General features: G+C 39.1%; 1 protein-coding gene across 1 annotated transcript; it reads left to right on the top strand.

The window, feature by feature from the left end:
- Positions 1-69,882: 69,882 nt before the first annotated feature.
- TAPT1 (transmembrane anterior posterior transformation 1) lies at positions 69,883-142,992 on the top strand. Its single transcript, XM_051967064.1, has 14 exons — positions 69,883-70,153; positions 82,956-83,086; positions 100,297-100,415; positions 117,116-117,278; positions 120,280-120,415; positions 122,173-122,270; positions 122,491-122,560; positions 126,226-126,306; positions 128,925-129,034; positions 130,706-130,765; positions 131,396-131,464; positions 134,876-134,952; positions 137,868-138,028; positions 140,827-142,992. The coding sequence occupies exons 1-14, from the start codon at positions 69,898-69,900 to the stop codon at positions 141,054-141,056; spliced, it is 1,761 nt and encodes a 586-aa protein (XP_051823024.1). The 5' UTR covers positions 69,883-69,897; the 3' UTR covers positions 141,057-142,992.
- Positions 142,993-144,179: the final 1,187 nt, after the last annotated feature.

Here is a 144,179-nt window from a genome sequence, read left to right as displayed (position 1 = left end):
AATCAACTGGAATGCTAACTAGCTGAACAGAAATGGACTAGTTAATATTCCAATTACTTAGTAGGAAACCCATGAAAGCAAAATGAGACAGAGTAAAAGTTTTAAATAGGAAGAGGTTCTTGGTAATGTAATCCTACTCAAGAATTAAGTTTCTTAGAAGAAATCATGGTATCTTTAGTGTCCATAGTTTTGTTCAGTATTGTCAAAGTCAGATAGAAATGACGGCCACTAATTTGTACATAATAATACCTGTGGATCACATATGGACTTGATCTTAATGTGTGATATTATCTATGCTTTATTATATTTTTACTAATTTTTTAAGTATTTCCAAATTATTCTACCTAAATTAATTCATGTATTCAGTGCCATACCAATCATATTGCCAAAAAAATGACTTTATAGAGCTAGGAAAAATAATAACAAAATTCATTTGAAAGAATAAAATGTCAAGAATATTAAGAGAATTAATGAAAAAAAGCAAAGGAAAGTGACCTAGCTGTAACATACCTAAAACTATATAATAAATGCAGTTATTAAAATCATTTGGTACTGGCTAAGAAACAGAGTGGTGGATCAGCAGAATAGATTAGGATAAGAACTCACTATCTGACAAATTGGTGGGAACATTGGAACAGACTATGCCAGATACTAGGCAAAACCCAACATTTCATACCATATATCAAAATTAGGTCAAAATGGGTTCATGATTTAGATATAATGAATGATACTATGATCAAATTAGAAAAGCAAGGGATAGTTTACCTGGCAGATCTGTGGAAAAGGGAGGCATTGATGGCCAAAGAAAAATAAGAACTAGAGAACATTATAAAATACAAAATGGATAGTTTTGATTACATTAAATTTAAAAATTTTGCACAAACAAAACCCAATGTGGCCAAGAACAGAAGGGAAGCAGAAAGCTTGGGGATCATTTTTACAACCAATATTTGTGACAAAGGTCTCATTTCTACAAAATATAACTGATTCAAATTTATAAGAATATAAGTTATTCCCCATTGATAAACTCTCAAAGGATATGAACAATTTTCAGATGAAGAAATTGTAGTCAATTCTAGTCATATGACAAAATGCTCTAATTCATTATTGATTAGAGAAATAAAAATTAAGATAACTCTGAGGTACCACTTTACACCTATTGCTTAGCTAAGATGACAGGAAAAGATGATGATGAATGTTGAAGGGGATGTGGGAAAACTGAAACACTAATGAATGCATTGTTGGTGGAGTTGTGAAATGATCTGACCATTCTGAAGAGCAATTTGGAACTATGCCCAAAGGGCTACCAAACTGCATTCTCTTTGATTCAGCAGGGACATTCCAGAGTCTGTATCCCAAAGCAATCATAAAAGAGGGGGAAAAAACTCATATGTGCAAAAATGTTTGTAGCAGCCCATTTTGTAGTGGCGAGGAACTGCTCATCAATGGGGGAATGGCTAAATAAGTTACAATATGTAAATGTAATGGGATGTTATTGTTTTGTAAGAAATGATAAGTGGGCTGATTTGAGAAAAATCTGGTAAAACTTATATGAACTGATGTTGAATGAAGTGAGCAGAACTAGGAAAACATTGTATACAGTAAGAGCAAAAGTATGTGATGATTAACTATAATCAACTTAGTTCTTCTCAGCAATATAGTAATCCATGACAATTCCAATAGACTTAGGATGGAAAATGCTACTCTAATCCAGAGAGAAACGTATGGGGACTGAATGTGGATTGAAATGTAGCATTTCATTTTTATTGTTGTTGTTTGTTTGTTTGTTTTCTCCTTCATGTTTCTTTTTCCCCTTTTTGGTCTGATTTTTCTTGCATAACATGACAAGTATGGAAATGCATTTTAAAGGATTGCACATGTTTAACATATTGCAAATTGCTTGCTGTCCTGGGAAGGGACAGGAGAGTGGGCGGAAAAATGGAACACAAAGTCTTATAAATATGAATGTTGAAAGCTACTTTTCCATGTATTTAGAAAAATAAAATATTATTGAGAAAAAAGTAAAAAAGCATTTCCCCATTGCATTCTAGTCTGGTTCCTGCCCTCAGGAGTATTATAGATGGCATGTGGTCCAAGTCATGTGGTTTTGTCAATTGTTCCTTGATGGGGGTAACCTGAAGCACAGAAGAGGACAGAGGAAGGAAGATCAGGTAACTCGAGAGACGGACTTGATTTTCTCAGCTGAGTTCATCTGCTGAGACATAAAGGGCCAAGGGGTTGAGCGGGATAGTTTGAAGAAAGGAAAAAAAAAAATTGGAACAATTGCTCCAATCATGGAGGAGGAGCAGGAAAGGCAGGTGGGAGGCAGTTCTGAAGGTTGATAAGATATGAACAGTGGCAAATCAAAGGGGCGAAAAACTCAGACAGAAGACAGTATATATTTCTGTCAGTGAAAGTGACTTTTTTCAAGGTTTCAGGGAAGGAGTCACTAGACACTCACAGAGCCTGAATTATCCTTGAGAAAGGATATATAATTATTTGAGCCACATAGACCCTCCTGGGCCTCAGGATGTTTATTCAAGCAGACAGACCATAAACCCTTCAGGTCAAAGAACAGTGTTGAGTGGCCCAACCTCCTTTGTTATCACCCTTATTTCAATTTCACTAGAAAAAAAGCATGTTCACAAATATACCATCAGCTAGTCCAAATGACCTGTAGCGGGCAATGATTAATCAGACATCAAGGGATCCCATATCCTCAGTGAGATTCATATGTCGATTGCATGATTAAGCCTGTGTCTCGCATGCACAGTAATCTCAAGATCTATGAGGAAAAAATAGTCCCCTCCCTCTGTGTTTTGTCCATAGATGTAAATAAACAAATTTTACTAGGATTGAATAACAAGAAATACATACATATATATGTAAACACATATAGCATATATATTATATATGTCAATACATATGTATGTATGTACATATATATACACATTATACACATACATTATAGGTATAAATAGCTGTTGATAAACAATATGATGCTAAAGAAAAACAAATATACTATTAGGCATTCCAATTTGAGATTTACTGATCGCTTCTAAATTGGGAAAATCCCAATAAATCTGCCCCTGGTCCAAACTGAGATTTAGACCTCCATAGATAATTTCTGAAGTAGAGGACTCCTAAACAGACCAATGCAACAGTTAGACTGGTCACCTACGGATTTAAAACTGTGAAGGGGGAAAAGTGAGGAAAGTGTGGGGGTGATAAAGTAAAAGAATAGGGAAGGATTAAGAATTTTAGATTGCATATAGAATAATTAGGAGAGAAGCAAAAAAAAAGTAAATAATGGGAGATTAGGAATAGGAAGAGAATTTGAGAGTTCAAGAGGGAAAAAAGATGTACAGTCAAAGAAGAGTAACTGTAATAGCTTAGTTATGTCTGCCCCTAAGGATAGTTGAGTTAGACTGTGGTTATTGGTCATTTTGGGGGGGATGGCTGATGAACTGGGAGCCATCATAGTCTAGGAGAAAGTAACTAAAGTATTAAAATCGTCAAGAATTAGAGGCAAGATGGTAGCAAAGAGAGATTGTGAACTGGTACTAAATTCCTGAAGGAAGAAGGGAATATAGACAGAGGCTGCTAGATTATGGCAACAAAGACATAAATCAAAGATCATTGGCGGATGTAGCAAACTTCAAAGGAGCCAAATACAGAGCCCCCAAAAAAGCAGGTGCCCATGAAGACAAGAAGATGGAATGTAGAGAGATGGGGTTTGGTAAGCCAAAGTAGGGGCTCCACCAGGGGAGGGGAACCCTCAATATTCTCCCCTACTCCATGCTTCCCAATTTAACCCTGTCTAGAGATCATCTAGTTCAGTAGTGCAGAATGAGGGAGGAGATCCCATGATTTCTGAGCTAAAAGGATTGGTCCAATTCCCTCATTTTACAAAGGATTCCCTGCTACCAAACTCCTAACAAGTCATTATCCAGCCTCTGCTTGACAAAGAGCTCTACTTTAAAGGTCAACTTATTAGATTTTCAGACAGATCTTATTAGTGGGAGTTTTTATCTACTTTGAGACAAAAGCTGATGAGGTAAAAATTGGATCCATTATTCTTTATTCTGCCCTCTGAAACCACACAAACTACGTCCCTGAGCGTCCTTCAGATATCTGTACATAGTGGCCCTCTCTCATCAAGTCTGTGCAGAGTTACCCCTAATTCTGTCCCCGACTTCTCCGAGCAAACTATTCCTAGTGTGACGGTCACATGACTTGATTTGGGCCACCCTGGCTCCCTTGCTGATGACCCTTCATTTCACTTCTCTGAGCCCATTTCCTCATCTGCCAAAGGAGGATTTTGAATGAGATGACTTCTAAGGTCTTTTCCAGGTCCAGATCGCTGACCCTCCAGTTACTTCCATGACTCCTGTCCCTTACAAAGCCAACTCCAGACACATAGGTCACCTATCATCCAGTCTGGACTCCCCAGGACATTTACCAGTACTGCCCCCCGCACCCTGGGGCTGGCCGAGGTGCCCACACGGTGGGCATCCTTCCGCCTCTGGCTAACTGTGATTCCTGGAACAGAAATAGCGTGAGGTGCCTTCTACTCTTGTACTCCTCTCTCCTATTCAGTATCATAAGGGATGACTAGAGGTTGGGATTAGAAGGGATAAAGTGCAAAATGTAGGTGAAGTAAACATCAAAGATTTTTTTTTTATTAAAAAACATTACTTTGGAAAAAAGCACATCTTTCCTCAGCTGAATTTCCAAAGACCTTCTCCATTTCCTGCTGAGCTTTTCCTTTGTACATCCAGTGCTTTTTAACCCAGTGTGCAAAAGTGTAAAGATTGATGGAGTTTGTGAACGAGGCTAAATATTTACCCTGTTCACCAGCTGGCCCCGTGCTTTCCGTTCCTAAGCTAAGTGGGGGCCAGTGAACGCATAGTCCCCTCATTGAGGATTCTTGAGCCACAGATAATTATACTTCCTCGTCGAGGATCGTTGACACAGTCACAATCACATCGAATAACAGGGTGGGGGGCTCAAAGCACCTCAGCCTCCTGACTTGGGCCTGCTGGACTCTCTGGATTCAGGTCTTAAGGTCCTTCCTCTTTTTGTTCTTTGACAGGAACTGGTTTTGTTGCATTAACGCAGGGTTTAGTTCTCATAGAACTGTGTAGTCGTAGAATATTAGATTCAAAAGGAACCTTCAGATACAGAACACGGGATGTAAGAGCCAGAAGGCCCCACTGAGAGCAGTGTCTCATAGTCACACTGATAGCTTGTGGCGCAGCCACAAGTAAGAGTCCAGTTTCTAAACTCCACATTCACCATGCTTCCCAAGTTAATATTTAGTCGTATTTATATTCATAGCAAATAATGTATTTCAATGTCTTGTTAAAAATATCATCCTTTAAAACACACAGAGGGGAAGGATATTCTTTTTCTCCTACAAAAAAAGAACTGATTTCTGGGGTAGAAAAGATGGAAATTTGGGGAGAAATGTTACCCACTCCATAGAGGAATTTGTGAGAAAGGAAATGAAGCATTATCTGAAATATAATCTAAGTTAGAGGAGGGGGAGTTCTAAGGGTTCAGAGAAAAAACAGGTAGAAATTCACTGCCCAGTCCAAAGTATGAAATTTTGAACACACACACACACACACACACACACGACATCCTGTGAGGAAGAGGAAAGGGAGTAGTCAAAAAAGAGAATAATATTGATCCAGAGGGAATTTAATGAACAATTCAGATTTTAAAGACATATTCTGAAGATGGAAGCAAGAACAATAGACACAAAAGTGTTACAGTCTTATAAAAATAATTTCAAGAGCATTAAAACTCAGAATAAACTTGGACCAGTAAAGAAAAGGAACAAAAAAGGGTAAGGGTTTTTTTTACATGGTAATGGGGAAAAGAGATATAGGAAAAAAAAGGGGTACAGTAATCAAAAGTGATAGGACAATGATTACAGAAGACAGAGAGAAGCTTGAGTTGCTGATTCTATTTTTCAAATCAAAGGAAATTATTTTTGGATTAGAAAGGACAGAACCAAACCAATTTAAAGTTGAAATAGTAACAGAGCATAAAGTTGCCCTTGATGAGTTCAAATTACCAGGCCTAGATAAATTATATCCCAAAGTACTGAAACAACTGGAAGCTATGATTACTGGACCACTCTCGATGATCTTTGAAAGATCATCAAGAGATGCAATACTGGAGACTGACAAATGTTGGGATTGTTCTAAAATAAATAAATAAAGTGGGAGAAAGATGGGACAACAAAAAATGAAGTCCGAAAAGTATACACCAGTGAGCTTGACTTCAGTTCCTGGCACAGCTTTTGAGCCTGCTATTAAAGGGTAACTATCTAGAAAAAAGTTGTGATCACAAAGAAATAGCTAATCTCATTAACTTTCAGATTGTGTTCTTAGACTGGTAAATCAGTGGAATGCTATAGATATAGACTGCCTTAATTTTTTAGCAAAACGTTTTTCTACTACTATTTTGTTTTTCCAAATAAATATATGTAAAGATAGATTTCAATTTTTGTAAGATCTTGTGTTCCAATTTTTTTCTCCCTCCTATCTCTCCCCTTCCCAAGATAGGAAGCAATCTGATATAGGTTAAATATGTGCAATACTTTTAAATATATTCCTACATTTATCATGTCATGTAAGAAAAATCAGACCAAAAGGGAAAAAATGAGAAAAATACAAACAAAAAGATGAAAATACTATGCTTCAATCCATATTCAATCTCCATAGTTCTCCCTCTGGATGCAAATGTCATTATCTATCCCAAGTCTGTTGGAATTAGCAAAACATTTGATAAAGGTTTAGTTCTCATGCTCTCTTTATGAAAATTATGAAGAGATGACAAATAGAAAGGGTAGATTTGGAAGTGGTCGGCTTGGTAGGCTCCAAAAGGGCTCATTACAATCAACTTGTATGACATCTCCAGTTGCAAACACTAGGGATCTGCATTTTGTACTCCATTCTTAACATTCACATCAATAATCTGAATAAGATATATATCTTTAAGAAAGTATAAAGGAATAATTATAGAATTTTCAGGTGACAACTATGCAAACATAGGAATCTAGAAGCAAAATTCAAAAAATCTCAACAGGCTAGAAAAGTGGGCTGAATCTACTAAAATGAAATTTAATAGAAAAATGTCATTTTAGAGGCAGATAGGTGGCTCAGTGGATAGAGTACTGGGTCTGAAATCAGAAAACCTTGAGTTCAAATCTAGCCTTAGACACTTAATAACTGTGTGACCCTGTTACTTACCTACTGTATAGTACCTGCCTCACAGGGTTGTTCTGAGAATTAAATATGATAATATTTGTAAAGCACCAAGTATAAGTGTTTGGTACTTGGTAGGTACCAACTAATATTATTATCCTTGAAACCTTTCCAGCTCTCTCCAGCCTAATGTACCTGCCAGAGCATCCATATTAACATAACTTTCCAAAACCCGGGTCAGCCATTTCCATGATATATTGAAGCATTTTCTAATTTACCTGAGAAGATTTACATTTCACAAATACATAAATATTTCTCTGTAGGCTTGCCTTCTTGTGATTTTTTTGTTTGTTTTTAAGCATGAAATAATTTATAGGTAAAAATGACAAATGGAAAATTCAGCTAAATATTGATGATCGCATCACATGAGATTTTCCAAGGCCAATCAGATTCTTTGAGCTTACTTTTCCACCTTCTGTTTTGTGAGTGGCTTAAAAATTAGGGTATATTAAGTTCATGATAAAGGGTAGACTTGATAACTTTTATTTAGAAGTAGGAGAATATATGGGTGACTAAGAGTTTAGTTAAAATATATTATAATATGTCTCTTTCCCATACTTTGCAAGGTATGCCATGTGATTAATGAGGGATCATTGTCTAGTATTACCAGAAGGCAAACATTTCTAATTACCAATAGAGCTAAAGTATAATTACTATGCAAATGATTTCCATAATGTCATGGAATAACTGGTCATTATAGAACAAACAATTCACAATGTTAATTGAGGTTAGTTGGTTTTCAGAAAGTAAATAATATTAAAAATAAAACAATTTGACCTAATATTAGCTTTGATTTTGCTTATAGAAGAACATCTACTTAATGAACTTTTATATCATAAAGATATACAATGATACATCGACCTCTATCATTCTTGTAGCATTTAAAAATTGTGAAATGGTTTTTAAAAAGGAAAAGAGCTACAAAATATGAAATTGTAGGCTTTAGGTGTGGGGTTATCCGTTGATATCCCATAATCCCTCAATCATGAGTTGATGAGGGATGTGGGAAAGAGGGCAGAAAAAAAGTGGCTTTTTCCATGAAAATGAAAGAGGGTCAAGAACATTTTCAGAGGGAATATGATCGAGTAGAAAGATTCTAGCTTTGGAGCCAGAGAACCAAGGGTCACATCTCACACGGATTATTTACTTACTGTGATGGTGAACAAGTCGCTATCCTTTTCTAGACCTCAGTTCCTCATCTATAAAACAAGGTTAGACTAGCTGACTTTCAAGGTCTCTTCCAACCATAAATCTATGATCTTACGATCTAACTGTAAGACCAAGAGCTACTCATATTTGAGCCATCCGAGACAATATACTTCAAGTTCAGGATATTCTGTGGATCCACATCTACTCATAACCATAACCAGAAAACCAGAATGCACAATCAACTCAAATCAAAGGCATTTGATTCATTAACAAAAATAACAAAGACCAGTTCTTCTACTCATAAAAATGGGCCACATTTTCCTACAAATACACACAGTATGACTTAGAAGTGTGACCATCACTAAGGACTCCTGAGAAAGGGCATATAGGGAGTATATAGAAAGAGACAGAAACAGAGAAACAGATAAAGACAGACAAAGAGAGAGAATATGTATGTGAGAGAGAGAGAGAGAGATAGACAAACAGACAGAGATACTTGGGGAGTATTATGGCCAGAGTATACAAAAAGGTATGTCAGGATAAACACATGGAGAATGCATGTGACAAAAGTACATACATGGAGAGGGAATTTAATCTGCTGCAGAGGGACATCCCTCTGTTCTAGTGCTGGAATCTCTCTGCTCCTGCTGGGTTTTCCACCAGTGCCCATGGCATGTTGTTCTCCGGGTAGATACTGGACATTCTTCCACTGGGGCACTGTTGTACTTGTACTACAACTTCAGTGGAGTCCTCAGAGGAGGTTCGATCAGTCTTTTTTTTCTGGTTAATTGAATTGAAAGAATAATTTCTTTTATTTTTTTTTTATAATTTTTTATTGACAGAGCCCATGGCTGGGTAATTTTTTTACAACATTATCCCTTGTACTCACTTCTGTTCTGACTTTCCCCCTTCCTCCTTTCACCCCCTCCCCCAGATGGCAAGCAGTCCTATACAAGTTAAATATGTCGCAGTGTATCCTAGATACAATATATGTGTGCTTCAACCACACCTATCCAGGGCATATACAGTTAGACACTATTAATTTTTCAATGAATTTTTCTGAACTTTTTTTCCATTTTCATTTTTTTAAGGGAAAATTCAGTAAGTGGTGGATGGAGGGAGGATATATTTACAAGTGAATGTGACATAAAAAATAAGAGGCATAAATTTTAAAAATTTCTTATAAAGAATGGTTTTTAAGGGCAACAGCACAAGCCAATCCTCTCTGGCAAAAAAAAAAAAAATGGCATTGCTGTGGAATTAGCCAGAGGTCAAGTCATTTGGAAAACAAACTTATGAAAATAACAATTGGAAAAGTATCTCCTGTCCTGTGAAATAAAAGATGTAAAAAGCTACATTAAAAAGGAAAAAAAGACATGTCCTTTTCCCTTAGAAGGTGAAGGAGGCTACAGAAACGACCCTGTGATTAGCACTATATTAATAGTTTACAAGTAATTCTATTCACAGGCAGTTTCATACATATTAAGGAATGAACCATGACAGATTGATAACGATGGGGGGAAGCCAATTTGGTAAAGGCAACAGAGAGTGGAATATTAACCAGAGAGGAAAGCAGCTGAGCAGTAAGGAGAGCCAGGAAGCTAGTCAGCAGCATGAAACTCATTGGGTACCTAAAAAATACTGAAATGTGGTTGGGAGAATATCACTGCAAAGATCATGGATACTGAGCTGAAAGGGAAATTAGACACCATCTAGTTCAAATTCCTCATTTTACAGAAGAGGAAACTGATGTAATGGAAGCCGATTCAAAGGAACTGATCATCCAACTCCTTTTTCTGGAAATATTTATTTTTCACTTATTCATTTTTCCCACATCACTTGCCAAGCCAATTTCTTTTGAATATTCGTGAATTCTAATGGCGAAACCCAGCAAAGTTTTGAGATTTGATGCAATAGATATAATGCCATCTGCAAACAAGACAATGGGTGTACACCAGGGCTCTGTCTTGGACCCTCTTCTTTCTGTATCATTTCACTTTCTGATCTCATCAGTTCCAATGACTGTTTCAATTATTATCTCCATGACGATGAATCTCAGATCCAGCCCCAACCTCTCTCCTAATATCTAGTCTTACATCTCTAGCTGCTTATTGGACATCTCAAATTGGATTCCTCTAAGCATCTTAAACGCAACATGCCAAAAATTGCACTTATTATCTTTATTTCAAACCATCCTACCCTCTAATCTTTCCTTACTGTCAAGAGCCCCACCACTCTCCCAGTCACCTAGATTAGAAACTTGTCATCCTCAACCTCCCATTCCCTCTTAACTCCTATATCCACTCTGTTGCCAAATCTTGTTAATCTACCTTCATAGCATCTCTCATACATGTCTCCTTTTCTCCTCTAATGATATTACCACTGTGGTACAGGTAAATTAACATCTCATCCTTGGACTGTCTAGTATGTTACACACACACACACACACACACACACACACACATCAATTAACTCCAGTAGCTCCTGATCATCTCCAGGAACAAATATAAAATACTCTGATGTTTAAAACTCTTTGTAACTTGACCTCCCTCACAATTTTTCATTGTTATTATGTTTTACTCACCTCTCAGTTACTCTATCATCCATTAATACTGGACTCCTTGCTGTTCCTCAAATAAGACACTCCATCTCCTGTACCTATGTATTTTTTAAATAAAAAGTTATTTCATTAAATATCAATAATATATGTAACAATCAGTTTTTTAAATCTTGAGTTCCAATTCTCTACCTCCCTCCTACTTTTCCCCACTTCTTGAGAACATAAGCAATTCGATATTGATTATACATATGAAGTCATACAAAACATTTTCCCAAATAAGTCATGTTGCCAAAGAAAACATAAACAAAATAAATCAGTAAAAATAAAGAAAGCAGAAAAAAGCTGTGCTTCCATCTACATTCTTGGTTCATCTATTTTCTCTTTAGAGGCAGATAGCAATTTTTTTCATGGGTCCTTTAGAATTATCTTGATCAGATAAGCTAAGTCTTTCCCAATTAATCATCCTTATAATATTGCTGTTACTGTGTACAATGTTCTCCTGGCTTTGTTCAATTCACTTTGCATGAGTTCATATAATAATATCCAGGTCTTTTCTGAAATCATTCTGCTCTAATTTCTTAGAGCGCAAGAGTATTTTACCATAATCATATACCACAACTAGTTCAGCCAATTGATGGGCTCAATTGTTCCCCAACTGATGGGCATCTCCTTAATTTCCAATACTTTGCACAAAAAAATCTGCAATAAATATTTTATATAAATAAGTTCTTTTGTCTTTTCTTTTATCTTTTTTGGGAGACAGAACTACTACTGGTATCTTGAGTATACACAGTTTTATAGACCTTTGGGTATAGTTCCAAATTGTTCTCCAGAATAGGTGAATAAGTTCACAACTTCACCAATGAGGCATTAGTGAACCAGTTTTTCCAACATTCCCTCCAGCATTTATCATTTTCCTTTTCCAGCATATTATTCAATCTGATAGTTGAGAAGTGATATTCATTTCTCTTATCAGTAGTTAGAACATTTTTATGTGACTATTGATAGCTTTGATATTTTCTGAAAACTGTTTTTCATATCCCTTAACCATTTACCAATTGGGGGATGACATTTATTTTTATAAATTTGGCTCAGTTCCCTATATATTTGAGAAATGAAGTCTTTAGTAGAGAAATTTAATGTAAAAGTGTTTTCTCTGATCTTCTTTTGGCTTCATTAGTTTTATTTGTGTAAATTTTTTTTTAATTTTATGTAATCAAAATTATCTATTTTGCCTCGTGTGGTATCCTCTATCTCCTACCTGATTATAAACTCTTCACTTATCCTTACAATTGAAATGTATGTTTTCCTCCTAATTTATATTATGTCCACATCATTTCTCCATTTTGACTCTATCTCGTTATATAGGTATAAAATATTGGTATGTGCCTGGTTTCTTCCAAACTACTTTCCAGTTTTCCCAGCAATTTTTGTTAAATGGTGAGGTCTTATCCCCAAAACTTGGATCTTTGGCTTTATCAAACACTACTTTAATATGGTCACTTACTACTGTGTATTATGTATCTAATCTAATCCATCGCCATTCTCATTGCCAGTACTAGATCGTTTTGATGATTATTGCTTTGTAATATAGTTTGAAAATCTAAAACTGCTGAGCCAACTTCCTTTAGATTTTTTTTTCCATTGATTCCCTTGATATTCTTTTCCTAAGTCTTAGTTTTTAAGGATATTATTTATTATTTTAAGAAAGATTCTGTTGATTCCTATGCTTTCTAGTGTTATATTTTGTAAGAGACTTTTTCTGCTTCTATTGAGACAATCACAAAATTTATGATGGTTTTATTGCTGATATGGTGAATTATGCTGATAGTTTTCCTAATACTGAACCGGTTCTGCATTCCTGATATAAATCCTACCTGATCATAGCGTGTATCTTTGTAATATACTGTTGAAACTTTCTTGAAAGTATTTTATTTAAAGCCCTCTCATTGATATTCATTAAGGAAATTGGTCTATATTTCTTTCTCTATTTTTGCTCCTTCTTGTTAAAAATCAAAACTATATTTGTGTCAGAAAGGAATTTGGTAGGATTCCTTCTTTGCCTATTTTTTCAAATAGTTTATATAGTATTGAGATTAGTCTTCAAATGTTTAGCAGAAGACACTTGTAATTCATCTGATACTGGGGGTTATTTTCTCTGGATGCTCATAGATAGCTTGTTGACTTTTATTTTTCCAAAATAGAATTATTAAGTATCTTTTCCCACTTTTATAAATCTAGGTAGTTCATTTTTTGCAAAATTCATCAATTTCACTTACACTGTCATTTTGCCCAATTTTATGCCAGTAAAACTAATTCCTAATAATACTTAATTTCATCTTTATTTGTGGGGCATTCATCTTTTCATTTTTGATATGGAGAATTTGGTTTTCCTTTTTCTTTCTCTTTAAATCAAATTAACCAGTGGTTTATCTATTTTACTGAATTTTTTTTCATAAAACAAGCTCTTAGTTTTATTAGTTCAATGGTTTTTGTACTTTCAATTTTATTCAACTCTTTGTTTTGGTGTTTAATTGAGGGTTTTTAATTTGTCGTTTTTCTGGTTCTTTTAGTTATACACTCAACTCATTGATCTTCTCTTTTTCTTTTATTGATGTACATATTAAGAGACATAAATTTCTACTTAAGTACTGCTTTGGCTGCATCCCACAAATTCTGGAATATCATCTCATTCTTTAATGGAACTATTGATTGTTCCTATGATTTGTTCTTTAGTTCATTCATTTTTTAGGTTCAGATGGTTTAATTTTCAAGTAACACTGAATTCATGTTTCCAAGGCTCTTTATCAAATGTAATTTTATTGTACTGTGTGTGGCTTGAAAAAAGACACATTTAATATTTCTACTATTTTACATTTGATCATGAAGTTTTTAATGTTCTAATACATAGTTAATTTTTGCAAAACTGTCATGTACAGTTAAAAGGGAAAAAAAGGCATACTCCTTTCTATTGTCATCCCATTTTTCCAGAGATGTATCCTACCTAACTTTTCTAAGACTCTATTCATCTCCTTGACTTCTTTCTTACTTATTTTATGATTAGATTTATCTAGTTCTGAATATAGTATACTCACTATATACACTAGTATAATTTTACCACTATATAATTATATACACCAGTATAGTTTTACTGCTATAATTTACAGTCATAATTTGAAACACAACTTTTCTTTTTAAAATCTAGATGCTATGATAAATGTAGAAATATGTTTAGAAGAATTGTACAAATTTAACCTATATTGGTTTACTGACTGCTTAAAGAAGGGGGAGTAAAGAAAAAAAACATGGAACACAAGGTTTTGCAAGGGTGAATAATGAAAACTAAAAAGCTATCAAAAAATGTAGATGCTAGGCAATTTAGTACACATAGGTTTAGTACTGATATTAGTTCATTATCTATAGTTTCTTTTACCAAGATGTAGCTTCCCTACTTATCTCTTCCAATTAGGTCTGTTTTTTTTTTTTTTTTTTGGTCTGACATCACCATTGTTACCCCTGCCTTTTTAACTTCATTTGAAGCATAATAGATTTTGATCCCTTATTTTAACTCTGTGTGTCTCTCTGCTTCAAATGTATGTCTTATAAGCAATATATTGTTGGGTTCTGGTTTCTAACCCATTCTACTAATTGCTCCACTTTTATGGATGAGTTTATCATTCCCATTGCCAATTATGATAACTACATTTGCCTCCATCTTTTTCTTCTGTTTATCTGTCTCTATTTTTATCCTTTCCCTTCTCTCAAATCTGTTTTACTTCTGGCTGTTGCCTTCTTTTATCTGCCCTCTCTTTTATCATTCTTCTAGCTTTCCCTTCCCCTTCTATTTCCTTTGATAAGATAGATTTCTAATACGACTTATACACACACACACATTCCCTTTTTGAAACAATATAGATGTCAGAATTAAGCATTGGTCACATCCCCTATCATTTCCCTCTCCATTGTAAGAGCTTTTCCTTACATGCCTCATTTATATTAGATAATTTTCTCAGTTCTTCCTCTCTTTTCCCCCTTGTCCCAGGGCATCTCTCTTTTCAAGCCTATCCCTTTTTTAGTATCATCCCATGTAATTGACTTACTCCTGCACTATCTATGTAGAATCCTTCTAAATTACCTAATAATAATAAAGTTCTTAAAAGATATGTGTATCATCTCAATTCTGATGGAGATGGCCTTCTTCAACAATGAGATGATTCAGAACAGTTCCAATGGTCTTGTGAGCAAAAGAGTCACCTGCATCCAGAGAGAAGACTGTGGGATCTAAGAGTGGTTAACAATAAAGTAGCTACCACAGGCAGCTCCAACTCTTGCTTTAGCTGACAGTATAGAGCTTTACTTTTAGCTGAAAAACATACAATCAATCTGATTTATATATTTACCATCTGATGATATCCATATGCAATCACCTACTGCTGAAGTGCTGAAAAAGAGTATTTGCTCAAACTAGCAAATTATCTTGAGAAAACTCTATTAGTCTCTACTGCTTCATTTTGTAGTCTAAGACCAAAAATGCCCATTTTTCCAATTACCTTTTGATTTCCTGTTTGAACATTCCAATTCCCAATAAAAATGTGACATCTTTTTTTGGTGTTATTTCTAGAAGATGCTGTAGGTCTTCACGGAATCTATAACTCTGGCTTCTTCAACATCAATCATTGGAACACAGACATATTACTGTGATGTTGAACAATTTGCCTTGGATTCAAACTAATGTCATTCTGTCATTTTTGAAGTTATATCCTAGTACTGTTTTTCTCACCCTTTTCTTGATTGTGAGGGCTACTAACTTGTCATGGAGTCGAAGTTTGCATAGATCAGTGAAACTATGATGCCATGGATAGTATTAAAATGATAAAATGATTAAAATGATATCACAAGATGAGCCCCTCGGTGTCAAAAGAGCAAGAGCACCAGTAACAATGAAGCATTTGAGCCAAAGCTAAAACAAAGCTGAACTGCAGATGCATTTGGTGACAAAAGGAAAATCTGATGCCATAAAGATCAATATTGCATAGAAAGCTGGGATGTAAAATCTATTAATCAAAGTAAGCTGGATGCAGCCAAATAGGATATGGAAAGATTAAACATTCACATCCTGGATGTCAGTGAACTTAAGTGGTTGGGAATGAATGACTAATTCAGATGCACAAAATAGTCTTCAAAATAATAATGAAAACTTTTGATGAAAATATCTCCCTGTTTTATGACTTGTTTGACAGTAGTCAGAGGAACATTAAATAGTTATTTCTGAGAGTGTAAACTTTCAAGAGTAATATACATTTGAATCATTATTTTAGGTGTAGCGGATGATGTAACTACAGTATAGATTCATGGAAGTTTTGGGAGAAGACTAAGTTTACTTTAGCTGCTAAGATTTAGCCTGAGATAGACCTAGAAAGATTGATTAGAGTCTTACCATGGAGGAACTTAATTGAGGAATATGGCCTTTATTTTAGTGCAATGTTATAAGACCAAATGTTTTTGAGCTGGGGAGTAAAGGGATTAAATAAAAGGAGACACTAAGAATTTTAATGTAGCAATAGTGTGTAAGCTGCAGTGAAGAGATGGGAGCTGGAGAGATAAGTTATGAGTATTGCAACAATTAGTTCAAAGGTAATAAAGTCCTCCATTAGTGTGGGAGAATTAGGTGTAGCGAGGAAGAAATGTATATGAGATTACTTACATCTAGAACTAACAGAATTTGGCAGTGGATTAGATGCAGGTGGAAAGAAAAAAAAAGAGTGAAATATGACTCCAAGATTCCTACTTGCTGTGGAAAGGAATTTATATATGTGACAAATGTATGTAACAGATAGGCAAGCACACAATCACCAAGATGGATTTTCACTATTCACAAACTTTATTCCTTCAAGGGTCCTTGATTGCATTGCTGTGGATACTCTTTTCACTGGCTTGATAGCAACCCCCCAGGACTTATTTGGCAGTCTTCATGAGTTGCCGTAAATGAAAATTTCATCCCTCTTCAGGAAGCCTGTCGGTGAGTCTGAATTTCGCTAGGCTGATGCTCAGACAATGGACACAGTCTATCACTAACCCGTGCTTGAATCGCTTCCATATTGGTAGGACTTGTCAAAGCTTGTACTCAGTTGACATAACTTTCAAATTTCGGGATCATCTTTGTATCACGCTGTCATAACAGAGTAAGACTTTTATTTGGATAGACAGACAGATAGGTATTCTATAATTGTTCATGGACTTTTGGGAGTTCTTTACATGCTAACACATTTTCTAGGACAAGTGAAATAAAAGCTGTCCCATACTCAATATCTATATTGTTTTCTGAATGTCTGTGTGGAACTTGGAAACCCTAGAAATTCATATGATTCCTTTTCATGGAAATCTAGTCATAAGCCATAGAGGTACAGATTGATTGTTTCATTGGTTAGGGTTATACAACCACCCTAAATTCATTTCTAACCCCAACTCCCAAAGAAAATGAACATAAACCATCCCTAAGCTGCATTTCCCTGAAGTAAATTTCAAAGATAGAAGAAAAATCCAAAAAGTGATAATGGCTCCTTTGAGAGTCAAGATCCCAGCGTTGTACATAGTCCATAGATTCTGTTTAAGTACTTTTGATGAGCAAATGTCTCCCTGTTCTACGTCTTTTGTGAAATTGTTAGAGGACCATTCAACATTTATCTCTGTGATTATAGACCCTAAAATGTCCAGGGTACTTCAGGACAGCATTGGGAAGACAGGAAGGAAAGATGGCATTGAACTACAGTGCTTGTGCTTTGTATGGAGTTTTATTTATTTAATTCGATGTACATATGCCTGCTGTTTGTTCCAATGGAATTTATAAGCTCCTTATGAGTGAGATCTGTTTGATTCTCTACTTTGTAATTACAGTGCCTAGCACATTGCCTGACACATAGTAGGCACTTAATGAATAATTGTTATTTGATTATTGCTACATATCATTTAATCATAAATTGTGTATTATTATATAACCTCATTGCTCCAATTGAACATATAGTGTTCAATGTATGATCTTTGCATCGAAAACCAGCAGCATTTTATTAATATTTATGAGAACATAAAGTCTTCTTGGTGTGTCTATATGAACACATGTACCCACATTCAGCAGATACTCATGTATATATACCCATCAGTATTCACACATACAAACGTGTGTGAACATCTCTCATGTTACAGTCCACCTGCAACTTCATTCCCTTTTTGTTTAGGTTTAAAGGTGTCTTGTAAAAATTCAATCACCTTGTAAGAAAAAAAAAATGGACCAAGGTAAATCAAAGGAGGTAGAATGAGAATGATGTAGACATAAACTACAAAAATGGAAATGCAAGTGACATTGTAAAGCAGTTAAATTCATATTAATGACAATGACCTAGATCCCAGAGAACAACTGATGATCTATTCCTTCTCAGTAGAGATCTAGTGGGGTGTGGAAGTAGAATGTTGCACATGTAATCAGGGTTATTTTGGGGTTGGTTTTTGCTTAAATGTTTTTCTTTGTTATAAGGTAGGAGGAATTAGTGAGAACAGAGCAGTTTTTGAAGGAAACAACTAATATGGAAAAAAATCAATAATTTTTAAAAGAAAAAATAGACCATCCTAAACATCATCTCTCATTTTATGTAGCACTTCACAGAAACTGAGATCATCTAGTCCAATCCATACATGAAAAAAGACTCCTCTCTACAAATCCTGAAAAGCGGCCATTGAGCCTCTGCTTTCAGACTCCTCTTGAGGAGGACTCTGTCCCTCCCGAGGCAGCCTGTTCAACTTTTCTATGGCTCTCATCACTGAGAGGTTTTTCTTTACGTAGAGCCCAAATCCGTCTCTCTGCAACTTTCATCCATCATTCCTAGCTCTGCCCTCTGGGGCCAAGAAGAACATGTCTAATCCCTCTTCCTTATGACAGCCCTTCAAATACTTGAAGAGAGTTATCATGTCTCCCCCTAAGTCTTAGCCACAGGTTTTCTTTTGACAAGTCTGATCTCAAGTCTCTTAAACTGTCACTGTTACCACTAAAAAGATTTTATCGAGCCAGCACATGCAAAGAATGCCAATTCCCCAAGGACTACTTCCAAGCATACGCGCAAAGCTTTCCTTCCTTCCTTCTTGTCCTCGTTGTACCGTTCTATAGACTAAGCTGTCCTAGGTTCACGAGACTGTCCATCTTCCCAACCCATAGTGGACTAAAATAGCTCACAGTGAGATTTCCCTTCACTGAAAGCACCCTCCTCCCACCACGTGTTTCACTCATTACAATCCAATACCACGCAGCCTAATGTCTGACTTACAGAGTCAAAGAAAGAAAAGGAAACAATCAACAAAATATTGACCAGCAGGCCAAAAAGTGGGGCCATCTGATGAATTATTTTAATTGGGGCAACTCATGAAAGGATTGGCAAGGATGGTGGGGAAAGTATCTACAGAGATGAAATTAGGGATCTTTGGAGTATTGAAGTTCTAAATATGAGTGACTGAAAAGAAGGATGTCACAGCTCTTATTGATGGGGATTAGCCAGTTACTGGGGACAAGAGAAAAGGCAGCCCTAAAAATTTGTGAAGGGAAGAAGATGCTTCCTTCTCAGAAAGTCCTTTGCTATTTGCCCCTGAGGAAATTGTAAACAAGTTCTTGGAGGCTATTTCCTCACTTCCTTAGTAAAGTGTAGGCACTGGGCTAGAGGATTTCTTAGAGCCCTCCAAGAACTTAGATTATGAATATGTATCTCTAGCATTTAATATATGTTAATAATTTTATAGTGAAAATTTTTTCATTCATTCTTATTTTGTTATTCAATGAAAATATAACAAAAAATTGTTTTTTCTTAGTCTAGAATTTCATCAAGAAATAATCCCTTTGAATAGGCAAATTGTTGATAAATAAGAGAAAGCAAAGTTATGTATAAAATAGATAATTTTGACTATGTAAAATTAAAAGTTTTTGTACAAATAAAATATATGTAGCCAAGATCAAAAGAAAAGCAGAAAATTTAGTTTATCAGATAAAGCTCTCATATCGAAAATATATAAATAACTTTGTCAAATTGATAAGACACAAATCATTCCCCAAATAATAAATGGTCAAAGAATATGAACAAGTACTTTTTCGAGGAAGAAATGAAAACAATTTGTAGTCATGAAAAAATGCTCCAAATCGTTAATGATCAGAGAAACATGAATTAAAACAACGTTGAGATGTCATTTTTTTATCCAATAGATTGACTAAAATGATTGAAGGGAGTAGTGACAAATGTTGAAGGGGAAATGGAAAAATTGGCTAATTTTCTAATTCATGGTTTGCTAGAATTGTGAACTGATCCAACCATTTTGGAGAAGAATCTAGAATTATGCACAAAAAATTATCAAAGTACCTATACCCTTTGACACAGAAATACCATTACTACCTCTATTTTTCAAAGACAATTAGGGGAAAAGGAAAATAACTTGTGTGATCGAAAATGTTTACAACAACTCTCTCCTTGACGGCAAAGAGCTGGAAATTGCAGGGATTTCCACCGATTGGGGAATACTGGAACAAATTGTGGTATGCTGGCAGGAAACAATAAAGAGGAAAATGAGCATGATCAAGAAAATACTATATACATAACAGGGATGTTGTTTTAAGAATGATTTTGAGTGAATAAGTTATTTTGACTACTACAAATACCCAAATTAACCATAAAAGACATGGAGAAAGATGCTCTCTGCATCTAGAGAAAGACTTGAGAAATAGAAATATGTATAGAATAGTTTTACATCTATATAAACACACACACCGCTATTTATGCCTAATGGTAGCAATGTTCAGGGGAGGGAAGTAGGAAAGAATAAGAGAAGGAAAAAAGGAAAAAATGTACGTAAGAATTTTGTTGTCTATTTGTAAGGAATAGCAAGTTGTGCATAGGAGATTTGTAGTTTCATGTGCCATCATCTTTTTTATTGTACTAGGTTACAGGAATTTTTATTCCATAAATTAAAAATAAAGGTGTTTTTAAGTGATAATTTCATATAATAAACATTGCTGTGGACCACAGGTCATCCCCCCTCTGTTTCTCTCCCCCGATCCTTTTCCTTCCCCTTCCTCTCTTCACCCCCACCCTCATTGAAGGGATCACTGTAAAAGGGCACTTCAGCCAAGAGCAACGGTTTCATCATTCCATGAACCTGTCAGCAAGAGTCCCGCTCCAGGACTGCGCTTCCTAGCTCGGCCTTTCCAGCAGATGCCTCAGCAGTTTGTTTTCTAATCCTTGCCATTTTTCTCTCGGATGTGAATTCCCAAAACTGTGCGTGCACACTCCGAGCCAAGCCTTAGGAGAAAGGTTGGTGGAGAAAAACCATGACCTCATTGCTTCTGCTCCAGTCTGGTGCAGTTTAATCCGGGCGCTGGGAAGATCATCATCCTTATTCCCTCCCAGAGATCTCAGCGCCGCAGCTCCTTTAACTGACCTCTCTCACTTTCCTGTGTCCTTGTGTATGGTTCCTTCATATAGAAAAGGGGGCAGAGTCTAGAGGAAGGTCTACCAGACGGGGCAACAGGAGACGGCGTCCTAGGCCTGACTCGGTCACCCGTTAGTTGTATGACTGGGAACCAATCACATCACAGTTCTTTTTCCTCCTTCCTTGTGTGTGTGTGTGCACAGCTGCTTACAGACACGCACCTTTGTTCTGAAGGGAATGGGGGGATGAGAAGAATTAGACTCCAGAAAATCTAAGGTCCTTTTCAGTTCTCTGATTATTTGTATTTATATTTTTAAACTAGTATCACTCTTTTACATGTCATCTTTTGCTCAAAATGGACTCCACTGTTAAGTTCTTCCCTAATTCCCGAAACAGCATTTTCAACAAGAGAAATGTACCTTAAGTTGTTTGAGTATGAACTGCTCGTTGAGTATCTTTAATGAATTTGTTTCATTTTTTATTATGGTTTTTAATTAAGTTTAATTAGCCTAACTTAATTAAAGACTTTTCCCCATTCCTGCACCTTGATACTATTTTTCATTTTCCTGTTTTGCGCACCAAATGGTCCTTTCTTTTGTTCATTTTTATTGATAATATTAATTTGCAATTTTATAGTCATAACTCACATAGATCTGATCTCACTAAAACCTCATAAGGTAAGTAAAGCAAGAATTACCCCCCTTTGGGGGGAGGGGGGGTGTTGTGATCTTCTTCCCAAATGCAACCAGGTGATAAAAGTTCAGATCTTTCATTATCTCCAATATAGCCCGGTTAGCTTAGAGGCCTATCTCTCTGCTCGGTTCCAAGAGCTCCCTCCGAATATCTCCAAATCCAAAGGTTCTGTCCTTTAGCCTCTGCCTCTGCTTTCTTCTGCCTCCAACCAGCGCAGAGATGGAATGAATCTCTTGTCTCCTTCACTTGGGGCTCGGCCAGCTTTCTGGTGAGTCTTTCAGACCAGCTTGGTCTCAGTGGGGGGCGTGCAGGAGCCCAGCCACCAACCACAGTGGGGTGAGATGAAGGTGAATCTGGTTGTCCGCTGAACTCTCCACTTGTAGCTTTATCCTCTGAAAACTCTTCTTCTGCCACCAGCAGCCAAGGGGAAAATATTCTGCCTTGCCCCGAGAGAGGGCTTCTGGCGTAACTCCACTGAAATCCGTCAAAGTGCTCTGTGTCTGCACCAGACTCGCTCCTCTCCAACCAGCTGAACTCTCTTCTGCCACCAGCCAGCCAAGAGGAAAATGAATTCTGGAATAGCTCTCTCATCGCTGGCCTTATGTCTGACTCTTCTGAGAGAATGGGATTATGGGTTTTCTCCCATAGTGCTCTCGGCCCAAAGAGCTTTAAGGGAGGTGTGCACACAAAGGTGTAAACACAAGCATTGTACTACTTAGTTCTACTGAGTACCTTGTTTCAGGTTCTGGCCAAAATCTCCTTGTAAGATTAGATCAACTCTAGTTAGCAGTTTGTAAAGATTCGGGGGGGGGGGGGGGGACTTAAATGCACGGATTGGTTTATAAAGTCGTAAAACTTTAGAGCGGGAAATCCAACACCCTCATTAAAAAAGTGGCTTCTCTGAACTCGAAGCTCTCCCACACTGAGCTCTGCCCTTCCCGGGCCTTCCATGCCTTCTAAGGGGGAGCGTAGCTTCCAGGGCATTTAGTTCTCTGCTCTGCCAGACGCCCTTAGAAAGAGTTTCCGGCTTTTCCTTCTTTGATTTGTTTACGACGAGAGCCCGGCGGGCCCTGCGGGCTCCATGGCCCTGCCCAGCTCACTAACCCGACAGCTTCAGCCCGTGCTTCCTAACGGAGCAGAACGGAGGGCGGTGTGGCGCAGTGGGCAGCGCCGGCAGGAAGCGCCGGTCCCGGCTCTGAGACTGCTACCTATTGCCGCGTGCCCTTGTCCTGGGCCCTGAGGCCACACTCTGACTCGCCTCCGCCTGGGATGAGCTGCGCCTGCTCCCTGACCGGACCACGCCCCCTCTCCTCCCTGTCCGGACCACGTCTTCCAAAGACACGCTAACAATTGTCCCTTTTTAAAAAACCACATTTACTCGTCTCCCAGCTCCGATATGTCTCGACGGTTTTAATTTGCATTTATTTCTTGTGATTTGCAGCATCTTTTCTGTGGCTGGGGATTCTGGTTTTTTCCCTCATGTTTTACCATAAGCAGTAACTAATCCCCCAATCGTCACAAGGGGATTTTTCCTGTGACAACACGCTTGCACATGCTTAAAAGCATTACAGATTTTACACTGTGATGTTAAATTAGGGCCGCTAGGTGGCGCAGTGGAGAGAGCACCAGTCCTGAAGTCAGGGGTATCTGAGTTCTAATCCGACCTCAGACACTTAACACTTCCTGGCTGTGTGACACTGGGCAAGTCACTTAACTCCGATAGGAAGGGGGGGTGGGGAGGGAGGAGTTAATTTTTAAAAATCCCACGCATAAAATCCAAAGAGAAAATCGTATACAAAACTGACATTTCAGATTTAAGTTAGATAAAATAATGCATATTAGGGGCCGGGCCTCCATCTCTCCCCTTATGACCGTTTCCTCTCTCCCAGAGTCCGTCGGGAGTGGATTTCTGGATTCTCCCGGGAGCGCTAGCGCCCCCGCGGCCGATTCCCCCAACTCCTCCCGCTCCGCACGTGGCTGCTCGCCCCGCCGGCCCTCGGCCCGGAGCCCCTCCGGAGCGGGAGCTGTCCGTCATTCTGTGCGCAAGCCGGGCACACAGCGGGCGCTCCGGCTTTGGTTTTGCCTCGAACTTGTGTCTCCTCGAGGCTTCCAACACTTCTCGGCCCCCTCGGCTAATCGGAAAGCGCCGGGCGGAGGCGCGGCCCCGGCGGGTCCCGGCAGCGCAGCCGCAGTGGCCGCCGCGGGCAGCAGAGGGCAGCGGCGAGCAGCGCTTGCCGGGCCCGGCCGCTTTTCCGAAGCCTTCTGGGCTCCAGCCTGGCTCTGCCGGGGCCTCAGAGCGGGGGCCCTCAGAGCGGGGCCCTCAGAGCGGGGGGGCCTCAGAGCGGGGGGCCTCAGAGCGGGGGCCCTCAGAGCGGGGGCCCTCAGAGCGGGGGGCCCTCAGAGCGGGGGCCCTCAGAGCGGGGGGCCTCAGAGCGGGGGCCTCAGAGTGGGGGCCTCAAAGCGGGTGCCTCAGAGCGGGGCCCTCAGAGCGGGGGCCTCAGAGCGGGGGGCCTCAGAGCGGGGGGCCTTCAGAGCGGGGGCCTCAGAGCGGGGGCCACAGAGCGGGGGCCTCAGAGCGGTAGCCCTCAGAGCGGTAGCCCTCAGAGCGGGGGGCCTCAGAGCGGGGGCCCTCAGAGCGGGGGCCCTCAGAGCGGGGGGCCTCAGAGCGGGGGCCCTCAGAGCGGGGGCCCTCAGAGCGGGGGGCCTCAGAGCGGGGGCCTCAGAGCGGGGGCCCTCAGAGCGGGGGCCTCAGAGCGGGGGCCCTCAGAGCGGGGGCCTCAGAGCGGGGGGCCTCAGAGCGGGGGCCTCAGAGCGGGGGCCTCAGAGCGGGGGCCCTCAGAGCGGGGGGCTCAGAGCGGGGGGCCTCAGAGCGGGGGCCTTCAGAGCGGGGGCCTTCAGAGCGGGGGCCCTCAGAGCGGGGGCCTCAGAGCGGGGGGCCTCAGAGCGGTAGCCCTCAGAGCGGGGGGCCTCAGAGGGGGGCCTCAGAGCGGGGGCCTCAGAGCGGGGGCCTTCAGAGCGGGGCCCGCAGAGCGGGGGCCTCAGAGCGGGGGCCTCAGAGCGGGGGGCCTCAGAGCGGGGGGCCTCAGAGCGGGGGGCCTCAGAGCGGGGGGCCTCAGAGCGGGGGCCCTCAGAGCGGGGGCCTCAGAGCGGGGGCCTCAGAGCGGGGGCCTTCAGAGCGGGGGCCTCAGAGAGGGTCCCTTCGTCCTCGCTTTGCAAATCGGGAACAGCCCGGGGCTCTGCCAAGATGAGCTCTGGGACTCGGTTTGCCCAGTTTCTAAGGGGTCAGGCGGACTAAATGAAGGCCTTCTCCCTAAGATCATGCCCGCTATAAAGAGCGGGGCCCCATCATAGCCAGTGAGTGTTTACAATGCAATTCATTTTTATTCCTAGGCTATAGCCCTAGTATGTGTAGGGATATCAATAAACACAAATACAATTAGTGGGGAATTTTTAATTCTCTGCAATTAAATTTTAACAACTCAGCAAAAGGAAGTCTGCAAGTCCTGAATCTCTCCCTGATGACGCTAGTCATTCTCTCCAAGTTACCAGCAATTTGAATGCTGAACTACCAGTGTCTGGGAGTGTCCCAATCGTCTTCAGCTCCAAGTTCAGCCTTTGGTCACTTCAGAACACAGAAATGCCCGCCTTTGGACATTACAAAGCAGCCCCATAGGTCAGAAGTGTGAAGGAATCACAGCCAGGGGAGACCAACAAGCCATTTTGAAAGGTGAGTTATCAAACAAGAAAAAAAAGGCAGAATGGTTTTAGGAAAAGAAAGGTAGCCAGAACCTTAGCTCAAATCCCTTTTCTGCTCCTGATTACCAAGGTAATCCCGAGGGAGTCAATTCATCATGACAGATTCCTTTCTGCAACTAGTACCAAAAAAGTCTATACCCGAAGTCCTCAGAGGTCCCTTCCAGGTCTAGCTCTGCATCCATGCCGAAGCCTGAACCCCGGAGCCTGCGTGAGGATAATCCCCAGGCTCCATGCCCTCTGAGCCCAGCCCTCCTGCCGGCCGGGAGCCCGGAAAACTCACCAGAAGTGGCACTTTTCCCTCACACACGAGGAAAGATGATTAGAGAATGTACAGAGATGCACACACATGCGTTCAATGCTCTGAAGCCTTTCCAAGCATTTTACATACACGCTTGTGTGGTGACCTTCCTTCTCCAAGACCAGAATGACATCATTATGTCCTAGTTAAATTACAGCAGGTCCAACTGGGGCTGCTCAGACCAATATGGGCTCAGAATGTCCTGCCACAAATCAGACACAAATAGTCCCTATGAATATTGTGGGGAGGGGCTTCTCTGATTTGGCATCTCTCCTATTTCTTTTGGGCTAATCCAATTCCGCTTTGCTCCTAGAGCACGGCACCTTCTCTGATGAGGGCACCATGTTGGACGGTCTGTGCCGGTGCCTTCCATGTCATACAGTTGATTCTAAAGTTCCTAAGAGAGACGTCGAGGGGGCTTGTATCGCTTTTTCTGACCGCCTTGTGAGCTCTCACCCTGTATGAGTTCTACATAAAATAATTTTTTGGGCAAGCCTACATGTGGCATTTGAACAATGTGGCCCGCCCAGCAGAGTCGTGCTCTGTGCAGGAGACTTGGAATTTCACATGCCCTGTCTCATTTGAATATCACAATGACTCAGTGAGGTATTGTTATCATAATCACGTATAAACAGTCACAGAAAACATGAATGACTTGACGATCCTACAGAGAGTAGCTGCTAGAAACGATAGCTCGATGGCTGTGATGCTAGGACCCAAGCTCTTCTTACATTTCCCACCAGCTGGGGTCTCTGCATCATCCCGCCTCTCCCCCACATCTCTTTACTTTTCAGTTTCCTTTTGTTCTGTCCCCTTCCTCCAGTAGAATGTAAACTCCCTGGAGGCAGGGGACCCTTTTGTATCCCTAGCGCTTCATTTGATCCCAGACTTATAATAAAGATCAAGTGCTATTGAGTTAAGACACTAAGATCAGAAGGAACCAAGAAAACCTTGTACACAGCAACAACAAGATTATGTGATGATCAGCTGTAATGGACATGGCTCTTTTTTTTAGCAATGAAGTGATTCAGGACAATTCCAATAGACTTGGGATGGAGAGAGCCATCTGCAACCAGAGAAAGAACTCTGGAGATTGAATGTGGACAGAAGCATTATATTTTCACTGGTTTTTTCCCTTTCTTGGGTTTTTTTTTTAACCTTTTGATCTGATTTTTCTTGTATAGCAGGCTAAATGTGGAAATATGTTTAAAGAATTGCACATGTTTAACCTATATCAAATTGCTTGCCGTCTTGGGTGGGGGGAGAAGGGAGAAAGAGAAAAATTTGGAACACAAGCTTTTGCAAAAGTGAATGCTGAAAACTATCTTTGCATGTATTTGGAGGGAAATAAAATACTATTAGAGGCTCTTAATGTTTATTATTTTGTATTGTCTTCCTGATGCAAGTCCAGAAAAGAATTAATTCTGGCCCCCAACACCAAGAATTGTCCTTTTTCAGTTGTTTCATTGTGTCTCACTCTCTGTGACTACATGTAGGGTTGACAGAGATACTGGAATGGTTGGCCATTTCTTTTTCCAACCCATTTTACAGATGAGGAAACTGAGGCAAATAGGGCAAGTGACTTGTCCAGGGTCACACAACTAATGAATGTCTGAGGTCAGATTTGAATTCAAGAAGATGAGTCTTTCTTATTCCAGGTCCAACATTCTGAGCATTGTGGCATCCCATCATGTCTCAGCGCTAAAGATTATTGAGCACTCGATGACAAGATAAACACTTAAAGACTTTTTAGTAGGTTTTATGGAAGTGGGTCTGCAATAAGTTTAATAGTATATTTTTTTACTGTCATAGGCAAAAAGCAATATACAGGGGCAACTGTGTGTCACAGTGGCTTCAGCACCAGACCTGAAGTCAGGAGGACCTGAATTCAAATCACCACAGACACTTACCAGCTGTATGATCCTGGGTAAATCAACCCACAAAAACAACTTACAGAAAAGAATTGAAAGGCTTTTGAGCGAGGATGCAAAGGGAAAGAAGTAGAGCCAGGAAAACAGTGACTACAACAATATATGGAGAAAGAACAATCACAAAACAATAGAAAATTATTATTAATTATAAAGAATAAGGTTGGCCCAAAAAAGTGGAGCTATGAAGACATTTCCAACATTAGCCCACACTTGCAAAGGTGGCAAGTCTACAAGTGCAGAACATTGCATATATATATATATATATATATATATATTAGAAGGGATGGTTCTCTGGAAAGAGGAGATGAAGAAATAGAAGAGGAAATCTAAGCAATATATAAACAAAAATATTCTTCCATCCCCCAAAAAAATTTTTTAAGTGATTCTGCATAGATATTCTTGGATAGATAGAAATGCAACAACTCCTCTGAAGTGGAGACTAAAATGACTGCATTTAGTTACAAAACATATTTGAAGTCTCATTCCTAGCCCCGTTAAGGTTTCCACAGATGAATCCCATCAGTTTGAGAATATAGACAGCTCCTTGTTCTCTGTGGCCATACACCATTGACACTTGCTGCATGTTTTTGATAAAAATGACCACATATTAAGATTGTAAACAATAGAACTTAAAAGAGACGGCATTCTTGCTTTATGGTACTCTACACACAGGAGTGGGTTACCACAGGCATGATGTGTATTTCCCTAGAGCTACTTGTAATTGAGGCATTTAACTGTCTTAGATAATTTAAGATAGACTTACTTCAATTTGGAACTATGCCCAAAGGGCTATCAAACTGTGCATCCTCTTTGATCCAGCAGTGTCTCTACAGTATCTCAAAGAGATCGTAAAAGAAGGAAAAAGACCCACTTGTGCAAAACTGTGGAGGCAAGGAACTGGAAAGTGAGTGGATGCCCATCAGTTGGAGAAAGGCTGGACAAGTTGTGGTATATGAATATTATGGAATATTATTGTTCTGTTCAAAATGATGAGCAGGCTGATTTCAGAAAAGTCTGAAAAGATTTACATAAACTGAAGCCGAGTAAAAGGAACAGAACCAAGAGAACATTGTACAGAGCAATAAGATTATGTTATGATCAACTGTGATGGACTTGGCTCTTTTCAACAATGAGGTGATTCAAGGCAATTCCAGTAGACTTGGGATGGAAAAGCCATCCATACCCAGAGAGAACTGTAGAGAATGAATGTGGATTGAAGCAATGGTTTCACCTTGTTGGTTTTGTATGTTTGCTTTTTTTCTTTCTCACTTTTTTTTACCTTTTAATCTGATTTTTATTGCACATGACAAATACGGGAATATGTTTAAAAGAATTACACTTTTTTAAGCTGCATCAGATTGCTTGCTGTATTGGGAAGGGAAGTTACAGTAAGGGAAGGAGAAAGAAAAATTTGGAACACAAAGTTTTACAAAGTGAATGTTGAAAACTACATGAATTTGGCAAAATAAAATACTATTTCAAAATAAATAAACTTGCTTCCACTTCTGAGCCTTAGTTTATGCAATTCCCCATATTACTTTTTTGTATCTGCTCTTACTTCCGTCTATATCTTTTTTAAATTTTATTTGTGTTATTTGTGCATCTACATCACTCTCATTAGATAACTCTGCTGTTTGTGTCATTAAAATTTCATAATTGAGAACACACTTTTTAGAGAAGAAGAGGAAGAAGAAAATAAGGAAGACAGAGAGACTCATGACAGAGCCCTGGTTACACTTTCATATGGGATGGAGGTCAAGACAAAGATGATAATTATGAGCAAAGGACACATGGAGGGAAGAGAACCAGAAAAGTTCAGCCATCAAAACCCAAGAAAGTAAAGAGTATCCAGAAGGATCCAGAAATCAGGAGCATCAAGTGTTGCAGCGAGGAATGAGAAAAGACCAGTGTCTCCGCAATTAAGATACCATTGACCATCTTAAATTGCAGAGTTTCAGCTGAATGATGAGGAAGGAAGCCAGCCTACAGGAGAGAAGGAGCAGAGGAAGTAGGGACACTGTGTGTATCTCGGTTTTTCCAGAACTTTTTCTGTGAAAGGGAAGAGAAATATAGAGTAATAGCTTGAGGATCAAATGCAGGTTCTCTCTCCCTTTTTTAATACTGGGGGATGTTTGTAGATAACAGAAAAAGAGCCAGTAGATAGAACATATATTAAAATCAGAGTGAAGGCGGGGAAAGGATGTCCTGGGCAACTTACTACAGAAAGTGGGGGGCTGGGCTGGAGGTCAGAAGTAGCTCTTGTTAAGAAAAGAGACTACCCTCATCAGAGACTGGAGCAAAGGAAAAAAGCAGAGTGTTTTCAAAGTATTTGGAGATACAGAATAGAGGAGAAGGAACTTACCATGAATTGTTTCCATTCTCTCAATAAAGTGTGAAGTGAGGACTACCCTGAGAGCAAAGAGATGAAGTAGTGTGGGAGTTTTAAGGAAAGAAGAAATCATAGCCACTTTGGGGAGTGATAACTAGACAAAAGCATTGTCTTTCTGCTTCGGGGGTTCAAGAGATAATAGAATAAGACAGAGTTGGAAGAGGCATTTGTAGAAAGTTATCATGGCCAGCCCCTTTCAATACCACCCGTGTTTTAGTTACCACCTCCCAACCCACCAAATAATCCTCTAATATCCAAAAAAGTCCAAGATGAGCAGGTATGGCTGCAACCAAATAATAACTTAGAGATTTTTAGCTCCAGTCTTGGGTGTAATAAAAAGCCTTTGAGCTGTAATTTTCGGGGCACTTTGGCCTGAAAGCTAGCATGTGTTGTCACTTGTAAGTGGAGAAGGGGCACTTTCGTTTCAGAGTGCCCATTAAAATTTTAGCTGAGGGCCAGCGCAGGAGGAAAACTGCGTCCCTATAGAGCTGGGCAGGGCACTATTTTAAGAAGGTACATTCATGTGGAACTGGAGAAGGAAATATTGAAAATATTGGAATAAAGACTGAGGAAAAAAACAGAAGTAGGTGGTAGGATCAAATGCAGATTTCCTCTCCCTTTTTTAAGACCGGGGATGTTTGTGGTATTGCGGTTACAGTCTTTGTGGTATTGTGGTAGGGTTACAGTAACTGCTACGGGCACCTGGGCAAATGAGACAATTGACCAGGCCTTTGGAAAACAATTTGCCAAGCTGGCATGGAGGCTTGAGTTGGAAATGTTAGGAGGCTCTAACCATCTGGATTATCTGCTAAACTCAATTCCTCATTACTATTTTCACTAAAAACAAAAGCTAACAATTTAACTCATTTTATCCCCACAACAACCTTGTGAGGAGTTGTAGGTCCTATTAATTATAATCATAATAATAGGTACTATTTTAATTTTAACAAGGTCCTATTATTAACTCCATTTAAAAGATGAGGAAGATGGGTCTCAGAGAGATTAAGCAGTATGGCCAGGATCTCTTCATGATCATTTCAATCTTGAAAAGGCAAAGGAGCAAAGGAAGACTTTAAATTAGAAATGGCCAAGAATGTCCCCACAATACCACTTACCACGTCGTGATCTAGTATCTGTTTGAAGACTTTTTGTGAAATGGAATCTACCACTTCCCAAGGCATTCCACTCCATTTTTTACCTGGGTAAACAGTGTCTTAGGGCAATGGAAACATTGATAATATAACTGCTAAGCCAACCCTGGGTAATGGTAAATAATAATAATAATTTATTTAGGAACAAATCATGCCATTGAAATTTCAGTTTCCTTTTTGGCCAAAGTTTTAGAACAGTAGATCAAAGGAACGCTATCAGAGCAGTCATGATTGCTGGTATGTCCTTGGAGGGCTTCCATTTAGAAAGGCTTAGATTTGTTTTGCTGAAGATGAATATCTAGTGCCCAGATTTTAACATGCTTTTTGGAAGGACCATTTCTACAGCTTGTCTACCAGTGTGCATAATTGGGACAGAGTTAAGCAGGAAGGGAAGCAGATTGGAATGCCTCTGGAAAATTGCAAAGCTCCCTTATTGACCCCACTCTTCCTATTAAATCAAAGACATCCTTTAATTGCTAATAGTTTACCAGAGTTGCTGTATGGTAGAGACAAAATATAACTGCTTTCAAAGAATTAAAAATGAGTAATGGGAAGGCAATGTAAGGACATATGGTAAACAAATCAATCTATATAACCAATAAGAACTCCAAAAAAGAGACTCTCCAAAAAAGATTCAAAAAAGCCATCAAGGAAATATACATGATAGGAAGAGAAGCCGGGGTAAGCATGTGTCAAGAATGTGTCATGGGTGACAGATACCCAGAATACTCTAGTTTACCTCGTAACACTCAGAAAGACTGAAACCTTCCAGCATGTTGGATAAACCACCTGAGAGAGGCAAAAGTTACACAGGACAGGCAAGTCTGGAGAGCATGTATCATTGGAGAGAAATTCTCCAAGAATGTGAAATCATAGATACATTGACTATGACTTTAAAGCAAAACATCCCCCAAATTAAAACTATCCAAAAATGATGGTAATCTCTCTGACACTATTTAATCAGAGGAATAATCAATCATAATTTTAGAGGTGCAGTGATAAACATGCTACTCACTTCCTAACAAAGAGGGGAATAAAATAAAACATACATTTTTGGACAAATTCAAGAATTTGTTCTGAGTGAGTGTGCATTTTGTTACAAGTATTTTGTTTTCCTCTTTTTTCAATCAGAAGGGGGAGAGAAAATAAATGTTTATTAATTTAAAATAAAATAGATATTTTTGAAGTCTTTAAGAAGAGGCTAGATAACCACCAAGAACATAGTAATAACTTTATTTCAATTGTAATTGGACTCAGTAGTCTCTGAAGTCTCTGTGAATTCTAAGATTTTGTAATAATCATTTTGACAATGTCATGAAGAATGTTTTAGAGGCAGGAGAGGCAAATAAGAGAAATGTGTTCAGAAGACTATCACAATGACTTGGGAAGAGGTAACGAGGGTCAGAATTAGGATTTTGTAGTCTAAGTGGAAAAATGGGAAACAAGACGGCATCCCTATGAGTGATGAGATGAAAAAGCCAAAGATAACAGTCAAGAACCTGAGTGCCTGAGAAAATGCTGGCACTATAAACAATTATGGGACATGGTTTCCAGACATGTCATCATTTGTTTCATCTTTTCCTAGATTTAACTAAAGTACAGTAGAGGTTATAGTATGAAAATAATTTGTGTAAGTCAATTTTTAAATCCTTTTAAAGCTTCTTTTGGATACAAAGTTATACAAGAAATCAAACTTATAGTCCTTTTCAGTGGGCATCACTTGTACTATAAAACTAGATATCTCCCTAGATGCTCAAACTGAATACATCTGAAAACAGAACCCATTCTCTTTTTTCTAGACACAAACTGCCTCTTTTGAACTTTTCTATTTCTATTGAATTCACTGTCCTCCTTGTAGCACCCCAGCTTTGTAACCTCAGTGTCATCCTTCTCTCCTTGCTCTCCCCTACCTCACATATCCAAGTAAGTTGCCTAATCTTGTTATTATCTATGCAACATTGCTCATGTTCATCTTCTTCTTTCTCATGCAATCCCTCTCCTTATTGGGATTCTCACGCCTTGCACCAGGATTGTTAAAAGAGCCTCCTAATTTTCATCCCTGGTTGAATTATCACCACAGTTCAACCCATCCTCCTAAAATTCCCATTTGATCCTGTCTCCTCCTTTCTACTCAGTAAACCTCACCAACTCCCTGTTCTCTCTAGGATGAAATACAACCTTTTCTGGCTTGGCATTTAAAGCTCTTCACACCCTAGTCCTTTCTTATCTTTCCTTTCACATTACTCACTAGCATATTTACACTATTCATATTACTAGTTACATTGTTACGTGATTAAAATTATCCCAAAGCTCTTGATATTCTTATAGAATAGACAATGACCATCTCTCACTTCCTTGCCTTTGTGCTGGTTTCCCCTAGTGCCTAGAATGTGCTCTTTTTCATCAATACCTCAGAATCCCCGGCTTCTTTCAAGACTCGGTTTAAAAACCTCTTTCTCTAGGAAGGCTTTCTTAATCTGTTATTCCCCTCTTCTCCCCCTCTTCCCCCATCCACTGTACACAGTAAGGGATTACTATATGTTTCCAACTTGCCAAATTGATAGTAACCATAGGCTTGTCTGCCTTTTGTTGCCTAACAAAGTTGTCACGCTAAAAATATAATAGCTCCCATGATATCAATCATAGGAATAACTGAGATTAATCTAAAGTCTCTACCTAGCATTTATAATCATGATGACTGTCAAAATCAGAAACTACAATTGTTCAACAAGAATCATGAATAAAAACTCACATTTTCTCTCCTTTAAAGGGTTATAAAAGGTTTTACCCCACCCCTAAGGAAGCAACTCATGTAGGGAAAGAGCTAGCTAATCTCACCAAACGACATCTTTGGATCAGGTAAGCAGCTAGGCCCCCAAAGGGAGAAACAGGGAACTCAAACCATCACCCCCTCAACTATCACTTCCCTTAAGGAAAAAAGCTAAGACCCTGAAGCCAAGAAGCTTGGAAACAGCAGTGCCCCAGAGACCAAAATCCCTGCTCTCAGCCAGACTTTGTAGCCATCCTTGAGGGGAGAAATGTACAAAGAAGAGGCCGACCTTCCGCAATAAAGCAAAAACTAGCTGATGGTCAACTGCCAGCCAAGCCCCAGACCCCCGGGGGGGGACCGTGCCCTGCTCTCCCAGACCCCCTGTCCTGATTCAGGTTCAGCCTCTAAAGCCACCGGGGAAGCTGCCTTTGTGGGGAAGGACCCAGCAGGTGCTTCTACAGGTGCTATACAGCACCTGCAACAATGGCTCCTGAAATCCTAAATTAGAAAAGTCTCACCGAAGGCTATGACCTTATCAAGTGGCTCACCACCAGAAACAGGAATGATTTTATCAGGGGAAATAAAATTAAAGAAGGCACCTGAGCACCATGGGACCTTTCTACCTGCCTTGCAGCTGAAACCTCTTCTCCATCTAGATTGGCTTCTTCTGTTAGGATGTGTGCTCCAGGAGAGAGCAGGGACTGTTTCTGACCCCCCTCCCTGCCCATTGCTTTTTGGGGGTATACCCATAGAACTTATTACAAGTAGTAAGTGCTTAATGCATGTTTTCATCGACTCATTCCTGCTTTCAGGAATTTCATTTTTGTCTCTGTGTTTGCAGTCTCCCACCACACCTGAAATGCTCATTGAACTGAAGTCTTCTCCTAGAGCAGGGTCTAGCTGCCATTCTCACTGTCCCCAGATCATTGGTAGATAATAAAAGCAATGCAAATATGTACAGAAACACAGAGAAATGAATCATGGGTGAAGCTAATGCACTCCATCGCTCTATTCTGCTTTCATTATGTCTGGTTTACCTCCTTCTGAAATTGGAAAAAGCAGAGCCGAAAAAATCACTTGATATTATAAAATGAATGATTTTGAAGACTTATAGAAACTGATGAAGAATAAAATTAGTAGAATTAAAATAATAATCTATACAATAATGACATCATAAGCAATGAAAAAAATAAGCAATTTGAAAGCAATAAGAACTCTGATCAATATAATGACTGTCCCCAAGGGCTGATGATGCAGCATTTTATTCATCTCCTGACAGAGAGGTGATGGAGTCAGGGTACAAAGTGATATATATGTCTTTTTAATACCACTAATGAGGGAATTTATTTTACTTGAGAATAAATGTTTGTTAATTGTTTCTTTTTTTCCAATGTGATGGCAAGTGATAAGAAAATAATAGATTTTTCTGAATTAAAAGTTTTAAAAAATTATTTTTGAAAAGTCATTCTCTTTTTTTTTTTTTTTAATTTTCAGTATCAAAATTTAATGATTTTTTTTCAGGCCAAATAGAATTTTAGTACACCTAGTGTTTTTTTAAACTCTCAAAAGAATTGAATTATGAAATATGAATCTCCTCTACAGATAAGATTAAGTTCATATTTTTCATTATAATTAGAAAAATGGGAAAGAAGTCATGGACTTGTATCTAAATTTTATGATTTGTTATTGGTATCTTCCAATTTTTTTGCATTAGAATAATAAATGTGAATTCAGCCCAAAAGCTGACAAATTTCTATAAGAAATTTTGGCACAAATTGAGGGACCGGCATCTTACTATCTCTCAGGGAGATTTGGGGTTTTGTTTGGTTTTTGCTTATTTGTTTGTGTTTCTTTAGTGTAGCATTCTCTTTCAGACTGACACCTGGCCCTACTTTATATCCTTGGTGGGCCTGAGGACCATATAGGTCTTGGAGACCTGTTCTAATTGCTGCTTACATAGTCTATCATAGTTCTCAGATAGTCAATGGGGCTCTCAAAAATGGCTCCAAACACAAGGTTTGGCAATTGTCAATGCTGTAAAATTACCCATGAATATAACTTGTAAATAAAAAGCTATAATAAAAAAATAAAATAAAGTTAAATAAAATAAAATGGCTCCAAGAAGACAGACAGTGGGTTTTAGTTTCAACAGCCTGCTTATAAGATCACTTAACACTGTCACTTTCTGCTTATAGTCTGGGGGCCTTATTCCTCACTTCACTCTTGTACAGCAATATTAACCACATTGGAGATATCATTCCCCTGGCCCTACCTACAACCAATACAGGACTGTGCCTGAGGGTTGGAAGTTTAGTTCCTTCTCCAGAAAAACAACACATACATCAAAAAAGCAATATAAAAGACCTTCAAAAATATCAAGCAGCAGGAGATCACAGAGAAGTAGATGTTATCTGTTGTGAGGAATTATTTGGTTTGGGGTTCGTGCTTTTAGAAAATTGTTTCAATGTTAAGGCTTCTTCATTGCTTCCTATCCCAAGACAGAGACTCCCAGATCTAAAAGTGGACAATGGATCAGAGGCCATCTTGCCCAAAATCTTCATTTTAGAAATAAGAAAACCGAGACCTGAGGAGGTTGGGTGACTTACCTAATGTCACCAAACCAGTAAGGGTTAGAAGCAATATTGAGCCTAGAGCTGCACCTCATTGCCTGTGGTTGCTCAGCTGACTGTTAGATTTCTAACCCACTGCTTCCCATTGAACTCTGGTTCCTGGGATCTCTGGGGTAGTTTAGGGACCCCATGGATGAAGTGCTGGGTCTGGAGTCAGGAAAACCTGATTCAAATACTTCCTAGCAATGTGACCATAAATGAGTCACTTCACCTGCCTCAATTTCCTCACCTGCAGATGGGGATAATAGCAGGACCCACTTCACAGGATCGTTGTGAGGATAAAAAGAGAGATATTTGGGGTCTTTTTAAGTTTTTTTATTTTCAAAATGTATACATAGATAATTTACAACATTCACCCTTACATAACCTTGTGTTCTAATTTTTTCTTCCCTTTTTCCCACCCTCTCCCCTAGAAGACAAGTGATCTAATATATATTAAACACGTGCGATCTTCTATACTTATTTCCACAAATATCATGCTGCAGAAGAAAAATCAGATCCACTGATGGATCCAATGATATTATGATGAAGAGAGCCATTTGCACCCAGAGAGAGGACTGTGGGAATTGAGTGTGGGTCACAATATAACATTTTCACTCTTTTTGTTGTTGTTTGCTTGCATTTTATTTTATTTCTCGTTTTTTCTGGTCTGATTTGATTTTTCTTGTGCAGCAAAAATAATTGTATAAATATGTATGTTTATATTAGATTTTATATTTCTACCATGTTTAATATATATTGGACTACTTGCCATCTAGGGGAAGGGGGGGGTGAAGAGGAAGAAACTGGAATGCAAGGTTTTGCAAGGTTCAATGTCACAGAATTATCCATGCATATATTTTGAAAAATAAAAAGCTTTAATTAAAAAAAAGATCTCTTTGGGATATAAGCCCAAGAGAGACACTATTGGATCAGAGGGTATCCACAGTATGGTAGCCCTTTGGGCATAGTTCCAAATGGCTCTCCAGAATGGTTGGATCTGTTCACAACTCCACCAACACTGTATTAGTGTCCCTGTTTTCCTACATCCTTCCAACATTTGTCATTATAAAGGAGATATATTTGTAAAGCACCTAGCATACATTAGGCACTTGATAAATGTTCAGCCTGATCTCAGTGTGCCTGGAGGTTCTTGACTGCTTCTCGCCCTAATTAATATAAAGAATATTTACTGATTGCCTGCGGCCAGTAGCAAGCCACTATGCCAGGTGGAGCTGCATAAAAATGCAAGTAACACAAGACAGTTCCTGCCTTCAGGGGGCATGCACAAATATCTACTGTACATTGCAAGTTGGTGACAAGGTCTGGAGGGATCGTTTCCATGGCACAAGGCCAGAGAGGGTTACAAAATAAGCCACAACACGGCGTAGACCACAGCCCCTCGGATGTGGAATCAGAGTTTTGAGTCTGCTAGCTTCCTACTTGGAGGAAGTCATTTAAAACTTTCTACGTTTCCTTTGTAAGATGCAATCATACTCACACTACCTGTTTCACAGGGTGGATCAAATGAAGCAAACAGTGTCGTGCTACTGAAAACAAAGATGAAAGGGCCCAGGATGCCCGTGGCAGGAATGCCTGGGGAAAGACGGGGAGAAGGTGGCCTGAGGGACACTACAAAAGGAGAGCATGGAGGGTTCCCCGGTCTGAGCAAAGGTGAAGGGTGAGAAAGAACAGCCTGCACCGGGGTGGGGACAGCTGGCTCCCGGCAATCGGGGGCTTCCTGCAGGCAAGGATGAGCTGAAAGTGAGGGACCACTCCTCCCACTACTTGAGTTCTGTACCTTGATCATCTGGTATGGTCCATGTTTAAATATCTAAAAGGCCCTTGGCAGCCCCGGCCTAAACAACTGCAATGGGGTATTCCTACTGGGAAGACGGAAGGACTGCCAGAAGGGCAACGCCCACAGATTTCAGTTGGAAGCCAAAATGGAACCACTGGAAGTTTTTGAGCAGGTGACTGATATGGCCCTAGAGCTGCTTCAAGATCATGTCTTTGACAGAAATGTGCACAATGGAATAGGAAGAAGGGAGAGGACATTAAAGCATTCCAAGTGTAAGACAGTAAGTGCCTACACCAGGGTGATGTGAATGGGAATGGAAAGAAGGGGAGACACATGAAAGACATTTCAAAGAAAGAATTTATAGGACTTAATGATAGGAAAAAATCACCAGTTTCAAGTATAGATTTGGAAAGTGAATAACAAAAATAAAAAGTCAGGAAAAAGAGCAGATTTGGAACAAATATTGAAGGAATTACAGGAAATGTCAGGAAAAGATCTCTAGATTCAAAAATCATTAACATGGACACGATAGGGGAAGGAACAGGACTGGATGGGACCTTCAAGGAGCAGACCCTTGGGAATACCCTGAAGAGGTCAAAAGGAGAGCTACTTCAAGTGGCCAGGGAGTGATCAGAAGGCAAAGCAAGAACAAAATATAGAATCCAGGACAGAAGGGACTTCTAAGAGAGAGCTGTCAGCAGCAGCAAATGCAGTAGACGGGCCAGGCAGGAGAAGAGGGAAGAGGCCACGGGGTTTGGTCCTTGCCGTGCCTTCTGGCGTCCTTTCAGAAGTTGATTTCAGCGGAGAGGAGAGGGGGAAAGACATTGCAGTGAGTTAGAGGGTGTGCCGGTACCACTGGGCCCAGCTGGCCCTGGAGGCGAAAGGGAGCCACAGCCCTCCCTCACTTCAGTCCAGTTCACTGGCATGTCGTGGGGTCACCTCTCTGACCACAGGCTCCTCTTCGGAAGGAAGGACAAACTGGAGCCTTCTGCAGTTCCCCAGACCTGACTCACTCCGACCCATGGCAGTCAGCCCTTGACTTTCCTATTCTAACCCCTCAGAGTGTTAACGTGGTGTCTGCTAAAGCAGTCTCCTCTCATCTCCGCCGCTTGGTCCCTCCTGCCCACGGATCTCTGGGTGCCCATGTAAGGATGGAGTTGCTATCCTAGCTGGCAATCTGGATTGTGGGGAGATCTCCCTCGCTGAGGAGCGCCAAGGGGAGTGATGTTGGGATGTATATTATCATCAGCCTTCTGATTAAGCAGGATCACTATAATTACACTCGTGCCATGTGCTCTCCTTAGTCTTAACTACCAAGGTGGCGCGCTGCTAATGCCATCTACTGTGTTCTGCTTTTTCTTTACCTCTTTCTCCATGGGTCTTTGGCAAACAGAATGAAGTCAGTGGAAATCTTGGCAGACTCCTGAGCCAGACATTTGTTCTCATTAATGTCACTGTCTTATCCAGCTAATTACACTCTTATATCAATTGATATCTTGCTCTTAATGTAATTGAATCTTTGCATATCCAAAAATCACTGATGCAAATTAAAATAAGGGCTCCAACTCAATAAATAAGGAGTTATAAGCAGAGCTCTTGTGAATGTTGCTGATCCTGATCAAAATATCATATTAATATTTTTATTTTCAGATACTAACAGCTGTAACAAGTAGAATCAGAAAAGTATTAATTGGCCATTTAGCTCAATCTCTGCTATTTATAATAATGACAAATAACACAAATACTAAGCAAGCTATACTCTTTGCAAAGGAATCATTCTTTTGCATATATTGTGACTTTCAAAGGAAGTCCTAATTCACTGAATACTGAAAAAAATAATTCACTAATTCACTAACCAGAATTCTGATTCTTAAGCTGTATATGCATTATATGTGATTCTGAATTCACTTCGCTTTTCCTATTCAGTGTCTGTCTAAAAAATATAAACCTTTCTAGATTGTATATTTTCAACTATTATAATAGAATCTAGATATTTTCCTCCATCCACTTGGTTTTCCTATGTGGATAGTTGGTTCTAATTTAAAGTGTTACAGATTTCTTTCAGTTGGGCTTAAGGCAACAACTCAATATTGTCACAACAAGGAGCCCCCTCATCATCTATAGGAAATCCTTCCCCATTCAGACTAAACATAATCCATGATAACAGTAAATATCTGGTTGGATATACATGTCTTTATTTTATATTTCAATTTACAAAAGTAATAAGGTCAAAGTAATCTCTGCTTCTACAATTTTCAATGATTCATGAATGATTTTACTAACAGACTGCAGGACACTGGGAAGTCACTGAACTTGTAAGGGCCCCAGGGATCTGAAGATGCAGAATTGTACTCCTATCTTTCCTCTCTTGGTGTCCTATAGAAGTCTTGTTGGTCCATAATTGTTGGCATGTTGTCTTCCCAATTGGATTCACTATCTTTTGCCTTTCTTTTTATCCCCCACTCTTAGCACAGTGCCTGGCAATAGCAGCCCCTTAATAACTCCTCTTCCTCCTCCTCTTCTCTTTCAAGTTCTCTTTGCACTGAGGGGAAAGGACTAAGCAAATGTATGTATGTTATTTCAATGGGAGCTGTTGTTATTTTTCTTATAGAATGAGAAAATTATAGACTTTCAGAGTCATAAGGGACCTCAGCAGCCATCTAGTCCATCCCATTCTCCCAAAGAAATCCTTACTGCAACCTAAATGTGCCATGTACCCTGTGCTTGAAAACTTCTAATGAGGAGTAATCTACTCCCACTGAAGGCAGTCCATTTCACTTATGTTCAGGCAGACAGTCAGAGTCAGCAAATGTTCATTAAGCACCTACTATTAGGTGTATATATATGTGTGTGTATGTGTATATATATATATATATATATATATATATATATATATATATATATATATATATATATATGTTTACACACACACACACACACAACATATTTACACACACAAAAGTACACCATATATGTGCCACATATATATGTATCCAAATACATACAGCATCATATATCTGCTAAGTGTCAGTCCTCTTATTAGGAATCCTTCTGCCCCCATATTTTGTGTGAGGAAGTTGAGATGCTTTTAAAAGGGCCCTGTGAGATTTGATCTTGAAAACAAATATCAAGTCATTTTCTGATTTAGCCTTAATTTATTTCAAGATTTCAGAACAGAACTTCATGAAAAGTTGGCCTCGTGCTAGGTTGTAGTTAAATACCCGAAAATATCATTTTTTAGGTAATCATAATTTTGACCGACAATTGTATAAGAGAAGAAGGTCCCATTGGACTGTTAAGGAGGATAAAAATAAGTAACTAGTTCCTCCTGTTTTTCCACACTGTAACTATGAGGGAGGGGACTCACTAGCCCAGGCTCAGATGATCCTTTTTGAAACTCTTGGCCAATCTAAGGAATGTCTTTCCCAAGGTCTGGGCTTCTCAAGTCTAAACTAAGACTGGTTGTTAAATACATCGAATTACATCAACATTCACAAAGCAAGACATATCACTTTACAGCTTGGCTTTGGCATCCTCCAGGTTCTCTTTCTCCCTGGCCTTTCTCCAACTTCTTGTTGTTCAGTTGTTTCAGTTGAGTACTACTCTTCATGACCCCATTTTGGAGTTTTCTTGGCAAAGCTACCAGAGTGGTTTTTCATTTCCTTCTCCAATTCATTTTTACAGATGAGGAACTGAGGCAAACAGGATTGAGTGATTTGCCCAGAGTCACACAACTTAGAAGTGTCTGAGGCTAGATATAAATTCAGAGAAATGACTCTTCCTGTTTCCAAACCCATGCTCTACCCACTGTGCCACCTAACTGGCTTTCTGCAACTATTTATTCTTTTAAAAATCCAGGTCAAAAGAAGGATGACAAAAAGAGAGAGAGCAAAGATCATGGGGCCATAAAGGAGGAAAAGTACCCAGAGGGGGAAAAGGTAAAAGAAGAAAGGGTTTTCTGCCATAGATGGTCTTTCTCCTTCTAGCCAGCCTTCCATGGGTCTCTTCTCCCTACTTACCCAGAAATTCCCAAAAGTAGTCCCGGGTAAGTTAGAAAACAAAAATTGGAAGCATTGTACCCTAAGCTAAGATGTGTGACCCGAGCGACTTCCCTTTCTCACCAGGATACCCACAAGCTATGAAACAGGATTCTGACACTAGGAGCTCTTAGGTAGAATAATCCTAATAGATGTAAGATATAGACTTTGGATTTATCAAGTCATCTAGATAAATTATTCATGTGGTTTTTAAAACAGCCTTATGGGGTAGATTATTCTTTTCATTTTACAAATTAGTAAATTGATTTTAAAAGATTAGAGTGATTTCTCCAAGGTCACGGAACTAATTAAGAGTATAGCTCAGACTCAAGACCAAGTAGTGTGATCCCAGAACTAGAGTTCTTGGCATTCCACCATGACTGCCTCCAAATAGGAGACAAGAAAGGGACAGACCTAAAATGGCGGCACCCAGGTCCACGATTTCAAGTTAACCTGCTTTAAAATTTTGCCTCACTCAGACTCTGCTCAAGCATGGAATGATCCACTCTTTTACATTAACTGGCAAAGACTTCTGTGAGCTTGAAAATGGGCCTGGGGCACACCCCCACAGGAGAGAGCCAAAATAAAAACATGTGTAGTAGAGGGAGTTAGACTCGGACCCAGAATGAGACAGGCAAAATCAAGGCTGAAAGTTCATGGAATGGGGACATGACAGAATTAGGAGAGACAAGGAACAGGAGGGAGAAAAGGAAACCCATACTAAAATAGGAAGATGGCCTCTCCAGGGCTAAGCCAAACACAAACTCTGCAAGAACCAGGAGGGGAAAAAAGAGCGCTCCTAAGATCCAGAAGGCAGCACTCAGATGGAATCAGGCATTATAACAGCAGGAAGAGGAGTCAGTAACACTAGGAGACAATGACTACTTAATACACCCTTAGATTATTTTTGTACTCAGAAATCAACAGAACTAAATTCCATAGAAGTCAAACAAATATACTTTGCTCAAGATTAGCCAACAAAAACCCTGTTCTGTATTTTGTCCTGAAGGCTAAAAAAAGAAAGAAAGAAAGAAGACTTTGACAGAAGAGAAATTAAATGGTAAAGAGGTTCCCAGATAATAGCTTTTCTTTAGTGGCCTGAAAATTTTAAACTTCAAGTGTATTAGCAAGATATCCGGACCTACAGTGAGAATACTGAAAGAAATAAGTAATCTCTAAAGTAATCAAAGACCTAGATCAGAGTCAGCTTCATAAAATAAAATTAATCTTTAGAACTGTATGAATTGATGGGGAAGACAAGACCTTAAAATAGAGCATACCTCATATGTCCAACAATTTCACAAGATTGTCAAGAGGCTCCATCAACTATTTTAAAATAATCTGGAATATTACTCACCACATTTCTTTTTCATGCTCCACCCACTCCATTATTTAGTGGATCCCAATATAAAAAGAAACCTATTTTACAGAAAAATTAGGAAAGATTATGAAGTTGAATGGCAGAAATTTTGATATCTATGTGAATATAATCAAGGACCTGCATAGTCAGAAAAGCTTGTCATATAGTCAGAGCCAAGAACAATAGGAAAGGCCACATGCTGAGGTGAGCTGAGACCTGTAAACTGACATTAAAAGATCTCAAGGATGGTCCCTAGAATGTTGAGTGGGTGCTTTCTGCAGTATTTATAAAGCAGAGGTAGACAAAAGTTATATAGCATAAGAAGGCATGAATGGGAGGAAGGAAATAGCCATAGCAGAGAGGTCACAAGCCTAGTAAAATAGAGAAAGTACATTAAAGTACAGTTTAACCCGAATTCTGTATTCTAGAGCCAGAGGGGAACTGCGTTCAATCCTTGGCAACTTTCTCCTTAGGATTTCACTAATTCTCACAGGTGTCACTATCTGATCTGTTTCCCAAGTTAGAAATCTTGATATCATCCTTGGCTCTTTCTTCACCCTTCTCTTGCACAACCAATCACCTGCCACGTCCTGTTTGTTAACCTCCACAAAAATCTTCCTCCTCTGCCTCCTCTGCACTGTTCCCACTGGTATCACAGGAGCAGAGTCACCTGGGGTGACCGGAGTTGCTCTCCCCTCTCTTCCCTCTATGTTCCATCCTAACCACCACTGCCAGATTCCCAAGGGCAAATGGCACTAATAATGCCCTGCCACCTTCATAGGAAAGTCCTTTGTGAATTATAAAACCCAATACCACTGGGAAATATTAGTGTGATGTAACAGAGCAATGGCCTTGGAATTAGAAAGCACTCTTCCAGGTTTGCCTCTGGGAGATACTGTCTGTCTGGGCCTGGGCAAATTACTTAGCTTCTCAAATAACTCGAATTTATATATAAATTGTAGAGAAGCAATCATAGAAGGATTTTCCTTATCTGGCCGCTAATGAAAACTGGTCTGGTCCTTGCAGAAGTGATAATTGCTGCTGTCATGATCATTATGATTGCAATTGGCATTTTTGTTGTGTTTTCTTTTGTTTTGCTCAAAACTCTTCAATAACTTCAAACTAAGAAAAAGTTGAATGTCCTTATTCTGGCATGTATTCTGGCATATAGTAGAAACTTAGTAAAAGTTTATTTATTGATAAATTGCTCTAATGACAAAATATTAGTCTTATAAGTACTTTGTTGTTTAGATGGAATTAAGAAAAGAAAAAAAATCATTGCCATAAGCTGATGTTTCTGGAATCAGAAAACCTGAGTTCAAGTGCATATGTCCCTATCCACTCCATTTTCCAACATGTTTCTCGTTACACTCCTCTACCTATTGCGCATGGTAGCCAAATGAACTACTTGCCATCTTTTCTACCTTTCATTTCTTGGGCCTGAATCTCAGCTTATTGGATTTCTGTCCTGCCTTTAATATTCAGCTCAAATGTCCTCTCCTCTGGGAAGCTTTCCCTAATCCGGACACTTTATCCTCATCTAGCATTGTATGCATTTGTCTTGTGCAGTAAGCCTTACTTTGTGTTATTATTACTTATGGATGTTTCATTTCTCCCTACTAGACTAAAACTTCAGGAGAACAGGTCTGTCTTGGAATTTTTCCAAAACACAGTTCTTCACATCGTTTACTTGAATTCAGCAGAATCTGTATCCCTCAGGAATGTGGGACTTAAGCTTCTAAGTCTTTCAATCTTCCCTTCTTTATCCTGTTTACTATACTCATCTTTCCATGGTGGAATAGGTATACTTACCACAGCAAATTTGCTATCGCCAGACATCAATACTTTGTTCCTCCCACACAAACCTCTCCTAATGATGCTCATGGATCAGGGGGAATAAAGACCTGGCAAATCCAGATCAAAAAAGTCCTGTCAAATATTACTTAGACATGAATCTATTTGCCCAAGATCACAGCAATTCATAATTAATGTTAGAATGCTTGTTCTTTAGATTTCTTTATATAATTTATAAAGTAGATAAATAGAAAATGCCCTTATACATGTGTTTCCCACAAGGATCATAGGATCACAGATTTGTGGAAGGGATCTTAGAAACCTTCAAGCATGATCCTCACCTTCTTTTCACAGTTAAGTAAGCTAAATCTCAAGGAAGTTAAGGGAATTGTCCAATGTCATATAAGTAGTAAATAACAAAGAATTTGAACCCAGGTTTTCTGATTTGAATCAGAGTTCCTTGCATTATACCAACTTTCAACAATGATTTTTAAAGTACCAGCCAAACAACAAAGTATTTATAAGTCTAATATTTTGTCATCAAAGCAATTCATCAATCAATAAATTTAATTAAGTGCCTACTATGTGCCAAGTACTGTTTTTAGTGCTAGAGATACAGAAAGAAGGAAAAGACAGTGCCCACCCTTGTAGAGCTTAAACTCTAATGGGAGAGACAGCACACAAATATGTTCAAAGGAAACTAGATCCAAGATAAATAGAAAATAATTAACAGGGAGAAGGCACTAGAGTTAACAGAAATTGGGGAAGGTTTCCTGTGATTTTAGTGGAGACTTCTAGGAAGCCAGGGAGGTCATTTGTTAGAGAAAAGAAGGGTAAACAATCTAGTGACAGCCAGAGAGAATGCCCAGAGTCAAGAGGGGATGTTTTCTTCTTCAAACAACCAGGATCAGAGTACCAATAAGAATAAGAGGGTAAAAAAGAAGAAAATCGGAAAGGGAGAGAACTGGAGGGTTATGAAGAGCTCTGAATGCCAAACAGCATTTTGCATTTGTTCCTGGAGGCAACAGGAAGCCACAAGCAAGCAACCAAATCTCAAAATCAAGCAAAATCTCAGAAAAATAAAGACAATTTGGGAAGAAGTGGGGAAGTCGGACAAACTATAAGGCCTCTAGTTAAAGTGTTAATCCCTTCAATAATAACCCCGATAGGAGACTCCCAATTCTCCCTTTGCTTGGTCTTATCCAATGAATGGAAACTGGCCAACTCCATTAGGCAACACATTACATTTTGGAATGGCTCTATTTGAGACATTTTTCCTTCTATAGAGTCCTGTTCTATCTAAAATCCACCCATTACTTCTCTTTCTTCCTCTGAAACTACAGCAAGCAAGTCTAATCCCTCTTCCACATGACCTCTCTTGAGATATTTATTTTTGTGTCAGCCATTATATCCCCCTTTGTGTTTTCTTTTCCAAAGGACACATCCTGAATTCTTTCAATTATTCCTCATGTGACGTAGTTTTTTCAGTTTGTCTTTGTCCCTCTTAAAATGTGTCAGTCATTTAATATTTATTGAGTGCCTTCTACATGCCCTGGACTGTGCTAAGTAATGGTGATTTTAAAAAGAGGGACAACAAAACAGTTCCTCCTCTCCAAGAGCTCACAATCAAATGGGGAAAACCACATGTAAAAAACCGTCTACAAACAAGAATACAAGACCAACTGGTTGGGTTGGGACAGTAAGATGGCCTGGGAAAGGCTTCTTGCAGAAGGTGAGACTAGATGAGATTTGAAAAAAGCTACAGAAGCTAGGAGGAGATGAGGAGAAAAGTTCCCAGCATCTGGGGGAGGGCAGTGAAAGTGCTCAGATTTGGAAATCTGCTGCAGAGAATAGCAACTAGGTCCGTATTACTGGATCCCAGAGTATGTGGAAGGGAATAAGGTGAAAGAAGTCCAGAAAGGTAGGTAGAAAGGAACCAGATTAAGAGCTTTACATTCAAACTGAGGATTATATAGTTGATTCTAGAGGTAACAGGTAGCCACTGAAGCTTATTGAATAGTAGGATGATGTGATCAAATCTAGCTTTGAGAAAGTCCAGTTCTGATAACTATGTGTTCCCTAAGACCAAATAGAATATTCCAGATATGGCCTGACCAGGATAGGACATAGTTGAATCATCGCTTCCCTTGTTCTATATACTTTATTACAATTAGAACAATTAAAGGTTGTAGATAAAATGCCAGTAAGGATGATTTCTCGGAAAGATTCAGCATTATGGTAAAACTCACTTTTGCTGTGCTTGCCAGTCCTCTTGCTGCCGCTATTACGAATCTATTTCTTTGTATCTTGGGTCACATCAATATACTCTGATTGGTATTCCAAATAATAATTAAAATTGCACACAGGTTGCCAAAGTAAGATTGTCTGCATTAAAATAATAAGGACCTGAATTTAATGGCCCTAAAGGAATTCTGATCCAAAATGGATATGTAATTCTTACCTCAACCTCATAACTTAAGGCTTGAGAAAGAAACATAAAATTTAATAAATAGCTATACTCTGTGTTACTTAGATCATTTAGAATCACAATGTATTTCCCAAATATTAACTATTTCAACACTGAGCCATTCAAGTCACCCCGGTATCTATATCTAACCAGGTCTTACACCATCTTATAATTATGAAGTTGATTTTTTGAACATAAATATATGACTTTATATTGATTCCTAGTTAATTTCATCTTATTACATTTGCTACAATATTCTGTTGAGATCTGTTTGGAGATTGTGTTAGCCATCTTTGGGTCATCTACAAAACTGATCATTAATAAAACTATCAAAGAGCACAGGTTCAAGCACAGATCCTTGAGGAACACCACGTGAAACCTTCTTCCAAGAAGACATAAAACCATGAATGACTGCTCTTTAGGTTTAGGCACTCAACTAGTAAAGAATCTCCCTATTCTATTGTTTCCCATGCACCTCCAATGTACCTAATAAAATAGCAGGAAAAAGCATTCAACATTTTGACAAAATCTAGATAAACTATACTAAAAGAAACTGGTCTGATCAAATTCATACTGGAAGCAATTTAAATTCCTTTTAAGCTATTATATTGGAAAGAACACTGGATTGATTGGGAGCCCTAGATTTTATTTCTATTTCTGCAATAATTAGGCACCGTAGGTGAGTTATTGCCTTTTCTAGGCAATAATTCTTTAATCTAGAGGGACAATGGTGTTCTGACTCCAGGGATGTTTGGTCCACCAAATAGATGGTGAGAAGACAGGCTTTATTCCACCTTTGTACATTGGGATTTATATCCAATCCATCCACACCTACCCTCATCTCCCAACATTTCCCACCCTGCCCTTTCTCTCTGCTAGGCAAGCTACCAGAATACCCTTTTGTGAGCTGGAATACGGACCCCTCAAGATAGTTTATAACTAACTCTATCCATAAGCTGCACAGATGCCTTTGGAAAGCTTCCCCTCCTACTTGCTACTATCCAGGCACCTTGTGGCTCTGACAGGCAATCTTAGAGGGAAGGAAGTCTTTCTGCATGAGGGCAGGGTCTGGTGAGCAAGACCTTGACTTTACAGCACCATATTTTAAAAGAGACATTGCCAAAGTAGGCTAGTTGGACTTGTTGGGAGGTGCATACTTTGGGTAAAGTTAACTGCTGCTCAAGGGTTCATATGTTTCACAAATATTCTATGAACTTTGTGCATCCTCCTAAGGCCTCTTGGACATATGACAACTGGAAGGGTTGGTTTTAATTTCAGTCATAATAAATATTTTGAATAAGGCAAAATTTCAGAACTGCTCTCCCCTTCTCACTTCTTGAGCTAACCTCGACTATCGGGCCCATGTTGCTGGGTAAGGAGGGACAAAAAAAGGGAAAGAAGAGATGTGGAGAAAGTTGGACAGGAAATGCTTGTTAAAGTAAATTCTTCTCCCCCTTTATTCTGCTTCTTGCACTGCAGAGAATATTAAACTTCCAGTGACCAGGCCTCTTGGGACTTCTCAGGACAGATAACAATTTCTTATCATCAACATTCTCAGCATTTTGGCAACAGGAGGACAATGCTACCCAGAGGAACACCTGCTCTGTTTGCTCTGGCCCTTCTCACATTGTTCACTTGCTGTGCTGCAGTGGAGCCCTCCCAGAACTAGAACGAAAGGACTAGGTTCAAATCCTAACCCTCCTGCCCATCACTTTGGTGACCTTGGACAAGACTACTCTGAACTTCAGGTTCCTCCTACATAAAAGGAAGGGACTAAAGGTCTAAAGATCTCTGAGGTCCAGGTCAAAGAGCCCAGAGCAGGATGAACATAAACAGACAAGCAATGAACTCATTAATCCATGATCAACAATTAAATGATCTTAGTGCCAAATCCTGGGAGCATGGAACAGGTACTGATAGGTTTTTTTTAGTTTTTTTTTTTTTTTTTAATTTAAGATGCAGAACACAGGCCATTTCCTGAAAAAGGCAGACAGACTTCAGGAGACTCTGGGAGCATGGCCTGTCCACTTCAGGAAGGGAGGAGAGATGAAGAGCCAGGCAGTAGCCAGTACTAAAAACATTTTTCCTTATTTCATCTGAATCCCTATTATGTACGTGATGGGAACAGGGAAAATTTCTCAGAATCTCAAAAGCCATTTAGGCCAACCCATACCCAGACTGTAATGTCCTCTGATCATCTGATCATCCAGCCTTCGACCTGAAGACCTCAAAAAATAAAAAGGTCTTCATTTATTGCATCTCTGAATAACTCTAATTTTTAGGAAGCTTTTCACTTTACTGAGTCTAAATTTTGTAGTCTCTTCTAATCTGCCTGTGAGGCCAAAGAGAAGCAGCCTAAACCCTCCTTCCCCAGTGGTATCCCTGTAAATACTTGCAGCCAGCTAGCATATCTGTCCTCCTCTCCCAGGCTTCTTTTCTCTGAATATCCCTGATCTTTTATGTAGCACGAGATCAAGGACTGGTAGCATCTCTTCTAAATATTCTCCAGCTTTTAATGACTTTTCTAAAATATGGTTGCTAGAATTGAACCCAATACTCCTACCAGATGCAATCTGACTGGAATTAAGTACAGGGGACTGTCTGTTCTCCAGATCTGGACATTATCCTCTCTCAAGCCTAAAATCACTAAATCCTAACAAGAAGAAATATTTAAAATCATGGAGGGTTGCTGAAACCATCCAATTAAAAAACAGAGCAAATGGGGAAAAATGAGACCATAAAAAAGGAAGCTGTACCAGTTTTTCCCACATGTCACAACCTTCTACTTGATATTTAAACTAAGCCAAGGGTGAAGCAGCTCATTACAGTAGAAAGAAGCTTGCCAAAGCCAGAAGACTCTAGATTGGAATGCCAGTTCTGCAGCTCCCTGCTTCCATATCGATAAGATGAAAGAGTGAGACTAGATATATCTCAAAGGGTCTTTTCCACTTTAAAAATCTATGGTGGACATGTCAACTGCAAATTTGAGAGGTCTGTTTTATGAAATTGGGTTGAACTTCAATTTTTCTGGACCTGAATTGGAATTTGAGCTCTGTCACTTCCAACTCATAATCTTGGATCCACTTTCTTTGAAGCTTTACCTTAAAAAGGGAGGGAGGGAGGAATCCCCAGAGAATAATTCACCATACCTTAAATAAAAGGCTACTACTCTTTCCTTGTATTTTTCTCCTCGTTTTCATTTCCCTTCCTTCCTCTCCTCCCCATCCCCAACAATAATGAAACTGTAGCTAAGCCAATTAATTCATGCATTAGGCACAACAAGTGAACCAAGACAGAAGCATCAGTGGAAGCAAAACAGTCAGTTGACCAAGTTAACTAAGTTGTTTTAATGGGTCATTCTTAAAATGTGAAAGGGGGGGGCGAGGAAAGACAGTGGATTTAATTTGGTCAAAAGTCAATGGAATCAACCATTTTGTTTTAAGTGATTTTTAATCATTTATTACTTTTTAGAAATAACCTGAATATCTATATAATAAGAGCTTGGTTTGGGTGGAAAAGTAGCAAAGAATTAGAGAACATACCAGTAGAATGTTTTTATATCATAAAAAATTATGAATCTAATCATTTCAAAGAAATATGAGGAAACTTGTAGGAACTAATGCAGAGTGAAATGACTAGAACTAGAATAATTTAGTAATGCCAACAATAACATGATGAAAAACAACTTTAAAAAAGCAAATCATGTGGCAGCAAGAAACTGCTAGTAAAACATGCTTCCCCTCTCTTCACAGAGGGAAAACAGCTTTGAGATATAGAATTAAGATATACATTCTGAGACCTGGCAAATGAATTGATTCGTTTTTCTGGGCAATACGTATTTGCGAGTCAGAGGGAGATGGAATGGAAGATTAATAGATAGTGACAGATATGCCAAAAAATTATTAGTGAGATATTTTTAAATGCATAGAGAAAAATTTTTAAAGGACAAAAGAGGACACAAAGGTGTCAAATAATATAGTTACTACTCTTTTTAATTTAGCTGGGTGCATCTATATTCAAATCCTAACTCTAACACCTGTTCCTCTAGGCAAATTATTGGCCTTGAAGTGGCTCCAGGCAATTGTATAAGATTAAAAACTGTGGTCGAGAGATCAGCTAACAATAGTAGAGGGAAATAGCAATAACAAGAAAATCACAGATCCACAACCTAAGCTTATTTAAAAACAAAAACAAAGACCTGATCTTAACAGACTTCCAGATTTCTTAAATAATCTTTCTTGTCTTTTGTTTGAGATTGAAACATTTGTGTTTGTTGGTGATTGTTAAGTTCACAATAAAAAGGATTTTTCAGAAAAAAATTCCCCCTATGTATAGTGCTGAATCACCTTCCTCTGAAGCAGCAAGGGAACATAAACCCATCCCTCCATCAATTTAAGTAAAATATAATGGGGGAAGTAGAACTACACATACAAAAAGATTATTAATTCTAAAGCCAAAATAAATGCTTTTTTTTTTTAATCACACACTCTTCTTTATTATCCATGGCACTGCTCTGGCTGTTGAGAAAGGAGAGTGAGTGGAGTTTACACAAAAGAAGAGAAAGCAGTAAGTTTGTCAATTTAATTGTTATGGATACAAAATTGGAAGGCATTTGTAAGAAGGATTTGACATATAAACTTAAAGTTAGAAAACATTCAAAAAAGAAGGGAAGGAAATATAACTGTCGTAAATATTTAGAAAAATGCAACATGAGAGGCCTGGAATGAGGTATCTGATGAATATCCCCCAACCCAGAAATAGGAAATCCTTCAAGTGATTAATCTGGAGGAACTAAACATGCATTAATAGTTCACAGTAAATTAGAGAAGTACAGTAGCAAGGCAAAGACGTCTTAAGTTGAATATGAAGAGATGCCCATTCCCATGATTCATGTATAGGGGTCTTAAAACTAGATTATACCTACCAGGTGTCTTATTCCTAACAAGATCACATTTCTGATGTCATTGTTTCAATACTCTGTCCTATCATCTAAGAATCTTAGATGTTCCAGGTAGCTCTTGGTACATTACAATCAATTTTAAACATTTTGCTAATATAAAGATACAAGAAAATGAAAATGAATTAAAAGAAAGCCACTGAATAAAATAAAAAGAATGGAGGCTGATTTGGGAGGAAAGATGAAAGGAATCCAAATATACTTAGAGCTTAATTAAGAATGGTTTTAGCTTCAAGTATTTAAAAGGCAAAAAAAATCCCAAAATTAAATTAAACAAAACAAAACCTACTTTTTAAAAAATCGGTTCATTATAGTAAATCTACAAGTAGAAGAATGGAATTAGATTTTAGACTTCATATTGGGCCAAAAATGTCTTGATGATGAGAACTATCATGTGGCTAAAAAAGGCAATTTATCATCTAGAGGATAAATAAAAGTCACTTAAAATAATTCTCCATTTTCTATCAGCAGCTCTGCTTTATTACTCCACAGAACATCATGCCTCCTCCAAAATAAACTGATCTCCTGAAACCTCATTAGCATACTGACTGACTCAGATTATAATACTCCACACCTCTCCTCCCCCAGGTACTTCTCCACGGGGATTGGAGGACTGGAGGGTGGAGCAGTAAATTCCTCCCAAAGCCTTTTTTTTTTTTTTCAGAAGGCTCAGAAGTTTTGGAACTTTCCAAGTGACTCGTCATTTTCCATCAGCAGATCAGCTTAGTTTTGACTGTATAGAACAGCATACTCTGGGACCGGCTACCTTCAGGTTCTCCCTACCCACCTACCTCCTTTTCAATTCACTTTTGTGTATTATCACTCCCCATTATTTTATAAGCTCCTCAAGAGCAGGAACTTTCTTTTTCCTATTTGTATTCCCAGTGCCTAGCAGTGACTGGCACACTATAGGTATTTAAGAAATGTTTATTTAATTGAAAATATCAAAGTTGAATTGTAAAGCTGCTTGGCCAAGGACCCCTATAAATAGGGGCACCCTTTATTCAGATTACCTTCTTTTACATTATCTATAAATGTTGTTTTCTCCAGTAGGATATATGCTACTTGAGGACAAGAACTATTTTTCATTTTTGTCTTTGCTTAATATCTAGCTCAATGCTTTGCTTAGAGAAGCCATATAATAAACATTTTTTGAATTGAATTGAATTAAACTGAATTAGGAGAATTTGATTTTAAATCATATTAATTAAATTATAAAGGATTAACTTATAAAAGCAAGTTTTGGATAACATCTGACTTGCAACTTTGCTATAATGATTTATTACAAACTATTATCTGAATGGTTTTATCATCAGAAACCATCACATGCTATAAAACTGGCCCATGAGGAATATATATACCACATATGGCTACAACATACAAAGTGCACATGGGAAGGAAAATGGATACAACCTAATGTTCTTCCACTTGTCTTTCCATCCATCAACACGTTGAAAAGACAAAGAGCCTTCGTTCATAAGAAATAAAGTTGTCAGAAATTTAGATAATACAGCCATTCTCTTTCAGAGCCAGCAGTTAACCTGGAACTGACCTAGATATTACAAAATAAACAAACAAACAAACAAAAAGCACAAATTCACCTAAAGAAAAAAAAATTGCAGCCAGTCTATCAATCTCCCCAAAATATAGGTGCTCATTTAAGGATAGAGAGTGGATCTATGATTTTATTTGATTTGAGAAATTCCTGGGTATGGATATTCCCTCTACCAATAAATATCACTTTCTCTGCAACTTATGGAACTGGAGAATTGTCTCAGACACTAAAACATTAAGTGACTTGCCAAGGGTCCCATTGACAGTATATTTCAGAGATGGGACTTGTAGCCAAGTCTTCCTGGCTATAAGTCTCTCAGTCTTCTAGGCTGCATATCTTTATCTCAAAGAGATCCTGAAATCCAATCCCTTTATTTTTTAGATGAGGAAACTGAGGCACAATGAGGTTAAATGCCTTGCCAAGGTCACACACTTAGTGTCTAAGGCAGGATATGAACTCAAGTTTTTCTGACACCACTTTACTGCTTATGCTAGCTTTTACAAGAGTATGATGGCTCCCAATGTGGGTATATTTGACCTTAAGGATTCTAGAACTTTTCTAATTACTGTATGAATAAAATAGCCAAGAATGTGAACTTGGAAAGTCCTCCACTCTGGAAGTTCTAAAACCAAAGTTTTAAAATCAAGACTGATAGAAGTGGATTCTGGTAGCTAGAAATGACCTTAGATATTCAGTGTATATGGTACATTAATGTTCAGGTTAAAACTAAATATTCGTTAGCTGACTAAATGTTCAATCAGCTCTAAATTTGATACAACACATTTATTCATGATAAAAGGATCTTTACTGTGACATATGAACAAAATATGTTCTGTTCTCTCTCCTGAGAAAGAAGCATTGTGGAACATAAAGTCTTCTCTTAGATCAAAGCTAGGGAACTATTTTTCTGCCAAGGGCAATTTGTATATTTATAACATTATTTTCAGGCCACACAAAATTATCAACTTATAGAACTCAAGCAATGGGAGGTTGTGATACTTAGCTTTCTGCTCATCATCACCTGTGGTTGCCTTAGTAAATGATTTTGATGGCTGGACGTTCCTACCTTTCTCTTAGATCATTGCCATGGCTTTCTCCTTCAGTCTCATTTATTGTAAATATTCTCCAATAATCTCATAGATGAATTGAACATATACCTTATATTCTGACTATGTTGAAAAAGCCAGATGAGTGAACATAGTATCATCCTACCAGGCCTATAGCATATAAACAGGATACACTTATATGTGATGTAGGGTTTGGAACCAAATGGCGGCAAGCACCAAACATTGGGTTTCAGTCATGTGAAGAATCACAATGGCCATTCTCTTTGGCAAAAAGTACATTTATTTTGAGGAATAGGTTACAGTCAAAATGGAGAGATGGTAAATATGAAATAGGGTAAGAGAGCATATGAAAGACAAGTTTCTGAAAGGGACATAACATCCCAAACAGTTAGGTAGCTATGAGGAGAATTGGGCATAGTGGAGTTAGGAGAGAAACCCCGTGGCATGGGGAAGGACGGTGAGAAGACACCATGAGGCAGAGTGTTGTGGCAGCCACGGGAGAGCCCACAAATAGATTTTATGGGGAAAATTTAACCCCAGGGATGTGATTAGGATTTCTACAGAGGATGGATCTCAGGAGTTTGACATAACTTGCATTTCAGACTGGACCATCAGGGTGGGACCATGGAGCTAAACTGAGCTCTATCAGAGTCTTCTGCCGGCTTGCTTCAGGGATCAATTCTTTAGTTTCTCTTGGCCCAAAACACCATTCAGGACTCCATTATTTATATCTTCTCACAACAAAACACCCCATGAAAAACTGATCCCACTGAAATAAGGCTTTCACTGAGTTCTAGGTCCTATTGAAAATGGGACAAGCACAATTCAGCAGCGACAGAAAACTACAAGTTTAGGAATCAGAAAGAAAGATTTGATCTGCATATCATGGAGTGAATCTGAATAGTTCTCCAGCAGAAGATCATGGACAGTCTAGGGAATATAAAGTATAATGAGTATACTGTGGGACCTGCAAAACTTACTTTCCCTATGTCACAGTAATGTTTGGGAAGTACATGACTCTTCTTCACTTTTTATACATAGTAATTGGAATAATTCTACCCAGTCCTCCAGGGAAGTCACAGTGGACTGAGGGGATAATGGAAAAGAAATTAGGTGAATTCTTGGATCCTCTAGACCTAAAGAAAGGATTGATGTGTACAAGAGTTACATCTATTAGTCCTGATGGAAACAAGTCATTAGACTGAAAAGTTGCCCTAAGTCAACATGAAATTAGCGGAAAAGACAGCCACTTATTAGCCATTAAAGATGTTCCTTCCCCCTTAGCATGTGGGGCTGTGGGGATTGGATTGCAAGAAGGCTTCAGAAATAGAGACTGTTTTCTTCAAGTATGATATATATGGTTAATAATTGTGGAAAGGGTAAATGAGTCTCCTAAGAAAGGGAATGACCACCATCATTTGGAATTAAAGGAAAACTACAAAAAGTGTGAGTCTAGAGGTCTAGAAAAAGAGTATAAAAAAGAAAAGGAAAAAAGAGAGTGGAAAAAAAACTGGAGGGAGAAAGCCATGAGAAGTGAAGACTGACAATTTCTGAAAACTGCTAAAAGTACAAGTTATAGGAAAATAAACAAATGAAAAAGAACTGATTAAGTACTGACTATGTGCAAATCACTGTTGTGATATGTGCAAAGAAAGGAACAAAAGTCCTCTCACAGAATTCATATTCTAATGGGGAAGACTGCACAAAGAAGAAATTTCAACAGCAAATCAGCGGAAAAGCCCCTGTGGTTTTGAGCATGTAGCAGCAAAGCAGATGATAGTTCATCTCTTAAAATATTTTCACTGATAAAAAAAATCCATTTCTGTTGCTGAACTCTTTGACAAAGAGAAGCACATTGGTGGCAAGAACTTTCTGAGGCTTCAAGGAAGTGAAGAATATAAGACCAAAAAAGTACTGATGTAGAGGAACAATCCTGACACCCTCAGGGAAATAGCAGAAGTAATTGAGACTATATATTGATAGGCCCATGGGGGCCGTTTGCTTCTTAGTGAGTTCAGTTATTTTCTTTTGTGCTCAACTGAATTCTGTGTTTTCCTTAACCTGAAAATAAAGCTGCTTGTGCTTTGAGTGTTGGGAATGTGTGCATATGAGGTATGAGATCGCATCTATACCAACTGGGAATCAGATACTAATGTTCTAAGATAATTTGGATAGGGACAATTAACAAGAGAAAAAAGATAGCCCACAAAGTATACCTAGACCTTGTATATCAGGAGACAGTTTCTGACACAGAGGTTAAAAGTATTAAGTCAAACATGACTGTTAGAATCTTTAAAAAATATTTTTACTAGGGGCTGCTAGATGACACTTTGGACAAAGCACCCGGCCTTGGAGTCAGAAGGCTTTGAGTTCAAATCTGACCTCAGAAACTTAACACTAGCTGTGTGACCCTGGATAAGTCATTTAACCCCAATTGCCTTAGTCCTCCCACAAAAAAAATTCACTAAACCTTAAGAGATTCAAAAACTTTACTCAAATTTAATATAAAGGATTGTTCTAGACCAGAAGTATCCAACATGCTATTTGCAGGTCATAGATGGCTCACAATATTCCCAAATGTAGCAAGAACCAGATTAAAATCTAAATCTAAATTGATTTAATGAAATAAATAAAATGCAATAAGAAATAACTAATTTTAAAACCATTAAATAACCATTTTAAAACCAAGTCAAGATGTGGCTCACAAGGATCTGTATGTATGGGTCAGTGGGCCTTGTTTCTACTGGAATTTGACACCAGTGCTTTGAACTAGACACTGTTTTAGTCATAGATCATCAACAGTAGATCTTCCAAGATTAAAATTCTTTTCCTACATTATTGCTTGAAGTTGTAATGGTAATGTAATGCATTTTTGGACCGGCTTCTCTTACTCAGATATGGCATTTCTGTTATATGCTAAGAAATAATCATAGAACTGGAAAATATTTTAGATATCATTTAATCTACTCTCTTCTTTAGTTGAAATTTCTGATTAGAAAATTTTTAGTTTTAAATTTTTACTTATGACTTTTTTTCCCCATGATAGTCAATTCTAGGTATGTTTCCACCTATCTATTTATACAGTGAGCCTGACTTAGTAACACAGAAGAAATTGGAATAGTTAACAGATTTATATGTAATTTCCTTGTACAAAGCATACTAATCTTTTTAGTTATTCTCATTTTGGTATATGTGTTGCCATTGAAGGATGAGAAACAAAGTGTGATAAAAATTATGATTAAACTATAATATATGCTATGACTGGAGATATATATATATATAGTATGAACATCACATGACTAAAAGGCACTTAATAGTCTCTGGAGATTTCATGGAGATATGAGTTAATATGTTTCCGAAAAATACTATCCTTTCAGATGATGCAATAGAAGAATTTGAAGAATAAATCTTAGGAAAAATACATAAAAACTTACATATAGCCTTATATGTTACTATTAAAGTCATATATTTGAATTATAAGTATGTATTTTTAGGACCCATTACAAATCAAAAGTAATTCTTTTTAAATAATTTTTATTTTTATAAAACAAGACACTATTGGTGATGTTATTTTTAATTGAAAAGATCAATAGTATGTAAAGGAATTGAAAAGTAATTCTTTAAAAAAAAAAAAAAGCTTTATTTCAAGAAGGAATGGAATAGTGTTTTAGAGATGAGAACCATAAACATCATTTTAGTTCAAATCCTTCATTATATGATGAAATAAATTCAAGAAGGATAAGCAGCATGTTCAAGGTTACACAGCTGTCATATAAGAAAGATGGGGACTACAATGCAGTCTTGGGATTTCCATTTCATTACACCTAGTTTTTCAATATCTAATATCACTATATTTAAATCTGGCGTGAATACTAATGTCATGTTTAGAAGTACATGACTCTCCAGTTGAAAACTGACAAGTACCTTATAAGAACTGATAACACATAATAGGAAGCTATGGGGAGATGAAGTTTTATTATGTGTATGTGATTTTTTCTAACCACACTTGTAATTTTGTCAGAACTGCTATCTCCCAGTAAGGGACTACTTCTGCTTCTTCCACCAGAGCAAAGAGGTACCTTTTCTATGAATTAGTGTTTTAGAAAGTTGTCTAGTGCACTGAGATTAAGTGACTTGCCCAGGATCCTATAGCCAGCATATATCAGTGCTGAGTCTTGAACTGTCTTCCTCATTCCAAGGCCTCCTTTCTATTGTTATAAAGTATATAATACTACAACTCATAGAAACACAAGTGTGTGTATATAACCACTACTGGAAAAAATTGTTTCATTTGATATTGCATTTCAGTGAAGATATTTAAATTAGAATGTAACCTCCTTTGAAGGTAGAGCCTGTTTTCCTTTTTTCTTTATATGTTCAGTGCTAGGTCAGTGACTAGTGTATGGTAAAGACTTAATAAAATGCTTTTTGATTATGTGGTCAATTAATGTGATGGGACAATCTAATGGTTTCCTTGACAGTCTAGTGTCCAGGGTTTTGTTTTGTTTTATGTGAGTATAAACATGTATATACATACTCATATGAGTATACAGATATAGGAATATATCTATATACACATGTGGGGGAGGGGTTGCTTAATTTTTATGTCACAATTTATTAAAGTTTTCAATTATAAAAACATGAATCTGTACAATTTGTGAGAGGAATCTTATTTTGGTACAAATAAAATTTTTAAAATTATGCTTTAAAAAATAGAGTGGTAGATTTTAAAATGGTTTTATGTACATGAGTAAAAAATTATTAATGTAGAAATAATTTTATTTGGTTCTATTAACCCTCTCAATTTTAGCTGATATATAATCAAAATTATTATTTAATAATTATTCACATAGTTAACACTTGACTACTTCATTTGTTAGCTAGTAATTTCTCTGTTCAAAATTTTTTGTTCTGTACTGCAGCTCTAAGATATTTCTCAACTTAAGATGCATGTTCTGAGCCTAACATTTATTTTCCTGTACCTTGTTCAGTTTATTTTCCACTGATGGAGTTTCCTTTTATCATTTGTACCTAGCACAGATTCTTGCACATAGTAGGCATTCAATAAATATTTGATGAAGGAATGTTGAATTTGTTTCCCTTAATCTTCTAAATGGAATTTGTTACCAAAGCTCATTAGCATATAAATTGAATTTGTGCCTAGTAATATAATTCCATAAACACACCATCCAAAATGTTACATGATGCCTCTTTGGTAGATGGAGTTCTCGTACTTTTTGAAAGATTCTCATTCTTCAGAAACAGTGACAAATCAAAAAGTTGTTAAGCTTTCCTCTTTTTAAGTGTTTTAGAGGACATTGAAATATTTTAGCTAATATTCAAACTTTATTTTCTAGTAAACAACTTTCTTAACCTTGGGGATAGATAATTGATGATGATTCATAAGAAAAGGCAATAGTATTTCCACATACAACAAATCTTTAAAATTTTTACTATTTCAATTAGCAAAGCAGATGTTAGCTCAAACATTCCAAAAGATCTATGATATCAACAATTTGGAAAGGAAAGTTCCCTCTCAATCTCTAAAACCTATCCATGTCTACTTACTCCATGGGATACTTATTTATATCTTTCCATAAGTTTGCCAAAGGGAGACCACCCAGCATCCTGTAAACCTTCCCTGGAGAAGTATGGATTATTAAAGCTTTGCAGTTTCCTGAACACAATCCTATTTCATTCCTTATTAATATGCCCTCGATTCATATAGAGATGACTCTGATAAAGATTTTGAACAGAGGAGAGAGTTGGCATATCTCAATCAAGCTTTTTGGTATGAATAATTTCTGACAATATTGCCATGATTTCGGTAGCTTCTTCAAACCCTCTGTAAAGATCTCTTCCCACCCTCTCAAATGTGTTCCCTCTAGCTGGGTCTCTTTTATAGATAAGATCCAATTAATCTAATCATTTCTCCTTTGTTCTCTCTAATACCATTTCTATTCTATCAAATCCTCAGTACTATAATGTTAGAGGCATTCGTTCCATTGTTAGCCTTGAATATGTTTGAGAAGTCTTTGCTTAGCTGCATATTTTTCTTTAAACTGTTTTTATACCTTCCACTACAAAATAAGGAATAAAAAGAATCACAGCTGAGGATCGTAGAATGTTAGAACTGGAAGTTGCTGAAAAGATTAGGCAACTGAGGCTCAGTAAAGTGCCATGAATAATAAAATAAGGCTCAAAATTAAGTGACTTACCTAAGTTATTATAGTATCCAGGGTCATAGTAAATAGAAACTATAAAGAATCATCAATATAAGAGTCATATTCTTCCTGATCTGTATTCCAGTGTTCTAAACACTTCAGCCACTTAGTTGCTCTAGACTATAATGTTTTTGTTCTTGTTTGTTTTTTAAATAAGTGGGACTAAAACAGAGCAGTATCAGAAATTCAGTCTGTTAGGTAATCCTTGTTCCTGGTATATTGAAATAACTCTATATTGATGAGTTTCATTGATTGTGGGATCTCTGAAGGCAGAGATTATTTTTGCTTTTCTTTGTATCCCTAGGGTTTAGTACAATGCTTGGCACATAGTAGGCTCTTTAAAAATGGCTACTGGTTTGATGTTGGTTAAATTCACAATAAAAAAAATATTAAGAACAGTAATATAACTTTGGAAATTTTAAAACTTGCACAACACTTTTTAAAATAATGTTCTTTTCTGTATAAATATGTACACATATATTATATTTAAGATATACTTTAACATGTTTAACATGTATGAGACTGACTGCCATCTATGGGAGGGGGTGGAGGGAAAGAAGAGAAAAGTTGGAACAGAAGTGTTTCTAAGGGTCAGTGTTAAAAAATTACTCTTGCATATGTTCTGTCAATAAAAAGCTATAATAATAATATTTTTTAAAATACCAAATGTCAGGGTAGCTAGGTAGAAGAGTGGATGGAGCACTAGCCCTGAAGTCAGGAAGACCTGAGTTCAAATCTGGCCTCAGACACTCAATACTTCCTAGCTGTATGACCTTGGGCAAGTCACTCAACTCCAATTGCCTCAGCAAAAAATAAAAAAATAATGTTCTTTTAGTTAGTAATTATAACATTTTAACTTCTATTTTAAAGCCTAAAGTAAGAATATTGCTATTTTAATTTTGGAAACATTACCTAACTGGATTCAGAAAATATAAAAATTATGCAGATTGTAACTTAAAGCTACCTTAATTTCATTATTTGTGATATTTGATTCTCATCAATGCTCAGTCTTCCAGCTTTCTTCTTAAAGAATATCTTTATAACATGGAGGTGTGAAGTTGCTAAATCTTAAATTGTGAATCTTAAATCTTAAATCTGTGAATTCTTAACCTTTATTCATCTTTTTTTTTTTTGCACCTCTCTCTCATGCTCCTATTTGCATTCAAGTTACTGAGTATCAAGACCAATGTCAACTTAGTTTGGAAGATCTTTTCAACTTCTTCATAGAATTGTTCTAAACCTTTTTACTCTCTTCAACAGATGTTGGCACATAAGAATCAATTAGCTTTATGGTGATCTTTTTGTTTACATTCAGAGGCCCTGCAAGCACTGATGGCCAAATATCCCATAAAATATATGTTTCTGATTTCTTTTGGCTGCATAATATAACCACCCCTGCCAACTCCTTTTTTTCTTCTCCAAGAAGAAATGGTGAGCCATCTTTTCATTTAGCTGAGACTGATTTTATTTATGGTGAGAAAATATTAAGATCAAATATCTAAAGCTAAAAGGGATCTCAGAAATCTCTAACCTCCTCTCACAAAGTATGGGTAACAAATATTTTACATTTATTTAATTTTCTCATGTGAATTAGGTAAAATTATTTTAAGTAATTTAGATTTGAGTAATTGAATGATTTCATTTAGAAGTCTTCATAACTATGGCTTGATGCAATCAGAATGAGGCCAAATAGGAGTATCTAAAGGAGGCAGTATGATATGGTGGAAAATAGCACCTTCTCTAATGAGAAGATATGGCTTCAAATCCTGTCTCTGATGCTTGATTTGACTTTGGGCAAATAACTTAAATTTCCCTGACCCTGATTCCTCTCATGAAAAAATGAGGGGGCTAACCTCTAAATTTCTTCCAGCACTAGGGCTGTGATCCTATTAGGATCACTGTAAATTAAAATTAGGATCCTGTAATTAGGATTAATTACAGGGAGTCTTCTTTCCCTGGACTCTGTTCCACACATCCTTTCCAAAAGAAACAACCATCTTTGATGAGCTCTATTATGTCTCCTGATATTGATCAAAGAGTTATCAAACATTTATTTTTAAGCTACAATAGCTCCTCTTTGCCTTATTTTAAGAAACAAATTTAGTTCATATTTTGTGCTTATATCACTTACATGTTCTACTATTTGTCCCTTTCTTCCCAGAAAGTCATATCTTATAACAAAGAACAAGACAATGGGAAGTTCTTTATAACAAGACCATGGGAAGTTCTTTATAACCAAAATAAACAATATATGTAACAATCCACATGCCGGTACCTTAGTTTAAAAAAAAAAAAAAAAAAAGGTGGTGAGATACCTTATAGCTCTTCTTGAGGGATAAGTTGAGTCATTAGTTTTACAATATTCATTTTCAATTGTCTTGTTGTTCTTTCCATTTATATATCTATACTCATTGGATATGTCATTTTTAAGGTTCTGCTTATTTAACTTGGCATCAGTTTATGTCTTCTCATGCTTCTCTATAGTCACAATTTCTTACAAGTGAATTCCATTACATTCAAATATAAAAAATCTGTTTTCACCATTCCCCAAGCTATGGGCATCTACCTTTGCTATTTTTATATTCTGGTATACATAAGTCTTTTTAACACCATCCTCTTTGGCATATATGCTTAGCAGTAGCATTTCTGAATCGAAGGGTATTTTATTTACTTTTTTTTGTCTAATTCAAAATAGCATCCCAGAATGTTTGGACCAATTCAGTGTTCCTGTCTTTCCAGACATCTACATTCCATCTTTTGCTAATTTTGTCAATTTGATGAATAATATGTGCAATCTCAGGTTGTTTTGATTTACATTTCTCTTTTTAACATTTCATATAATTGTTTAGTCTTAGCAATTCTTTTGAGAACAATTCATTTACATATTATTTGCTTACATGCTTGGGAAAATAGATTTTGGTTTTATGCATGTCAGTTGCCTGGATATCTCGGATACCAGACCCTCTTTAGAAATATGACAAGATTACTTCTCAAATGACCAATTCAATTTTCATTCTGTTTAGTAGGATTTTTTCACTCATATTCAACTCTTCATGACTTCACTTAGGTTTTTTTGGCAAAGATACTGGAGTGGTTGATCATTTTCTTTTCCAGCTCATTTTACAGATGAGGAAACTGAGGCAGAGTCAAGGGACTGTCCCAGAGTCACACAAGGAGGTGTTATCTGAGGCCAGATTTAAACTCAGAAAAATGAGTCTTCTTGACTTCAAGTCTGCTGTTCTATTCACTATGCCACTAAGTTGCCCTATTCTTATCTTAATTGCAATAATTTTGTTTATATAGAGCTGTACTATTTTATGTGATCACTATTATGCATGAATGAAAAAGTTAACAGTCCAGAAATTTGGCTAATTTTTAGAGACATATATACAAAAAGTTCAACAGCCTGTCCTCTGGGAGCTTACATTTGAAAAAGAAAGAACATACAGATGGAGAGGTATTTTAGTCTAGAAGTCAAAAAGATGACCAAGGAAGGTTTGAACAAGTGACTGACAAACATTTCCTTGCATAGAATAGCAAAGTTTATTTCTATTCCCAGAGTAAGAGCCAGAATGTGTCAGGAAAGATTACATGTGTAGCAGCATGACAGCTAGTAGGAGTACAAGATGGTAAGTCTGTAGAGCAAAGAAAGTCTGGGAGAAGTTATCTTGAATAAATGAACACAGCCTTTATTAAGCACTTGCTATATTATCAAATTTATTTTTGTAATTACTTATTTATTTTGCTAAATTATCTCCCAGCCATGTCCATAAAAGATATCTTATCTGGAGCTCTTCTAATTTTTTCTTTTCTTTTTTATGGTATGATGTTGAAAATCCAGGTCATAAGTCTATCTATCGTTGTTTATATTTTATGGTATAAATTGCTGTAAACCTAATTTTCACCAGATAGCTTACCAATTTTCTAAGTAATTCTTGTTAAAAAGGAAGTTCTTCTCTAGGTAATTTGTTTTCAGATTCATCTAACAGTGAGCTCACCAGTTTCTGATTCTTTGTTGCCCAATGTATTAAAATAGTTACTTCTTTGTTTCATCTTTGAAAGAATTTTTATGGTTCAAACATGGCATGATGTGGAAAATGGTGGATTTAAAGATCGAAGACCAGCTATGCAATTTGTATTCCATTTACTGGATGTGTGATCTTGGGCAAGTCACTACTTCTAAGAAGTGGCTGAATATCAGAGACTTCCCCCTCTTCAGATCAGGCCTTCATGTTTTAGATCTCCCTCACTATCACTCACTGGCTCCATCCAAGCTTCTTTCTGTGTTGTCTTCCCCCTGTGATATCCTAAACAGCAAGAACTGTTTTATGTATTTTCAGTATAATTAGCACTTCATGTTTTGATTAATGCTGATTTGGTCGCTTCTGGACACTAACTTACCAATATTCTTATTACTAAGCTATAGCACCCAGAGCTAAAAAAATTAGAAATGTGTGACAAGGGCAGAATACAGTGCAATCACCACCTCTCTGTTCCAGGAAGTGAAGCTCCAAGATCACCTTAGTTTTGGCTGCCATTTTACTCTGCTGACTCATTTGAACTTGCTGTCCATTTAAACCTTAAGATGCCTCAGAATTGTTATATATACTTCCACATTATGCTTTTAAAACTTTTTTTTATTTATTCATTTTATGTATTCAAGTTGAGTCTTACATTTATCCCTTTAAAACTGATTTCATTAGATGTAACTCCAACCTGTCTTAATGTTTCCTTATAAGCTCTAAATAAACTACTTAATTCTAATAATATTCAAGAAACTTGCTACTGAAAATACTGCGTAGTCTTAAAAAACATTCTTCCCGTTCTAAGTACAAAAATGGAGCACAACATGTAGAATTTGTTGAGACTAAAATTTTCTTTGTAGGCAAGAGCTTGAAATGCCCTCCCTCCCTTTTTTTTCCCCCATTTTTAAACAATTCCAGACAAAAATTGCTCTAAACTATTGCATACCTGCTTTCCTACTTAAAGACTACAATGGGCATTATTTAATCTTTTTGTATTATGCTTCATATGCAGATGATGTTTAGGGCTATTTATCCCTATTATAAATGGTTCCCAGAATACTGTACCTTTTGATGTCCTTCCAAGACTATCTCTAACATTCTTCAATGTTACTTATGAGGTACATAATCATTAATTTCTACAACTTCTGACCATCCTTCATGTTTGTATTCTTATAATTCTTTATGTGTTGGCTAAAACACAATTTATTATGAATTCTCAAAGCCTGTGACCTAAACTACACATTTTCAAACCCTATCCTATTGTAGATGTGGTTTTGGGTAGATGAAGTTGTTGGATAATTCTAATAAGGTGAAGTTGTGTACAACTCCAAAAATTAGATAGCATAGGTGACCTAGGGTGAGAAGACTTCCTGCCAGCTTGTGCACTTTATCATGACTGTCTTTGGATGAGGATATTTCAATAATCCATCAACAAACCAAACATGAGACAGAATAAAGTGCTTTGGCCAGGGACGAGAAAACGCCAGACCCAACTCAGACCCAACCTAGCTTTGTTACCGTATCCCCAATCAAGTTCTTTCTCTTATATAGGCCTATTTATTCATGAAATAAATGGCTTTTAATGCCAGTAGTACTATTGTGATTCAAAAGTCTACTCCTGTTCCTGACCTTAAAAAGTTGACTCTATAATATATATTAGAAACAAAGATCATAACTAAAAGCAAGATAGGTACCCAGGGATCTAGCTTAAGATTTGTTTTCTGTAGTTGTGGGTTAGATTTTGCTATTTTTTAAAAAGTGCTATAGCCTAGCTTCTTAAAACTGAGAGTCCAGACCCCATTTGTAACTGAATGTAGGGGTAGAGAAATTATCAGTAAATATTTGATTTGTATTACTATTTTATAAATCTACAAACCAGGGTTATGTAAAAATTTCTCAGGCAAAAAGAGGTCACAAATGGAAAAAAAATTTAAACCCTGTGCTATAGGATAATAGCTAAAATTTATTTTACAATGATCTCTTATCCAATCCAGGGAGGCCAGTGTTATTATCCCCACTTAACAATCAAAAAAGCTGGGGCAAACAGAGGATAAGTGATCTAAGAGTTAAAGGTAGGGAGTGTTTGAGGCAGGTTTAAACTACCCACACACTAATGTATTGTTGGTGGAGTCCTGAACTGGTCCAACCATTCTGGAAAACAATCTGGAACCTATAGTTTGATAGCTTAAAGGGCTATCAAACTGTGCATAACCTTTGATCTAGCAGTGTCTCAACTGGATTTATCTCCCAGAGATCATAAAGGCGGGAAAGGGACCCACATGTGCAAAAATGTTTGTGGCAGCGAACCTGGAAACGGGGTGGATGCCCATCAGCTGGGGAACGGCTGGATAAGTTATGGTGTATGAATGGTATGGAATACTATTATTCTATGAGAAATGATCAGGAGGTTGATTTTGGAGAGGCCTGGAGAGACCCGCATGAAGTGATGCTGAAGGAAGTGAGCAGAACCAAGAGAACAGTGTACACAGTCACAAGATTATGTGATGATCAACTGCAATGGACGCGGCTCTTGTCAACAAGGAGGTGATTCAGGCCAGCTTCAACGTTCTTGTGAGGGAGAGTCGGCTGCACCCATGCTATTTTCGCCTGTTTGGTTTGCTTTTTCTCGTGGTTTCCCCCCTTTGTTCTGAGTTTTCTTTCACAATATGTACGTGGAAATACGTTTAAGAGGACTGCGCATGTTTAACCTGCCTCAGATTGCTGTCTTAGAGAGGGAAGGAGAAAATACGTGGAACACCAAGTTTTACAAAAATCAGTGTTGGAAATATAAAATTCTGAAAAAACATTTTTGAGCTCCGCCCACTTCAGCCAGCCGCCTCTGAGAATTGGAGCTAAGAGCTTCGAGCCGTATTGCCAGGCCCTTGCACGAGAAAAGCGCCGGCATCGTCCCCACTTCCAGGGACCCGCCCAAGGTCTCCCCGCCAGTGTCCCGGGTCCCGAAGGCCGAGCCACCTTTCCCGCCCGATCCTCGCACCCGTGACCCGCTACTCCCCGCTGGGCGGGCCCTCATCTGCTACGTGTTCCAGGCACTGGGTGTATGTACACGGAGACATGCGCGCCCCATGCGGCCCCTTCCCAAGTCTAGGGGACCAAAGGAGTTGTGACAGGGGCCGAGCCCGGCCCGCGGCGGGGGCTTCGAACCTCGGGACACCGACCCACGGTCAGGAAAGGACTTGAGCTCCGTCCCCGACCAGTTCCACGAACCTTGGGTCTCCTTCGCTAATCCCTTGTGGAGGCTTACAGAAGACAAGAGGAGTGCGGCCGCCTGACGGCGCCTCAGAAGGCGCGACGCTTCCGGCTCAAAATGGCGGCGGTAGCAACCGGGCTAACTACGCGCAGGCGTCGGGTCGCGTTCCGGTGACGTAAAAGGCTCGCGCCGGCGGCGCCCGAAGGCGAAGCCTCCTCGGGTGAGGGCGGGGGAACTCGGGCAGGAGTGAAGGGCGGGGAGAGGAGGCGGAGGGGGGAAGGAGGCGGAGGAGAGGCGGGGGGAGGAGGAGGAGGAGGAGGAGGAGGTGTCGGGGACAGTTTGTTGTGCTCTGGCTGCGAACATGGCGGGTGTCGGCGACACGGCCGCCGGCGCCGCAGCCACCCCGGGCGGCGGCAGGGACGGCAAGGACCGGGACAACCGCGGCGAGGGGGAGCTGCCGCCGGCCGGAGGCGGCCCGGGCCCGGGCGGCGGCAGCCAGCGCTTCTCCTCGGGCCCCAGCGCCGGCGGCATTCTCGGGCCCCCGGCCCCGCAACTCACCGAGACCCTGGGCTTCTACGAGAGTGACCGGCACCGGGAGAAGCGCCGGAGCCGCTCAGGTGAGAGGCCGCGGCCTCGCGGAGCAGGGCGGGCGGGAGGGCGGCAGGGCCGGCGGCTTCCCCCAGAGGACGAGCCCCTTCCCCGGCCCGAGCCCGGCGCCGCCGCCGCCTACGGCTGGGCCGGGAGTGGGGCAGAGGTCACGGCCAGTCCGGGGCTGCGAGACTAGCGGTCACGGCGGTTCTTGCCCCGGGAGCCCCGGCGGGGCTGTCCCGGAGCGGCTACAATCTGGCTGAGAGGCGGCTACAATGTTGCCCGAGCCTTCTCGTCCGCCCGCGGTGACAGCTACTTTGTTACTAGTGCCTAAGCCCGGGCCGAGCTCCCCGCGGCGCTCGAGGGGCTGCAAACGCAGGGTCGCTTCCTCGGGGCTCCCCGAGACTAGTCTAAAATCGTGACCGGTCGCGAACTCGGGGCGCCGGGCGGGCTGGTTGGAGCGTTACCAGGAGCTAAAGTTGTGTAGAATGGAGAGGTAGCATGCTTATCCAGCCGTTGGACTGGCTAATTTGGAGGGGGTCCGCCCCAGCTCCTGACTTTCTGTTTCAGTCCATCCCAGAGAGACTCGGGCAGACTGGCTACCGAACCGTGGCCCCAGTAGTAGAGGGGACCGGGAGGTTGGCCGCGAACTCCTCTATATTCGAATTTGTCATGATCATGTTTGGGGAGAAACCAGGAAGGGGTCATAAGAGGGGCAGACAGGTATTTGCCGAGACTTGGGGAAACGCAGGAGAGCCCAGTTTTTCACCATGTTCTAAGAAATGTTAATGTAGAATTAATTTAGTCTTCCTCAGATTTTTGACTCAACCCTAACTTAAGTTTGTGGGGTGGAAGGGGCAGCGGGGAAGTCTAAGGAAATGGACATGGACTATTTGTTTTCGTATTGTTATTTTCCTGTAGTTTCATAATAATGATCTATTGTTTGCATGAATATTTTTGAAATTTTTATGAAGGATTTTACATATGTTACCTCATGTTGCCTTTCTGATAGCAGCTAGCTAAACGGGAGGCTTACAGTTAAGTTGTTGCTCATTCATCCAGCTAGTAAGTAGCAGGGAGAATTTCAACCAAGGTCTTTTGAATTCCATTCCAGTCCAGTGTTGATTTTTTTCCCTCTTTTTAATTAAACTTGGATTCCTTCCTTAAAGCAATTCTTTTAAGTTATGGGATTTCAGAATCACAAAACTTTCGATTTGGAAGGAGTGTTCGCTTTAATGGATCTCAGTTTATTCAGTCCTTAAAAAAAAAAAGTCCTTTTACATCTTCAACAGGTTTAAGTGACTTAGGAGAAGTTGTTCTGCTGGGAATCAGAAGCAGTGCCAGGTTTCTAGAATCTATGACCAGTGGCTGCAAGTTGTATATTCTGAAAGTGATTTAATTGTTGCTTCCAGAGACAGACTGGACTTGGACATGTGATTTCATTAGTCTATACCAATATACATCAGCACTTTCCTCACATGATGTGTAGTAGAGAGGGCTAAAGTGACTTGTCCCACATCTACTATGTGTCAGAGAACAAACTTGAACCCAAGTTCTCTATCTACTATCCTCACAAAAAGTAGGATAGATGTTGTGGTAATAATACTGTTATTGGATATGACAGCCGAAAGAAGTGCAATTGTTAGTGTGCTATTTCAGTGAATATGGACTGGCTGTACCATTTTTTATTCTTGCACATCAGTTCATCTATATGCACACAAGTTCTTTTTTCTTTTCTTATTGAAAAATTGCCCTATATTAATTTATAAAATTGACCATGATTTAGCACTGAAATTTGAATTTGAGAACTTGAAGTGTAATAGATGGTGTGTAGTCTATAACAATAAATATGTTACGTTCTAGAGATCCATAGCCTTGGCATTTTTGCTTTGAGCGTGCAGGAAGTTGAATATTTTAAATTGTTCATTTTCCCCTCCATACTTTGTTAAGTTTTTATTTTGTGGTCAGATTCTTTTTTTGAAAGGAATATTTACTCTCTGAATTGAGTTTAGTAAGAGAAAAGTATTAAATGTTCCTTTTGGATAACTCTTTTATTTGTTTGCACTTAAAGATTAAAAGCACTCAGGTTGAGACGTTGCCAATCTTTAATTTCTTTAAAAGTAAACATTCATTTTAGGAAATTTGACATTTCAAAAGTTGCCATTGTTCCTGTATCACTTGTCAAGACAAATAATGTGTTTAGAACACTACATATGATATAAAACTATTTTTTAGTGGAATACTATTCCAGGTATCCCACATTACTCCATAGTTTCATCTTTGTCTTCCCAAATCAAGATGTTCTGGTTTCCACAGTGTCCTTAAGCACATACACACCATATTCAATTTCATTAGCATTCTTCACCCATTGAACTATGAAGTTGTAACATTTGGTCTTGTATTTAAAGTACAGTTAACAGGAAATTATCAGAGTAGACACCCTTTGGGGAGGAACAGTGAATGTTTGCTTTTTAAGATATCAAGGGTGTAAGAGTGTGTGTGTGTGTGTGTGTGTGTGTGTGTGTGTGTGTGTGTGACTGAGACTAGTAGTGATAATCAAATAAATGGTGTTAAACCAAAGATCATGTTATTTCGACCTGTAAATTTTTTTGTTTTGTATTTTTAGATTATACCTTTGTTCATCTACATAATAGCATTTCATTTCAGTGGATGAGGCTGTGGAAGAAAAAGAGGAGATAGGGCAGTAATAACTTTTTTCTTTTTTTAATATGACTGAAGAGACAATTTTTACTTAAGATTTTTTAAAATACAAAAGCTATTTTTTTTTTTTTTTGAATCTTATGTCAATCTTTCCCAGAGGTACTTGTGACTATTACCAAGTGTCTTTGGAAATGAATATCATACTAGTTATCTCTGCTTCTTGCTTTTATTATCTTACAAATGGAGCTTCTTGATCATATCAAAAGCTTGTTAGTTTTATTTCTTTCCTTAAGTGACCGGGAACTTAAGGACACAGTGCCAAAGGCAGACTGATGATCCATAGGGGCATGTAAATCAGAAGACTTGATCAACAGGTTACTAGAACTATCTATCTATCTTTAGTTCTTAGTAATTTTCTCTTTCCCACTCTTTTATCAGCAAATACCAATCTTTTCATTTCTCTTTGCTAGAACAGAGGATAGTGAACATAAGAAAGTAGTAAACATGCCATAATAATGGTATGACCCCTGACTAATATTTGCATCCCATTTGCTCTCATCTCCCTACATATAGTAGGCATTTAATATTTAAGTGATTTAGGCAACTTAGATTGCAATCTTTGTTCAGTTATTGACTTAAAAAAAATCCTTATATTGCCTGCTTAATATTTCTGTCCCACTTTTGAGGTTCAGAACAGAAATATAGTGGAAAATAAACAATGATTGTCTATAAATAGAACAGTATCTAAGGGAGAAGTTTTAAGGATGAATAGATAAGAATTAATTTGTAAGGAACCTATTGTAAGGTTTGGTTTTATCTGCTAAAAGTGCTGTGGGCATTTGAATTGAATAAAGATTTTAATGACTATTCATATCATAACAGTATTCTAGATTTACACTTTTTAAAGTGATTTGTCTGTCTTCTCCCCATATTGACCATTTAATTTGATTATTATTAGGAGGTGGGGAAGGAGAGGAGCAGTGAGCTAAAAAAAAAAAAAAGGCAAATAAGTTAATTGTCATTTGTTAGTAATTCTTCCAAAATATTTAGTTAGAAATGATTGGAACTTATCACTAAACAGAGAATTTGAGATTTTTTTGTGGATTTTGATTATTCTTATATCCTGTTGTATATTAAATTCTATAAGCAAAAGATAAATATGGTACTAATCTTCAACTTAGTCCATTCACATCTGGCTTACAGTCTTGCCTCTGATATAGCCTAGCTATATTACCATAAGCTTGAAATATATAAACTTACTGACTCGGTTTCCTCAACTGTAAAATAGGAATAGTAGTTGTAGTATGTATTGTGGAGAGACATATAAGAGCATGTATGTGAAAGGTTTCACAAACTTAACAGTACTATAAATGCCAGCTATGATTCTTTATGCAAATATATTTTAAGCAACTATTCATTCTTACAATTTTTGCTTTGATGATAAAATTTAATATTCTTTCAAAAGAAGAGAAAATGAGAGGAGGGAAGAAGAAGCATTCATTGCTGAGGAATAGATTAGAGCACTCTTGGGTCTGGGGTCAAGAAGCCCTGGCTTTCTCAGATACTCCCAGGCCTGCCATACATACCCTTTTGGAGCCTCAGAATCCTATATGTGAAATTGCATAATATTTGTGAATAACATGATTTTGAAGGGGCATAATGGCCAGAGTGTCCAACCCCACGTCAGGAACTCCAGGCTTCAGGAACTGATCCCTTGATACATACTGGACCTGTGACCATGGGCCTATTTGACTTCTCTCCAAGACTACATCTGTAAAGCTGCTCTGTATTGGCAAAGGAACTTTTCTTTATGAGTGTTCCCCAAACCAATAACATCACAAGTCTGGTCATGCACATGTGTGTATGTACTACCTCCATACTGCATAGATATCTACACATAGGTCTATGTGATCTGAGCTCCTGGAGCACAGAAGGCTGACCTCTATTCTGAAACAAAGATCTAACTTCTTGTGACATCTCCCTAGTCCTTCTCCTTTCGGCACATCCCCTTTATAATCTATAAAAAAGGGGGATTTGATTACGTGGTTTGTAAGGATCTGTGAAGTTAAAGTGCTTCGATTATGTGTTAGATCATTTGTAAGCCCATTTATAATACTAGCTAATATATACATATCTTTTTACCTGATAGCCTGAAATGACCACAAATCTAACGTAGGTCTAATGAACTCTGACAAGCTAATCTACATTTTAAATTCTTAGTCAACAAGTAAATTTAAAGTGAATTGCACATGGAAAAATATTATTCAAATGTCTTTGACTTGATAAAGCATTTAAAGTTTCAAACACCTGAGAATATTTGATTTTTAAGAATATTTTTATGCAAGCTCCCTCCTTTCATTGTATTTATGTCTCTGTTCTTCCCTCTGTTCCCCTTCAATATTACCAGTGACATGCCTTCCGTGAGATACACCTGAAAGCCTAAAATTGTCAAAAAGAGAGCCCAAAAGTTCCCCTGACAGCAGTCGGATTAATATATCAACATGAAGCAAAATTGTTGTAAACCAAAAGGCATTGTGTAGAGACCATCCAAGTGAGAGGTCTCCATGCCCCATGTTGTTTGTAGAAGTGAGAAGAAAGCCAAATACATGTTACCTACTAGATTCCCAAAATTTATAGTACACCACATTGAAGAGCCGGATGCAGACTCGATGTGCAACAGTTCTTACTATGCAGAGAATGCTAATGGGATGGGTTTTTTTCTAAAAATCACAAAATAGAGCCAGTAGCTCATGTGCCCATCAACATTTTATTCTATCCCTTTCTGCTACCATCCCTAGTATAAACCATCCCAGGGCACCTCCTCGCAGCTCTGCCCACCTGTTTTGTTTCCTCACTCATTTGTTAGCCCTTTGGCAGACTCCTCTAAGTTATCCAGAGATCTTGTCATAGCTTACTTCTCTACTAAAAAAAGTTTTAAGTGACATTTTTCTTTTAGCTTACTGAGGAAAATTGAAAGTCCTTTCCTGGAACTCAAGAACTGCTATAGTTTGATGTTATTTTATTTTTCTAAGTTTATTTTTTACTGCTTCCCTCCAAGCTGGTCTTTTATCCCCAGGTTACACGTTCTGCATTTTCCCATCTAAGTTGATAAAATGTAAAATAGTTCAATGTTTGAAAGAACTATGTTAGCTTTTATAGTTAGTAACTGTATCTTGGATAAAATTGTCAAACTTAGGAAGGCCTTGTATTTATAAAATATGGAAACATTTGTTTCTTTAGTAATTAAAAATGGAAAAAGACAGTATAATTGATAGTATCTTTAGTTCTTGGTGAGGAATATATCAATCATCTATTAACTTAAAGTGAAAATAATAAAAAGTTACTCCCTAACACTGTCTTAATAATGAAAAAGAAAGAATTCAACTGACAAGAAAAATTATTTAAACAAATTATTCTTTTCTTTTTTTATTATAGCTTTTTATTGACAAAACATATGCATGGGTGATTTTTCAACAATGACCCTTGCAAAACTTCTGTTCCCACTTTTCCCCTCCTTCTCTCCATCCCCTCCCCTAGATAACAAGTGGTTCCATACATGTTAAATATGTTAAAATATATGTTAAATACAATATATGTATACATATTTATACAGTTGTCTTGCTATGCAAGAAAAATCGGATTTAGAAAGAAGGGAAAAATAACCTGGGAAGAAAAATAAAAATGCAAGCAAACAATAACAGAAAGAGTGTAAATGCTAAATTATTCTTTCTTGTAAAGAAAATTGAGCTATAAAAATGACTAGCTGGGTTATTCTGTCCAAAATTATAGAACAGAATCACTTCGCAAAGTTTAGATATATGTATAAGAAGGTTTATAGTAATTAAACATGTATTCTTAAGAGGGAATCAATTTGGCACTTATTAAGTACTTAAGCTGTGCCAGACATTTGGCCTATAAAGATAAAAATTAAAAAGTTATCCACAAGCAGCTCCTAAATTTTGTAGGAAATGCCATATATACCATGTACACATTTAAGTCGATGCAAAATACACACAAGAGAATTTCAAGTGGAGATATTGGCCCAAGGTGGGGAAAGGAGGCAGGAATGGACTAGGTCTTCTTTGGAAATGATCTTCAAATGTCAAAGAAAACTTGGGATTCTTAGGTTAGGTGTGAGTAGTAAGTATATTTTAGACATAGGTATAAAGATGGATGGGAGCTGGTGTGTCATGGCCGAAGCACAGCCTAACAACATTTAAGAGTATCTGAACGGGGTTCAAGTATGATAAGGCTGAAAAGGCAAATTGTAGCCAAGCTGGGAAGGGCTTTAAAGTAAGCTAATTACGTTTGATATTTGATTTTAGACATAATAGGGAACCACAAGATTTTATTGAGCAGGAATATGGAATAGTCAGACCTGTATATAGTTTAGAAATACTTGGCAGCAAAGGGAGAATTTTAAGACAGTGAGAACAATTATAACCTGGGGTTGGAGGGTGTGATCTGCAGAAGGATCCAGCAAAGAAGACTGAGAAGGAGTCCCATAGGTAGGAGGAAAACCAGGAAAGGCCTGAAAACTTAAGAGGGCAGAGGGAGTGGAGGAATATTTTCTTAATAGCCCTCTCCTTGTACCCATTTGTTTCCTTAATGAGTTTGTACAAGTTTTTTCAACATTTCTTTGATCATTTCTGATAAGCCACTACCCTTGTTCCTTTTTCCATGTTTGTGTATGTGTAGTGTGTATTATATATTCCACCTCTCATGCTCTATAATTATTAGAAATAGCAAGTTCAAGCCCCTTATTTTTTTTCTACTTTAGTGTATCCTCTTATCTTCCTTTCTTTTTCTTCTTTCACTTTCCCTTTTTAAAACTCTCAAAACAGAATTCATCTATCCCTAGGGCCTGTGTTTTTCTTTTTTAATTCCACCTGAAGTATGCATTGAGGACTTTAAGGTTCTGAAGGGATACTTGTTTCTTCTCCCCTTATTAAAATTGTAGCACTACATCATCATCTTACAGATGGTTCCAGCTAAATTTCCCTTTTGAGGTTTCTTTACACTCTTGTATTTGTATTTAAAAGCTCCTGCTCAGTGAGTCTTTTCATCAGAAATGTTTGAAATTTCTAATATATATATATATATATATAATATGTATATTTCATCATTAAAGATCCACTTTTTTCCTTTCCTATAGGAGCTTTGCAAGTCATTCTTGATTGACCATCTTTGAGGGTCAGAAGATTGGATCTCCAGGACTCCCTGTGGTGTGTCAGGGACTTTCTAGCTACCTTTCTAGCCCGGGCAGCCTTTAGTCTTGGGGTCTTGAGTAATCTCTGCAGTACCCTCTCCACTAAGCACTGACCAGTAATAGCCCCCATGGCTTCCAAACTCCCCACTCTGGAACTTTCTGACCAGTTTGAAGTCTTCTCAAGAGACCCCTTTATTCTTGTTACCTCCAAGCACAGAGCCTTGTAGGCTACACATTTTCATGCTAGCTTCTATTCTTGCTATGAACCTAACCTGTGTAATAACGGTAGTCTCCCTAATCTTGTTCAGTTCTGCCTTGGAGCAAGAAACTTACTATAGTTTCCCATGGGGAAGTTTAGTAGAAATGGGTTTAGAGTAAAAGATAATGTGTTCCTGTTTGGAAATGTTGATTTTTGAGATATCTTTGGATAGCCAACTAGACTGTTTAGTAGATAGTTGTTGATTAGGACTAGAAGATAAGAGAAAGATTAGGTCTACATATATAGAGGTGAAAGGTATCTGCATGAAATCTGATGAGATCACCAAATAGGGTGTACTGGCAAATGTTTAATAATTGCTTTTCCAGGAGAACAAAACCAAACCAAAACTCAAATGGAAATTGTACCATGACTATTAAGTTTAATCTGCATTATTAACATTCTCTCCTATCAGCCATTAAACATTAAGTGCCTACTATGTGGCAGGCACTGTGGTAAGCACCAGAGATAAAGAGAAAGGCAAGAGAGAGTTCTTATCTCCAAGGAACTCTCAATCTAAGAGAGAACACAACATGCAAACAACTATGTACGGGCAAGGTCTATATAGGACATATAGGAAATGATCGATGTAGGGAAGATGCTAGGATTCAAAAGCATTTTGAGAGTTTCTTTCAGAAGGGATTTGAAGGAAACCCAGAAAGGCCAAAGGTACTGGTGTGGAGGGAGGACATTGTGTACATGAAGGACATTGAGGAAAAATGCCCAAAGTAGATTTCAGAATAGATGCAGATTCAGATTCATACCAGAACAATTTGGGGAATTTTATCTAAAGAAAATACAGATTCATTATTGATGTTGTAAATCTTTTGACTCCCATGCTGACCTAAGGGATAATCAGATAATCAGATAGCCAGGATGGGCTGGTAAATGTTTAACAAGAAGCTCTCCAAAAAAGCATCTCACTTATTAATATTTTCTTCATCAGTTTCTTAAATGTAGACACTCATCAAAATAAACCAAGATGTAAATGTTTATACTGGTAATTCAAAAGTCCATTTTGTTATGAACTGGCTCCATGATATTCCCAGTACTGGATCATAGAATCTTTGGATTGGAAGGACCTTATAGGCCTTCTAGTGAGACTACCTGAACAAGATTCCACGCTTGATCAGACTCAACAAATGATCATTCAGCATTATGATAAACATGTAGATTCACTCCATCATTTTTCCTAACCTTCAGGGTTTGGTCTATTTTAGGTGTGGGTAGCGATGAGATGTAGTATATCCTTTTAATTGAAACATATTTTAAGTCCTGAAGTTGGTAAATTACACACAATTTTATCATCCAAATGTAATCTGTCATTTTGGCAGTGAATCAATGCAAATTGCTATGATGAGCACACCCATTTTTGGTTGTTATTAGAGAACTGAAGTATCATAAATCTATAGATAGTTCTCAGAACAGATATTAGGCAATACGGTAGAGTTCCTTTATAATGGGCCTTATTATTAAAACAGTCCTCAATCCAGAATCAATTCAGAAAGTAGATACTTTGGGAGATAGTCTTTATGGTAAAGCTTTAAATGTGTGTTGGCTATTATTTATAGAGAAAAGCTTCTAAAATAAAATTGCTTTGCTGCCTTGTCAAAGTATTGAGGTGCAAGTGCTTGTTTACCACCCACCCTATCTGCTGCTGACTCTATTCCCTACTCTCAAACTAACTGCTGCTTACTGCCCTAATGTAATATATTTACTTCTTTAGTACTCAATATTGAACCAAGGATTTTATTTATACCAATTCAATGATGAAGGTAATGCAAATGATATTATTCCCACTTAGAAAAATCAGATTGAAGTTGAGGTAAAATGATTTGTCGGGCAAGGAATAATTAATAATTGGATTTGTAGCCAAGACTTCTGCTTCCAGATTGCCAGACTTTCAGCTGCTTTTTCTGTTTGTTGCTCCTGTCTCTCTCCATTTCCGTTTGCAGTAACTTTTAGTCTTTTCAATCTTGTCCACTTCTTTTATAAATCCCACCAGTCAGTGTGCTCTAGTTCTTTTGGTTCATTCCAGTAGAATTGAAGCCCCTTAAGGATAAGGCCTGTGACATGTTTGGACATGTCTCTGTGTTGGACAGAAGAGCAGCCTTTTCAAAGGCATGAATTGAATTGAAATCTCTCATCTCCCTGAAAGATCTTTTTGTGTCAGGTGCAGACTTAGACCCAAAGACTGTCAAAGCTTGGAGGACTTCAGAGAGGAAGGGGCTTACCCTCTCTTCTCACAGTGAGGAAAATGGAGTCCAGAGCCCATAGGATGCTCGGCTGGGGGACTTCCTGACGCCACCATCTAAGGGGGCCTATGGAAATGGATGCTTTGGCCTTTCTCTCAGAGTGGCAGGGACTCCTTCAAGTCAGGAAGAGTTGGGTTCCAGGTCCTTGAGCCCCAGGCTAGCCATTTTCATCTCTTTATCTGGAAAATGAAGGATCCAGGTACAGCTTTAAAGCTGGAATCCTGTGATAAGAACTGAAGTGGTTCTTGCTTGTTGAGAGACTCTGTGACATCCAGGAAAGTGCCCCTGAAGCAGCAGAGGGAAGCCAAAGTCTGGGGAAGGCGCTTTGAGGCTGGCTGGAGCTCAGGGAGGAGAGTTGGGATTTCCAAGAATAGTGAAAGGAAGAAGGGAGCTAGGCTCCATGAGCAATAACTGAAGCATTTCTCCTAATAGGCTCTTGTAAAAAAAAAAAAAAAAAGTCTAATTTTGTTTTAAAGTAAAAGCCTTGGGGGCAGCTAGGTGGTGCAATGGATAGAGTATCAGCCCTGAAATCAGGAGGACCTGAGTTCAAATGTGATCTCACATACTTAACACTTCCTAGCTGTGTGACCCTGGGCAAGTCACTTAACCCTCAGCAAAAATAAATAAATATAGTTAAAGCCTTGAAGGTGTGGGTGAAATGGGTTTTGTGGACACAGTTTTGTGCCTTGCTTATGTGATTTTGAACAAACACTACCTTGCTATGGGTTCTTGTTTCTTCATCTCTGCTCTGGATTGGAGGATATTGAAGGACACTTTCAATTCCAAAATTCTTTTGCTAATATGAGCTAATATTTCTTAGGAGAAACAAAGAAAACAAGAAGAGAAGTAGAATAGTAAAGCAAAGGGAGGGGATGGCACAGGGAGCTGGCCATAAACATTTGGTCCTGATCCTTAAGACAAAGGAAGAACCAAGGGTCCAAGTGGTGCCTTATGATACAGCAAGTTGTAGGTGAAGAATCTTGTCACCAGCTTTGTGGATCCCCCAGGAAGGAAGAAATCTGTAAAACATTCACTGAGAATTGCTCAGACCTGGATTAGAAAAGACTTAAGGGCGATTCTCTTTCTTTCCATTTGGCATGGTTTCTTACTATTTTAATATTCTTGATCCACATCACTTTCTTTCCTTCTCTGTGTTTCTGTCATCAGAGTTCTATATTACCTTCAAAGTTAAGCTGATTTCCTTCTTTTCACAAAACCTTTTTTAACTTCCCTAGTCCATGGCAATTGTGTATGAAATAACCTCCTGCCATGTATTAATGTCCCAACTCAAAGCAGAGTTTTCTTTCATGCTTCTGTCCTGGGTCCTCTTGATCTTGATCTTGATCTTAACCTTTCATGGCTTCATTTACCATCTCATTCTAGATGACACGAGATGTTTATATCTAGCCCTAATCTCTCTCCTGACCCCTAAACCATTACTACCCATTAACTTGGTTGACTTTTTTTTTTTTTTAACCAGGACCTTCCTTTGGCATATCAGAGTCTATGTGGTTGAAATATGACTTATTAGCCATTAGCTTGCTCCTGAAATATGTCCCTCCTCCAGATGTCACCATTTCGGTTGGGGCGGTTGACCGTATTCCCAGCTCTCAAATTATCTGTGACTTTTCATTTCCCATATCTGCTCAGAACTGCTCTCATCACCCACATCCTAATTCGGGCGCTCAACTCTTCTAATCAGTCTATCTACTTTTAGTCCCTCCCTCTTCCAATCTATCATTGACATGTTTGCCAAAGTATCTTTCTAAAGCTTGAATATCCTCATGTTATTCTTCTTCTCATAATATTTCTGGATTATTTCTAATCTCAGGATAAATTGCAAACACTTCACCTTAACATTAAAAATCCTTCACAATTTGACACTGGTCTGCTTTTCCAAAATTATTCCCATTACTCCCATTCCCACATTCTGCATTCTCTCTGAGATCTGTCTGCTTGCTGCTCCCAGAACTGGACGTGCCATTTTCTACTCGCTTTTGGATAGGCTAGTTCCTATCCCTGAAATACATTCACCTCCCCTCTGCTTCTTAAAGGCCTTAACTTCTTTCAAGGCACAATTAAGCTGCTACTCCTGGGGAATTCTCTGGGCTCCAAGTTCTTGTTTCTCCCTCTCTCTTCAGATTAACTTGTTTGTGCTTAATCTGTTTACGTGTTGTGTTCGTCCAGTGCCTAGCACGTTGTGTCTTGCACATAGTAGGTGCCTTCATAAATGTCTATTGAATTGAGTCTAGCAGTTCATTCAGCATATGTCTGGAACGTTCAACCGTGTGCATGATAATACTGTGCTAAGTGCTGAATCATAGAGTGCCTTATCTGGTTCTCTCTTGCTTCTCCTGTGTACAACACGTCTCCCCTACTGAAATTGCAGGTTACTCTGTATAAGAGCTTGTTGACTGGTGTTTCTGTTTTGTCACTTTATTTTTCTATAGAGCTTTCATTGTTGAGGTTCCTCAGTGCTGAACTAACCAGAGGGTACTTCCTCGAACATAATGAGGCAAAGTATACAGAAAGAAGAGAAAGAGTATACACATGTATGCGAATACCAAAGGAACTGGAAAAGGTATTGTATTCTTTTTCATCAAAGATGGACTTATTTTTGAAATGTTGGTCATGTCGAAGTTCTTCAAAACAAAATTGACTTTGGTAAAGATACTGTACATAATGTTATCTCACAAGTCAGAGGAGCTTTGAGTTCTGGAATAAAGAAAGAATATTAAAGTTGTATTTTTACTATAATCAAAGTTCTAGTAATATAATACTAATAGAGTTAATGAAAGATTGTCCTTAAGCCAAAAAAAAAAAATTATCCCATTAGTCTGTACCTGCCAATAAACTTTTCAGAGTCATTTATTTTCCTTGTTAAACCTTCCCCCCCACTCCCCTCACCCCATTTTGGTTTCCTAAAAGAGACATTTTATTAAGTAGTTTGGTTTATGGATTTTTTCAAAATTTGTAAGTTGTAGTCTCTAAGTCTGTAGTGGTTGAGCCTCAATTATCCATTTTGAAAAAGTGAATATAAATTTGTTAAGCATATACTATGTGCTTATGATACTATAATCCAGTTTCTGTGCTGTGCTGAACAATGCTAAATGCTGAGGATACAAAGCGAGGCAAAAGATGGTTCCTCCCCTCCAAGGAGCTTCCACTCCATAGGGGAGGCAATACATAAAAAGCAATTGAAATTAGATGGAGGGGAATGTGGAAGAGAGGAACAGGAAGTGGCCCAGAAACATGATGAAGTTTGGTGGTCAGGGGGGTAATACTGGGCTGTGTGCCCGGGACTGCCTCCTTAAACACACCATTTGGGTGGAGAGCTCTGATATCTCTCTTCATCTTCACTAATCAGAGGGAAGGAAGTATTTGAAATATTTTATTTGTCAAAAAAATCTGCATGTTGAAAAACATTTCTATCTTTTGGTCTGGGGGAATGGCTTCTAATAGAAAATGAAGGGGTTTTTGGCTAGCATTTTTCAAAGAAAACACCAGCCTCAAATGTGGAGGGAAATCCCGTCACCTTTCCTTTGTTGCCTCTCTCTCCAGAGAGCTCAGCATCCTTTCATATTTCATTCCTTTTCACATATTTTGTTCTTCTGATCCATCTTTGGTGTAGCCTAATGGCACTGGGTCCCAGCTGGTAAGAAAGCTGTCATCATCTCTCGATGGTGCTGAGCTAAGGTATCATCTCAATCCCTGCAATAGAGCCTCATTGTCTTGGATTCCTTGTTAAAATGAAGAAATAAGGAAGTAACTTAAATTTAACTTCCGAATTGAAGATAGTGATTTGAAAACTTCGAACAAAACAATTAATAGGTTGAAAAGTTATCCTTTGACATTTTTATTTGATGATGACCTTCAAAAGGTTTAATCTTTCACTTTAGTTGTTTAAAATATTAAAATGTTGTCTTAATAGATTAGGAATCATAAAATAATTTCCTTTTATTTCTGGAATTTTGGTAGTGAAAAAAGCCAGGATTGGTTGCCTTATTTCTTATTCCTATCATTCAGCAGGCTAATGATCCTACATTTCTAATAGAAAGTAGTTTGGGAAAACAGAATCCCAAACTTACTCCAGTTTTGTATTTTGTAATACAAAAGTAGAGACAATAACTGTTAAGACATATGCTCACAGATGGCTGAGGAAGGGCCGTTGGAGAATACAACATTTCAGATAATACTAGGGGATGGAGAAATTTTAATTTGGATGAGATTTTTTTTTTTTTTTTTTCAGAGCTAGAAAATAAGCAAGGTGGTGAGAGGCTCAGTGGATAAAATGCGGGGCTGGAGTCTGGAGCTTCCAGATCCAGATCCAGCTATAGAAATTCACTAATTGGGTGATCCTGGATAAGTCATTTAGGTTGTATTTGCCTCAGTGCACTGGAGAAGGAAATGAAGAACCAGAATATCCCATGTGGAGTCTTGATGAGTCCTGCACAACTGAAACAAGGGATCCACAATCCCGAACAAAGAAACCTAGAGTCTGAGAAGGAACGGGAAAAAGTGTGTGCTCTGAGGAGGTTTTTGTCGAGGCTTAGATCCCGATATCACATTTGCCTGAGATCTATGGAAAGAGGATTTCTTTCCTCCCACAATGCCACGTTTCCTTTCAGGGTTTCATTAACAATTAGCTCATGAAGTTCTTCTTAAGGTAGCTCTCCTGGCACGGCATTGTGGATATGCTCCACCATGCTAGGATTGTCACTGCAGAAACTCTGGGTACAATGAACCGGAAATTAGTATATAACATGCTTTTTCTTCACTAGAGCATATTTAAACTTGCAACTTTCACATGACAAAAGAGTTTTTTGCATTCAACAAAAGTGCTAACCTTAATTTTTTTTAAAAAAGAAAATAGGGCTTTCTATAAAAACTTAAAGCAAAGGGGGAAACTGTGCTGTGGCAGAGCTGCCCTGTTATATCACTAGCATATTTATGGTACTGGATAAACTGAAGGAAAGGAGCCATTGATTGTTCTGACCATTTCAGTTCCTTAATGGTCACAACAGAGCTTTCTTCCAGTGTAATCATTGGATAATACTTATTGGCAACATAGCATTTAAAAAAATTAACTGAAAATATTGTACTTATTTTTATTTCAGTGGCCTTAGCACTTTGCAATCATATTTTAATTTTTCCTAGTAATTTGATAATAGTTTCCCTTTTTCCCTTCGAGAGACAGCATGGGAAAAATGTTTGGCATCAGAGTTCTGGAGACCTGCTTCCTGGTTTGGTCCCACTCTTAATGAGTTACATGATCTAGGGGCTTCTTCATTTGTAAAAATGATAAAATTGAATTTTGTAATCTCCAAAGTTCCTTTGAGCTATTGCTTAGTAGTTTTTCAGTCACGTCCAACTCTTCATGGCCCTATTGAGGTTTTCTTGGCAGAGATGCTGGAAGGGTTGGCTGTTTTCCTTCTGCAACTCATTTTACAGTAGAGGAAATTGAAGCAAACAGGGTGAAGTGCCTTGCCCACAGTCATACTGGAAGCGAGTGTCTGAGGCCAGATTTGAACCCAGGGAGATGAGTCCTCCTGACTCCAGACCTGGTGCTCTGTCCGCTGCTCCACCATAATCCTCTGCTGACACTTAGAAGGGAGGATAGTTGCCATATAGGGAATATGGACATTTTTAAATGCTGGGATTTGAGATACATCTCACAACTGCTCCATGTTCTTTACCAGTATATTTTGGGCAACATCTCCCCTGCATCCCCAGGGGGATAAGGCAAAGGCAAATAGGAAGAGAAGGTACAGATAAAGATCTAATGCCTTCTAACCCAGTGTTACTAAAATAACTTATTTTTGTGGCTTCTTGAAGAAAGTTTTGTACAAAAGTTGTACTTGATTTTTTGCATTTGTAACCCTAAGATCTGGCCTGGGTCAGCTCTGCATATGTATTCCTATTTACCTCAGAAGCTGTTCCTTTCTTTCTTCAGTAAACTTGGCCCTGTCTTCTTTGACATCTCTTTCTAAAAGTATCTTGCCCAAGTGGCGCATTTGTCCTGATAGTTAATTTGTGGCACTCATTCTATTTCCCGTGCCATTTCCTCTGTCCCCAGTCCCTTATGCCTGCTGTTCAGGCTTCAGTTTGTGCTCATTGAATCAATTTAAGTCTTTGAATCACTTTCTGCCTCTCCTTTCACCTCACCAGTTTTTTCCATATCTCACTGTACCAATCAGTCTTATTTCATATGGGCCTGATGCCCCTAGTCATTTCTCTCTGCTCTGCAGCTGAATGCGGCTACATGGGACATCTCCCCAAATTAGAATGTGAGATGTTTATGTCTGAATCTGTAGCTCAGTGCTTGGCACATGGTAAGCACTTAATAAATTCTCCTTTTTTTTATTCCCTCATTCATAGTCAGACTTTCCCACTTGTCTGTTGGCTGGGTGCCCTACTTAAATGGAGGTTCTGGGAAGAAAGGTCTTTGCCCTTCAGAGTGGGGAAGGCAGGGAATCCCGAGAAGGTGTGCGTTGGAAGGCTGCTGGGATCTTGAAGGAGAAAGACCTTGGTGGAGAGGTTCAGAGGAGGATGGGCAGCTGGGAAATGACCAACAAAGGGAGGCCTGCCCTGTGCTCGGGTGCCTCCTGGGCCAGTGCTATAATACACTGCTGCTTGCTGTCAATATTAGGAATGCTGCTTCTTTTATAGGGACCTGAAACGTGTCTCTTTACAAATTTTTCCCCTCTGGGGCCTGGCAGAAAAAGTCTGAAAGGATAATGTTCTCTTCCATATGACCATCCCTCAGATACATGAGGAGAAATACCTTGTTCCCCCTCAGAATGTTCATGGGCATGTTCTCAGAGCCCTTGGTCACCTTCATGATGCTTTCAGCCTGTCTGTGCCAGGCCTAGGCTGGAGTAACTGGAATCGCAGACCTGAGAGGGACTTACCTCCCTCCTGGAAGCGACGCTCAGTGCACCAAAGAGCCCCTTCATTTTTTAGCCACCAAGTAACAGCCCCCATCCAAAACAGTCATCCTGTCCCTGTCTCGTCTCTGTGAAGTGGGCATTGTGAGTGAACGTCACATTCTTGCCTTTCTAAGTTTAATCTTAATACTTTTGGCCTGATGCTCGTAACTCAGTATTTTTTGTTGTGCCGTGCCGTTGAACAATTAACACGTAAGGTGGCAATAATGAGGAGAGTTCACTTCTAGCTTCCTTTGAAAAAGAGCAGCTCTTTAGTGATCTGTTTATTGCTCTGCCTAATGGTTTTCTACATTCATTGCATCTTCTCAAATAGGAATATTCTTCTTCTCTAATAGGAATTCTCTGATGTTCCTTTCCTATTAAATGCAGGTTGAAGGCTTGATATTCTTTATTCGGACAGGGCTTCCCTTGGGGCCCAACACCCAGAGGTTGGGATTAGCTCTCCTCAAAGCCCCCAAAGCTGCCCCGCCATCCTCCTGAAGTGTACTTCTGGTTGTTCCTCTCCTCATAATATAAGGAATAGTTTCTCTGGCTCCTGAGGATCGAGTGGCCCCTCCCACCCTGACAGTAGCCTCCTTTCCCAGACTCAGGCCCCATGTCCACCCTGTGGATGGACATTTTGGGGGAACAGCCTAGGTTCATCTCCAGGATTGTTGTTCCATCCTTAGCAAAAGCTTGTTCTCTGCTTCCGCTCTTTTCCTTCATGTCCTCTCCCTCTTGATTTTTCTCGTATTTGGTTTGATATTTCTGCTCTCTTGCCTCTTGAAGGCAGAGTGTGCTTTCTCTCCTTCTTGATTTTTCTCGTATTTGGTTTGATATTTCTGCTCTCTTGCCTCTTGAAGGCAGAATGTGCTTTCTCTGGTTTGGGAGGAAGGGCTCAAGCTTGAGAGCTTGAGGCCTGAGTTTTTCTCAGGTTTCTTTCATTTGTTGCTGGAATCATTTCTTTTAGGGCTTCTCTTCTGGCTGAGAAAAGCCTTGTTCTTTGTGTTAGAAAGAACTCGAGTCTCTATTATATGTTTTCTTCTGTGCACTAAGGTTTCCATTCTCTCCCCACATTCAACTTGTTCATAGAATATCTCTCCACACAAAGAATTAAATGTTTTTAAATAAAAGATAGCGTGAAGTCCAAAGGCACTTTGAAAGCTTCCATGGAAAGGTAAGTAGAACGGAGGATGATAAAAAGGCTGTAATCAAATAGGGAGTTAGGTTTATGAAACAAAAACTTTCAAACTATTCAGAAGCCTCACACCTATATTTCTTTCTTCCTTTCCTTATTTAAAAAATGGATGCCTTTTATCACTGTATCACAGTCATGCTATCCAACCTCTCTTCCCCTGAGATTGCATCCTCCCTTGTGGCAAGGAAATGTTAAACAAAACATCTGATCAATGTCTGAGAGCGTGTCATACTTTGTCCACCAAGTCTTCTGCACTCCTTCCCACATAGGAAGCAGAAAATCTTTCTTTATGTTGTCTCCAAAGCCCTCACCAGCCTAGTTCTACTTCCTTTTAGGGATCTATTCATTTACGTTGTTGTTACCATGTATCTCATTTTCTTGGTGTTCTCTCTCTCCCTGTTCCTTTCTTTCTCTCCCTGTCTGTCTCTGTCTGTCTGTCTCTCTCTCTCTCTCCCTGTCCCTTTCTGTCTCTCTCTCTGTCTCTCTCCCTGTCCCTTTCTGTCTCTCTCTCTGTCTCTCTCCCTGTCCCTTTCTGTCTCTCTCTCCCTGTCCCTTTCTGTCTCTGTCTCTCTCTCTCCCTGTCTCTTTCTGTCTCTCCCTGTCTCTCTCTGTCTGTCTGTCTCTCTCTCTGTCTCTCTCCCTGTCCTTTCTGTCTCTCTCTGTCTCTCTCTCCCTGTCCCTTTCTGTCTGTCTCTGTCTGTCTGTCTGTCTCTCTCTGTCTCTCTCCCTGTCCCTTTCTGTCTCTCTCTGTCTGTCTCTCTCTCTGTCTCTCTCCCTGTCCCTTTCTGTCTGTCTCTGTCTGTCTGTCTCTCTCCTGTCCCTTTCTGTCTCTGTCTGTCTCTCTCCCTGTCCCTTTCTGTCTCTCTCTGTCTGTCTCTCTCCTGTCCCTTTCTGTCTCTCTCTCCCTGTCCCTTTCTGTCTGTCTCTCTCTGTCTGTCTGTCTGTCTGTCTCTCTCTCCCTGTCCCTTTCTGTCTCTCTCTGTCTGTCTCTCTCTCTGTCTCTCTCTGTCTGTCTCTCTCTCTCTGTCTCTTTCTGTCTGTCTCTCTCTCTCTGTCTCTCTCTCTGTCTCTCTCTCCCTGTCCCTTTCTGTCTGTCTCTGTCTGTCTGTCTGTCTGTCTCTCTCTGTCTCTCTCCCTGTCCCTTTCTGTCTCTCTCTGTCTGTCTCTCTCTCTCTCTCTCTCCCTGTCCCTTTCTGTCTGTCTCTGTCTGTCTGTCTGTCTCTCTCTGTCTCTCTGTCTCTCTCTCTTTCCCTCTCTCTTCTCTCTCCCCCTTTCTCTCCCCTTTTTTTCTTTTTTGTTACACTACTTGAATGCTTTCTTCAAAAAGAGAACTGAAAGTGCTGGATGTCAAATAACATCAGTTTAAAAAAGATAAAATAAAGCTTCTTTTATCTTAAGAGTCCTGGAGTGACTATTGATGGCAGAAGAATTAGGAGCGTCATTTAAAAAGTGAAAAACAATAGAAGCGAAGTCTACAGAAATTTTGGTGTGAGACCCAGATGTCCACATCATTCCAAGAGCCTTCACGTAAACAAACAGAAAATGAGGGTGGATTTGTTAATGTCGCCATAGCTCTTTGTTCTTATCCAATACCTTGGAAAGAGCCCACTCAGATCCTTAGCACCTCAGCCCCCACCGGGTTGTGTGAGGGAGTAGAAATGGCACACAAGCTGGAATCTGGTAGTGACCGGAATGGACCCAGGCCTGAGTCTTCAGGAAGCGCTTTTTAAGATGTCAAAGAGCAGATGGAAAGGGAGGAGTGAGTTTGTGAGGCTGTTGTCTGACAAGAGGAGGAGGCTGGCTCGAGTTGGGTCCCGGGGCCTTGCCTGGGGAAGGAGAAGCTCCTGCTTGACTCTCACCCCAGCCCGGAGGCATTTCTGGTGTGAAGGTTGTGTGCCAGCCTGCCAGCGGCACCCCGGTCCTTTTGCTGAGTGCTCCGAGGGGGGGGGGGGGGGGCGCGGTATCTGCGTCAGCTTAACCCATCCCTTCGTGCTCTGATAGGAAGGCTGCACGTACGGGGCAGGCGGAGCTCGCAGCCTGGCCTGGAAGCCTGGCTCTGAGGCTTCCCCCCTTCCCCTCCACTTGTGTGAAAAGGCCCTTCCCAGGCCCCTTGGCTGGCGAGCGTCCGACCAGAACAGGGTCTGCATCCTCCGGCGGTGGGGCCCTGGCCGACATGCGGCCTCCGGAGCTGGGCTGGGATTCCGTCATGTTTCAGTCATCTTCCCGCTGGGCTTTCCTGGGCAAAGGCACCTCGGGGTCTGCCCGTTCCTCCTCTAGTTCATTCTACAGGGGGGGAAACTGAGGCGAGGACTTGGCCAAGGTCTTCAGCTCCGAAGCCCCCGGGCTCCAGGCCTGCACTCTGTGCACTGTGGCACCCCCTGGCAGAGCTTCCTTCAGGCCAAAGGGTCTAACGAGTCTGAGTCTCGAGAACTAGCTTCCTTACAAAAACAAGTTGTCCCTTTCTATTTTCGTCATCCATTTTAGCCTGGAGCCGCAGGACTATTTTCTACAGGCTTTTGCTTTAGATGCACACTCAGATCATGACTAATACACAATTGAACAAAAGCAGTTATTTTCCTTTTGGTGACATTTTACCACGTGGTAGACGTGAGCTATATTTGTGTTTTGTTCCTAGTGCTCCCCAGCAGCTCTAGGGAAACTTTGCAGCAAGTTCAGCTTCACGGGTTCTTGCCGAGTGTCTTATCTGCCACATGCCGCGCAGGGGAGAGGAAAATAAAGTGACCCCTGCCTTCGAACACCCGTAGTGTAACAGAGTAGTCTGTGGAGAGAGAGACAGAGAGAGAGAGAGAGAGAGAGAGAGAGAGAGGGAGAAGAGAAGAGAAGAGAAGAGAAGAGAAGAGAAGAGAAGAGAAGAGAAGAGAAGAGAAGAGAAGAGAAGAGAAGAGAAGAGAAGAGAGAGAGACACAGAGAGACAGAGAGAGAGAGAGAGAGACAGAGAGACACAGAGAGAGAGAGAGACAGAGAGAGAGAGACAGAGACAGAGACAGAGAAAGGAGAACAGCGAAGGCTTCCTGGTGATGCACCTTCCGGGAGGCAGAAGTGACAAGGGAGGCCCATCTCTGCCCGGAATAGTGCCGGGAATAGTGCGTCCGGTGGGCAGCACTCAGCCCTGCTGCTTGGCTGCAGGACAGAGGGCATAAAAAGCAGGCACAGGTAAATGGCAGCAAAGTCAGGGAGAGTCACTGGGCAGGTTTGGGAGGTGGCGGAGGAGAAAGGGATAAGAGAGGGAGGAGGGAGGAGAAAAGAGACTGGACGAGACCCGCCGCAGGAGGACAATGGGGGAGGCTGAACAGGTGTGCGGTCCGTGTAAACAAGTGTCACTTAGCGGTGCTGACTTGGGAGGACCTGAGCAGAACCTTGTGAGAAAAAGGAAGTCCGGAGGGGTGATCAGGGGTGGTGGACTCTAGGTCTCGACCTATAGGTCGCTATATTTTAGTGTATCTAGTAAAAATAATATTTTTATTGTATTTTAATAGTGATTTATTGAGCTCTCTATTGGTAATAGAAAATTAAATTTGTGTTGAGACAATGAAATAATCACATTTCCATCTGACAAAATACTTTATTTACTCCTGAAAGTGAATTACAAATTGTCCAAATCTATCTGTTCTTTACAAATATTATTCCTTTAAAAATTTATTTATTTGAAATACTAATTTTTTTTTTAAAATTTAAAATCCAAATTTTTTCCCATTCTTCCCCTTGTCATTTACTATTCTATCATAAACATCACAACTTCTTCAACCCATTGGTGGCATTTCCTCAATTTCTATTTCTTTGCCTCCATTAAAAAGGGACTTATATGTTTTTACAAGTAGGGCCTTCCTGTTTTCTTTGATCTCTTTGGGATATAGACCTAGTAGCCTTATTGCTGGGTTAAGAAATATACACAGTTTTATAGCCCTTTGAATGTAGTTTCAAATTGTTCTCCAGAAAGGTTGGACTAATTCACGGTTCTACCAACAGTTCCTATTTTGTTGCGCACCCTCCAATAGTTATCCTTTTCCTCTCATTTTAATTATTAGCCCAATCTGAAGGTGGTTTTAATTTTTTTCTTCTCTAATAGTGATTTAGAGCTTCCCCCCACCCCCTTATGACTATATATAGTTTTGATTTCTTCTTCTAAAAACTGCTTATTCATATCCTTTGATATGAATGAGTCATTTGGGGAATGACTCAGTTTCAGTTATATTGGAGAAATGAGTCTTTTATAGTTTTGTAAAATGTCTCCCCCCTTCTACTATTTTCCATCTAATTTTGACTGCATTGATTTTGTTTGTGCAAGACCCTTTTAATGTCATGTAATCAAAAATATCTATTTTATCTCCTATGATGCTTTCTAGCTCCAGCTTGATTATAAACTTTTCCAGTATCCCAAATCTGACAGGTAAAATGTTCATGTTTCCCTAATCTGCTTAATATCACTCTTTATATCTAAAATCTGAATCCATTTTTATCTTATCTTGGTATTAAGAGTGAGACTTTGGTCTATTCCTTGTTTCTTCCATAGTGCTTTCCAGTTTTCCTAGAAATTTTTATCAAATGGTTGTCACAGCTTGGATTTTTTGGTTTCTTAAACATTAGATTTCTATGGTCATTTACTACTGTATATGGTATATCTTATCTATTCCACTGATCCACTGTTTCCTTAGCCTGTACCAAATTGTTTTGATGATTACTGCTTTGTAATATAATTTGAAATTTGGCACTGTTAGGCTACCTTCCTTCACATGTTTGTTTTTTAATTCTCTTGATGTTCTTGACCTTTAATTCTTCCAGTTGAATTTTGTTATTATTTTTTTCCCAGCTCTATAAAATAGTTCTTTGGTAGTTTGATTGGCATGGTATTAAAATGTAAATTAACTTAGGTATAATTGTCATTATTATATTGACTCAGCCTACGCTTGAGCAATTAATGTTTCTCCGGTTGTTTAGATCTGTTTTTTATTTTTATGAAAAGTTTATTTGTAATTGTGTTCATATAGTCCCTGGATTTGTCTTGGCAGGTAGACTCCCAAGCATTTTATAATGTTTGCATTTATTTTTAATGGAATTTTTCCTTTCTATCTCCTTGTTGGATGTAGTTGATAATATATAGAATACGGATGTTTTGTGGGGACTTATTTTATATCCTGTAACTTTGCTAAAGTTGTGAATTGCTTCAACTAGTGTTTAGTTGGTTTCCCTAGGATTCTCTGAGTATAACATCATCATCTGCAGAGAGTTAGAATTTTGTTTCCTCATTGCTTATTTTTATTCATTCATTTTCTTTTCTTAATGTCATACCTAACATTTCTAATACAGTATTAAATAATAGTATGATAATGGACATCTTTCACCCATGATTTTCTTCAGAAAGCTTCTTGTTTTCCCCATTACATATAATTCTTGTGCTTGGTTTTAAATAGATAATACATATTTTAAGAAAGCTCCATTTTGAACAGTGATATGAACAGAACCAAGAGAAAATATATACAGTAAAAACAGCTTTAAGAACAACTTTGAGCAGTCAGAATCAGTACAAATACCCAAATTAACCTCAAAGATCCTATGAAGGAAAATGCTGTTTACCTTCAGAGAAGCAGATGATAGGAGGAAATAAACATGGTATGGTCTTACAGATATCTGAATGAATGTCTATGTATATGTGTGTATGTATGTATATACAAGTATATACGTATCTGTTTTTCATACAGTTAATATGGATATGTTTTATCCATATTATATCCACATCTAATATGGATAATATGGAGGCTGGATAGGTCCCTTTGACTTCAGGACCAGTACATTATCCACTGCACCATCTGGCCAAACCCCCTCTAATTCTTTTGATATTTTATAGGTACCATTGCAACACCCAGAGGATTCATCTCTTATTCCTTATTCTCATTTTATGATTGGCTTGCCCTCTCTGCTAGTCATGTGCACCCTTGATGATGCATTTTTGTACCATTTCCATTCAGGTGTTACCTGTGACCCAGGAGACAACCCCTCCACCCCCATCTCCCTTCCCACAATTTCTTTCTCTATACTTAGGCAAAGCCTGCATTTCTCCTGCCTGAGCCCAACTAGGAGAGTCAAGTTTTTCTTCACCCCAGAGTTACATGGAAACTCTACAACAGAGATTCATTACGACTCATGTCAAGGAACAGAGTTCTCTTCTAGAAAAGCTAGACATTGTACAAGGTAGACAGACAGCAGGATAGACAGCCATGCTTTATTCTCTCTCCCTGCACAGCATCCTGGAAACACAAAAGATTCTCAAGCAGACATCCTCCTCCTGACAGGCTGAGAGGGGAGGGAACATCTCTGTTGAGAGCCAGAGTTAGAGCACTGCAGGCAGGATCCCTATGTTCTCTAGAGCTTCCCTGATGGAGCTATTGCTGAGGATTTCCTTTTTCCTGAGGTTACCAAGAGTTCCTGGCTTGTTTGCCTGTGGCAATCAGTATTGGGACTCAGTTTCCAATGCCTGTGGTTTCTGTCTTTGTTTTTTTGTTGTTTTTGTTGTTACAGCTTTAGCTTATCAAAGTTTCTTTTTGGATTTGGGGGTCATTATTCAATCTGTTTTTTTTTTTTTTAAGATTTTTTTCTGGGGTAAAACTGAGGCAAGTTAGGCTTTAGCCCGACATAATGTCAGTTGAACTGAAAGTCTCCTTGACTTCCATGTCATATTGTTGATTCATTGATGTTGCAGTCCATGAAAGTTTGTTCTTTTTTTTCACATGAGCTGTTACTGTCTCCTTCCATCTAATGCTGATAAAGTTGATTTTTTTTTGCCTCAAATAGTGACTTTACATTTATCTCTATCTGATTTTGCCTTATTACTTTTCACTTAATATTTTAACCAGCTAGTATCTTTTAATCCAGTGGTTCTCAAACTTTTGTTTTCAGTATCCTTATCCTATTAAAAATTATTGAGGATCTCTCCAAAGAGCTTTTGTTTATCTGGATTATATTTATAGACATTTACCATATTGGAAATAAAAACTATTTTTGAATTTGTAGACCCTCTAAAAGGGTTTCAGAGATCCCCAGGATTCTCTAGACCATGCTTTGAGAACCACTGTTTTAATCTGTCACTTATGTAAGTTATCCCATTCATAATTGTGGCATTTTCCCTTTTAATCTTTGTCATCATCCAAATTATTAATTTTTAAAAAGTTGGAAATTGGAGGGGCAAGAACAGATTGTTAGCATAATCAGTGGAGCCCTGCCTCCAAGTTGATGTGGGCCCCAAAATGCTGCTCTTTGTGTCCAGTTTAGTAATTCAAACCGGTTTGAGACCACCTAAATGTACATATATCCACGATGGAAGCATTGGAAATTATGCCAGTTTCCTGGGTAAAATTTAGCTAAACTATGTTGATAACCTTGCCTGTGTCTGACAATCTAGGATTATGGATTCTTGGATCTAGAGCTGGAAGTGATGCCATCTAGTCAGGACCCTCACTTTAGAGTCTCACAGGATTTAATTCCTTTGCTCAGTGTCTCCCCCACAAGTGGTTCATGCTGTCATTGAAATGATACCCCAGAGCTTCATTCCAGAACTGTTGCTTTATCCTTTGCACTGTTTCAACCATGGTAGAAAGGAAATTAAATTAGTTTGGAGTGGCTTCTTGTGGATAAAGGCACACAGGTACTTTGTGATTTCCCTTCCCTTTAGCGACACATTTGAATTAATTAATTTTTTTTAGCAATCAAATTTTGAGTTCCCCAGTCATGCTTTTTTTTTTTTTTCTAAACAAACCTTCTCTAGTCTGATCACACTGCTTCTCTTGATGTATATTCTCCAGTGCTTTTCAAATATCAGTGACAGGGATTCTGCTTCATATCCACAAATGATTACCTTTGGATGCACTCATATGGTACATAGGAAGCAAAGTGGTCTCCTCCATATACCTTGAACTTCAATTCCTTATTAGCTACTTTCTTCTGCCTTACTAAGTGCTTCCTAGGGGTTGATCACAGTATGTATGGGAGGGGGACTTAGAGTTAGTCTAGTTGGGACTTCCATACTTCTGTCCCAGCTGCCAGCTTTTTGTATCTTTAGGATTTACTCTCAAAATTACCTCCTTATCCAGAGTCTAGTGGAGATCATTCTGCGTCCACATGTATTGAGCTTCTGTTCATGCTTCAGGAACAAAAATGACCTGAATCTGAACACAGCAGAGCTTGTGTGTGTCACTGAAGTTCCCTTCAAGGCCACTTTGCTAAATGCTGGGGATACAATGACAACAGAAGATGGGTCTGTTCTCAGCGAGCTTACAGTCTAATGGAGGAGACCGTACGAAGGGCAAGCAGTGGGGAGCAGAAGGAGGGAATAGCAGTTGTTCAGTCTGTCCTGGACAAGTGCAGCTGGTGACAAAGGAAGAGATGAAGGACCTGGGAGGCGATCTTCTGCAGAGGCTTTGGGAGAAGTTCTTTCAGCCCTGCAGCCACAGGAGCCCAAGGGAGATTTATAGAATGATGACATTCCCTGGTACCATGGTGGAGTCTGATCCAAAGGAGGGCGGCTGGTAGGGAAAACGGAGAAGTTCTGAGCTGTGGTTTGGTTTTTTGGGTTGAAGTTTTTCAGTTTGTAGGTCTGTATACTTAAATTTTGGAAATGTTGAATTTCTCAATATGTTTATTAACGTAAAATTTTTATCAATTGTGCTCCAGACTAAAGAATATTCTGGGTATCTCTCAGTTTCTTGTGTTGACAAGGTTCTGATGGCTTTTTGTGATTGTTGTTATATATATGTTTAGTTTAAAATTTATTTGTTTTATCCGGTCAGAAAATATTAATGCTTAGCTTGCACCAATCACTGTGCTAAGTGCTGGAAATACTAGAAGCAACTAAAAGAAAGATAGTTGGAGGCAGAGCCAAGCGGGTAAAGTGAGTTCCCGGGCACAACTTCTCCAAAGAGATTTATGAAATCCACCAGACAAGAGCGAATCGTGATGGAGAAATCCAGAAAAAAGACACAGTGAGTCCTTTGGCTGGTCCTTGTCACCCCAGCAAGACAGACAGAGAGGGGGTGCTCTAGTCACTGGGAGCATCCAACTAGTAGAGAGGCTGCATGCCAGCAGGAAGGGGGTCCCAGACGTGGCTGGTCTGGGGATAGGTTCTGGCGAGCAGCTTGGTCAGTCTGCGTCAGGATCCAGGGCGGAGCGAGCAGGGGACCTGTGCTACCCAGGGGGTCCACAGAGCTGGGAGCAGCAGCAGTAGTACAGCTCAAAGACCACGCTCAGAGGGTCTCACTTCCCATCTAGCCCAGCTTGCAGGGGAATATTCAAAACCGGAGAGTCAGGCCTAAGGTCAGCCTTCAGTTCTTCCACTGGAAACCCACAGAGCTTTCCAGCTGCACCGTGGGGGCTAAGGCCAGCAGCAGTCGGCCCTTGCCTAGCACCAGACCAGGATACCCAGTTCAGGGATGTAGCAGTCAGCCTTTGCCTTGGAGACCAAGTACTGAGGGCATCCTGAAAGCTCGCAGTGCTGCCTTAGCTGTGATCCTGGAATAACCAACAATGGCACCAGCCCAGACACCGGCCTTAAGTTCAAGTCTGCGGGCTGGAAGAGTGGGCAAACAGAGCCAGGACTTGGCCTTCCTGAGCTCTCCTGGGAGCCGGGACGCCCAAGACTCGGTGGCTCCACCAGCTCCCCAAAACGTGTCCAATCAAAGCCGGTACGAGCTCATGCAGAATTCCTACAAGGATGAAGCAAGAATTCAGAGAACGCTTTCTCAATGGAGTGTTTGAGGAAACAAATTTGAAAAGAGAGGAGAACTATGGAAAATGATTGGAAATGAATTGTTTCTTATTACTTCCTCATCTCTTTCTATGTGTGTGTGTGTGTGTGTGTGTGTGTGTGTGTGTGTGTGTGGTGGGTTTTTTGTTTGCATGTTGCCTCTCCTCTTAGACTATAAACTCTGTGAGGGCCAGTGTGTCTTTTGCCTCCTTTTGTGCCCATAGCATTTAGCACAGTAGCTGGCATGCTACTTGATGATTGGTCTATCATGGATTCATAGATTTAAAATGGGAAAAAAAACTTTAGAAATAAAGTGAATTTCTTCCAACTCAGAAAAAATAAAATTTCTAGAAATAGGATTCTATAATGACATCTATACATTAGCATTTGCAGAACCCTTTCTAGTCCTTTTTTTTCCTCTTGGCTATGCTGGGTAGGCGCTACAGATATTTATCAGCTCCATTTTATACATAGCGAATTTATAAAATTAAGTTCAGAGAAGCTGTGCCTTGGCCATAGTGCCTGTCATAGCTACTAAGTATCATAGGGAGAATTCAACTTTCTCAGTCTATATTTCTGCTACGTAGGTGTGTGTCCAGCTCATCCAGAGCTTGAGCTAGTGGAGGGAGTGGCATCCATCTCGGCAGATAGAAGGGTACAGAGGGACGGACAGTAGCTAAGAAACTTCCCCATTTAATCAGTTGGTCAAGGAGAGGAAAGCAGAAAAACATGTGAGTGATGGACCTGATAGGAAGCTCCCCTTGTACTAGAGCTGGTGTGATATCCTTCCTTATGCAATTCTGTGATGATGCAACAGAATTAGCAATATGGCGGAGATGTGTGGTGGCTCATCGCAGGAGGGGGAGCCCAGCATCAGAAAGTCTGTAGATGAATGCCAGAGGCCGTTCGGGGTAGGAGCAGAAGCCTGAGGTGGTTCCTCCAGCCCTGCCAGTAAAGAACAGTTTAATAGCAATTACTCTAAGCCATCAAAAAAAGTCTACCTTTGTCTATTGTATTTGAGCACCGTTACTACTCAGTTGCCTATATTTGAGAATATGTCACTTGGCTTGTGACAAGATGTAACCACCAAAAGTTGCTCCTGCCTGAGTTTAGGAAATGTTTCTCTACATTTGCTTGTTACAGATTTATATTAAGATAAAAACAATTCATACAAAAGAGAGAGAGAGATTCCTAGCTTAAATTAAGGAAATGATCTTCTCATTGTTTATATTTTAGCGATAGTTTAAAAAATTAATAAGCTGAAAAAGAAATGTGTGGCTTTTCTTTAAACATTCACAAGAATCATTTCACAAATTATGTCTTGTATTTTATGCAAATAATATAACTTTTTAATTTTGGCCTAGACTGTGACTTTGTTGTTCTGAAACTCCCTTAACAGATAGAGATGGGTAATTCTATAACTTAAGAGCCAACAGGCCCTGAGAGATTAAATAATTTGCCCCAAGGTTACTCAGCTAAAAAATGTCAGAGACAGGATCTGAAAGGAGTCTCCTGAATGTAGGACTGCACGTCAATCTAGTTCACCTTTCTGCCTCTCTCATGATAAAAGAAGAAACAGTCAAATTTAGAGATAAAGTTTTATTTGTTTTTTTTTTTTTAATGAAACATTTAAAGAATGACTAAAGGCTTAGTAAGTCATATCCAGTATTTCAGTCATCATTCGGTTCAAAGGCTGCTCTTCTGAGTGATTGGCTAAATTGGGTGGCATATTCTGGGGAAATTGTAGATGATCCTTTGGTTTTAGGAAGTGATTTTTATCTGCACAGCGAGTAGAACTTATTCTTTAGAGTTGTAAAGTAAAATGCCTGATGTTCTTAAACTTACTTTGTTAAAAATTTGGTTTCTGAAATTACTTTAAAAATAATATCCTCTTTCCTTTCTCTTAAAAAATCTAGCTTATGATCTTTGGAATCTTTCTGTGCCTGGATGCATTTCTCTATGTGTTCACCCTACTTCCTTTGAGAGTTTTTCTGGCATTATTCCGATTCTTCACTTTGCCTTGTTATGGCTTAAGGTAGGTTTTATTTAAAATATCATTACTTATTTTAAAACTATTTATATTATTTCATTGTTTGTCAGAAGTTATTGTTTTTCACTGGGTAATTCTAGTCTAAATAGCCCTTGCAAATAAATCAGGCAAATTACATAAGATAAAATTCATGCTTATTTCCTTGTGATGTGAATCTCAATGTAAGCAGTAATGATTAAATGTTAATCCTCCAGGTTTGGGATTCCAAACATTGTTTTTTTTACTAATAAGAGCAAATGAATAATTTAGTAGGCAGGAAGCTGGCAAATGGGACAGGTCACAAGAAGCCCATTGGTTCTCCCAGTAACTGGCTTTGGGAGTCTGTATACATCAGTCACATTCAGTTCAGTTTCCATATGATAAAAATGAGGGTATTGGGATAATTAATCTCTAAAATCTCTTCCAACTCTTAAGAATCCATTATTGTGTTCCCAGATATATTTTTTCTTTCCTCAGAAAGATGAGACTGTCAAGTCTTTTTAAATTATTATTTACTAGAATGTCTTGCTCTTTAAGTGCTCAATAAATAAAAATATTTGATTAAATGTATGTCACCAATATCTTGACTTTTACATGGGAAAGTTGTTACATCCATTTAAACATAAAATGATGATTTTAATACTGCATGTTTCTTATAAATTCTCAAAAGCAAGTATAAATTCATAACACAATAACATATTTCTGTAATTTTTAAGAATAAAAGCAATTTCTATTCATTTTCTTATTGATGTTTGTAGCAATCCGTTGAGATAGGTGAAATGGGTATTATTTCATTTTTACAAAGGAGGAAATTGAAGCATATGGAGGTGGAGCTTGTCCACATCACACAGCTAATAAATGGTAGATCCAGAGTTCAGATTCAAATCTCTGTCTCTTAACTTAAATGTTTGGTTTTTTTTACCCCATGTTGTATGTTCACTTGAATAATAATAATGATAATCCATGAAATGTATGTAGTTTTAAAATTCAGCAGATGCTTAACAGTCACCATTCCCATATAACAACTTTGTGAGGTAAGTAATAAGTATTCTCTCTATTTTCTATGTGAGGACATTGAGGTTCAAATTGGTTTTACTTGCCCACACTCCTCCAGTCATTGTTAGATAGAGGACTCCAATACAGACCTGCTGACCCTGGTATAGGAGCGACCCTGTGCTGTGCCCTAGAACATGACGTGCTTTGGAACTTGACTACTGCCTGTAGTGCAGATGAACATTGCTTCATGTGACTGTTGGATAACATTGCCCATATAATATGTGCAGGACATGTAAAGCAAAATGGAGACAAAGCAAAACTGGTAGCAGGTGTCCAGGGAGTCCTGGAACTCTGTCCCAGAGTTCTCCTTGGGATCCACCTCCTTCAGGTGACCCAGCTTCTCCACATCTGCTCCAGGGAACTCCTTAAGACCTTATGACTCTATTATGCTTTGAAAGAGCGGCTTTCCACACTGGGAGGAGCACCAGTCAGTGGTCTCGCCTCTTGGCCCCCTTTTTAATCTCCCAAATGGACCTGACCTGCAGTTTCATCAGCAGGGCATTCTCCTGGGAAAGGAGATACCTGCTCTGGAACTCAGCCACTGAATTGGGCAGGTCCCCAAGTGTTGGTCACATATACAACACACAAACACACCCACATTTCTTCTTTTGACAAAATTCTCTCGTAGTCATTGACTTTATAGAGTTCAAGTCAAACTGAAATTCATTTTCCCAAAATGATCAAAACAGAATAGTAATTGCCAACATAGTGTTCAGTGTTGTAACATTTGGGATATCGCACAGAAAGTGAGAGCGGGCAGATTCTGTCCGCTAAATGTGTGTCGCTAATAAATATTTATGAAGCACTTACTGTGTGCTAAGCATCATGCTAAGCTCTGGGGAGACTAAGAAAAGCAAACGGCCGTCCCTGCCACGCTCGAGCTTGGGAGGAGGATCCTCCTGTGGGGACGGAATGGAGAAATGTGGAGGAGAGGGCTGTGTGGGGAGGGGGAAGAGGTGCTGAGCCGTGGCCCAGGCCTCCTTCCAGAGAGACAGCAGTCCGACTCGAACCTAGTCTATTACCTGATGTTCTCTGCACCTGTGGTCCATTATCTGAACATTAGTGTTTTATTTCTTTTCAAGAGACTTAACCTTCATCATCATAACTTTTCCATCCTAATAGTATCTTTAGTATCTCTTTTGTTAGTTTCTGTTTTATACTCAGCTGGAAAATTTGTCACAGAAATGTCTGAATTTACAGAATTAGTTATTCTAAACGAGAATAACTTTCCAGACTCTACAATCTTTGAACTATAAAACTGATGAATATCCTATAATAACATAAAATAGATATTTATTGGCCCATTACAAAATTATCATGCATTCAGTATGTTGAATAGAATTCCATTTAATAAAAAGACTAGTCCTTCAGAATCTTTATGATTAAAAAAATATGTATTAAAATGTGAACATATGCCTATTCAGAGACCTGTAAATTTCCCCTTTAAAATGATTATTTTTTGATGAGGAAGAAATATATTTTCTGTTTCTGCTGTAAAATATTAGAAATTATTAACCTTTGATCTTAAGTTTTGATAAGGATAAGAATTCAGCCTTAGCATACAATCACCTATAGACATGCAAGATTGCAGAATCATCTCTTCATTGTGTTAATACTTTTGTTTCATGCAGAATTATATTTACCTGCCAGAATATGAAAGAATTAAGTCTGTGAAAGACTATGAAAGTCCATAAAATTAAGTCTATGAAAATTAAGCCTATGATAAAAATGAATTAAGTCTATGAAAATTAAGTCTATCAAAAAATTGATTGGAAAATTCATCATAGGATTCTTTAGCTTCATGAGTAGTGTGAATCTCTCATATTTGAATAAAGAAAAATTTCTTGCTTTTCCACATTATTAACATATAGATTTTGTGGGTTTTTTTTTAAAGACTTTACATAAGGGATAACTATGTAACTTAGTGAATAGGTTTGCCTTGAAATCAGGGAAGCCTGACTTTGTAGCCTACTTTTTTTTTTTTAAGTCCAACAGTATGACCCTGGAGAAGTCACTTAATTTCTCAGTGATGAGAATTAGAAGATTCTAAGTTACAGATGAGTTGCTAATGTGTATCAGTGGAAAATTTTTCCCTCTTGTCATAATAATCAAATCACACATCTAGAAAAAAAGAAAAGCAGTAGACAGAGGAGAGAGAAAGACAGAGACAGAGACAGACAAAGAGATAGAAACACAGGGCGGGGGGGGAGAGACAGAGACAGAGACAGAAACATGGAGGAAAAAGATCTGAAAAAATGAATTACCCTTATGCTTTTTTTAAAAAATGACTATAAAATATGCTCTCTGTAGTCACTATAGAGAGAGTTGGATTTACTTCTGCCTTTCTGTACGTTTACATACAGAGAGAAGATTCATTTCTTCATTACATGGTAGCTGCCTTGCAAGATTAGCTCATTTCCAGTATCATCGCAAAGAATCAGAATAACATCCATGGCACAAAGCTTCATCAGGGAGCCTTGTGAGAGCCAAGAGCATTCTCCTCCATGATCTCCCCACTTCCAGAGAAAGAAAGGTTATTAGAACCTTTGATTTGTACAAAGCAGCCAAAGTAAAGCTTGAGAAAAACTAAGACAGAATTTATGATGACCAGAATTTATATATTCATTTCTGAAGTCAGATCATACCCAAGAGACCATCAACCATTTCCATAATTAAATAGGGAGGAGTATTTAAAAAAAAAAAGAAAAAAACAAGATGCATACAGTGAATAAGCAATAGTGCTATTGTGCCGATGCTCCTGGATACGTCTTAGATCTCTGAGGCATCTAGCCCAGCCTTGGGTCCATTTCATGTGATCTCTACCTCTTTGGATTACATATAACTTACCTTGTGACTGAAAGCAGAGCAGCTGGGTCAAGTAGAGATCCTTAAGGGTTCAGAGAATCACAGGGAAGGCCCTGCTACCTGTTTCTTTCATTTCCCTTCCTGATCCAAAGCTGCTGAAGTTTTAAATCTATTTGTAGCCCATTGGTAATCTTCTTAGTGTACTCTTCTTTCAAGTGCTTTGTAACTGGATTTTTCAGAAGTTTTTAAATGAAAATTTACAGTCAAGTTTTACTTCCACCTCTTCTTTTTTTTAAAGTCTTATAACCAAAATTGACACTAGAGGGCACCTGTTACATTACCTTTCAGAATACATGAAAACCTCATTATGAAAATCATTTTCTTACTCTCCAACTTGCTCAAAGCAAGCTTAATTATCAAATTCATGTAGTTGCTAATATTCATTTACCATAAGAAACAAGGGTTGGTTTAGTTTGGTTTGTTTTTAATCTGTTGCTCTGTTTGGATGAATATCTTACTTGGAACAGAACTTAACAATTATTTATTGTGGAGTATCTGCTAGACACAGTTTTGTTGATGATGACCAAAGTGTTTTATTCATTATAATATCTGGATGTCTTCATTGTGGTAAATATTATAGTAACTAAATAATTTGTGTTGTGGTCTATTCTGTAAGTTGCTTTCTTTGAGCTATTTTATAGTTTTGTTGTTTTTGATAGTTTGATGTTTTGAACTTTAAAAGCTGTGATATTTTTGAAACAATAGCTTTTAAACTTTATTTTGATTTAAAAAATAGATTCTTAAAAACATTGGCATATGTTGTTTAAAAGGCTACTCATTATGCATTAGAGATAGGAAATTCCAGATTTTAGTATTCAGAAGCTAGCTAAACATTTCCTTCTTCCTTCCTGCAGCTTTACTCCCAATGTTTTCTTCACTTTGGCTGACTTGTTTTGCCTATTATCATACTATTATATTTCATCCTTTGTGTTACATCTTTTTCAGCAAATAAAAACTGCTATTTCCATCTGTTAGATTTTCTTTTTGTATTTTTAAGGGGAAAGAGGAGGCAAATAACTTGAATCAGTAAATAAGTTGAATAATACCTGTTCTATCTTGTTTTCCTTTTATTCTATTTTCTTTAACTTGGCCTTCTCCCACTTCCTCCATAAAAGAGAGTGATTTATCAAAAATACTTTGAAAATTTTTGAAATAAAAGATACTTTTGTGAAATGATATCTAGTTCAAGTGCAGTGAGTAAGATGGAAGTGCTAATAATAACTTCATGTGGTCTTTTTACATAGGGAGAGATTGGGAGGGAAGAGAGAATGTTAGAAAATTTTAGTTTAACACCACATCATTTAGAAGCAGGCATTTTTGGTTCTTAGAATTAGCTGACTATTTTCATTTACTCAGATGGCTTCTGGTATTGAGCACTGCCAAAGTCTGCCAATGCCCGGATCAGTATCTGCTTTAGAATCTTATCCTTACCCCATTTCCCCCATCTTCCATAAGTTTCCATTTATCTTGATATTAATCACCATGTGCACAAGTAGTTTTTATTTCAATAGCATCGAAAGATAGGTTTTGATAAGGTAGCAACCTACTTTAGATCCCATAAGTCAGTACCACTTTCATCCCGATTGTTCAGAATTGCAGTAAATTTTGCTAGCATCGTCAGGAATTTGGTTAAGTAGTAACCCTTCTGTAAGCACGCCAGAAGCACCTAGTGTCTATTCTGTGCCGGGCACAAAGGCCAAGGCAGTAGCCTTTGCTCTCCACAGCTCACATCACTGTAGAATTGTCCGCCTCAGTATCTATCACAACTGCTCTCTTAATGTTTGTAATCAAATTATGCTAATAAATAGCTGAAATAAACACTTAATTCAAGACTGTTTACTATAAAGTAGCAAATAAAGGAGGAAAAATGGTTTCCTTGACACTTTCTTGTCCTGTGATACCAAGTTACTTCTCAAACTTGGGTTCAACAAATCAACTTCTCAAGCTTGAGATGAGCTTAGAGAACACTGTGAAAAAAGATTGGAGTTTTCCTTTGGAAAACAAGCTTGATCTGAGCCATTGGTCAATCAGTAAATAAGTTGAATGATATTTCATATAATTTAATCAACACAGAAGCCAGTGTGATCTTGGGCTAAATTAAGACAGTGTTCACTTTCAGGAATATGGAGGTGAGATTTCCTTTGCATTGGGTGCTGGTTAGACCACATTCAGAACACTGTAGTCATTTTGGAGTGTCCCAGTGTTAGCTTTGGTGAACTGGAGAACATCCAGAGAAGAAGGTCCTTGCTGAAGGAATTGGGGATGTTTAGCTTGGAGAAGAGAAATGCTAGAGGAATCTGTATTTGAAGGGCTTGTGTGATAGGGCCTGGAAGTTACAGAGAGACACTTTGAAGACTTTGTAAGGAAAAATTTGGTCATCGTTAGTGTAGTCCAGAAGTGCAGCGGCCTGCCTCAAGAGGGGCCCAAGCCGTCACTCGGCTGCTAGCTCTTCGTGGTGGACCTCTCTCGGACGCGGGTTGGATTAGCCGAGTGCTCTTCTGGTCTGAAATTTTGTAACATGTATTACAGACTAAAAAAAGTTTCCATGTTCATAAAAACAGAGCCATTGCACAGATTTATTTCCTTTTTCTTAGAGACTAGAAGCTTACTGAAAGAAGTTTGTACATTTTGAAATCTTTTTAAGAAGAGATGATCTATAGGTCTTTGCTTGTGTTCAGTTGTTAACTAAGCAAATCCTCATTTCTTGAAAAGGGAAGTGGTTTCAAAGGATAAATTTTTCTACTGTCAGGTGAAGAGGTCAAATCATTCTTTTCTTAGCAATTCAATCACAAAATGATCATTTCTATATAGTTTTTTAATTTCATTGATACTGTAGCTGATCTACTTTACCCTTAAAAGTTGTACATTTTGATTTGATATAATTATTGAATGAAAGAATTTTAGGGCAAAATGTCACCTATTGTTTAAAAAGTTTTTCTCCAAAAACTTTCTCTTTGCAGTGTTAAGTAGTTTCATTTTAGCTTCTTTATTTTATGTAAAGTTTATTATTCTTAAAACTATTCTATGAAATTAATAGAAAAATAAGGTTTTTAGAATAGAAAAAAAAAAGTTGGGGTATTTTTTGTTCTCTAACTTAATTTTTTTTCCTGCTAATTCATCCTAACTATAGTTAACTCTTATTTTCTTGAGGCCTTTGGGGGACCTAAATACATTCTTATGAAACTACTTCCATCAAAAAATTCTGGTTCATCTTCATATTCTAAAACTATAAATTCAAAGGATTTGAGAATCTCTTTACTTATTAGATTTTCTTTCATGTTATATATCCTTAAAGATTTTCAGTTTTCTAACTGACACTGTCCTCTTTAAAAATTCTCTTTTAAAAATGCAATTTACTGCCCAGGTTCAGTGGGATATGTCTGTGGTTCACCTGTGGGCCCTCCTGTCGGAGGAGACAAGGCTGGTGTTTAAGCATGAGTTTGGAAGTTCTGAGACTCAGTAAAGCTGAAGCTGATTGGGTGTCTGCTCCAAGTGCATCATCTACGTGGTGATGCCTGGGAATAGAAGCTGTCAGGCTGCCTACAAAGGCTTGCTGACCTGGGTTAGGTCAGAAGAAATGCCAAGGTTAAAAGCTTCCATGGTGGTCAGCATTTTGTCAGCCTGTTAGGAGTCACCACACCTCTTGTCAGAGCAAGAGAGGAGACCCCGGCTCAAAATAAAAAAAATAAAAAAATTAAAAAAAAAAAGAAACATAAAATTCAACTTTATTTTTTATGCACAAGTCTGAGTTTTGGTGTGTCCTGTAACTGCTGCCACTAAAATTCACATAGAAAAAGCTCTTTGTAAAATGCAAGGCGGAAGCCACTGTGTTTCCTTTTACTGCAGCAGAGCCATCTTTCTTTTTTTCTTTAAGTAGCTTATAAGGTCAGGTACATATTAACTATTTTCGCTTCATAACATCAGAATTTGTTGTCCACCTTTTCCTCACAACGCCCCTCTTGCGTAGGGTAGCAACATTACAACCTTCTCTCTCTCTTTCTCTCTTGTAAATCAGACCCAAGGGAGGAGCCCTTTCACTTCCTTTATAGGATGGATTATGGTGTCACAGGGACTCCTTGTGGTGAGTAGACCCTGATTTTTCCTTCTATGCTCTTGGCCAACTTGGCATAAGTTCAAATTCATATCTGTCACAATGCAAAAATAAATAGCTTAGGCAGCATTAATCATTTGGTGTGGAAACATGCTTTTCATGCGTAAGAATGCAGTTTAGTTCTCTGCAGTATTTGTACCTCACAATAATAGCTTATTTTTTAAATGTATAAACTGTTTTATATATCTCACTTCTCCTAACATCAAGAAAATAACTATAAAAACTAATCCTTGACTATTTTGGGGCTAGCCTCAAGCATATTCTTTAACTTGTCTGTTAATACTAAATATGGTCCCTATTGTGTAATTATAAATAACATCTAGTTTACGTAATCAAAATGTTTCACCCAAAGAAATTAATTTTTAAAAATTCTCTTTTTAGAATAGTTTGAAATAAATTTAAGTTCCGAGGAACCCTTAAAGTTTTTAATTTAATGATAACATATTCATTTGCTGTTAATAATTTGTTTTATCATAGAATTTAGCAATTAATTATAGTATTTGGATCCAAGAACATTTGAACGTTTCCATCAACTCATGGAACATCTTAGAAATAAGTCATCTTTGTGTGTGTGTGCATGTGTGTGTGTGTATGTGCATATGTAAGTCTTCCTATACACATATGCACACATACATATGTGTACATATTAATCACAAGTTTTTAAGTATAATTCATAGATATTTAAAATTTTAAGCTTCTGATTTAAATCCTTAAATATCTTTAATTCATTCAGTGATCTTCACAAGTAGCTGAAAAATCAGCCTATACCAAGGAAAAAACAATTCAGTAAAGGGGCCACAGGTTTTATTACACAATGAAACTTGCAATAGTGGTCTGTTGACATTTTAACGTCCACATTTATTTTATCGTGTGTTTTCATACCCTTTGCCTTTATATTTCAAATTAAACATAAGAATTATTTCGTTCTGTCTCTCCTTTTGCTGTCCTCCCTCTCCCTTCCATCTTTATTCTCTGAATTATTTTGCCCGTCTCACTTCACAACACTGTCTTAATTGTGGCTGTGACATGAGAGGACCAAAGAGGAAGAATAGGAAACCAAGTAGAAGGAAGAAGTAAAAGGAGATAAGGTCAGATTTGGGTCGTTTTCTCTAAAACTTTCCATTTTTGCCCCTTAGCTGGTAGGGCACAGAGATAGATGGTACCTCCAGCACCTGGTAATGTGCCTGGCACAAAGTAAGAAATAGTAATTAATTGACTGATTGATTAATGACTACAGAAGCCTGATAACCAACGGTGGCAGATGTTGTGCCAAAAGGATGGAGTACTTTGTGTAAGCCACCCTGGTGATTAATTTGGATGACTGATGTTTTTTTCAGATTGGCTCCTTGTATAAGTTTACTGAATTTATGAGAAACTATTTGGACTATTAACATTACCTCAAAATCTCTTTATACAAAAAGCAAGAGGTAGATAGAAAGCTGGGCTGGGAGACAGGCAGGTTGACTTCAGGTCCTACTCTTTCTGTGTGTCCATTAGTGATTCTACATCTCAGTGACTACAGAAGAGTCCCTGATCTGTGTACATCCTGCAGTGATGAATGCAAAGGGTCACACAACTCCTCCCCCTCTCACCTTGTCCCACCTTGATCCTTTCCTCTGCCCCCCCTCCCAAAAAAAAAATCATAAAATTGAGACAATTCATGTTCTGGCTAAAAATCAGGGATTCATTTCCACTTTGTTCTCTAGCCTGAGATTTTTTCCCCATTTCTGTACATTTGTAATGCAGTTGTTAGGGTCCTAAGTGGCAGTTTATTTTATGTCAACATTTGTGATGAAAAACCAATACCTGAAGTAGATTGTTTGGAAAATATTTCAAAATTATTCATCTTTTTCAACACTAGAGTAGGAAATACTATTCTCACATTGTTTCAAAGGCACAGAGGAAAAGTAATTACTACAATGACAAAAAAGTACTATCATTGACCCAAGTTATTGGGGTTATACATGCACACACACACACACACACACACACACACACACACTATATTGTAACAGTAGGTCTTTTTTAAGTTTTAGATTCTATACTACTTTTAACATGCCCACACAAAATTTTGCAAAAGCCTAGCCTTTAAAAGCAATTGTGGTTCAAATTTAAATTTTCCTCTTTGTTTTATCAAGGGTATTTAGAGGAAAATAAAACTTGTTTCTCGAGCGTCCACCTGTTTTTTCCAACTCTTCAATTAAGTCATGATCTTCAGTCTGAATATCATAGTCCTCTCCATGACTTCCAGTTAAGAGATTATAACAGAGTGTGAATTCCTACAATCACATAAGCAATTCACCTCTGGAAATTTGCAGTAAGTTTGTTTGGGCTAGAAATTGGAGTGAAGTTGATGTTCTGAACTGAACATTAACCATGTATATGTGTACACACACACACACACACACATCTATAAGCATATATTCTGATTCCAAATGTATGCTAAATAAGGAGCTAAAAGAAAAAGTTTGGTTAAAATACATATATATATATATTTTTAAAGGATTGTAAAATAATGTTCTTATATTTTAATAGATTGAGGTTGGGAGGGACTTTAGAGACCATTTAGTCTATTCCCCTAATGTTACAGATTAGGAAACAGTAGTTCTCATCTACACACAGTCACCCTCTGCCTGATGCTGATTCTTGGTTCATGTTCCAGAAACCATTTTAAAAAGACAGTGCTGAAATAGTCAAAGTTGCATGTATGTAGATGAAAAGAAGGGAATTAGATGCTCACAGAACAGCCACAGCACAGGGGGGGAGTTGGACGTCCACCTCAGCCAGTTCTCCTCCGGTAAGGTTCAAAGAGATTGAATGAGCTACCCTTGATTCAGAGCAAATGACAAAGCCACAATTTGAACCTACTTTTTCTTACTCTGAATGCAGCTCTCTGCTCCTTTTAGGTGCCATAAGTTTGCAACAGTTGAATGACTGAATTTGAAGGGCAGGCATTCTTGTCTCAGTGATTCCTGTTGAATGTACTCTATCCATATATCTATCCATGAGTTTGGTCATGGCAACATTTTTATTTGGGACTTGATAAATGCATAGATGGCATAGATTATCAGATTTGCTGATAAAGTTATAAATTTGAAACAAAACTGAAGAGGATCAGCTGAAACAAAATTCAGAAATCTCCACAGCTTAGAACATCGTGCTGAATATAACATGTAAAATGTCAAGTACAACTTGCATCAAACTCAGAACTTCATAAGGCCTCTTCGGTGAGAATCCTGATTACTTAAAAAGGATCGGGCTAATAATTCCCATGGGGAAAACCAAAAGGATGAAAAATATCTTGTGTATAGAGTATAAAATGTGTTGAATACGTAAGACATTGAGTTGTATATACATACATCGGTATATTCTATATATCTCAGACACTGTTCTATACCCAGAATGAAATAAGAAGGGTAAAGGCCTCAAGTCTGCCATGAGAAATTGCTCAGTGCTTTTAATGATTTCAGATAACTTCTCTCTGAAAAATAAAATGACCATTTTAAATACTAATTTCTCTTGATAAAGTACTCAGATCTCTAAAGAATTCAAATTGAGGGTGATTCAAAAGTCACTGAAGAGACACTTAATGAATTTAAGTAAATTGTTGCTTGTATCCATTGACCTGTTCACAAGAAGTGACATGAGGCTGAGGTGTCAAACTAGAGGCCTGCAAGATTCCCAAGTGCCAACTAAAACATTAAAATATCATTGAAAGAGGTTAATAAAATAAATAACAATTTAGTACAATTCAAATAGTGTTAATTTGTGGTTTTCTAATTTGTTTAAATTTGACACCACTGGTATAAAGAGCATCACTTGGGAAATGTACGATTGGAAAAGAAAGGGGGTTGATTAATAGCATGATTTTGTTAGGGGTAATAGATGGATAGGCAAGTTCTACTTTGCTAAAAAATGTAAAAAAAAAATATTTAAAGAAGGTCTGTAACATATGGAGAGTTAGCTGGCCGTGGAGTCCTTGGGAGCACACATATAATAATCACAGCATTGAAGGGTTGCAATCTGTGCTAGTGGAATAGCATTTATATTAAAGAGTGTTTGAGGTAAATGTAAAGTGTTATTTTGAGATTTCAGATACCAAGTTGATGAGTGTGAGACAGGAGAGGGGTAACCAAATAGCTCTTAGAAAAAGATCTGGCTCTTTCAATGGACTTGAGAACTCCGTGTGGGTTCATGATATTTTGTAGCAATTAAAAAGCTGATGATCTCTTAGGCAGCATCGAGTGGGGTTGGGCCTAGAGCAGAAGTGTCGCACTCACGACCAAAATTCAAATTAAGAAATATTTAACAAAGTCAATAAAAATACCACATCGTTAATATTAATCAGTGGCTTTCCCGGTCACTTTGAGGCCTTTAGGGATCAGTTTCTGCTTCAGTTGAGCACGTGGGTGATACTTCCTGCCCCCATCAGCTTCACTTAAACTCTAGATTGGATGTCCCCTCGGACGTTACCCCAAAGGTGACATCTATAAAACAGAATTCCTCTTTTCCTCCAATCAATCCCTCTTCTGAACACCCTGGGTCTGTTGAGGGTCCCATCATCTTCTAGGCATCGGCTCGATAATCCTGGCATCCTTCCCGGCTCCTTCCTCCCCCTCAGCCCAAATGTCCAAGCAGTCGCCCGCCTTCTCCATTTTATCCACCTCGGTCTTTTTCTCTCCGCTCGTGCAGACACCACTTTGCTTCCCATCCCTGTGACCTCTTGTCTGAACTAGTCCAGTTGCATCTTTGTTGCTTTCCCTCCTTCAGTCCTCTCCCTTCTTCAGTGCATCTTCTACCCACCTGGCAAAGTGAGTTTCCTAAAGAGCAGGAGAGACAGGGTACCTTCCCTGCTCATAAACTTCTGGGGCTCCCTCCGATCCCAAGGATCAGACCCCAAGCTCTTCTGGTGCAGCTTCCCCTCTCAGCCTTAGAATCTAGCACAGACTGTTGGCTCTCCCCAGAGAGCCTTTTTCTCTTCTTCATGCTCACGCTCAGCTCTTTCTGCTCCTGGTGCCTTTGAACTTCTGTCTTTTACCCCTAGAAAGAATTCACTCCTTGAACCTTTTCCTTAGCTTTGAGGGTTTCCTTCAGTGCTCCCCTTCATTATAGCAAGACTCGATAGTTAAGTAGGCTGGAGTTATTGTGAAATGAAGGTCAGGAGGGTGCAAAGGGACAAACATTAAGGGAGTGGGCTGAGAGGAACCTTGTTTTGAACACTAAGACGTCGAGTGCTAGAACACGTCCTTCTCCAGCAGCTTGGAACGAGTGTCATCTGAAGAAAGTTGCTACGTCGGAAGTGAGCCAGAAATCTGAAGGAAATCCCCAAGTTGATGGAAATTCAGAACCATCGTTTGTAGGTTTTAAACATGATTTATCTAGTGGGATTAGATGAGGTTTAATTTGGGGTATTTTCCCTCCACAATAGACAACTTTGCATGTGCTAACATGACATCTCCAGGTAGATTTATGGAATAGGGAGTTTTTAAAGGTTTACCCAGATGGCTACGTGTGCTGCAGTGCCTGGATCTGGACAGTTCTTTCCCCTGATTCACATTATGGATTTTTGGTTTTTGTTTGTGGACACAGAGTTAAGCCCGTTCGTGGGCCTGGCAGCTTCTCTCCACAGAGCCGAGTCCTCTGACTCCCGGTCCAGCTCAGAACTGCCGAGTTCGAGCGCCCGACCAGGAGCCTCACGATGAACGCGCCGCCTCATCTGGCGCGTCACTCTCTGGGGCGCAGCACAGCACACTCTTGGTGACTGTTGTTTGTGCAACTAGTAAAAGATGCAGAAACGTGTGTTACCGAGGACAGCAGAGTCTCAGTCCTAGGCCCTTTTCCATTCTGTCCTACAGTGCAGCCAAGCTTGGTCCAGATGAGGAACACATATGCCTGCGATACTTACGTGTATATGTTCCTGCGCACGCACACACACACACACACACACACACACACACACGTACAATCTGAATCAAATTGAGGAAATCGGTGTTTTCAGTGTTGAAAAGCAATGTCTTTTGGTTGGACAATTCAGTGTGTTTTGTGATAGCTTTAAATTAGCGATCTGATTTTTGTCTTCCACATAAATATCAATGTAATTTTATAAAGTGGCCACAAAGGATATACCATTTTGCTAAGTAAACTAAGCAATATGTAACTTATTGCTTTTTCTTTTCCATTCTTTTAACTTCTCATTCTATTTTCCTGTGACGTGTCCCCCAAGTATAATAACCGTTTAAATTTGTCTGCTTTAAAAACCAGAAGAGATTTTTGTGTTTTAAAAGTACCAGTTATCATTTTTCTTAGGGATTTCTGTTTTAATAGTTATTAACTATAAAAATGATAGGAATTTTTTCTTAAAAAATCTAATATAAAGAACAGCTAGATGATGCAATGGATAGAGCACCGGCCCTGGAGTCAGGAGAACCTGAATTCAAATTCAGCTTCAGACACTTAAGACTTCTAACTGTGTGACCTTGGACAAATCACCTAGCCCCAACTGCCTCAGCCAGAAACAATTTAAATATAAGATATTTCTATTTATAATGGGAATGGTGTTTTTTCATTGGGCAATTTCTACAAGATATCTTCTCATCTGGCATCTCTGATGTTTTCTCATTAAGTCAGTATGAATGCATGCTGGGGGGAGGAGATGGTATATGATACAATTCGAAAATCATTGGGCTTAAAGTCAGAAGGCTTGGTTTCTGGTGCCTTAGATGTTTTTAGGTATTTGTTCAGTCTTGAGTCATTTAACCTTTCCCTTTTCTTATCTGTTAAATGAGGATGTTGGCCTGGATGGTCTTTAAGATCTTTTTTGCCTCCAAAATTGTGGGAATCTAATTGGTAAAGCCATTGGGGAGGGAAAGAAAAAATACACCAGGGACACAGGAAACTCAAAATCACTTGGGTGAGGAAAGAACACCAGCCGTATCGTGTGTGTGTGTGTGTGTGTGTGTGTGTGTGTGTGTGTGTGTGTGTGTGTGTGATTGTGTATATGTGTATCTGTGTGTGTGTGACTATGTATATGTGTATCTGTGTGGTTGTATATGTGTGTGTATTTATGTGTGTGTGTATTTATGTGTGTGTGTGACTGTATATGTGTATCTGTGTGTTTGTATATGTGTGTGTTTATGTGTGTGTGACTGTGTATATGTGTATCTGTGTGGTTGTATGTGTGTGTGTATTTATGTGTGTGTGTATTTATGTGTGTGTGTGACTGTATATGTGTATCTGTGTGTTTGTATATGTGTGTGTTTATGTGTGTGTGACTGTGTATATGTGTATCTGTGTGTTTGTATATGTGTGTGTGTTTATATTTATGTCTATGTATGTATTGTGACTCTGTGTTTGTGTGTGTGTTTGTGGGTCTGTGTCTATGTGTGTATGCATGTATATGTGTTTGTGGGTGGGTGTTTGTGTGTCTGTGTATCAGTGTATGTCAGAACTGGTGTTTATCTGGTGCGTTTGTAGATCTGTGTGTGTATGTGTGTGTGTGTGTGTGATTGTGTATATGTGTATCTGTGTGTGTGTGACTGTGTATATGTGTATCTGTGTGTTTGTATATGTGTGTGTGTTTATGTCTATGTCTATGTATGTATTGTGACTCTGTGTGTGTGTGTGTTTGTGGGTCTGTGTCTATGTGTGTATGCATGTATATGTGTTTTTGTGTGTCTGTGTATCAGTGTATGTCAGAACTGGTGTTTATCTGGTGTGTTTGTAGATCTGTATGTGTGTGTATAGGTATGTGTGTGTGTGCGTGTGTGTGTGTGTGTCGGGTGGGGGGAGGTAGGGAGTATGACAGAGCAGCCACAGGGTAATTGTGGGACCGGGGGCAGCCCAGCCCAGACAGCGCAAGCCCCCACCGGCCCTGCCCTGACAGTGCTCGGAGCCCGGCTCATAGCAGGAGCACAGCCCAGGGTGGTCCGAGGGTGGGCAGCGATTCCAGAAGAAAGGTCTCTTCTGTGGAATAAACAGAAGTTACTTTATCTCCCATGAGACCCGGCTGTTTTTTTGGCTGCATCAGAATGAGCTTCATATTTTAATTTTATAAACAAACGGCAGTCCCGGTAAATCGGGGTTCCATTGATATTCATTCCATTCCGTGACATCATTAGCGATTGTAACAGTGAGTTTGTCAAAACTTACCGTTTTGTGCGTAGTATTTTAGTGCTCCCCATTTTTACAGTGTGGGGTGATGGGCAGGGCCAGGCGACCTGGACCCTCATTTGCTCTCTATGTGATCCTGGGGGAATCACTTGGCCTCTAACTTTCCTGATCTGTCCAATGTCTTCAGAGTACTCTACCTCTAGGATTGTTGTAAAGAAATGGAAGTGCTTTCAAAATGTGAATTCTTAATATTACTTTGGATACCCCCATAGTGGCTCCAGGGGATTCCCTTTGACTTTGCTTGTAATGGAGATTTGTGTGCATTGAAGAATAATTGGCGTTCTTCCATGGGTTCCACTCTTAGGCCACCTGAGGCCATTTTTTGTGATCTTTTTTTCTCCTGAGACAATTGGGGTTAAGTGTCTGAGAGCAGATTTGAACTCTGGGCCTCCTGACTTCAGGGCTGGGGCTCTGTCCTCTGCGCCCCCTAGCGGCCCCAAGAGGCACTTGATTTTGAAACCCCACAAACCAGAGCTGATGTTCCCCTTGCACTTCTCTGTTTCAGGGACAGACGCCTGCTCCAGCCGGCTCAGATCTGTGACATCTTGAAGGGTGTGATATTGGTCATTTGTTTCTTCATGATGCACTACGTCGATTACTCCATGATGTATCACCTGATAAGGGGCCAGTCTGTCATCAAACTTTACATCATCTACAACATGCTGGAGGTACGGGCCTGGAAAGTCCCCCGGGGGGCCAGTGGTCACATCTCGCCGTCAGTGATTGTGTTGTAAGTTTAATGTGTGTGAATGGAAGAGCAAGGGTTAAGTACCATGGGGAGAACGAAGCTTTGGTTTGGGTTTTGTTTAGTTCTCAGATCAACGAGTGACAAAATGACATCTTCAATTTGCATTCTTGATGAAATGAGAGTAACTGCTCGGGAGGCACGTTCCGATAGAAGGGCTTCTTGGCAATGTCACTCAGTGACATTAGTTAAATATGTTGGAAACATCTGCCACCTTGTGAGAACGTCCCAAGGGAAAAATCCCACCTGAAGAAAACATCAAAGGCGACTAAGGAAGGCTTTTGCTTTCTAGAATTCGAAGTTTCCTCACTTTTCCCTGGCTTGATTGCATCCGTAGTGGACACAGTCTCCCCGGGCCCAGCGATCCGGCTGCCCTGGCCTCTGCCTGGCTCTCGGAGAGGCCCTGCCCGGCCTGCCTCCCCACGTGTCTCCCAAGGCCGGGAGCAGCAGCCCTCCCTGGCCCCCTCAGACTTTATTACCCCTTCCCCTTCGGGATGACGCCCATTCACTCCCCCGGTCAGCAGGCACCTTCTTCGCAGGCAGGGACCGCTTTTGCCTCGGTGTGCCCGGTGTGTGTGACAATAGAACCTTGTGCCGGGAGGGTGGAAGCTCTCTGAAGGCCCAGGCTGTTGTCCTTCCTGTCTTTGTGTCCCCAGTGCCTGGCTCACAGGAGGTGCTTAATAAATGCTTTTTGAATTAAAGTAGGGAGGAGAGAGGCCATTTGGGGGCCCCAGGGTGCACAGACCACCAGGCCGGGAGTCGGTACAAATGGGCCTCAGGCCCTTCCCAGCTAGTGACCCCGGGCAAGATGCTTAAACCTGCCTCAGTTTCCTGATCTGATAAATGAGCTGGAAACAGAAACGGCCAATCCCCCTCCAGGATCTCTACCAAGAAAATCTCAAATGAGGTTTCAAAGAGTTGGACAGGCTGAGCCAACAGAAAGTAAAGAGAGACTTGTTTTAGGTTATTTTTTTCAATAGTATTTCATTTTTCCAATTACATGTAAAGATAGTTTCCAGCACTCATTTTTGTGAGATTCTGAGTGTCAGTTTTTTTTTTTTTTCCTTTTTCCTTCCCTTCTCCCCAAGACAGCAAGCAATGAGATATAGGCTATCAGTGGACAGTCTTTCAAAGCATATTTCCATGTTTTATATTATGAAAGAAAAATCAGAACAGAAGGAAAAAACCATGAGAAAAAGTAAACTCCCCAAAAGGTGAAAATTCTATGTTTCGAACCCCCATCATTCTCTATGGAGAGAACTCCCAAGAGTTTTCCATAGTTCTTTCTCTGGGTAGGGATGGCATTTTCCATCCCAACTCTTTTGGAATTGCCATGAATCACCACATTGTTGAGGAGAGCCAAGGCCATCCCGGTTGATCATCATCTAATCTTGCTCTTACTCTGTACTCTGTCTGGTTCTCAGAGCAGGGGTCATTAAGCTTTGTCCCATGGATCCCTTTTAAATATATAAAATGAAATGTACAGTTTTACAAAAGAAAGCAATAATATTGAAACATGTTTGTCAACATTTTTGGAAAATTTCTTGGGCACCAGGGTAGAAGTCCTACTTTAGATGCTCAGGTGGGTGAACATCGCTCTGCTGAAGGATAGCTAGAAAGGATTAAAATTCTTCTAATGAGGAGATTCGCTCCTGCCGATGGTTCAGGGGCTGGGACGGCAGTCTTCGGGCATCTGTGCAATTCATTCACGTCGTCTTCTGTGGTCAGAATTGTGATCTTACTGAAGGCCGGCGAGTTGTCCAGTTTAGTGTGGCTGGTCCCGTTGCTCCGGGATTGTTATGCTCAGACATATGCAGGAGAAAGGAGTCTTGTAGCTTAGTCACGATCGATCTGTTCCCTATGAGAAACAAATGTGACATCCCTGTTTGCGGTGAGTCACTGGTGCTTCTTGAGACTCCTTTAGCTCCCTTGTTTGGGAGTGAATCCGCTTGGCCTGCAGCTTGGACTGCACATGGGGAAAAGGGGCTGGGATCTGGCCGCCTGCCTGCCTTCAGAGCAGGTTCAGATGATGGAGCATTGGGGGATTTAGTGTTCTTGCTTAATTCAGCTGAGATAATTATTTGCTGAGTAGTTTGTGCTACTTACTGTAAACAGTCACAGTAAGTCTAATTTGGAAAGGCCGTGCAGTCGGAGTTCAGTGCTGAATGTGGCCAGGGGAAACCTGGCAAGGGATTGGGCTCCCTCGTCTTCCTGTTGTGCAGACAGCCTCATGCAAACGGGGGGTGAAGTCCTCCTGAGGCAGCTGTAATAGAACCCCCACGTGAAGGAAGACCCCAAAATGCCGGATAGTATTAGGTTATAGGATTGAGCCATACGCAAGTAATGACTCCGCCTTCCAGTATTGGCGGAGGAGAGTGCCCGTTGGCACTGCCACAGCTCAGCAAAGCTAGCTGCCATCCTTAGACCATCATGCCCTGAACTGAGCTCCTTCAGAGCTCAGCTCAGGGGCTGCCTCCTATGGGAAGCCTTTCTTTCTTCTCCCAGGTGTGTAAATGCTTTCCCCTTCTTTACACATTTGTGTGTATGCTGTGCCTCCCAGTATAATACTGTTTTTGGATCTGGGGGCATGAGCTGTCTTTGTGCTTCCAGTGTCTAACACATATGTTTTGCACATAATTACGTAGGAAATACATTTTGAATTGGATTACATTGATCATTTACCTTTATCTGAAGGATTTCTATTTGATTTAAACTGATGGAACACATTTTGGGTTTTTTCCCGGTATTTGGATATGTTCTCATTTGTTAATGGATATAGGTGTTGGGATGCTCTCTAAGATGAAAACTGTTTCTGCAGTTTGGTTTGGGCCATTTTGGTGTTATACTTAAGCAGTGTTTTGATGCATCGTTATCAATGCTGACTACTAAGTGAAGCACTTTGTTTTGTTTTTAACGTCCCTCAGGTTGCCGATCGGTTGTTTTCATCATTTGGCCAAGATATTTTAGATGCTCTTTATTGGACAGCAACAGAACCTAAAGAAAGAAAAAGAGCCCATATTGGTTTGATTCCTCATTTTTTCATGGCTGTGCTTTATGTCTGTATCCTTTTAAAATTTCTAGAAACTCCGTACCTACTGATAAATTTATTCACTTAGATATATAGTTATAAATAATTACAAATATAAATTTGTGTCCTTATTTATTATATACAACTAAAGATTACTATTTCCTTGTCAGGAACTAGATGCATTAGAATTCTAAAAGAATAATTTTTAATCAATATAAGGAACATTTTTATCTTCACAATTCTTTGAAATGCTTTATAAGAATGATTTGAAATAAATAAAAAACAAGAGATATCATTATGAAAATGCAGTGAACAGACTCAAGCTCCAGGACAGAATACTTCCACTGTAACTTTTTTGTAAATGTATTGAAATTGCTTTAGTTTGCGAAACAACATATTGATGAAATGAAAGTGCTGTTCAGAGTTTTTTAGAGGGATGGAGGGAGCTGTTGTTTCATTTTGTTTTTCAGAGAAGGATATACAAAAATATGAAAAACAGCAACAACAATGTCATTCCTAAACAGATTTATTTTGAATATATGTGCCTCAGAGTTATAATTAGCCCTATTTTCATTCATCTGTTTACCTCTTTTTGGGGAGTAGGGAGGATAAAGTGCTTGAGTTTGAAATATGAGGGATGTAGTGAGAAATTTTTAAGATTTTCTTAGTCTCAAGCTTCATCATAGTCTTGTTGGGGTTTTTGATTGCATCAATGTGAGAAACTCCCAGTATGAAAACTCTTTTCCCTGATTCAGATCTACAACTTATGTAAATCTAGAATTAGAATTAGCCTGTGCTTCAGAGATGGCACTTGAACTCAAGTCTTACTGACTCCATGATTTACTCTTCATCTTCTGAGTCATGTTGTATCTAACACTGGGGTGAGGCGGAAATGGTTTCTTTCTCTTCCCGACCTGTTGTGGTTTTTGATGAGAGTTTGTATTGGGGAAAGCCAATTCAGAACAAATTAAATATGTAAATGTCATGCTCTCATGTCCAACTTGGGAAGGGTGATCACTAGAGTGTTTTAGGATATGCTATATAGGTTACAAAGAATAACACAGTTTTTACCTCTGATTTCCAGAAAAAATCATCTTCGAGTGACATTTAATTTTTTCATTCTAAGAAGAAATTCATAATTTTAGAGACAGAAACATTAAATATCAAATACTTAATTTTAAAAATCCCAAAATAATTGCTATGTCAGAATTAGCACTCACTTGTGATAGGGACAGTGACAAGTATAGATGAAGCAAATATCCTAAAAGGTGGATATTTGTTCAGTCTTTGGCATTTGTACTTCTAAAATAGAACATAAGGAAGGATACCAGCTGATTTTACAGACTTTTTAAAAAATCAATTATTCTGCCTTCACAAAAGACTAGAGACAATCAAATATTATTTAGGAGAAATGCAGGATGATATCTACTTAATTTTTTTCTCATTAATTCCTTTTAGTAAGAAAAAAATTAATGAATTAGGAGTATTAACTTGTGATTTAATATTGACTTCCAAGCTTCTGTTTGCGCAGTAATTAGAATTCTCATTTAAGCACAATTAAATGGACAGACATTAAGGTTTGATTTGTTTGTATTTTAAATCCAAGTTCTGCAAGTGTTATGTTTATCAACCATCCAGTATGGAATTATGAAGAAAAGTAAATCTGGTTAGGAATTAGAGAATAGATCCTCTCCTTTTTCCTCATAAAATGTCTTGAAAATATTTTATACTATGTCCTTATTAAGATGATATATAAACAATATTTTTTCCTTAACATCAGTATTGACAGTTCTGCATGCAATTCTTATTATGGTTCAAGCGACAACTCTCAATGTAGCTTTTAATTCTCACAACAAATCACTGCTTACTATCATGATGTCTAATAATGTAAGTAGAAGGAGAATGTTTTATAACTTCAAGTAGTATTGTGGATAAATAAGTTAGAATTCACAATTTTATTGCTATACTTCTAAAAGAAGTTAAATTTAGAGATTCACTATTTTTCAAAAATTCTGTGTTAAAATCATAACTCAAGATACTTCTCTTTAAAATTTCAGTGAAAATTGTTAATATGATTGTAAATCCATTCTTTTGTTTGAAATTACAGTTTGTTGAAATAAAAGGAAGCGTTTTTAAGAAGTTTGAGAAGAACAATCTCTTTCAGATGTCCAATAGTGGTACGTATGATGCCTGTGTTCCAGATAGTCACTGAAGTTCCATTAAGATCGTCTTGCATGTTTTAAATGCATTTTTTATCGTTTATGGTTTTCATCTTAGCTGACTCTCCATGGGCCCATCGGGGGTCTTCTTGGCTATGATACTGGACTAGTTTGCCATCTCCTTTTCCAGTTCATTTTACAGAGGAGGAAACTGAGGTAAACAGGGTGAAGTTCCTTGTTTATGGTCAGCCAGCTGGGAAGTATCCGAGACCACGTTTGAATTCAGAAAGAGGAGTCTTCCTGAGTCCGGGCCCAGGGTCCTGTGCACTGTGGCCCCTCTAGCAAGCTTTATTAATGACTACTGAAAGTCCAATGTAACATGATGGAGACGGGATTTTTGTTCAGAGATAGTTTGAGATAGATGGGCAGAAAGGTCCCTTCCACCTCCGAGAATCTTTGATTTTTCTGGTAATTTAATGGCTTGGTCCTTTTCCTTAGACTTTGCTAACCACCTGAGCCAGGTCTTCTAGCTAAGCAGGCTAAGACCTCAGAGGCTGGGTCCAACACTCTTCTTTACAGAATCCCTCCAAATGAACCCTCAGACCCTGCTGGATCCACCCATTGTTCTAGCCTTGCGTTGGGTGGCCAGATACACACATGCACTCAAGTCCTTGGTTGCCTTCTCCAAAATGCGAGTCCTGGCTTTGCTAGTTGGTTCCCGGGTGACACTGAGCAGATTACTGCATCTCTCTGCTTCTCAGTGGCTTTGTCACTAAAGCGGGCCTGTGACTAGGTCCCCGGGGCCCCTTTCTGCTCGGCACACCGTGCAGGCTTCCCTCATTGCACATCTTCCTTTTAGGGCTTTACTCTGGTGATCTTTCTAAGTTTTTTCTTTTCTTTTTCTTTTTAAAAACTAGTTTTGTCTTAACTTTAAACTATACTGTTCTTTGTCATTCAGCTATTAAAGTTCATGTCTCTTGATCCATAGTAGGTTAATTTGCCCATTGAGCCATGAAGCAAAAATGCATCATTAACCACTATTATTACAGATGAGTGTAAAAATGAGTCATATGCAAGGCTTACCTTACAAATTAATGCATGATGGCAATTAAGTATGATGTTTTTCAAGTGTACAGATTTAAATCAAAGTTAAACATATTAAGCTCAGTCAGAAAATTTCCATGTATGGAAATTTTAGAAATACTTGCAAAATTGTACTGTCTCTTGTGTAAAATAATTTCTATTGCTGTGTTACCTGACATCGCCTGTTCAGACACATTGAAGAGAGAATTACTGCGTTATGTGGAAGGTTGGTCTAGTTGCCTCCAAGGTCTCTTTTCATGCTAAAATTTTATGATTGTGCATGAACCAAAAGTATGTCTGGCACATGGTAACATTTGTTAGTGACCATTTGGAAATGTCCCTTCACCTCACCCACCCCCCCAAAAGTCAATATTGTCCCCATTCTAGCCATTCCTTTTATACGACACTTAGAATATCTGTTTTTCTGGGGAAATCTTTCACTCGAAGTCAATAATTTTATAGGTTAATGATGATTTTCTCCTTAAAAAAGACAAAAACATTAAAACTGCAAATGTTCTTTACAAAAGCACTTGAGCATATTGCCAAAGCTTTATTTAAAGAAAGTCCCAGTAGTTTTGAATGAAGTTTGATTCATTCATTATTTATTTAAATAGCTGTTTAATTTCACTTACTCCATATTACTGATATAAAAATGCATTTCAATACTATAGATCTAACTGAATTAAATACCTTACTTCATTGTGATTTAGAAGTCTCCATACAGTTTTACGTGCTATAACTTCTGAAAAAAAAAATAAAAGAATGGAGATTTTTTTCCCAGAATTGGATGGAAGATACCTAACAGGTCATCTGGTCCAAGAATCCCCTCAAAAGCATCCCTAGCAAAAGCGCTTTTCTAGCATTTGGACAAAAGCTCTCTGATGAGCTAAAACCCAGCCTCCTGAGCAGCCTTTTCCATTTCTGAATAGCTCCGATTGTAAGCAAGCCTCACAAGTTATTAAACCTGGGGACTTTCCCCTTTTTGTGGTACAGGTCGTCACATGGGGACGTGGGGAGGGGCTGCATGGGCTGATGCTTGTGTGCATCACATGAAAGGAGGGGGCTGTGTGGCCCCTAGGGAAAGGCTTTCCCTACTGGCATGACTAAACCCTGTCACCTGCAGCCATAAAAAGGAGCCTAGAACGATCCCCTCTCTCTGGGGAGTAGTCCTGGATATGCTAGCAATGGGAAAAGACAGGTTCCCATGATCTAGTTCTCGAGTCCCAAACGCACTTCCTTTTCATGGGGTTGGTTCTGGACGTGTGCAGTCTAAGCTGTCTGTGGCGCATTTGGGCCCTTGGAGTGGAGACCCTGAAGCTTAGAAATGGGGTCAGAGATGGATAAATAGGCCTGAGAATCATTCTCCCAGAGATCGGGATTCCAGGCAACATATGCCTTGGAGTCTTGGGTTTTACATCTGTTTTTAGTGCCGTCTTCCCTGGAAGCATCGGTGGAACTTGAAGAATCTGGTTCTTGTGGATCACCAAGTGGATCCAAAGCCTTTTTTCCCTTTTACGTCAGGCTTGCTATGTTTTACAGCATTTTTATATTCCACAAGAGGCAGTGTTGTATAGTAGATGGAGAACCTGCTCAGAGCAGGAAAACCTGTGACACAAAATGTGCTCCTAGGAAAGCTCTTCACTTCCTTAATGCTTTGGGTCAGCTCTCCATCATAAATGGTCCAGCGGCTGCCGGCCTTGGTGGGAAGCTCCATAAAGTCATTTCTCCTTTACGGCAATAGCAGCGTCTGGGGCCTCCCCAGCTGCTAACCCTGAAGAATCAGAAAAGTGATGGCTTATTGGCCGGAAGTGTCCGGGAGGGTGGGAGTGAGAGAACCGGAGATGGGGATCGGGGGCGTTTTCTCCTCTGTGGCTACAAGTTGGAGCAGAAAGAAATGGAGGGAAAGTGTGATAGCGGCTGGCCCCTGAAAAACCAAGGGCCCGGGCTCCAGGGCGCCCCAGGGCAAGTGCCAGGGGGGCAGGGCCAGGCAGGGGCAGGGCGGCCAGCCGGGGGTCGGTCAGCGCCGGCCGCTGCTGCTCCCACCATTCTTCTAGAGGGACTGGAAGTGGCCCACCCACCGGGATCGGGCCAGGAACGTCCCCACAGCGTCCCATGAGACTGAAAGGACAACTTCCACAGCAAGAGGGAGCGGGGCGGGAGGGGAAGCCCTAACGGCTGGCTCCCTTCCATCGGCCTGTGCTGGCGCAGCTGCCGGCCCACTTGGCAGGGGGCGGCGGGGGGAGGGGGGCGGGGGGGGCGTGATGCCTGTGAGCCCAACAACCTGTCGGAGCCGACTCCAACTTTGTGCAGCTTTGTCAGAAGCCCAGGCCTTAAGCCCTTCCCAGAAGCCCCCAGTCATAGGGTTAAATTCAGCGTAATTTTCGGGTCAGAAAGGATCCTGCGGGGTATGTTTATAGAGGAGAACAATTTTATCCAGTCGGGTCCATCCAAGGTAATCTATGTTGTATACCAGGTACCTCTTGGGCCCCCAGGGTCAGAGCAACGCCCTCACGGCCCCTCTCGTTATCTTGGGCCGCGTAAGCGAATAAGTGTTTATTGAAACAGATCTTACACCCGCTCTGTGTCTTTCTCGTTTTTAGATATTAAGGAGCGATTCACGAATTATGTGCTCCTGCTAATAGTCTGTCTCAGAAACATGGAACAGTTTTCTTGGAATCCAGGTAAACGTTTATGGCTCCGGGGAGGAATTAGTGTGTAAAAAATGCATTTTCAGCCTTATCTGATTTATGTCCCCGTAACATCCAGCTTCAAGGCGGCAGGTATTTCTCCCAGCCGGCCTCCATGTGCCTCGTGACTGAGTCTTTCCCCACCCTGAAGTGACGGCTTTGGGATGAGAAGATGCAGCGGGGGCTCCTCCCCGCGAGGCTCCTCCCCGTAAGGCTCCTCCCCGTAAGGCTCCTCCCCGCCTTCCTTCCCTCCTCCCGGCTCCCTTTAGCTGCTCTCTCTTCCTCACTCCTGGCACTCCAGGGAAGCTCCACCAGGGGTCGCCACTGCCAAGTCTTGAGAGGCTTTAGCACCAAATGGCATCAACCTTCGGGAACTTGAAGGAGGCCCCCGAGGGGGCGCCAGAGTCCCAAGGAGAGATGACGCCCCCACCCCCCCACGGCGCTGCCGCTCTCCCCTCCGCCATGCTGGAGCCGCCTCGGAGGCGGGGCCGAAAAGAGCGGCTCCTCTCCCGCCATCCGGCAGACGTCCTTGTCCCGAAGGAGGCTTCCCAAGTCTGGCTGTTTCCAGGACTGGGAGTTTTTAAATGGAGCTGCCCCTTGCACTCTCCACTTTGGGGCGCCACTGGCTCCGAGTCCTTGTCAAAAGGTCAAAAAGCCCGCCCCTGCCCCATCAGGAAACCGGCTCCGGGCTGATGGGCGGGGGATCCCTTCCCGCCAGCCCGGCCCGGCGCCATCACCCACCGGTGTGGACCGAGGCGGCCTGGGAAGTCTGACCTTGTCTTCCCACTTTCTCCCCAGCTTTCGTGTTCATGCCCACATACGTGCATTTTCATTTCGTGCGTCTGTGAATTGGGCTGATGGGACAATACCGTGTGAGGAAAAGCAATTTGTGAATCAGAACACGCCCAGTCTGAAAGGATGGGCAAAAAGCACCATGATTATTAAGGGCCCCAAGCAAAGATGGGCCCCGCGGACACGCTTCCCTTTCAACACTCTCTCTCCCGAATTGTGTCCACTCCTGTGGCATCAACTGAGAGCTTCCCGTAAATGTCTCCCAAGTCCGGACTGTCCTGCCAATACGTAACCCAAGCTCGTGTCCTCCTTCCGGATGAGGGCAGGCCCCTCCCCCTCCCCCGAAACTTCCCTTTGGGTCTCCCGGAGAATCTGCCAGAAGTGACCCCGCTCCCTCGTTCACTGAGCATTATGCTTAACCCAGGAAGGAACCTTACACTTGGCGGCTGCGGGCCACCGACTCAGTCTGGCGTTGGGCTGGTTCCCCGCCGTGCTTTCCTTCCCTCCCCCACAGAAAGGTCCCCCCGCGGCCCGCCCGTGTCCTCCTTCCCTCCCACGGACAGTGGAGGATGAGCTGCTCGAGGCTGCCAGTGTCCAGCCTGGTTCTTCAGCACTTTGCATTTTCATGCAGTCCGCGGAGTAGGTGCTTAGTGACGGCTGTGGGGTTAAATAGTCCTCCTCGTACTGAGACATTAGCCTAAACCATCTTGGGTAGTTTAGATTCCACAATTCACTGTAAGTCTCGTAGCAGAATATGTTACAAATACATCCTGGCCTGCCCAAGGAATTGTGGGAATTGCGTGCTTAGGTAGCGTCTGTTTTTCAAAACTGTGGCTCGTCTAAGGCCGTTGCAGCTTTTTTTACTCACCGCATTAACTCATTATTGGTTAAAAGGTTTTTTAGTGAATTTGTGGGTGTTAAAGCCCCGGATACATTTGTCGCAGATCGTTGATAGTTGTATCCATAAATAAAGGTCTGTTTGTACTGGGGAAGGTATTCCTGAGGTCTTTGATACCCTGATTCTACCCTGTACTTTGTCTCCTGCCGCTGCTTTACACTGTGAATCATCGGCTTTTGATTCTCAGTCTCCAGCAGTTGTTGTGGGTGATGCTGGAAGCACGTCCGGCTGTTAGCTTACGGTTAAACCCACAGGCAGACGCCAAGTATTTACTCAGCGCCGAGGGCGGGCACTGTGCTAAGAGGGAGGCAGGGAAGGCTGTGCCCTCGAGGGGTTCTGGAGAGAGGCGACGTTTAAGTGACTAGGGATGTGCAAGAGCCGGGCGGAGCGGGCAGAGGGATGGGGAGAGGGGCCCGGGCCTGGAACTAGCCAGGAAGCTAGAGAAAGGGAGAAGAGGGAGTCAGAGGGCGGGGGCCGGAGGCAGGGGGGAGATGGCGGAGAGAACCTGGTGGGATAACTGCAAGGAGCCCGAGGCAGAGGCATCTAAGAGCTCCGGGCAGGGAGAAGGGGGGAAAGCAGAAGAACACTGCAAGAGCACAATGGGCGATGCTTAATGCCCAGGAGCTTCTGTTTGAAACCAGAAGGCAGGGAGAGATGGCAGCTTACTGAGAGCAACTGGGGCTTGGGACAAATCACCTGGACAGGGGAGAGGAGGGTGGAGGGCGGCAGCCAAGGATGTCGATTGTGCAGATTATGATCTTAACTTGGGCTCAGATACCACGATTTTGTCAACGGAAAGAAGTTTCCTAAAAATCCAACTTGATTTTGTTAAAATGCAAAAGGTGTTCTCCCTTTGAAGGTTTTAAACCGTTATGGAAGCACAGGACTTTATCTGACTTTTGTTTTCTTCTTAATTTTATAGATCACCTTTGGGTATTGTTCCCAGATGTCTGCATGGTGATTGCCTCAGAAACTGCTGTGGATATTGTAAAGCACGCCTTTATCACCAAATTCAATGACATTACCGCAGATGTATGTTTGCCATAATGATCTGAGAGCTTCAGCTTGACTTGCATTTTAATATTTTCTGTTTTTCTTTCCTAGTACTACATTTAATAAAGTGTATGAAGACTAATAGAAGAAAGGTGTTTTGTATTAGTGAAAATTATTTGTTTTTATCTCAGAATTAAAAATATCTTTTATTGTGTTTTTAAAATCAAAGATTAAATCAGTTTTCTTTTTTGCTTCAGTGTAATATTACACATCTTTTGTACTCAGATGTATGCAGAATTTGATTTTCTATCAAAGAATCTGATTATATTAGGGAAGTTTATTTTATGACTAACTTTTCTAGAAGTGGGCATAGGGAGGTGGCTATGTTAAAGACATGATAGAAAAGAAATTCTTTTTTGTTGGGTTATTGATTTCCCATATCTTCTGTTTATAATGAGGTCAAATATAGAAATGTTATCCATTTTAGTGACTTCATAAATTGCCATGTGATGCAGTTAATAAACAACAGAGATTTTACATTTGTCCTGCTTTTATGTAAGAAAGCAGAAGTAAAAATAATAATGGATAATAGGGTAAATATCAACTGTGAAGTTCTACAGTTTGTTGTTTGAGTTACTGTCAATTTAATTAAAGCTTTGTTTTACATATTTGTGTTAGAATATTTAATTATTATAAAAAGGTTTTATGCCAATTTCCAGATAGTGTTGAAAAAATTAGCTTTACTTTTTACCTCTTTGTTGCTTTAAGGACAGCAAAAAATGTCCTTTCATAAAAAACATTCTCTATATCAAAATAAATTTCATAGATTTCAAGGATTTAATGTTTGCTCTTCAAATTGACAAATATATATATATATACATATATATATATATCTTCAAACTATCTCATATCAATCATATTTATTCTTAAACTTTCATTCCCTAAGAAACTCAAAGCAATTAAGTATTAGTATTTTTACATATGACATTAGAATTCTTAAGAGCTCATCTTGATCTAAATTGGTATTTTTCTTGATAGTTCTCCATCATAAGTATATATGTACATTGTGTGTAGTTGCATAAGACTCTCCTTAGCAGCAAAAATACCTTTTGATCTAGGAAATACAGTTTTTGAAATGATTTAATAACTTTACATAATAAAAAGCATTATGTTTATATACAATTAGAAGGAAATTAATTGGGAAAATGATTAATTTTAATAAGAGGGCTATGGTTAATATTCCTTCTGCCTCCACCTTTTTTGCATGTCTTCAACTAATAATTTTAATGATGTTATCAAAAAAGACAAATTTATTCTCTGGTCATCTTTGCTCTTAATATTTTTTCTTAGGGTTCAGGGCTACTCTAGTAATGTTACACACAAAAACATATTTTAAGAATTAGCCCTTTCCTGGCACATAGGGTTTTATCCTCAAAATCAACAAGAATTAAAGGTGATATTTTGTTTTCCATTTCAAGTGGCCATTCAACTATTGTAATCTGGCACATTTGTGTTGGCAGCGAGGCTGTTATACTTTGGATAAGACCATGCAGTGAATTTAATATCAAGAGTAAGATCAGTGAATTTAATAGTATTCTAAATGTTCTGCCTCTTACTATATCAGATATGATTTAAAGAAATTAAGTATAAACACTAATTTTCCCACATGTGCCGTATAGAGAGTTATATTTTTGTTTTCAATTTTTTTAGGTCTACAGTGAGTACAGAGCTAGCCTTGCTTTTGACCTTGTTAGCAGCCGCCAGAAAAATGTAAGTATCAAATCAAAAATGTCTTCTGATAAAAATTATGGTCTATCCAATGCAGTTTGGACATATTACTTAAAAATTAAAACTATTCTCTGCTTTAATAAACAAAATTTGTAAATTACTTGACCACAGATTTTTCATCCACCAATGACAAATCTTCTGATGATCAGTAACATTGAAGTAGGCTGGTCTTCAGGGAATAATTACAGATTTCATTGCCAGGTCCACCCCCCTAAATCTGTCTTAACTGCTTACACTGCACTAAGACAGACTCCTGAGAACTTAGGATCATCTCCATAACAGCACAAGGCATTGGGATGAAGCTTTTGGAGGTTTGAAATGTCATCCAAGAAAAATGGCAACTTTTAAATTTCTTTATAACTCTAAACTGAAAACTAAAAGTCAATTTTAGGATTAATACTCATTTTTTTAATCTTCTCTTGTAAATGCCTTTATGTTTAAAATGTGTCTTAATCTTTGTTGTTTCACCAGTTTTATTAAAGAACATTAAAGTTTCTTATCTGCTTACTTTAAGTTTTACCTGTATATTTACTAACAATTGCAATTGCAAAATAAAATGTTTTAATGTCATTTATCGCAAATTTGAAGTTTGCTTCTGTGTACTCTCTTTAGGCATACACTGATTATAGTGATTCTGTTGCACGGAGAATGGGCTTTATTCCTCTTCCACTGGCTGTTTTAGTGAGTATCATGTACACTTTCCCCTTTTCTACTAGAAATTAGTACTTCAGATACTTCAACGATCAATAATTTCACTAGAGTAACTCAACAGTTTAGTAGACTTCATCTGTGATTGGCTCTGCCTCTACTCCCCCAATTAAATAGTGACCATACTAATTATTTGTAAAGTCCTGAAGGACTAATAATAAGTATGTTACAGTAAGACTATTTCAAGGAGTCTAACATTACTTGGAAAATTATACATAAAAAAATAAAATCACAGCTTAGAGGGAAAAAAATCTAAGTTTTAATTATTGATATGCTTTTGATTGACCTGATGTGAATGAGAGTTTATAGAGTTTTAAAGTTACAAGAGCATTTATTCATACAACTAATAAGTGACAGTGGAGATGCCTACCCAATATACATCAAGCCACAATAGCTGTTTTTGTTTATATGTGGATCTTTGGTGTCCTTTCTTTCTACTTACATTTTTAAGGAAAGAGAATATAAGAATCTTTTTCTAGGGTTCTCTACTGTTCCTATGTATTCACAGAATCTCAAGAAAACCAAATGAAAAATCACCATCAAATGAAGTGGTAGATGTATTTTAAACTTACTACCAGTTTTCCTTTAGGTTAGGAGCATTTGACTGATAGCTTGATATTTTTATTTCCCTGAGATCCAGATTATAATATCTTGAAAGATTTTGTCATAAAATTGTGCTAAGAGTTTATGTTTTATGATTTAATTTGCTTTGAAAGAGAAGGGAAGCCAGATGCGAACTCTTATAATACAAGAAAATTTAATGTTGAAGGACATCTTAAACCCTTTAAAAAAAAAGTCTGAGCAAAAACAAGAAAGAATAATTTGAGTGAGTAGAATCATAAGGAGATATCAGTTCATGTTTTGAAAATGGAGCCAGTTTTTTTGAGATCCCCAAGTGAGTATGGTAGAAATGAAATTAGAATAGACATTAAGTGAAATGTCTTCAGGTGCTAAACACATACTAAATGAATTGCCTTAAGGCTAAAGATTGTTTGGAAGTGATTGCTTTGAGTATAAAATAAACTTAGTCTGCCACATAAACCTATACCCAGTTTGGCCAGCTTATCACAGAACCCCTTCATTTCTTTTAGGACAGTTAGCATCCACCTTTTAAATTTTGTCATTTCTAAACTATTTCTAAAATTTTAATTATGTTCTTTTTACATGATCTTCTAAAACTGTTCTTCCAAAAGACTTAAATGTGATTAGTAGTAATAATAAGGGGGAAAAATTGTTCCAGAAAAGCATCCTGTATTATTGATAGGGATTCCTTAGTTACGTGGTGGTGAGGAGGTGATTCTCTTTCATATGCCTCTGTCTTTAAGGCAAAAAATGGCATATAGTTTGGGAGAAATAATTAGGTCTTTTAGTTCTGACTTTTCTAAGAAGAAAGAACACACTTCTTAAAGTCCAGTTAGAAAACCACCTCAGCCACTAAAACTTAGCAAAGAGTTGTAAAGCTGTGGTAGTAGGAAATATATAAAATTAGACTTATTATTGATTTAAATTGCCTCATGTCATAATGGAAAGAAAGGGCCTAGTACAAAGAAGAAAAACTAAGCCAATTAGTTTTTAACTTTAAAAAAAAAAAAATAGATTTTTAACCAGCTTTTACTACTTAAGAATGAGGGGAAAGGGGACCTTTCTTTTCCAAATGAAGGGGAAAGTACCAAAAAAGAAAAAAATTGTAATTATGTAGATTGTGTGGATTTGGAACATTAAAATTTTCTCATAGAGATTTGGCTGCACATTAATCACTGACTTATTGGTTTAAAAATTTTTTTTTGGTCTGGTTTGTGCCAGTATTATCTTGACTTTCCAATGAAATTTAATCCTACACAATTTTTCTATTAATGTATATATACTTAATATATCAAATGAATAAATAACTATTAGAACTTATTTTAGTTTCTGCATATGTTAGGTTTCAGTGATCCTTTTAGGAATGGATCCTTAATCATTGGCAGAAACATCAGAAGACTTAAAACTTAAAATTTCTGTAGAGGAAATGGAACTTAATTCTAAAATAGACTATCTCCATTTACCCGAAAATTGCCCTCTCTCAGCTCTGTGCTTTGCATCATTGTTACAAAGAAGTAGCCAGGGAGCCTGGAATGCACAGAGCACCAGGTTTGGAGTCAGAAAGATCCAAGTTCACTTAGTAGCTGTATGACCCTGGACTAGTCATTTAATCCCTCTTTGCCATTTCTTCAAAGTAAAATGGGAACAGTAATATCACCCACCTCCTGGGTTTATTGTAAGGATCAACTGATATATTTGTTAAGCAGTTAGCACAGTTACTGGCACATAGTGTTTTTTTTTTTTTTTTAAAGCATGTTTTCTTTGCTCATATGTGAATATCAAGCAAATCCAATTGTCCCATCTATATTTGTTTACATCTTTTTTCAAAGAATACCAGTAAATTCATAACTAGATTTAAAAACTCGGTCCTTATTGATCCTGCTGCCTTTGGGAAAATAAACATTTGACCATCTGTCTTAAAAACAAAATCTCAGTCTGTTTCTTCCCCCTAAATAAATAGGTTTCTGATGGTGATTAGTTTTGTGGGAAGCAGAGCGCTGTTCTGGAATCCTTCTTTCCTTTCAGATCCTGCTCTCACAGTACACAAGAACTGAGGCAAAATAGGGGAAGTTTACCAAAGGAAAACAAGGAGTTGGGGGGAAGAGTTCATGTTTTCTCTGGTTCTAGCAGGAAGCTTTCAATAAGAAGAAATCACCTTCATGTCCCTGATTTTAATATTAGGCAAAGTTTCAAGAAGCTCCTTGAGTTGCCATTGCACCAATTCAAATGGCTTCTGACTGGAGATGGAAGAAAAAGCATTTGAAAATAAGGGACACATTTTGCATTTTTTATTTCCTTCACAGGCTAATTGTACAGCAAAATAACTGTATGGACATGTATACTTATATTGTATTTAATTTATACTTTAACATATTTAACATGTATTGGTCAACCTGCCATCTGAGGGAAGGGATAGAGGGAAGGAGGGAAAACGTTGGAACAAAAGGTTTTGCCATTGTCAATGCTGAAAAATTACCCATGCATATATCTTGTAGATAAAAAACTATAATATTAAAAAAGAAACAAAATAAGGGACACAAATATGGGACATTGCTGTGCTGCTGAGAGCTCTGGGTGTTTTAGACCCATTCAGAAGCTTCTTCCAGGTTTTCCTGAGCAAGCCAAAAACTGCCTCCTCTAAGAAATTATAAAACGTTGGATGGCTCCAGGTTTAGAGGAGGCCTGTCCTGGGGTAGCTTTGGTCGGCACCTGAAGAAGTTTCAGACAGTAAGAGGCAGGTGGGCTGGCGTCTGCAAACAGCATCCTGACAATTGATCTGTTTCTCTCTGCATCTTTTGATAGCTCATCAGAGTTGTAACAAGCTCAATTAAAGTGCAAGGAATCCTGTCTTATGCCTGTGTCATACTCTTCTATTTTGGGTAAGAGTAACCGTTCTTGAGTTTCTTTGTAGTTGAGTAAGGTGTGAGATCTAACCTGATGAAGTTAGTGCAAGGAATGCTGCCCTTCATTCAATCTGCTCTGCCGCCGGAGAAGTGCCTGCTGGGGGAGTTCTGTTTCACAGAATGTCTTCTTTACAGGATCTTTTACATACGTGTGTGTGTGTGTGTGTGTGTGTGTGTGTGTAAAGAGAGATATATGTACATATACACAAGCATATATATACACACATATACCTATATATTTATTATATAATTTGGAACTGTTAATAACAGTTAAAGTGCTTTGATTATAGCTTCAAAACCAAAATACTTACCTGCTCACGAAAATTGTAATCAGTGTAATCATTTATAGATTCACTTAGTGCACTTAAGATTTTAAAATTTGTATATGTGCATATACATATGCATCTATACACACATTATTTATATATATATGTAAACATATATATAAACACACATATTTCTATATACTTGTTATCTAATTTGGAACTATTACTAACAATGGTTAAAGTGCTTTGGTTATAGCTTCAAAACCAAAACGCTTACCTGCTCACGAAAATTGTAATACACTCACTTAGTGCACTTAAGATTTCAAAATTGCTTTCTTCATCCTGTATAAGTTGGGTATGACAGGGAGCATCTGCCTTTTACAGGTGAGGAAGTTCAGAGCAGAGCAGCGAGATGTCCAAAGTCCTCTTTAAAAAGTGAGGGAGGAGCCAGGATTCACACCAGTGCTCCCCGAGGCCAGGTCCAGTTGCTGCCCTGTTGGCCACTTTGTCTCTAAGACAGGAAATATTCAGCCTGGCTTTGCCGCTTCCTGCCGGATTGGCTTTGGGCAGCTCTTCCCACCTCGCTCAGCTGTAGCCTCTTCATCTGTAAAGTTCATGCATTGAGTTAACATTTATTGTCTACTATGTGCCAGCCACTGTGCTAAGTGCTGGAGATCGCTGCCCTGAAGGAGTTTACTATGTAATCTAGGGGGTCAGGCCCGATCGAACCTTTGAGGTCTTTCCTGGTCCTAATCCTAAGAAAAACCTAAAAGAGGTCAAGTTTCTGGAACAAATTATATACAAAGGCAACTGTGCAGTCAATGTACACTTACTAAGCCACACTGTGCACTTTATGGCTGGGGCCATAAAACAAAAACAGAATCTCCTCTGCCCTTAGGAAGCCTGCATCGTTTCAAGGACATGCAGTAATAGAGTGGTTGAATTCCCAAAAAGCCAGTGTGTAAAGCGTGGCTGACTTAGCAGGGGTAGCAGGATTGGGGGGTGAGGGGGAGATTATGCTGCTCCCACTGCACCTTGATCAGACCCACCGGGAGCCAGGAGTTCTGTCCTTGAAAACACAGTTTAGAAAGGACAGTGATAAGACAGAACATTCAGAGTGGACAAGTCAGGGAAAGGAGCATTTATTAGGCAGCTACTGTGTGCTTAATGCTGGGGATGCAAAAGCTCACATTCTTATTGGAGAGGACCACACCTACAAGGGAGCTGAAGGGAAGATCCCCCAGCAGGGCATGAAGTCCAGAAAGTCAGGAGCCTGGCCAGAAGGTTAACGAAGACTGGCTGGCACGGTGGAGAGCTCCCAGAGCGTGGTGGATGGAGCCCAGCTGCTGCAATCCCACAGGGAGACTGCAAATGAGTCGTGGCCTTTAAGTCTGGAAAGTCAAAATAGCCAAGAGGGGCGTCAAAGGCGGGGGCAGACTTTGTGCAGGTTGATTGAGCTGAGGTGCTGGATAGAGAAGAGAAGCTTTACCGAGAACATGGGGGCCGGCTTCAGCCGTGGGAGGGGAAGAGCAGCAGAAATTTGGGCTTGGAAGAGGCAGGAAAGCAGCTTTTGGCTGGATGTCAACAGAACGGCTCACCTCCTATAGAAGAAATGGCTACATAGGAATGGATTGGTTTCCCAGCTTGAAAGTCTATGATTCTGTGAAAGGAAGCAATATTGAGGACTAGGGGAGATGGTCAAAAAGTGGCCATTTGTTGATGTCAACGTGCTTTGTGCTTGTTAAAATGTTTTTGTGGAAAAAATTGGTGATGTGAGAAGAGAAAGAAGGAGATCCTGTAATCACTAGTAGACAGATGGCAGGTGAGCCTGTTAGATGTTGCTGGGATTCAGCTCTGAGGAACAAAGATCCATGTTAGGTAACAAGTTGGATCTGTATAAAGGCTTTTCCTCATTCTGGTGATACGCTATAAGAAAAACTTGATTCAAATTCCCCCTCTTCCCTATACTGGGGCCCTGTGGAAATGACTTAGCTTTTCTCAGCCCCCAGTTTCTCACCTATGAAATAAATGGGGATATCTAAGATAAATATCTTGTAAATGTCAGTAATGTCCCCATTTTAAAGATAAGAAACAGAGGTTAGGTCACATGACTAGTAAATGTCCTAGGTCTTCTAATTTGTGAACTATTTTCTTTTACTGTATTTTTAAGCTAATGAACAAAAGAAAAATGAAAAATCATTGAAAAGGAGAAGAAGAAAAGAGAATGGTTAGAAAAATGAAGGGAAGATAACTGTAAAGATTTAATGACTCTGATCCAAGTCTAAATCTAAATGAGTTCCAAAGGACTCATGATGGTGTGAAGGGATTTAAAAATCTAATCGAATGATTTTTATATTTGATTCTGGAGGTAATAGGGAGCCACCAAAGTTTATTATGTAGGAGAGTAAGTAAATCTCTCAACCTAGCCAGCTCATTAATGCCTGATACCTTTAGTATCTTCTCCCCTGCTTTTCTTAATGCTCTGTTAAGAAAAATGTATGTTATTATACAAACATGGCAGGTAGAGATTGTGGAATTTCACAGATATTATGAATGATCATGTACTGTAGCTTTCTACTATATTCGGCATTTTAAGAAATTAAAGTCATTTATTTCTGATTTTAGGTTGATATCACTTAAAATTCTTAATAGTATCGTGCTATTGGGAAAGTCATGTCAGTATGTCAAAGAAGCCAAAATGGAAGAAAAGTTGTTTAATCCTCCTCCAACCAGCACACCAGGAAAAACATCTAATAAATCACAAAACAAATATAAGTTCTCCCAAGGTATGTTTGCCTTTTTTTTTTTTTTAACTGTGTCTCCTATTTCCCTTTGTAATATAAATTAGTTACAACATAATTATTTGGCCTTTAATAATTAGTAACTTTGTTTTAGATATACATAAAATATGTTATACATAAAATCAACTCCAGTTCCATCTGTGAAGGATTTGCTCTGCTCTTAGTTACATTTGCTTTTACTGGTTTAAAATGTTTTCACAACTTCACAGTCACAGATAGCATGGGGGACATGCACAAACAATTCAAGTGACTTTCCTGGCACAAAATGCCAAATAAATATTTCTTGGTTTGACATTGTTTGAAAGTGCTGAAGTGGAGAATTCAGTCAGAAGTAGTAGTACATGAAACATGTTCACAATATCAATTAAAGGAGGGATGTGTGTGAAGCATTCTGTTTAGTGGAAATGAAGTGTCTTCTCTGTGCAGGGTACTGCGGTTTCAGAATTGCAACATGAAAATTCTTTAAACTAGTGGAAGAAGAGAATGGAAAAGGGCCACCTTTTGGGAGATGACTGTGATAAGTAATTCATAATAGTCAGCTAGCGCTTATTAAATGCCTACTATGTGCCGGTCACTAGTATAATAAAAATCAAACAGAAAATGCAGGGAGAGGAGCCCTCAGGGAGGGGAGAAAAGGGTTGAAAGGAGGTTATGTGAAGGAAGTGACCTCTGAGCTGAGCTGGAAAAGAGAAAAATCCCAGGAGGAAGAAGGAGGGAGTCATAGTGTAGGTCTGAGGGACGAGATGCATAAATACAGTGAAGTACAAAAGGTCAGGGCAAGATCGGGAAGGTGGGCGTGGCTGGCGGCAGCATGGAACATTCTTCAGAACAGGGCTAGAAATGGGCCATCACCCATCAGATGCCCTCGGGTAGGAGTAGAGCTGCCCATCGGGAAGACAAGACAGGGGGATGAGGGGTGGGATTTGATGGAAAGTGGAAGGAAGGTGTGCAAGAGAACAAGTTGGCACTAGGGATCTTCAGATCGCTACCTGACAGAACTTGCAAAAGAAGGTTTGGGGAGAGGGAGAATTGTGAGAAGAAGGAGCCAGTGTTAGAGAGAAGAGAGCATCAGGTGGCTCTGGGGCATGTGGAGATGGGCACGTTCCCGGGCTCAGGGGGCAGGGCAGGGTTGCCGGAGAGATTTGGGATCACCGTACAAGATGGCGGTCATGATGGCGGATGAGACCGCAGGAGACGCCCGCCCTTTTACTGTGTTGGAGGAAATGTCAGAGGAATTGTAAAAGATTAAGCAGCACTAGCCAGGTCAGAGACAGGAAAGCCAAGGCGGGAGAGGGTATCGAGGAGGCAGGAGGCAGCACACTCTGGCCTCTAAGAGGTCAATGAGAATCACAGGTGGTAGGCTCTCCTAGCCTTGGGCTAGTGGCGAGGTCATTGTTGACTCAGATTTAATAAAAACTAGGTTGTGGGAAGCTGAGGAGTAAGGGAGTGGTGAGGAGGAGGGATAGTGAGTCTCAACTATTGTTACCCGAACTTTCTCGGTGAATGAGGGAGGGGGAAAGAAGTTGATGGTTTAAGGCAGTAGGAACCGCAACAGAAGACTTACTGGGGTAGAGGTAGAGAGCAGTGGGAAGGAGGCAATCGGAAGATGTGAGGGATCTGCGGTCCCAGGAAAGACAGCAGGTGATGGAACAAAGGGCCCTGCGAGACCAATGAGCATTAGCAAGGAGAAGAAATGAGCAGAAATCAGACCACATAGCCTCCAGAAAGGAGGATGAGGAAGGGAGGAAGCTTGCTCTACCCAGACAGTGGGGCAGCTGTGGCTTCGAGTCATGGTCTCTTGTAGGTCCCGAGAGGTTGTGTGGCTTGTCCACAATATGTCCTAAGTGGGGCTTGAATCTGGGTCTTCCCAATATCTCTGTTCCATTGTATTCCTCTGTCTCTCAAGAAATCATCATTCGTTAGTAAACTTAATTTCTAGAGTCTTTAGCCAAAGCTCCACAAAGTCATAACCATTTCTGGGTCTACCTTCAGTTGCAAAAGCTGCTTTAATCCTGTGCCTTTCTTCACATTTGTTTCCGTTTGTTTCTGCCCTTTGTAGAATGCCTCCATTATGCTTATCTACAGCAAACATATTTCTCACAAACTCAGAAATGAAAAGGAAATTTGAAGAGACTAGAAAAGAAGAGATAGCATGTTCTGTTTAATCCCACTTCCTATTTCTTCAAAGCCCTGTATTTAGGAGTTCGTGTTTATTTTCATGACTAATAAAAGGAAATTCATTTTAAAACATGATTAGAGAAGTTATACTTTTCAGTTCTAAAATCAGGAAGTTTGATTCTGTATACTCATGATGAGTGCAAACAGGTACTTTGCACAGAGTAGACACTTAAATTTACTGATGAATTCATGCCTTCATTCATTGCGCCATGCCTGTGATTCCGTGGTCATTGGAAATTCAGTGTGAAAGCTGCTCCCACTTTTGAAACTCAGCAACACGTCCGATACTCCAAGAGAGTCGCCTGGAACGCAGCTTAAGTGACTTGCCCATAGTGTGCAATGGAACAACGTGTGGCAGAGGCAGAATTTGGGCCTGGGCCACCTTCGCTGCAAGGCTGGGCTCACACCTACGATGACACCACTGGAATGAGTGTGAAAATTATCTCTTTTTCTAAGTTTCCAGCTTTAGCGGTTTAAAGCATATTGCCATTTACTTAGTCTAAATCGTTTCAATGATAGATTTCATCACCACTAGTATAATTAGTGAATAATCAACTCAACAGGCAGTTTCTTTTTGGTTACATTTGTTTCTGCTCTTTCGATAGGACATACTGAAGAAGAGACCTTATCAGCTTCCATCATTAACCAACCCGTACATCAAAAGGAAACTCCGGCCCCGTCACTCGTTACCAGCAATTCCGATCAGTTCCTGACGACGCCAGACGGCGATGAGAAAGACATTACTCAAGAAAATTCGGAATTGAAACACAGATCCTCAAAGAAAGACTTGCTGGAAATTGACAGGTTTACAATTTGTGGAAACAGAATTGACTAACTTCTTTGACTTTGTGTGCTTAGGATACTGAGCTTGGGGGCAGCGCAGCCGAGGCTATGCTCCCAGAATGGACAAGTGCCAGACGTGGCGCCTAAATATTTATTTAAAAAAACTTAAATTATTCATGGCAAACATATTAGTATCTTTCTACAGACGACTTGGTTTGGTTGCTGATCAGATCAAGTAACAACAGAGATCTCTAACTTGCTATGTGGAAAATGTGATGAATTATGAAAACCTCTCCCTGCTTGGCAGAGTGACCGTTTCTTTCTTTTCAATAGACTGAAACAAAAGCAGAATCCCTTTGGCTTTGTCAAACTGTGCTTCCAGAACATAAAATATTGCCTCACGGCTTCTTCAGTAGAAAAATATACCTGGAAAGCTGTGAAATCCTTAACGTGACGCTCCCTTCCCAATGTCCTGTTTCATAAGCAGTTTTGAAACGTTTCCTCCATCTGCCAAAGCATTAAAGAGAAATGAACTTTGATAAAATTAAAAGCCACAATAAATGTTATCACCACTCAGAATAATCCTTGAAGATGTATCTGAACTAATCAGAATAAAAGACTATCTTAAATGAGACATGATGCATAGTAGCATTTTATCTAAAAACTAAGTTAGTGAGAGTTCATTTTTTAAAAAAAAAAAAGCATTTTAGAGAAGGGTCTACATAACTGGGCAAATTTTTATCAATTCAGTTTTTATCATTTTTCAGTTCATTGTAAAGAAAAACACGAGAAGGCGGGAGTTGTTCTGTTGCAGTGGGACAGATAGAAATTTTGTTACAAGATGGCACTTTTTATACTACAGAAGCAGGGCAGTGTTAACTTTAAGGTACAATAGCCGGTTCCACTTTATGATTTAAGTGCTACATGAATCATTATGGTGAGAAAGCTTTTAATGTTGGGTTGGCTGGGAGGATAAATTCAATAGAGTTGTATGAAATTCAAAATTTCCCAATCATCGATAGGGTTTTTAAATAGCAATTTTAAAATAAAATGTCCCAAGCTGGTTTGAACAACATTATCATGAAGTGCTTGGGCTTTTGGGTGCTGTCTTTGTGTGTTCATCTGTGTGGTTTGAGAAGAGGAGCCAAGAGTAGACCGTGACATCCACATTGCATTTTGACATAATTGTTAGACTACAGGTTGTATCTTGAGACAAATTAGTTCCCATCCTGTTTTATCCAGAGAATGCTTCATGCATTTTTATAAAAAAGGGTACAACCTCTATTTTCAGAACTATCAAAAACCTTTCATTAACGTTAACTAAATGATTTCCTTTTAATTTTGGATTTCAGACACCCTGTGGATAGTTCAGGTTTATTAAATGCATAAGGAATATTTTTGATTAAAGACTAGTCTCTTACTAAATGGAAGAAAAGCCACCTTTAAGCTTTAGGTTTATGCATTTGAAATGTGAAAGTTAATTCTGAATAATTTGTACTGATTAAAGAAATTGAAAGACTTGTTCATAGAAAAGAGAAGATTGTGTGAACATGCCTTTGTGAAACCAAAAGGAATTTGTAATTAAAATGAAAAGAGACTTTTGATTGATTTTTATGAGAAGGTACCATTTTAGCATTATTATTCTTTCCTCCATCTCTCCATTAACAGAAACAGCAAGAATCCTATATAAGGTGAATGCAAATAATTTCGGGGAAATAAGGGGTGGGATTTGGAAACCATGACCCTAATCAAAAAACAGTATTTGTTTTGAATACACTTTGTGTTCACACAGAGAATACTTTAAAATTCAGTTTGAATTATTGAATAAATGTGATGTCATATATTTTTTAATTTTTTCAGTTACTTTGCAGTTTCTATAGGGATTTTGGGATAATATTCATTTCTTCTGTTAAAATGACAGTACCAATTTTATAAGTGCATCTTGTGTGAAACTCAATAAATTCAATTTTTTAATCTTTTTAAACAAAGTGATTGAATTTATTTTTATAATTATGTATTTATATGTTATGTATATATACATAAATTAAATGTTTTTACTTGTTTAATATATCTTTCACTTTTAGGTGGCAAAAGTGCTGTCAATTCAAAAAAATAAAAGTTAACCTCATTTTTTCCTTTAGTGTTAATTAGATAAGAAAATGATTGACTTTTTAAAAATCTCCTAACAAGGAGTTTACACCTGCCTTGTTTAAGACTCCTATCAATATTACTAAAGAGAGTTTTTAGATGATGTACTTTGTACTTATCTGTCATTTATCCTTATAAATGGAGTGGGAACAAGGCATGGTTAATGTGCCACAGCATATTATATATTTTGTTGACTTTGAAAGACATTCCATTTTTACCTTCTGCTGTGAATATTTCTATCATTTTGGAAAATTAATATTTTACTGCTTCAGTTTCATTGGTGCTTAGGTATTCTTATAATGGGTCTTGTTTTCAGGTGTGGATTGTTCTAGATAGTCTGAGATCCCATCCAACTCTGAAGTTCTGTACAGTCTTCCATAGATTATCATATTGGAGGCTTTCCTCGAGATCTTTTTTTAATAACATTTTATTGGTACAAATGTATCACTTGTTTGTCAGTCTCTTATCCCTCCTTTTTAATCCATGACCTGCCCGATCACTTTTCTAATCATACGTTTCATGGTTGATTTTGTGACCCTGGACGTTTAACTTTTGAGTCTAAGTTTCCTTATCTGTCGAATGGGGATAATAATTCAACAACAGAATTGTCATGAGAATTAAATTTTATTGTGTGTGAGTGTGTGTGTGTGTGTGTGTGTGTGTGTGTGTGTGTGTGGTGCTTTGCAAACTTTAAAGCAATACATAAATGTTAGGAATAGAAAAAGAAAAAATGTAAAGGGCTGAACTCTTGAGTTCATGCACTGAGGTCAGGACAGCCGAGCACTTAAGGCTAACTACCAACTGGACAATACTCTATTAGTATATGCTTGGAAAATGGCCCTTCCCACTATTCTGTGCTGGCTCGATGATTGGCGTATGCAAAGAATTGTAGGAGGGACCAGGGGGTGGGGTAAGACTGGCCAGGGTCACTTTGGTGGTAGATGAGGAAGAAGGAAGGTCACGCTTCCATACAATTCACTTCTACCTTTAAAGACCAAGAATAACGAGCAAGGACTTTTGCTCATCC

Source organism: Antechinus flavipes, chromosome 6, assembly GCF_016432865.1.
Source record: "Antechinus flavipes isolate AdamAnt ecotype Samford, QLD, Australia chromosome 6, AdamAnt_v2, whole genome shotgun sequence".
NCBI lineage: Eukaryota > Metazoa > Chordata > Mammalia > Dasyuromorphia > Dasyuridae > Antechinus > Antechinus flavipes.
The sequence above is the reverse complement of the archived record's forward strand: the minus strand, read 5'-3'. Positions and strand labels throughout refer to the sequence as shown.

Coding starts and splice junctions, on each gene's coding strand:
- TAPT1 (XM_051967064.1), top strand. CDS start 69,898: ATGGCGGGTGTCGGCGACACGGCCGCCGGCGCCGCAGCCACCCCGGGC. Junction 120,416..122,172: donor CATGGCTGTGCTTTATGTCT/GTATCCTTTTAA, acceptor CAGTATTGACAG/TTCTGCATGCAATTCTTATT. Junction 134,953..137,867: donor GTCATACTCTTCTATTTTGG/GTAAGAGTAACC, acceptor TTCTGATTTTAG/GTTGATATCACTTAAAATTC.